The sequence below is a fragment of the Vidua chalybeata genome, chromosome 18 (assembly GCF_026979565.1).
Source record: "Vidua chalybeata isolate OUT-0048 chromosome 18, bVidCha1 merged haplotype, whole genome shotgun sequence".
Taxonomy (NCBI): domain Eukaryota; kingdom Metazoa; phylum Chordata; class Aves; order Passeriformes; family Viduidae; genus Vidua; species Vidua chalybeata.
Genome location: NC_071547.1, coordinates 13534051 through 13674335, shown reverse-complemented (window position 1 = coordinate 13674335; position 140285 = coordinate 13534051). Strand labels below are relative to the sequence as shown.

The following is a 140285-nucleotide window of genomic DNA, read 5'->3' as shown; positions in this document are numbered from 1 at the left end:
CAGGGTGTATCTTGTTCTTCCCAAGTCACCTTCCTGATCCTACACAGTGCATTTTCTGAGCAGGGATGGCATTTTCCCAGCTGGGATGAGAGTTTGGGTGGGGTGACAGAAAGGGAAAGATGTGCCAGGGACAAGAGGAGGATAAGAAAGAATCTGTTAGAACTTGGAGAGCCACTGTGTAAACCAAACCAGGGGCAGACTCAGCCATGGGGACACAGGGGGAAGGAAAAGAGTTGTTTACAAGCTTTTTTATTTCTATTCCATATGGCCTGGTCACTGAGTTCTTCCTCTTCCAGAAACGTGGTTATTCAAGTTTACATTCTAATAAAGCAGGATTTCAAGTTTAAAAGCCCCTTTTGTCTTTGGAGAGAGTTCACTCAAACAAACAAAGGTGGGGGCAGGCACTCTCTGCTCCCTGTTTTGGGAGCCCAGGGTCTGCAGGGCCCTCCCAGGGTTCTGCCATGTGGGGCTGGAGCAGGATCCAGGTGCAAGGTCCAGGAGGATTCCTGGCACGGACCAGGGAGGAGATGGAGGCGAGGAAGCCACAGGATGAGGGTGATGAGGGGTCTGGGAGCCTGCTCTGGCTCAGATTAGCTCCTTGATTACTGTGCTGTGTTCTCATCAGAGGAGAAGAGGGTTTGATCAAAGGCAGATTACCTCAAACGGGGAGAGGAGGTTTCATTAGAGAGGCTCAGATGATGTGGAGTAACTGAACTCATCCTCTGAGCCAGGCAGCTTAACCCCTGGGGAAGGGCTGCTCTCCCATCCCCTGTTCCAGCAGCAGCTCCCAGCACAGGCAGAGCCTGGAGGAGGCCCTGGAGCTCAGAGATGCTCCAGGACTCGCACTCGAGCCCAGATGTTTGTCCTTACCACAGATTCTGTCTCCTTCTGCCAGATTAGCCTGAGGAGGAAGGCTCTTCCAACCCCACCTCCAGTGGGAAAAGTAGAATGGGAAACCTCCAGCAATCCTGTGCACAATCAGCCCAAAACCTGATGAAAGAGTGTTCAGCCACCAAAACCTGATTTGAGTATGTATTCAGCACCCAAAACCTGACTTAAGAGTGTGTGTTCAGCTTTCTGCTGAGGCTGCTGCAGCTCTGCTGCTGCTGGAGAAGGACAATTCTCCTGCTCCGTGTCCCCTTGGTGCGTAACCCTGCACAAGCTGTTGGCTTTGAAACCAGCATCTTCCAGGAGATCCAACAACTCCTTTTGCTCAGCTCTCCCCAGATTTGCCTCCAGAGCCTGGCACGTTTAAAAGTTGTAAAAATTGCTTGGGTTTTATCTGTCCAAACAGAGCTGTGTGTGAGTAGACACATCCCAACTTCTCCTGCTCCCCAGAGCTCGATGTCTTGGTTGTCTTTGCAGCTGATAGAGAGATATTCGCACTTCCAGGGCACAGGGAGGCCTCTGCTATGGGAGATGTCTGAAGAAATGCAGCTGAGCTGCTCCCAGGAGCCTCCCACAGACACTGGGATTGGAGAGGAGAGGAGAGGGGAGGGGAGGGGAGGGGAGGGGAGGGGAGGAGAGGGGAGGGGAGGGGAGGGGAGGGGAGGGGAGGGGAGGGGAGGAGAGGAGAGGAGAGGAGAGGAGAGGAGAGGAGAGGAGAGGAGAGGAGAGGAGAGGAGAGGAGAGGAGAGGAGAGGAGAGGAGAGGAGAGGAGAGGAGAGGAGAGGAGAGGAGAGGAGAGGAGAGGAGAGGAGAGGAGAGGAGAGGAGAGGAGAGGAGAGGAGAGGAGAGGAGAGGAGAGGAGAGGAGAGGAGAGGAGAGGAGAGGAGAGGAGATGCTGCTGTTTGCCCTGGGCAGCAGGGCAGGTGTGGAAAAGCAGAATGTAGAATGGAGCTAGGGAACTACAGGAACGTGTAAAACAATCCTGGGGCAGGACTGACAGCAGAATCCTCCCATTCCTGTGAGATTCCTCACCCAGGGATGGGTATCAGGGATATGGTGGATATGGGTGGTCACTCCTCAGAGCTGGACTCCCAGTGCTACCAGCCCTTCCCTCTCCCCCACCACCTCCTCCTCTCTGCTTTCTTTTATCCATTAAAATTCAATTTGTGTTCAAGCTGCTGCAGACTCAGAAATGTGCCCAGAGCCTGTCCTGAGGGAGCCATTCCTGGCCATCCCTGGGCTCTCTCAGCCAATTTCCTACCCTGACAACAATACCAGTGTCCACTAGGTGCTGGTCTTGCCAAAACCAGGCTCTAATTGGACTGTAGAGAGTGTCCTTCATGGAATGGTCAGTGCTGGGACACTCCTGGTAGAGGAATCTTTGTCCAGGCTCTGGATGAGCTGGATCTTAAACTCTCTGCTTGGAAGAGAGCTCCAAGTGATGCCTGAAGTTTTAGCTTTTATATTTTCCAGACTCTGTACTGCCTTAGTGTGTAACTCTGAACTCCATATAAAGTGTCAGCAGCTCTCCTCACAGCTCAGTGAGACAGAACAATCCTTTTCCTGCCCCAGAACCAAGGACACTGCTGCAGCTTCAGCCCCAAAAAGTGCAAACAGCAGGGAATGGAGGAGAGCAACCTGGGAGGATGGGACTGCATCACCTGGAGCTGGAATTGGGCAGTGAACCCCAATATGGAAATGGACCAAAACTTATAAAATGGTGAAAACTCATGACCCAGGGCCCATCTTGGGTGTAGCCCTGGCTGGGCTCCTGTACTGCCCAAGGTGTGTCCTTTGAGGCCTTTTAATAAATCCCTACTTTATTCCTTTAACTCTGTCTAGCCTCTGTTCCAGGCAGCCTCTCAAGTCACCACAAATGCTCATGCAAACATTTACAGATGAGGAGAAGAGTGGGCACAGGAGATTTTAATCCTGATATTCCTTAATATCCAAGGCCTTTGTCCTGCAGTGAATGTCGCCCTCAGCCAGACATCCAGTGTGGAGCATCCCTTGGCTCCAAGTCCAACCGCTCTCTGCAGGTTTACAGTAACCCCTTAGACAAGGCTAGGCTTTTCCTGGGAAAGGGAGGCTGTGTGAAGACCTGAGCTGTCCAAGGTCTAACAAAGCTCTCCTCAGAGTGCACAGAGAGCAAACCAAGAAAGCCAAAGAGGAAACAAATGGACACCGGCCTGGGCAGGGCCATATTGCTGGAGAAAAATCTATTGGCTGATTTTAGGGTCCTTAGGTGGGAGATCAGGGAAAGGTTCTTCCCCCAGAGGGTGCTGGCACTGCCCAGGCTCCCCAGGGAATGGGCACGGCCCCGAGGCTGCCAGAGCTCCAGGAGCCTTTGGACAGCACTGCCAGGGATGCCCAGGGTGGGGCTGTTGGGGGGTCTGGCAGGGACAGGAGCTGGGCTGGATGATCCCTGTGGGTCCCTTCCAGCTCAGGATATTCCATGATTCTGTGATTCTAAGAAGAGATGTAACAAAATGATCCCTCAAGACAATGATGGACTGTGAGGCTTTGTCCCTGCTCTTTGACCTTGCACGGCTGGAATGTGCTGCTGGGATGAGGAATCATTCCCCCTTCCATCACCCAGCTCCTGAGGAACCTTGGCAGAAGTGAGGAGTTCAGTGCTCACCCTACACAGCTGAACCAAGGCTCGAAGATGATGAGAACAGAGCCTTGTATAGCTCCTCTCACTTCTTTGATTTTTCTTTCCCTGCCCTGTCCCTCTTTCCCGTTTCCTTATTTCCCTGCTTGCACAGGATCCTGGCTTTGCTGGGTGTAACTGCATCCTTCGAGGTATGGAAAGCTGGAAGGGTTAAGCAGGTTCCTGGGTGATGTCCCTTTGCCAGGTCCCTGAGAATGGCTCACTGGATGTACTGAAGCTGTTCCTTCAACACTGACTTGCCATTTGATCTCTCACCAGAGACAGATTTTCTGCTTTGCTGCTTTTTCGGGCCATGTTAATGTGATTTGAGCCTTGTTTTGCCTCATAGAAAGCAGAATCAAATTCCAGCAGTGGCAGCACCTCAGCCTGCATTGATTTATTCCTCCTGCCCCAAAAGCACAGTTATTGCTTTCTGTAATAACGTCACAGAGCCTTCAGACAAGGGGCCTTGCTCTATTAAGGGATTCTGTGGCTAAAGAAAAGTGAGTAAGAGATGCTGTTACAAGGGAAGGCTTAATAGGCTCCAAATTCCCTTCCCCCCCCGCCCAAATTCCTCATTAAAGCTGACATTGGCTCTCCCTGGTGCTCGTTGCCTGGAGAATTCCACAAGTGCCACTCTGGGATGTGACAGTGTCTTCTCTGTACCCAGTGGTGCCCAGAACCTAGTTAATCCATCAGGAGAAGTGTGTGGGAAGCAAAGGTATGGAGAGGGCATGGGAAGGATTTCAGCAGACAAGGGAGTTTGGGAAGTGTTGCAGGGCTGTGGCAGAGAGGGAGGACAGAGAAGAGGAGGTGGGACAGAATGGGACAGGAAAGAGGAGGGGGACAGAACTGAAAAAGGACCAAGAGCCATAGGAAATGCTGGGAGATGGATGGCCACCAGATAAAGTTACCTGGGACTGGGAACTCCTGGCAATTCCCACCCCTGAGCTCCCTGAGAGATGCATTCCATGACCTTTGAACCAAGTCCTCCCGCTTTCTCCCAGAGCTGTCCTGAACAGACAAAAACCTCACCCCTGTGTCTCCCAGGTTCTTGTCCCTGCTATGTCCACGCTGGCCAGGCTGCCAGGACAGGTGGATTGCTCTCCCTGGAAATCAGACTGTGTGAGGATCCCTGTTCATGGTCCCTTGGAATGCCACAGGCTGGGCTGGTGTCCTTGGTGCACGAATCTCCTCGGAGGATGGAAAACCAGAGGAGAAAGGAGAGCACTGGAACTCCTGACCCAAGATTTTGGGACCCCTCTGGCCAAGGGGCAGCCTGATCTCTCAACCCTGCTCTGAGTAATGACTGCAAAACATTTTTTCCTGTAGCCTCTCCAATCCAATGCTTACTTCCAGGGGAGGAAGAAGTCCAAGGAGAAGGCAGAGCCTTCAGGAAGACACCTTGGATTGTCCCCCCTTGATTCATAACTCCCATGTCAATGGTTCATGCCCTGACCTGGGACAAACATGGTGATCCCAGGCCCCAGAAAAGCAGAGTATTATTGCAATATACCAAATCACCTGGAGTTCAAGGCCATCCCAGCCTCCACAGCATTGCTTTCCTTCCTGAAGAATGTGAAGAAAAACAGTGAAGACAATCCCCTTATAAGGACTAGGCCTTTGTCTCCTCTAAGGACAACACACAGGTCCCTGCAGGTGCAGAGGAGATAAGCAGTGCCTTTCTTCTCCAAGGATTTCCCAATTTTTTTCCCAGAGACTGATTGTGCTCATTGCCCTGGGAATAAACATGTCAAGACTTTTTGAGCCCCACAAGTCCCACTCTGGGATGTGACATGGTCTTCTTTTTACCCTCAGATCCCAGTTAATCCATCAGGAGAAAACTGTGGGAAGCAGAAACCCTGGAGAGGGCATGGGAAGGATTAAAGCAGCCAAGAGAATTCTGATTTATCAAGCTGCTGTGCTGTCCACTCTTCATAGAATCACAGAATCATGGAGTCACTGAATGGTTTGTGTGGGAAGGGACCTTAAAGCTCATCCAGTGCCACCCCTGCCATGGGCAGGGACACCTTCCACTAGCCCAGGGTGCTCCAAGCCCCATCCAGCCTGGCCTTGGACACTTCCAGGCCAGAGATCCAGAGATCCAGGGATCCAGGGGCAGCCACAGCTTCCCTTGGCAAGCTCTTCCAGTTATTCTTGAAGGTCTCTGATCTTCAGTCTCTTCCAGCAGCTCTATTACCCCTTTTCTCAGCAATGAAAATATCAGCCTTCCCCACACTGGATGTCATCTCTCTCCTGGCCCTGAGTGGCAGGAAAATACAGACCAAAGACTTAGAATGTCCAGGCAAAGCTCTGAGAAGACCAGCCAGGTCTGGGATCCCACCATGACATGCCTGCCATTTTAAAGGTACACAGGACTCCTCTGAAGTCCCCAATGCCTGGGTAAGGTGTCTGCCTTCTCCCCTTCCTCCTCCTATTGGGAATGGGTTGGGATTTCCTCCAGGTAGCTGTGGTAGAAGGAGGAGCAGTTGCAGCCCCCACATGAGGCACAGAGAGAGAAATCCCAGCCCTGCCAAGGCAGGAGTCAAACCTCGTTAGTGTTATTGCACATTAGAGATGGTCATTATCTAACAGTAAAGGTACTGCACCCAATATGGGGTAATTAATTTTGGACCTCATTATGATGGATAAAGATTAATTAATCACCATGCTGGAACTTAGTGGTTGCCTAGGGAGCCATGATCATGACCTGATTATCTTTAATATAGGCAAAGAGAGAGCAGTCCCCACCAATTCATGTCTTGAAACAGAGTCATTTCCCAAAGTTGGGCAAAATGAGCACTTGAATTAATTTGGAGGGAAATTGGAACTAAAAAAAAAGTGATTGAAGACACAAAGTTCTTTCATGAGGGATGATTAGGTCAGAATTTCACCCCAAATAAAGATGATTTTGCCTGAAAGTCTGCACTGGTTTAGTGGTCAAGGGAAGGAACTGTTAAAATAAAAATGTCTCATGGACAGATTGGAGACAGGAAGAAATTCATGGCATGAAGTGCAGCAAGGAAAGGTAGGAATTAATAAGGAAAACTAAAGATAACAATAATAATGATAATAAATAATCCCTAGCTGGCAGGTTGGTGAGCACTGCGGGATTTCTGAAGGGGTGTTTTGAGTTTGCATGGCTAGGTTTTGGGACCAGGGGGTCACAGGGGTGGCTGCTGTGAGGAGCTGTCAAAAGCTTCCCCCATGTCCAGCAGAGCCAATTCCAATGGCTCCAGGACAGCCCTCCCTGGCCAAGGCCCAGCCCAGCAGGGATGGTGCCACCTACCTCAGGAGGCTTCCTGAGCTGCGAGTTCCAGGCTGGTGGCATCCGTTCACTGGTGACACCAGGACTTGGGGCACACTGAGACAATGAACTCAGACCAGTTTTACGCCAGTTCAATTCCCCAGCCCAGAAAACTTCTATTTATTCTTTCTTTCTTGACAAAACTGCACAGGCAGAAGGCCAAACTGGGCAATGGGATTCCCTCGTTGCTGGTGGCTTGGAAAGCCAAGCCATGCTTCAGGATGAATGATCTGCTGGTGGTGAGGGGCTCAGGGCATCTGGGAAGGGTGTGGGGGTGATGTGCAGGTGTTGAGCCAGAAGAGCCCACATGCTCATGGCCAGGTGATAGAGGCTGCCCAGGAGAGCAGGGACGAGATTCCCTCTCAGTCTGTGCCACTGAGGGACTGGCACTGATATGTCCCTCCTTTTGTGCCCTGCTCTGACACCCAGGTGCCCTTGGTGGGGAACAGAATGCACAAACCTGTCTGGAGCCCTCCAAGAGCTGTGGTTTCATGAACACTGCCCAGACCTGCTCTCTGTATTTGGGTGGCTGCAATGACAATTCCCAGCCTTTACCTTCCCACATGTGCCAAACTGGCAACACCCTCGGCACTGGGGACAAGTTCCAGTCCTGTCAAACAAGGAGCCTCTCCCAGCACTTTGCCAATTCCTTCTCCTGCCCATGGTCCTGTTAAACCACCTGACACAGCACAAAGTCCCTCATCCAGATTATTAATAACTCCTCTGTGCTGAAAGGAAATTTTCCTGCTCCCATTCTGCCAATCCTCGAGCTCCTGACTCAGGACCTGTGTTAGAACATGTGCTGTCCCATGTCCTCTACCCAAATGGCTCAGCTCCCTCCCACAGAGAATCCACCGTGAGCCACGGGACACAAGAGGAGCCTTGCTCCTGCACTGTCGGTGTTGGGTAAATGTGCTGGTTTTGCATTGGAGCAACTCTTTCGGTGCACAGATAAGACTTGAAAACCTTCAGTTCTCCCTCGGGTGAGAGAAAAGGACAGAGTGAGAGCATGTAGAAGAACAACATTAAGACAACAAAGTCAGTCTAGTCCCAGATAGGAGGGATGAGGACATGCCTTAATTTTGGGGCTAAAATCCTCTTGTAAAGCTATAGAGAAGAATGTAATTGATACATCAGACTCTTTTTCCCTGTAACTCGTTGAAAGTATGAGGAGATTAAGTGTTCAAATTGTAGATATGAGCAAAGGCCTCTGTGATAAAGTAAGCAGATGTTGAAGTAGCTGTGATATCATCAGAAGTTTGAACAGAGAGAGAGAAGAGTGATAAAGACCCTTTGCCCCCAGGGAGAGAAGAAGACCTCTGTTCCCAGAGATGATCTCAGAGATAGATAAAGAAAACCTTTGCTCTTGAACAGCTCATTTTTAAAATAGTACCCCATAAGTTGGCATGGCCCATAAACACCGCTGTGGGAAAAGCTGTGGGAGATAGGAGAGACTTCACAATTTCAGATTTTTCCGGGCAGTTGTGACGCCATTGAGCAGGACGGGAACAGAGAACTCCACATTAGAAGGCAAAGAAAATGAACTCTCTTTTATTTCAAATGCACTGCTCTATGTATAGAGAACATTGTACGGATTAATTTCATTGGTCTTAGAGTAAAAACATCTCACACCATTGGTGTGCAGTGAATGACGCACGGTGGCAGAACATATCTATAAACAATGTGAACAAGATAGAGTAGAGAATTATTTACATTCTTTCCCAACTACTTCCCAGGCTCTCGCCTGGCTGGAAAAACCTTTCTCTTTCTCTCTGACTGAGCTGAGAATATCCACACAGCTGCTCTTCGTAGAAATGAAAAGCCACAAGAGAACTGTTTTCTTATGGAGAAGTCTCCATAAATTGACAGGAGGGACTCCTCTCCCTAAGTGAACTAAAGAAAAACTATTCTAGAAGTAATAAACTGACTGAATTGTTTCTGTACTCTGTTAGTGCAAAAGAAAAGGTTATGGGGGAGAAGTGTTCTAAAAGTTTTATTCTGATTCTTATTACTTTTTCTTTTAGTTACTGTTAATAAATTTTTCTTTATCCCCTTTTAAAGTTTTGAGCCTTCTTTACCTTCCTCTTACTCCTATCTCACAACAAGAAATGAGTAAGTATATTCTAGTGGGTGCACTGGCGTTTAGCCAGCATTAAACCTGCCTCAATAATTGGTGCATTTACGGAGAAATCTCAAATCAGCGAACAGAAACCTCAATGATCCCCAACCCTCAGGTGCTGGGGACTTCCACATGGATCATCATCCTCCTGCCTGGGACATGAGGAGCAGGTAAATCCTGATGGGTCCAAGCACTGCCTTTCCCTTGGAGAGCCCATGGAATGGTGCCAGAGGGTTTCAGGACACAGCCAGGTCTGAGTCCCGGTGAGAAGAGAGCCAGATCCGGGCATGTGGGTGCTGGCAGGACAAACAGACATGGCAGAACGTTGGAGGATGGTGAGACAAGGCCCACACTGCAGTAGGGGAGGGGTTCCAGTTACCCAGGGAGGTGTGGGGGTTGCAAGCAGAGCTCTGAGCTGCCAAGCCCTGGGCACAGGGGGGGAAGGTGTTTGGTGCCTGGGGAAGGGATGGACATGAAACAATGGCTTGATGCCTTGTCCTCATGGGTTTATCCTTGTGGATCACTGTGGTGGGAGGAAGTGAAGGTCAGGCCCCCAGCAGGGTTTAACCCCCTGGGCAAAGCTTTACCAGGCTGTCCCACTGTCCCACCAAACCCAGCCTGGCCCCAGGGCAGGAGAACAATATCTGGGAGGGAATTTCCTGGGAGTTGCAGCAGACAGACTTTTCCTCTGCCAAAACCAGGGGTCTGTGTGGCCTGGACATCTCCAGGCGTCCCCCACTAGAGCCCAAATCCTGGTCCCACTGCAGGGATGCTCTGCCTCTCTCCCCTCCCAGTGGTGAGCGGGAGAAACTGTACTGGGAGCACTGCCCAGCTCTGGGAAGGGCAAGGAGGGTGAAAATATTGGCATGAACCAGTGGGATCAAGATGGGAACCATGAGAAAATCTTCCCATCCTGTTTTGTACTTCACACACTGAACCGCAGCCCTGTCACAGTCTTAGTCACCTCAAAGGTGACTAAGGAATGCTTCCCAAAGGACTATAATGGGAAGTGGATTGGAGCACAGTGATGCTCCAAGAGGAGTGTTCTGATCCCCCCCAGAGATTCAGTGGAACTGGGGTTCCTGCTGGGAAGTGTTTCCAAGCACTTTCAGCAGGAACTCCTGCGAGTTCACACACACCCAGCCCTGAGCTTGCCCTGCACACACCGGCCTTTGCATGCTCCACCATCAGCAGCCTCAGGATGTTTCAAGGAAAGCAGAGCTTCATTCATGACCTTCCCTTCCCTTCCCTTCCCTTCCCTTCCCTTCCCTTCCCTTCCCTTCCCTTCCCTTCCCTTCCCTTCCCTTCCCTTCCCTTCCCTTCCCTTCCCTTCCCTTCCCTTCCCTTCCCTTCCCTTCCCTTCCCTTCCCTTCCCTTCCCTTCCCTTCCCTTCCCTTCCCTTCCCTTCCCTTCCCTTCCCTTCCCTTCCCTTCCCTTCCCTTCCATCACAGGTGTGGAGTATTCCAAGGGGGAAGCTGGAGAGGCAGCACCCAGGACTGCTCGAGAGGTGGCAGGGCTGGGTCCTGGCAGGAGGAGAACAGACCCAAGGGAATAACTCTACCATTTCCCAGGGCTCAGGGTATGCCTGCCTCCTCCAGGCTACTCTTGCCTAAGGTTCATCATGGGAGAAAGGGAAAACACCACATGGAGCAAAGTTCACTTCATAGTTGGCAGTCTAAGAGCTGAGGTCATGTAAGTGCACCCCTGCTTAGGGATGCAATGAAAACTGTCACACAAAAACTTCCTATGTGTGTCCTCTCCTCTGGTGCCATGCTCACCTCCACAATGTCCCTGTGGGGCTCTGGGGACCCAGATGTGGCCTGGAGTGCACAGGTCCCTTAGTCAGAGCCAGAGAGGGGTCAGGGAGTCACACAGAGAGAGGGAAGAGTCAGAGAGGGGTAGGAGGGAATCACAGACAGGTGGTAGACTCCCAGTGGGTTACCAGTGCCCTCAACCCTTTGCTGGGAAGAGTCTGATGTTCAGGGTGGGATTTCTTCTGTCTCCCTTTGGAATACTCTGTAGCATTGCAGCCCCTGGGTGGGCAAGGATATGTTGGTGTCTTGGTTTGAAAAGACAGGTGTCTGCTAAGCAAGGGAGGAGCCTTCCTTTAAACGAAAAATATAAACCCCCTCTCTCTGAATTATTATAATTTTGAAATTAAGAGGCTCTCAGGCAAAGATATATATGGGAATAGGAATAACAGTTCTTTACTAGGAAAATTAAAAATAAATACAAATGCAATAGTATAAAAAGAAAAACCACTGGCAGAGTCAGAATCCAACCTGGCAGCCTGTGTGTCAGGGTGGTGGCAGCAGTGCCATTCCATGGTGGCTCAGCCCTCCTGCAGTGCCAGCTGTGCTTCTGCTGGAGCAGGATCCTGGACAAGGCTGGAGTTTTCCTCTGAAGCTCCAGGGCTGCTGGAGATGGGCCTGGGCTTCCTCTGGGAATGCAGTGGGGAAGAAAGGCTGCTGTGCTGTTCCAAGGTCAGATTGGATCCAGGTAGGAATGCTTGGCTCCTCCCCTGGGCAGAGCCTCTCCCCATGGATGATGGAATTTTCTCAGCTATGCAGGGACACTCAGTGACCATGAACAGGAGAGATCTCCTGGAGGGAGGATGGGCTGTGGAAGAGATAAAGGAAACTGCCCAGTGAACAGAAGAGAACTGCCCCAGATCTGTCACATTCTGATAGATGGGGATAGAACACACAACCCCAGCCACATCTTGCATTTCCAGCCTAAGACAGATGGATTTAAATCTACACAAGCAACTTCACCTATCACATTCCATCCTGGGCTGCAGACATCTCGCTGGTGGAGCTGGGCTGTGAGGGGATCAGACTAATCAGCAGTTAAGACCCAGGAGTTTTGAACTCCATATATAAGAAGGCTTTCAACAATAAAACACAGTGCTGTCGCATGCAGCTTTGAGGTGTATGTGTTATCCTGCTCTCCAACCACTGACCCCACGGAACACAGACTCTAACACAAAAAGTGGTGGCCCTGATGTGATACAACTCAACCAGACCCCATGGGCACAACGGGAGAAGACAGGCTGGTGTGCGAGCAGAGCCACCAGAGAGACCAGTGGTAAAGCTGAAGAAATAATCAAAAGGCGTGCATTGAGAGCCACCAAACCAGCAGAAATCTGGAAATAACCAGAGGTGTGCATGAAGAGCTACCCAAATGATACAACAAGCAGAGCTGTTTTGCGGCAGAAAGCTGCTAAAAAATCCAGATTTCCTTTGTATATACCCCTTTTAAATAGAATAAAAACTCCACTGGAAAACATGGGAGGATCTGTCTCCAGGGAGAAACATTCTGCAATGCAGGTATGGACCTATTTTCTAAGGGAATGGGACATAGATTATGAACGAGAGACTTTATTAGATTTGATAATATGGACTAAAAATTGAGGATTGGAACCTACCAAAGAGAATGCATTAAATATACATACAGGGACACAGACTGGTAAATATATAATGGATGCAGCTTACAAAGGTGACAAAAGTGCAGTAAAAATCCTAAGACCTTGGAAACTAATATTGAATTTAATAATACAGATAAAAATTGAGATGAGTGTCGAGGACTGGGTTCTGGGAAAAGCAGCCATGCCACGCCATGTGGTGTTTAACAGGTGCCCCGTGCAAGACTATGTAACAGCCCAGAGGTGCGGCGGGGCCTGGAGGGACAGCCGAATCCCAGTGGACGGTGAGAGCCCGCGCAGAGCCGATACCTCAGCATGTTTGGGCAGTGCCCTGGCTGGCGGTGCAGCTCAAGAAAGTGGTGGGGGTCCAGCAGGCAGAGAGAGTCTGCGTGCTGCCACTGCGGCTGCCGGTGCCCAGGGGGGGTGGCATGCTGGACTGTGCAGCTCAGCCAGGTGTGGAAGCAAACACAGCCATGGCGCCCACTCCGGGCTGAGTCGTCACCCGGCCACCCCGGGCTATCATCCCAGGTTGAGCCGCACCACCGCAGCGGCTGAGCACCCTGTGACCATCGTGCAGACTCACGCAGGTCCCCAGGGCCACCCCTGCACGTCCTGCACCAGGCTGCTGTGCCAGTCAGACCATGCTGCTGTTTTGGGTGAGCAGACGGTGCTGCCCCGCTCCACGGGATCAGACCACACAGCGACCACTCAGGTATCACCCTGCGCTGCTATGTTGGCACCCCCTGCTACCACATGCGTGCCAGGACCGCTTCCTCCAGAGACTGAGTGGGCCAGCCCCAAAGCTATGCCTCTGTGAAGCATGGCTGTGCTGCAGTGGCGTGGCAGAAGCTGCCAAAGCCACCACCTTCCTGAGAGCGTTGAGGAAGGACGAATAGCTGGGCAAGCACCAGACACTCATGTCACCAGATGGTAGATGCAGGTCGGCAGAATGAAGAGGCAGGAGGGCTTCTTCGTTTGGAGTTCCAGTGGTGGTTTATTGGCCAACACACTGAAGGGGTCCAAGGACAGAAGATCCAATAAGAAAGGAGGGTCCAGGATTTTATATGGGACAAGGAGAGTGGAACATCTGATCTGAGGGACAATGGGTAGAGGAACCGGGGAGGTACAAAGGTGGGGTTGCAGGGGAACAACCAACAGGGATTCAGGGGAGGAGCAGTAAGGAATGGGGACCAATGAGGTAGATTGGGAGTAAGGCACATTCTGGAACTGGGGAGGAGAACAGGGATGATGTAACTGGGGTTATTAACATAATGAAGCAAGGGACTGTGGGAGACCATTTCGCTGGGTCACCCTGTCTTAAGATGAGTGTCTTCCCAGGGCATCCCAGTTTCTGCATCCCCTTTGTTTTTCTGGGATGCAACACCCCGTCTCCTAGTGGGCACGGTTCCACCCTGACCCAGCCCCCAGTGGCCATGCCTACTTGCTGTTGCAGCACGGGTGTGAGCCCCAATGAGACTACAGGTGCCCGGATGCCGAGCCTACGTGACTCCCAAAAATACACCACAACCAGCAAGTCCTAGCACAATTGTACCGAGTCCCGGTCCCAGCCCCGATCCTGCTGCAGCCTCTCCAAGCCTTTCTGCATCCAAAGTTTCCCAGGGCTGTGGGAGGAGGACCAAGTGATACCAACAAAGGCAGTGTTGAGTTCTTACCCTACCTCACAGCTGCCCCACCTGCTACTGCTTTAACTCTACCAAGGTTCTTGTACCCTACAAACCCTAATAAACCAATGCTGAGTAAAAGAAAGGACCGGGCTAGTTTAATAGCCCCTTCCTCAAAAGAGAAGACTGCAGCATTTTCATGTGCTGGGGTTGAAACTGATTCATGTGGCATGTCTTTGTTAAGTAATTCTATTGCAGTCACTATAGAAGTGTTAAGTCAGTATTTCAAATGTGGGCTACTGTTTACAGAATAGGGGTTAAGATTTGTGGTAGAATACTTAATGGTTTTGCTTTTGTGCACTCTGCAAGCATATTTACTCCAACAACCTGAAAGTCTTTTCTCCTCTTCCAAAAATCTCACTATTTTGGTTATAGGATTTCAAAATCTAAAATAAATAATTTAGGTTCCTTCCAACCTCAAGAGACAACTTCATAAGTGTCCTTAGATGTCAAAGTGATTCACTTTTGTTACCTCTGTTCTATAGTACTACAGACTATCTGTGTGTATAGTTTAAATTGGTTTGTTTCTAACAGGAGGGTGAATGGTGCTTTCAAGAGATTTATTTATGTGTGTACCTAGTTATAGTTGTTTATAGGTTCTTTATAGCATCATTGGTGGTTTAGCTGAAGGTAAATAGCAAAACCACCTATTCTATAAAACTTTATTTTAATTATATGATAGGGAAGCCTGCCCAGTCTGGGTCTCAGCTTTAGCCAAGCTGTGGCCTTTACTGGCAGGAGAGGTGTTCCATCATGCCAGGTCATAGCCCTGGCCAGGCTATGGCTTTGACTGGCAGGGAAAGTTTTAAAACCAGGTGTTTCTGTACAAAAAAGATCAAAGCAAGTCACACTGACTAGCTATTTTGGCTTAGCAAAAGTTGAACCCTTTTCCTTTAAGATAAATGTGGAGGCTTTGTCCAGAAGAAGCTCTCCAAGTCCTCATTGTGAGAAAGAGGCCCCTCAGTGATGGCAGACCCTGAGTGATGGTAAAGCATATAGGCAGTTGTGCATATTTTGTTCTTGTTATAATTGCTGGAATGAAGAAAGGGGGATGAAGAGGGGTGGATGTACACCCCTCTCAAAGGTCTTGAGTGTTCTCATGTTGTCATATTTTTCTCTTGTCTTTCAATCAATTTACAACAAAAGGACAAATTGTTTTTCCTGTTTACAAATTGTTTTCCTAGTAGTTGGGATCTTTATAACAGTTCTATAGGTCAAATTTTTTTTTTGTTTTTAATGTTAAATTGTAACCTCGTAACTTCTAACCCAATAGCCTGTGACACGCTGGCCTGAGTTCTCGCCCAACACCTCCTAGAGGTGAGTGCTGCAGCTCCAGTGACACATGAAGAACATCGCCAAATGAGAAAGCTAAGTTTGTCAGATTGAGTGGAACACTCGTGTCGTCTTTGTCATCCTATCAGGTAACAAAGAACACTTGTACATTTTTTTGTATAACCAAAAAGGTGAGTTGTAGCATTACAGTCCCTGGGTGGGCAAGGATAAGGATGGATTTAAATCTACAGAGGGACTTCACTTAACATGTTCCATCCTGGGCTGCAGTGTCTTAGTTTGGAAATGCAAGATGCAGCTGGGGGTGTGTATTCTCTTGCCATCCATTAGACGTGGGGCAGTTCTCTTCTGTTAATTGGGCCAACTGTTAAAACCAGGTGGGGCAGTTTCCTTTATCTCTTCCACAACCCATCCTCCCTCCAGGAGATCTCTCCTGTTCATGGCCAGTGAGTGTCCCTGCATGGCTGAGAAAATTCCATCATCCCATGGGGAGAGGCTCTGCCCAGGGGAGGAGCCAAGCATTCCTACCTGGATCCAATCTGACCTTGGAACAGCACAGCAGCCTTTGCCCACTGCATTCCCAGAGGAGCAGCTTTCTGCCCCACTGCATTCCCAGAGGAGCAGCTTTCTGCCCCACTGCATTCCCAGAGGAGCAGCTTTCTTCCCTACTGCATTCCCAGAGGAAGCCCAGGCCCATCTCCAGCAGCCCTGGAGCTTCAGAGGAAAACTCCAGCCTTGTCCAGGATCCTGCTCCAGCAGAAGCACAGCTGGCACTGCAGGAGGGCTGAGCCCCCATGGAATGGCACTGCTGCCACCTCCCTGACCCACAGACTGCCAGGGCCTGCTCTGACTCTGGCAGTGTGTTGTATTACTGCATTTTTATTTTTATATCTTCTTTTATTTTTTTCCCAAGAAAGAACTGTTATTCCTACTCCCATATCTTTGCCTGAGCCCCTTAAATCCAAAATTATAATAATTCGGAGGGAGGGTGTTTGAAATTTCCGTTTCGAGGGAGGCTCCTGCCTTCCTTAGCAGACACCTGTCTTTTCAAGACATGCAGACATGTCCCTGGTCAGGAGCTGGGCTTGTGAGGGGATCAGACCAATCAGCAGTTGAGACCCAGCAGTTTTGAACTCCCTGTATAAGAAGGCTCTCAACAATAAAACATGCTGCTGTCACATGGTGTGTGTGTGTTGTCCTTGTCTCCGACCTCCGACCCCATGGAACATGTGGAACCTCGTGTAATAACACCCCATGATTATTCTTTTATGCTCCCTCTTCCTAACTCCTGGATAGAGTTTGGAAGCTTCACAGGAGACTTCCATAACCCAAAGGGCTCCTTTCATCCTATGCAACAGCCTGGGTTTGTTCCACCATGAACATCATAGGGTTTGTCCCAGCAGCAGCAGCTCCTTAATTGCTCTGGGCTGTTGTCAGTGCCTGCTGAGTGCAGCTCAGGCCAAGGCCAGCCCTGACCGGCCCCAACACTCCAGGTCAACAAAGGCCTTTGGCTTCCAGCTGGGAATGACAAAAGTTGTGTTTGCTGAGTGGCACTGCCACCACGATCAGGGATACACACACACACACACACGCCCCCTTATCCCAGCCTGGCTGCTCAGTTCATGGCACAGGTGGAGCTTTTGCACAGGGTTATGCACAGGGCCTGTTTCCTGGCCCTGCTGGTGCTGTGGGACCCTTGGGCTTCTCTGCAGGCACAGCATGCATGTGATCAGCACCAGAGAGGGACAGGGAGCTGCTCAGCCCATTTTCCTGACCAGTGCAGCAGTGGTGGAGAGGGATCTGCCTTCTCCTGGCTGTGCACCAGAGCTGAGCACAAAGGGGCAGCTGTGACATGGGAGCCTTCCCCTGTCTTCCCCACACTTCTCATTCAGAAATTACTCATAAATCATGGAATTATAGGATGGTTTGGGTTGGAAAGGCCCCTAAAGTTCATCTTGCTTCCCTCCCCTGGCCTGGACAGGGACATTTCCCACAAGACCAGGTTGCTCCAAGCCTCATCCAGCCTAAATCAATCTTGGTTTGCTGCTCAAATTATGCTCATTTTAAACCCATGCTCCTCATCCTCCAGCTTATTTTCTCCCCTCCCTGAAGACCTTTCCCCTCCCTGTGGCACATTTAAAAGGCTGCCTGATAAAAGCAAGTGCCTTGTGTCCTAAATAATCCTCGCCAACAAAACCTCACCTGTGCCCAACTCCTGCTGGAAAGAGCCCTCATCTTCCTCTTCAAACCAGGGCAGGAGCTTCACCCTGGAAGGACATGGAGGTGCAGAATAAATTAATTTCCTGTCAGTGTGTGAATCCCAGAGCCATCCCAGTCATTGGGATGTCCTCCCATAGGGACATTGGAGGTCCAGGGGTCCCACGGGTGTTCTGGGTGAGGTGAGTGAAGGGAGGCTCATGCTTTTCTCCTGCATTTCCAGAGGTGCAGTTTTGTCTGCACAGCTGCTCCTTGGGCTACTCGGGGCCTTTTCCATAATGCTGGTGACAAACAGAGCTGGCAGTGTCGCCCTGTTCTTTTGCGAGTTTTAAAGTTCTTTTAAAAGTTTCCGTGCCTTCTGATGTTTACATACTTCTACTGAATCTTCTCACATGTAAGTAATGATTGTTTTGCATTCTTCTTTGTGGGAAGAGAGAATTGATGGACTGTTGGCTTGACCAGTGTGGTTGGAGAGGTGGCAATTTCACCCTCCAATCCACTGTCACTTTTGAAATTCTATATATAGTAGAGTCAGAAAATAAAATCTCTTTTTTGGTTTTTTTCTTCCCTCTTTTGCATCTGGCATCCATGTGTGAGTTGTTTCACGTCACAGTGTGACATGGCAGCAGTCCTGGGGACTGGGGAGGGACAGGAGGGGGATCCCACCTGTGTCCTTGTGTCCTACCATGCTCTGCCTGGCCAAGAGGTGCCAGGCTGGGGCTGCACAGCTTTGCCAGACTGTCCTGACCCACGAGGTGCAGCCAGAGGGGAGATGGGGCCCAGCACAGCCAAGCTAAGGGCCAACAATTCCATTTTTCCACTTTTCACTTCACCCAGAGCTGGGGACCCCTGGAGCTGTCAAGCTCGTGGCAAATGTCCTTGTGGGGGGACGTCCCAATGACTGGGATGGCTCAGGGATCGCCACACTGACATGGAGTTAACTTTTCAGCATGGGGATGCTGAAGTGAGGCTGTGGGTGTGCTACACTCCTTGATTCACCTCCTTCTATCTCCCCTTCGTGGGGACCAAGCCCATCATTGCCCTGAACAGGGAACATTCCCAGCTGCACTCCAGGAATGCTGTCAGGGAACGGAGACAGTGTTGGTGGCTTCGAGAGGAGCCCGTGTGCTGCTCATTCCCTGCTTGCAGTGAATGCAGAGCTCCCTCATCAACTCCCACTGCTCTAAACACTTCACTCAGGTCTCTGATAACATTATGCTGTCCAAAAATAATGAGATTTTAAAAATTAATAAACTCAGGTGCTGTTTATTTGCCTTTTTTTTTTTTTTTGGCTGTTAGGAATTGTGTTTCCAGCTTTTCTCTGCAGTCACATGCTTGGCTCTGATATGATTTTCATTCAGGATCGAGTGTCCCATGTAATCCCCTGACTCTTGCAGCTGGGGCTGTCAGAGAAGAACAGCTCTCTGAGGGCTGAACCATCAGAGCTGCCAGCCCTGGGCAACCTTCTCCAGCTGGGAAAGGAGGGCTGGGGCTGGGGCTGGGGACAGGGATGGGGCTGGGGCTGGGGACAGGGATGGGGATGGGGATGCTCCTGAGAACACTGATGACTTGGAAAATCCCTTCACCTGCAAACGCTTCACCTCTGGGTTTGGTGATCCTGCCTGTGGCACAGGGGGATTCTGCTCCTCAGCAAATCCCAGGATAGAACTCCCCACCATGGGATGGGTCAGAGCATTCCTGCACCCATAGGCTGAGCAGGGTTTGAGGCTCTCGTGGGGAGGTCAGGAGGAGCTGCCTAGTCCCACCTGGCCACTGCTGCCACAGGTGTCCTCACAGAGAGGGAAGTGACTCCTCTGCCTGTGATGGCAAAGCCAACATCTGCTGGGTTTGGCTATGACAGGGGCAGGGTAATGCTTGGGAACACCCAAACAATCCCACACCATGGAATGCTTTGGGTGGGAAGGGATCTTACAGCTCATCCACTCCCACCCCTGCCATGGGCAGTGGCGCCTTCCACTATCCCAGGCTGCTCCATCCAGCCTGGCTTTGGACACTTCCAGGGATGGGGCAATACCCAAAGCTTGATGGATTTCAGCAGATTCAAACATTTGCCCAGCGAATAACACCAAGTTCTCACTTGTCCTTTGCCCTTTTTCTACTGAGAGTTCACTTCCTCACCTTGCTAGTAATGCTGCTGGGAACCCTCTATTTCCCCAAAGGAGCAGAGCAGGACTGGCTCCACAGCTGTCCTCCTCTTTGTCCTTATGCCACTTCTGTGTCCAAGTATGATCTCTTTCCCAGTGCATCACAAGGGATGGGATTCGGTCCTGTGCTTGTCCTTCAGCCCCCGTCAGACAGATATGCTGAGAAGCTCCGCAGGAGAAATGAATTCTTTTTTTCTGAAAGCTGAGGAAAATGAGATGAACAGGTTGCCCAGAGCTGCTCCTGGATCCCTGGCAGTGTCCAAGGCCAATTGGATGGGGATTGGAGTCACCTGGGACAGTGGAAGGTGTCCCTGCCCATGGCAGAGGTGGCATTGGATGGGCTTTAAGGTGCCCTTTCCATCCAAATCATCCTGGGATTCTCTGAAGTCCCAACATCCTTCGGCAATAAATACGTGTGTGCTGACCCCTCCCAGAGTCCAGTTCTCTTTGTACTCCACAAACAAACAGGCCTGGGAGAGGAGAGAGGCTGTGGCTGTCCCTGGAGATCCCTGCTTTCTCCAGGATTGACAGGGGTGTCCAGCCAGCTTTCAGGGCTCCTGTCCAGCCCAGGACTCTGCAGCCATGTGGGAGCAGCTCTGACTCATCCCGGCCTGGATCAGCTCCAGGAAATCTCCGCAGTCCCCAGAGCAGAGACCTTAAAGAAAAGGATCTTTGGTAAATGTCAACATTTGTGCACATATTTGTTTCCTGTTTTGTATCCCTGACAAACTGCACAGCCAGGGTTTGATGGTGCTTTGATGGATTAAAGTCAGTTTTATTCCTCTTTTGCTTTGCCATGCTGTCAGAATGGATAATGCAGAGTCCCACATGGCAGCACATCCCCCTGGGAGAAGAAAGCCCTGACAGCAGCCTGGCTGGATTCCAAGGCTCCTGCCAGGCCTCTGCAAGGCAGGCAGCTCTCCAGAGCCCAGCACTTGGGCTTGGGACTCCTGGCTGGAAGAGCAGGAGTTATAAACTCCCTGAACCTTGCTCCTTTTGCTTGGGGGTGAGTCCTGGGCAGCCCCTCCCCACTGACAGCCAGCTACAGGGTGGCACCTAAACCAGGTGTGAGTGAGTATAGGGGTGAAGCCCAGCAGAGCAGAGTTCCTCACTGTGAGATGAAGGGACAGGTAAAGGTTTTTCACATCAATGCTGAGCACAAAAAAACTTTGCAATTTATAGCACAGCTCAGTTCACAGTCTGAGAGGCCCCAGAGGGACCTGTGTATGTAATACAGAAATACATCCATCCACACCATAACTCTGATTATGTATGAACACAGAGTCATAGAATAATTAAGGTTGGAAAAGCCCTCTAAGATATTTGAGCCCAGCACTGCCAGGTTCCACCAAACCCACCGAGCCACGGCCCCCAGTGCCACATCCACACTTGCAGGGATGGGCACTCCAAACCTCCCTGGGCAGCTGTGCCAGTGCCTGACCATCCCTTCCATGAAAAAAATTTCCATGATACCCAACCTAAACCTCTCCTGGCCCAGCCTGAGGCCGTTCCCTCTCCTCCTGTCCCTGTTCCCTGGAGCAGACCCGACCCCCCTGGCTGTCCCCTCCTGTCAGGAGTTGTGCAGAGCCACAAGGTCCCTCCTGAGCCTCCTTTTCTCCAGGCTGAGCCCCTTTCCAGCTCCCTCAGCTGCTCCTCATCACCCTCCATCCTCATTTGTTATCCCAGTGTTTATTATACAGAAAATAATTCTGTTCAAGGAATAAATAAATTCATTGGATGGAGAAAAACATTTCCCCACACATTCTAATTTTGCAGCTGATCAAGAAAATGAGTAGAGACCTTGTCCAGCACAGCCACTCTGAGTCCCTGGTGATCCCAGTCTGTGGGGCAAGAGCTGCCTGTCCCACACACAATTTGCTGGGTAGGTCTCAGCTGGGATAAAAAAATCATGATTCAGTGAACTGCATTTTGACTTGATAGGGCTGATTTGCATCTCCTTGCTGGCATTTCACCCTGCACATCACAGACCTGCATGACCCCTCCCTATTCCTGTTCCTAAATTCAGCATTCCCTGCAATGTTGGCTGACCTTTAGGTGTAGAAACTGAGGAGACACCACAGGGGTGCACTGGCACAGGCAAGGGCAAACAATTTGTGCTTATTATTTAGCTAGGGCATTTTCTTGGGATTGTTTTGGGGCCAGCAGCTTTTTTAAAATTGTTGTTGTTGTTGTTGCTCCCATCTGCAGTTTCTTGGTGAGTCATTTTTCATTGTCTTCTATTTGTTTAGTGAAGGGGGTTTTGGTGCTTCTCCCTCCTCTCCCACACATCCCATGCAGTTGTTCAGTGGGTGCACTGGTTGATAGATTTATCTGTCTCTCTGTCCATCTACCACTCTTTTATCTCTATTTATCCATCTGCTGTCTCAGTTTTGTTATTTTTATCAAATCTAATTTGTCACTTCTGTTTCCCCCAGTACCATCAGAGGTTTCTCCAGCTCAGTGCCTCTGTTGTCCATTCCCTCATTAGTGGGGGGTTCCTCATTAAAAAGGTTTGCACCAGTGGGCTGTGGCTGCTACAGCCCCTCCTGGGGCTGGGGGTGCTGGTGGCACCCAGGGGGAGGCAAATGCCAGCTGAGAGCCTGATTTGGCACAGGAAGGAGCTGGGGGCACAGAGAGGCACTTGCAGGAAGGAGGAACACAAGAGAGACACGACCTTCGGGGAGCGTTAAAGAGAAAAAAGTCCTGAGGTCTGCGAAGAAGAGGAGGTGGGACAGCAGGAGATGGGGCTAGAAGGACTCGTGGCTGAAGATTGGCTGAGCCTGGACAAGTGTGGTACTTGGTGGCTTCAGGCAGCCTGGGAATAATGGCCTTGCTCTGCTGGGCTGGGATAGCAAAGTGCTGCAGAACCTCTGTGTTCAAAAAATGCACCAGAGCCTGGGAGGGGAGGTTTCAGCCAGCCCTGGACAAAGCCTGAGCAGCAGGAGGAGGCAGCTGGTGCTCTCAGTTCAGGTTCTCTCCTGTGCAGGACAGACACAGCTCTGCTCCCCTGAGCTGGGCCACAGGAGGTCTGGAGCTTCCCAGGGACCTTGGATATTCTGGAGATGTCCCTGAGGCAGTGACCACAGGACAGGGAAGGCCTGGGGAGCACCTCTGGTTTTTGGGGGTACTGGTAGGTGGGAGCCCATGGGTGGGGGCTCTGAAGGGTAAAGGAGCTCAGGAAACCTGGCAGGTGTTCCAGGAGAGCTGCCCCAGCAGGAGAATGGTCCCTTCCAGCTTTCAGGAAAGTCAGAAGTCCAGTTTGGCTGAAGAGGGAGCTCCTGCCTGAGCTCCAGCATAGGAGGACACTCAGAGGATGGGGAAGGGCTGGGAAAGGGGGGGGGGGGGGTACAGAAGCATTGGCCCAGGATGCAGGTGAGGTGTTGGGAAAGCCAAAGCTCTCCTTGAACTGAAGGCTCCAAGGGATGCCACGCATGGCCATGGAAAGGGCAGGGATAACCACAGGAATGGGATGGGTTATGGAGTGACAGGGATGCAGAAAAGGCTCAGGCAATGCCTCCTTTCCATCTGCTCCCACTGACGAGGACTCCTAGGACTCTGGACTTGGAGAGGGGTTTCCAGGAGAACAGCTCTTGGTACCAGAGGGGGATCAAGTCAGGAATCCCTTGAAGAATCCAAACCCACCTCAGTCTGTGGGACAAAGCAGGACACATTTAGGGTGCTCAGCAGCGAGGCACGGTCAGAGCACTCTGTCACTTCTCTGGAAGGTGAAAGAGCTCGGAGGGGATCCCCAAGATCTGCAGGGACCCCCCAAAATCTGCAGGTCTAGAGGAGGGGCTGAAGGAGGGGCTGGAACCACAGCCTGCTCAGACCCCCTCTGGAGCAGGACTTGAAGGTGCCAGGGCCTGGAGAACCTGCACCAGCTGCCTCTAGCTCTGAGCAAACCTCACCTTGCAGAGCCCCTGGGGGCCGTGGGCAGGGCTGGGAGAGCGGCTGAGGGCAGCAGGAAGGGGCAAACGGCGACACTGCCTCAGCCTGGCGCTGGTGCCAGGGACAGAACCACGTGAAGCCCTCAGTTTATAGCTCATGTGAGAGCTCTGGGTGATGGAAAAGAACCAGCTGGGATTTGTCAGAAACAAATCATTGCAAATCAGAGCCCTTTTTTTTTGACAGTAACTGGCCCAGTGGATAAAAAGAAGCAATAGATGTGAAATCTCTTGACTTTAAGGCTGTTAACAGAGCACAAGAGGATGTTCCCTGAGCAAAGCAGGGAAATAGATCCAGATTTCTTGAGAGGATGGGGGTGCAAGCAGGTGAAGGCTGTTCCCAGAGAGCTCCTCTAAAGCTCTGTCCAAGCAGGAGGGCTGTTCAGCCAGGGTTGACCTGAGGCTGATCCTGTTTTCAGTCCTAATTCCTGGTTTACAGGATGGAATGGGGAGGCTGAGCCCTGTGAAGAATGCCCAACTGGAATGAAGGGCAGGATTCAAACTAGAGTAGCTTGGATGAAATTCAAATGCTCTAAAAACAGTCACTCAAAAGGGGCTGTGGAGAGGATGGAGCCAAACTCTTCTCAGGGCTGTGTAATGAGGTTTAACAGAGAATGGGCATGAGTTGCAACTGGGAGAATTTCCAGGGAAATATTCTTCACTTTCAGGACCAGAGAGGTGGGGAAAATCTCAATCCCTGGAATTTTTCTAAACCAGAACTGAGAAGCCTGGTCCAGGTTTAGAGTTAGCCCTGCTTAGAGCAGAAGAGGGAAGGAAAGACTTCCAAAGCCCCTGGCAACCAAAATCTTTCTATTATTCTATGACAGCAGCTCAGCTGGGCATTTGCCACCCTCAGCTGTTCTGGGCCAAGCTGGAAGGGGCTTGGAGCAGCCTGGGACGGAGGAAGGTGTCCCTGCCTGGGGCAGGAGTGGCACTGGAGGGGCTTAAAGGTCCCTTCCAACCCAAACCATCCCAGGACTGCACAATTCATGATTTAGGGCCTGAATAGCTCAAGAGAGAAGGAGCAGCTGTGCAGAAGACAAAGAAACTCCAGAGGAGCTGAGAGAGGAAATCCAGTGCCCCCCAAAAGGGACAATCCCTCAGGTCAAGCAGCCTGGCTGCAGGATTTTGTTCCCTTCCCGAGGGATGAGATCCTGGTCCCTGCTCTTTGACCAACCTGCAAATCTGCAGCATTTCTAACAGCAGCCCTGTTTTGGAAGGCCATGGGTGACTGTGAGTGAATTCCTTATCCCAGCAGATGTTTTCTAGGCCGCTGCTCCTGGTTTTCACACTTGTGAAGGTTTGAAGTTGTTTTCCTCATTTGTATGACAAAAATGTGTACAATTTTTGGACACACCGAGCTGCATCCCGAGATTCCTCTTCTCTCAGGCTGAATGCAGCTGCACAGCAAAGATTCTCTCCCGGAGCCTGCCTCTCCCTGGGATTACACAAAGACATTTTCAGTAATGCACAGGCATCTCTCAGGTAGGTATTTTATTTTTCTTTCCACTGTGCCCAGGATCTTCCACAGGGGGAAGAAAAGGGGGAAGGGAAGGGAAGGGAAGGGAAGGGAAGGGAAGGGAAGGGAAGGGAAGGGAAGGGAAGGGAAGGGAAGGGAAGGGAAGGGAAGGGAAGGGAAGGGAAGGGAAGGGAAGGGAAGGGAAGGGAAGGGAAGGGAAGGGAAGGGAAGGGAAGGGAAGGGAAGGGAAGGGAAGGGAAGGGAAGGGAAGGGAAGGGAAGGGAAGGGAAGGGAAGGGAAGGGAAGGGAAGGGAAGGGAAGGGAAGGGAAGGGAAGGGAAGGGAAGGGAAGGGAAGGGAAGGGAAGGGAAGGGAAGGGAAGGGAGAAAAAAGAGAGAAGACAGAAGAGAGGAGAAATCAGAAGGTTCCTCACTGGGCAGGACCAAAGGTGCAGCTGGGTTTGGAGATGCTCCCTGGACCTCAGCAGGAGGGCCAGAGAAGCAGGGGCTCAACCAGCCGCATTGGCTTTGGGCTGGAGAGCAGGGAAGAAGCCCTGGAGCTGGCATAAAGGGTTCAGGAGAGGTGGGATGTGGTGGCTCGGTGCTGTGCTCAGCTGTGGCAGGTCTGGAGGAGGAGCCAGACCTCTCCTCCCAGGGCTCCACCTTCCCCCACCCTAATTCTGTTCATATTTGCTGGAGCAGAGGGCAGATAAATTCCTGGTGAGCTCTTAGGAAAGCTACCCACGCTAGGACTCAGGGTCACTGGTGCTGAAGGATATCCCACTTTTAGTGTCAGGGCTGGACATCAGTGCCTGGGTCTGTGATCCCCTGAGCTGCTGGGGATCTCCCTGGCCCCCCTGTCGAGGGCTGACACAAAATACTCTGACCCTTCCTCGCAACAGGCAAAGAGCTTGACCCCTCCAGGAGTCCGTCCCTGCCTCCCATCCTGCTCACACAGCTCCAGGTTGGCTGTTGGAGACTCTGCCCTGATTAACAAATCCCTGTCAAAGGAGCTGGCTCCTTTTCATCTTTTCATTTGGCTAAAAGGACAATAGCAAACCCTCCAAGGCCTCTATCAAACCCTGGCTGATGCTTTATCTCCATTTCCTTCCTCCACTAAAGAGTGGGGACATAAATCCTGGATTTCCACGGCCTCTCCCATATTCTCAGAATCATGGAATGCTTTGGGTGGCAAAGGACATTAAAATCCACTTAGTGCCACCCCTGCCATGGCAGGGACACCTTCCACTGTCCCAGGCTGCTCCAAGCCCTGTCCAGCCTAGCCTTGGGCACTGCCAGGGATCCAGGGGCAGCCACAGCTGCTCTGGGCACCCTGTGCCAGGGCCTGCTCACCCTCCCAGGGAACAATTCCTTCCCAATATCCCATCCATCCCTGCCATCTGGCAGTGGGAAGCCATTCCCTGTGTCCTGTCCCTCCATCCCTTGTCCCCAGTCCCTCTCCAGCTCTCCTGGAGCCTCTTTAGGTGCTGGTGTTCTCCTGAAGGAGCAGAGGTGCAGCAGCACTCCCTGCCAGCCTCGCAAGGAGCCCTGTGTGCCACGTCCCCTGCAGGGCTCCCAGGGACAGATATCTGCCCGGGGCACAGCGCATTTGCTTCCCAGCTGAGGATTACAAAGGAGGTTTAGAAACATTTATTTGGGAATTTTTTAAAAGCTTTTGTATTCTGCTCCAATGGTACTCCTCTCCAAGCAGATGAGCTCCCCCACCCCCCCAACAAAAAAAAAAAAAAAAAAAAAAAAAAAAAAAAAAAAAAAAAAAAGTAAGAAAAGGTCAGGCCAAGCCTGTGCTTGGATGAAATCCCTGAAAGCATTGGGCTCCTTGTGCAGTTCAAATGCTGCATTTGCCTGACTAAGACACAGCTTCTCCTGCTGGGCTTTTGCATGGATTCAGGAGCTTAAACTGGATTTAACCAAGGACAGGTGCTCTGAGTCCCCAGTCATGGCAGGGAGCATTTCACTGGGGCTGCAGAGCAGGAGTCACCTGCAATGCCTTAACTGCTCAGCTGCTGCTCAGGGCTGGGAGCTGCCCCATTAACATTCCCTGCGCTGTCTGCAGCACAGGAGCCAGTGCTTGATTAAATGCTCCACCGTGCCAGTCTGGCAGCTGAGCCTGGGAGTGATCCTGGCCCAGCAGCTGAGTCCCAGTGTGTCCCAGTCAGTGTGGGATGGGAACAGAGTGGGAGCAGCCTCCTCAGACCAGGCACAGATGGGCAATGGGGGAGCCTGGAAAGGAAGTGTGTGTTCGGGGGGAGAAGTTTGAGATGATTTTTAGACTCACAGAAGGTTCTGTGTTGGAAGGAGCCCAAGGGACCATCGAGTCCAGCTGTGAATGGCCTGTGTGGGAATGGAAGCCACTGAGGGCTATCAGCACCACGCTCTGACTAGCTGAGCCAGCCCCAGCTCACCCACAGACAAAAGCTGCAGCTGGGCTCCATCCCTGGTGGGATCAGCACTGTGAGAGGAGTCGGGATGGCAGCCTGAGCGAGCTGGGATGGCAGGGGGAGCTCCCCAGCTCTGCCCTGCCTCCCATCCCGTCCCATCCCGTCCCGTCCCGTCCCGTCCCATCCCATCCCATCCCATCCATCCCGTCCCATCCCAGGCCTTTGTGGGGATGGAGCTGGGACATTCCTCTTGCACAGGGTGTCCCAGAAGGGCCTGAGGGGCTGCTGAGATCAGGGAGCACAGCTATCAGCCCCCACATGGGCTCAGGGAGATCCTAAGCAGCTCAGTGCTGTCACTGGTGCCCAGTCCTGCCACCACACAGTGGGATGTGACCCTGAGACCTAACGGGGGTAACTTCCCTCAAGCTCAGCGGGGTCTGTCTGCTCATCCCAGCCCTTGGCAAGGATGGAGACAGAGCATTCCACCTGCCGGGTGTCCCAGCGAGGCCCCAGGGGCTGCAAGGATCACGGAGCATTGGGAGCAGGGCTTTGTCTCCCTTGCTGAGACAAACTTACAATTATCTGCACCCCACAAGCCTGGCAAAAGGAGGGGGAACATCCCCTGCCCTCCCCAGGGCACAGAGGGCTCTGGCCAGCGTGACAGGTCCCTGCAGCCCCTCCAGGCTGGCTGCTGGCCCAGTTTCACCTCTTCTAGAAGTGCCTGCTGAAATAGCCATGTGCATCAGTGCCTGGTGGCATCAGGCCCTGGGTGCTGCAAACCAGCCTGGATTCCTCTGGAGATGCTCAGGCCGTGCTCGTGTTGGTGGGTGCCAGGTGATTTCTCAGCTGTGGTGGCTCCTGCTCAGGGTCCCATCAAGGGGACACAGGGGGCACTGCCAGGGAATCTCCCCAGCTATGAAATCAGAGGCCTCAAAGCAAGCGAGCACTGGCAGTGTCAGGAGGCAGCAGAACTGCAGTTGTTGGTGTTTTCTGCTGGAAAAAAAAGACACTGTGGGAGTTCTTCTGTCCACAGAACATTTTCCCACCTCCAGGCTCCATCCCAGGGATGCAGGCAGTGACACATGGCTGCCCCAAGTCTCTGCTGCTGCAAGAGAAGGAGCTGGATAAACAGAAAACACCTCCTCAGCTTCCTCCCTGCTGTCATCCCCAAGAGACAATTCCTGCTTGGAAGGGGCAGGCGGGCACTGCTGGAGGCACTGGAGTGTGAGGAATGTCCCAGGTAGGATCCAGCAGGAACCAGAACAGACACAGCGACACTTCAGAACTTCAGCCACTCGGGATGGCAGCACCCCCAGAGGGGCCAGCTGGGAAAGGACCCTTGGGAGTCACCTGGGACCACCTCTGTGCTCCAGCAGGGCCATGCCAGAGCTCAGGGTGTGCTCACAGCTCTGCAATGTCCCCAGGAGGAGACCCCACAGCCTCTCTGGGCTCTGCTCAGGGCTGGCACTGCCTAGGGCAGCAGTTCTGCCTCCTGGGCAGGGGCAGCTCCTGGGCTCAGGCCCTGCCCGGGGCTCTGGGGCCATCGCTGGGCCTGGAGCAGAGCCTGGGGCTGCTCTGCCCTCCTGCACACAGGGACAGACTGGGACAGACTGGGACACACAGACAGGGACAGACTGGGACAGACTGGGACAGACTGGGACAGACTGGGACACACAGACAGGGACAGACTGGGACACACAGACTGGGACAGCCAGGGACAGCCAGGGCTGAGGCCCCTCTCACGGGGGCTCCTCTCCAGGCTGAGCAGCCCCAGCTCCCTCAGCCTTTCCTGGGCACCGAGATGCTCCAGGCCCCTACTCAGCTCTGCAGGCTTTAGGTACTGGAAGGGGCTCTGGGGTCTCAGAACAGCCCCAGCTCTCCCACCCTGGCTACACAGAGAAGAATAAGCAGACATATCTAGAATTTCTATGCCTGCCATGCCAACCCCCCAGGACAGGGGAAATTTTCCATTATTGCTCCTGTAGGAATCAAAGTGTGTCCAGGCATCCCAGGGGCAAATAAAACCTTGGTGACCTGAAGGATGGAGATCCGACAGGTGAAGGACATAAGGAGTTTGCAGGGTGAAAGAGAGAAGAGGAACTGTGGGGCCATAGCAGGGTGGGCAGGCCCTGGCACAGGTGCCCAGAGCAGCTGTGGCTGCCCCTGGATCCCTGGCAGTGCCCAAGGCCAGGCTGGACACCAGGGCTTGGAGCAGCCTGGGACAGTGGAAGGTGTCCCTGCCATGGCAGGGGTAGGATGGAATGGGCTGCAAGGTCCCTCCCAACCCAAACCAGTCTGGGATTCTGTGATTTTGAGACACTCAGCTCTTGATCCCCCTTTTCCTCCACACCCAAGCTCCCTCCTCCCTGCCTGGCTGCTCACAAAGCTAGGAGAGGCCTCATTATGCTTAGAGCAAAAGGGCACCACGTCTTACCAAGTGCCCCATTCAGCCTGCAGGAACTGGGAGATGCAGGAACTGGGAGTTGCAGGAACACTGGGCACTGCAGGAACTGGGCACTGGGAGCTGGAGGCACTGGGAGCTGCAGGAATTGGGCACTGAGAGCTGGAGGCACTGAGAGCTGCAGAAACTGGGCACTGGGAGCTGGAGGCACTGAGAGCTGCAGGCACTGGGCACTGCAGGAACTGGGCACTGGGAGCTGCAGGAACTGGGCCCATAGGATGCTCTTCCCTCCTGTTTCCCCAGCCCAGACACATGGCATGGACTGCAGCCCCAGCAGGGCTTGTGAGAAATGCACGAGTGCCCGGGGTGCTGTGTGCTTCCCCCAGGAGCAGAGCTCTGTGCTGGCTCCATGGCCCCAAAGCAGCAGCAGAGCAGCAATGGGCTGCAGGAGGCTGCAGCAGGCAGGGCTGGCTTTGTGATGGATGCCTGGGGAAGGCTGAGCATGTTAAGCAGGGCTCTGGGTGGCCACTCTTACACGTGTCCTTCTTTAGCAGGAACTTGTAACGGGCAGCTGCCTTTGCCTGCTGTGAATTAAGGAAAACAGTTGTGACATTTATAGCTTCTCATGGCACTGTCGTGTGCTACCTAGAGCTGCTTTCTTTCAGCAAGAAAGAATTTTTCTAGCTGAAAAAAATAATGAGCAGGTGACTCTCCTTGCAATTTCTTGACATTTATTTTCAAAGTCCTTAACTGCTTCATTCCCCAGCGTGCTGACAGCAGCACTCACCCGCTCCAGGAAGGTGTATTCACAAATATTTCCTTTTGAGGACCAGATATCTCATGGAATGCCTCCAGGAAGTGATCTGAATGGGCCAAACACTCCTGGTTTGTGTCACTGCAAACCTGCAGAGCCACTGGGACATAACTCATGTAGTGAAGCCAGAGCTCAGCTGAGGGAAGCTCAGCTCCAGATTCTGGGCTGTGCCTGGATTTCCTCAAACTCCTTTTTAACTCAAACTTCCTTTTTTTCATCACAAAATAGGGTCTGGAGCCCCAGGAGAGGCTGAGGGAGCTGGAAAGGGGCTCAGCCTGGAGAAAAGGAGGCTCAGGGGGGACCCTGTGGCTCTGCACAACTCCTGACAGGAGGGGACAGCCGGGGGGGTCGGGCTCTGCTCCAGGGAACAGGGACAGGAGGAGAGGGAACGGCCTCAGGCTGGGCCAGGGCAGGCTCAGGGTGGATATCAGGAGGAATTTCTCCATGGAAAGGGTGCTCAGGCATGGCAGTGGCTTCCCAGGGAGGTTTGGGGTGCCCATCCCTGGAGGTGTCCAAGGAATGCCTGGAGGTGACACTGAGGGCTCTGGGCTGGTGACAATGTGGGGATTGGGCACAGCTGGGGTTCCATGGGCTGGGAGGGCTGTTCCAGCCTCAGGGATTCTGGGATCCTAGGAAAATGTCTGTGAGCACCCAATACACTGAGCCCATCCAGGAGGAAAAGGCCAATGCCAGAGACATCTGAGGGATTTATTTGGGAAAATTGCCTTGGTTCTAAAGCCTGGGTTTTCAGCAGCAATTTGATGTGGATTCATAGAATATCACCTTGTAGGTGACCAAGGCAGAGAACCTCAACCTCCATCCTTCTCCCTCTAGGTCCATGACCAACACCCAACTCAGCCTGGCAACTGCGTGGCCTCCAGAGCCCATCCCCGCTCTTGTGCCATGCCAGTGTCTGACTCGAGCCCTCAGCCACTGCCAGTGTCCCCCTGCTGTGCCCTCTGTGTCCCTGGAACCTTCCTCTTGTCCTGAAAGGGGTCAGGTATCACCCACAGACCTTGGCCTGGGTCATCCTCTCCAGAAACTCCACAGCTCTTCTCAGCAGGGCTCCTTCCACCTCTGCCCCCACAGCTGTGACTGCACACCAGGTCATGTCCCACGTTCACTGAGAGCTGCCCCCAGGCAGGGACAGCTCTGATCTCTGCTCTGGGACAGGGACAGCACCCAGGGAACAGCTGGAGCTGGGCCAGGGCAGGCTCAGGCTGGAGATCAGGGAAAGGTTCTTCCCCCAGAGGGTGCTGGCACTGCCCAGGCTCTCCAGGGAATGGGCACGGCCCCGAGGCTGCCAGAGCTCCAGGAGCCTTTGGACAGCGCTGCCAGGGATGCCCAGGGTGGGGTTGTTGGGGGTCTGGGCAGGGACAGGGGCTGGGCTGGATGATCCTGTGGGTCCCTCCCAATTTAGGACATTCTGGGATTCTCCTTACAGAACTGGTTTTTGTCAAGTCTGGCAATTTCTGGAACATTTCCCTCTATTCAGGAGAGAAGGATTAACAGGATCACTTTTAAAATCTACTTTTAGGTGCTTGCACCGAGAAAGAAGATGTGCAGATTTTGATGGATAACTCCAGTTTTTCTTTCCTACTTACCCAGAATACCAAGGTTTTTCTGTTTCTCCTGTGTAAGCCCAGGCAACCTGAGAGTTCAAAAAAGTATTTTTTTAAAGTCCTCATTTTTGATCAAAATTTTTGATTAAAAATAATCAGGTTTTTTTTTTCATAGACTTTTCCAAATGTCCTTGAATTTTACAGATTTTTTTTTTCCTTTTGCCCTCTTTCCCTCCTTCCTCCCCTGCTCCTGAGCCCTACTAAAGATAAAGCCACTTCCCTGTAGCCACAAATATCCACAAATTTAACTCCAAGCTGTTTGAACTATTTGTAGGGCTCCTCTTGACTCTGCTGGTGGCAGCAGCCAGGGGCCCTGAGCAGGAAACGAGCAGCCTGTGAGCACCACGCACCAGCTGGGGAGCAGCTTCTGCGGGAGCCTGGGGAGGTCCTGACTCCATCTGGGATGCCAAAGCCAGACCATAAATCCTCCTGCTTGGAGCCCATCCTGGCTGCTGCTCAGCCCACTCCCCTTGCAGGGAACTCCTTGCTCCTTCTTGCATCCCAGCAGCCCCCCAAGGGCAGGAGATGGGGACTGGGCCTGTGTTTGCAAATTTGGTTCAATTAATATTGGGTTAACTAGTTTGAAACACAAAAAAGCGGGTGTTTTTCTGGGTCATTCTGTGGGTTTTCAATGAGTTCCCAGTAGCACAGTTGGCCCACAACTCTATGAAGTCCCAGGAGGCACCTGGGGTGGTGCCATCAGTGCCCTCCTCCCCTGCACTGCCCGGTGCCCACCCATGGCAGCCCCAGCTCAGCCCAGTGCCAGGGCTTGCAGCACCAGTACTGGGCTTTGAGAGCCCCAGGAGAGCAGCACAGCCCAGCAGAGGACACCTCCTGCAGCTCCTGGTGTCCACTCCAGGCTGACCACTGCTCTCAGCCCTGCCAGGTGCCCCTGAGCTCCTGAGCTGCCCAGGCCCGTCCTGCCCATGGCTGGCAAGCACTGCTGGTGGCCACCCCAGCGTTGCCTGGGTTTGACCCTTCCTGCAGCTCCCTCCTCCTGGCCAAGGGGCCCAAAGCCAGGGGCTCTGTGTCCCTTGCCCTCTGCCTTTGGGCCATCTGATAGTCAGGTCTCCAGAGTTTTAAGCTTTGCTCCGCACACCAACCTCCCCCAAAAATTTTAGGTGAGCTGCAGGTGACATCCCGTGACTCCAGTGCCTGGAGCTGCCCAAACGCACCCCTGTTCCTGCTGTGTGCTCTGGGTGACCTCCCATGGGCTGTTTGTTCCCAGAGCCAGCTGATCCCTCCTCTCCTCCTGCTCAGGATGTCCCAGCTGGTCAGATTCAGGGTGCAGGATGGACTGGCAGGGCAGGGCTGAAACCTGGCAAAGTGGGGGAGCCCAGCAGGGAAAAGCAGGATGCTCTCCCAGCTGGGAATCTGGGCTCATGAGGTGTCCCTGAGGGGCAGAATGGAAAATCCAGATATCTGACCCACTGCTGCTGGAAGTAATAGCAGCAGGAATTGTTATAACACATTTCTAGATCGAGGTGTGATAGAAGCCTTCAGTCAGTGGGAGAGCAGAGACCCTCCCTGGCTGGGAACTGTGGGAATGGGAATCCTCTGGTGGGAGAAGGGTGAGGAGGCCCTGGCACAGAGCAGCTGTGGCTGCCCCTGGATTCCTGGCAGTGCCCAAGGCCAGGCTGGACACCAGGGCTTGGAGCAGCCTGGGACAGTGGAAGGTGTCCCTGCCATGGCAGGGGTAGGATGGAATGGGCTGCAAGGTCACTCCCAACCCAAACCAGTCTGGGATTCTATGATTTTGAGACACTCAGCTCTTGATCCCCCTTTTCCTCCACACCCAAGCTCCCTCCTCCCTGCCTGGCTGCTCACAAAGCTAGGAGAGGCCTCATTATGCTTAGAGCAAAAGGGCACCACGTCTTACCCAGTGCCCCATTCAGCCTGCAGGAACTGGGAGATGCAGGAACTGGGAGCTGGGCACTGCTGGGATCCCCAGAGGGATCTGCTCCTCTGATGGGAGAAGGGTCATGAGGCCCTGGCACAAAGCAGCTGTGGCTGCCCCTGGATCCCTGGCAGTGCCCAAGCCCAGGCTGGACACTGGGGCTTGGAGCAGCCTGGGATAGTGGGAGGTGTCCTTGCTATGGCAGGGGTGGCACTGGATGGGCTGTAAGGTCCCTTCCCACCCAAACGTTTCTGTGATTCTGTAAACTTAAAAACCCCACAAACCTGGAGAGCCCAGAGCAGTTTCTCATCCCCTGCACTCCACTGGACGAAGGGAGCTTCTCTGCCATGCGAAGATCATCGGCTGTTGCAGATAAATTAAGTTCCTTAATCCCTTAAATGTCTCCAGGCTTTAATTCGAGATGGCATCTTGTAAATTTGTGCTGTTTGGATCCTCACTAAGCTGCTCTTGGGCAGTGCCAGGGGTGGGTGATGCTGCAGGTGACACACAGTGTGACAACGGCCAGTTCCTGTGGCACAAGAGGATGTGGCTGTGGCACTGGACAAGGCCCCAGCCAGCCCCTGAGCAGCACAGAGCCCGGGAACACACTTTGCTTGCCTGCTGTGATGTGTCACTGTGGGTAAGTGTAGAGAGTCTGCAGCCCCAGATTAGATTAAGATTCTTTCTAAAGGCTTTTGCTTTACATATGTTTGCCCTTGTGCTGCACAGCTCTGGGCAAAGCCTCTCGGAGCTGCTAATCCCCTGCACAGCTGTGCAGGCTGATGTGCTGCTCCTGCCAGGCTGGGCAGCCCTGGCAGCCCAGAGCATCCTCCTTCCTGCATTTAAACTCCAGCAGAGCCTCCTGCTGAGCCTCCAGCATTTCCATGCCCCTGCTCCCCTCCAAAGGGCTTCGACTCCAGGTCTGCCCCAGTGCTTTGGGGCTCTTCCCCCAGAGGGTGCTGGCACTGCCCAGGGAATGGGCACGGCCCCGAGGCTGCCAGAGCTCCAGAAGCCTTTGGACAGCGCTGCCAGGGATGCCCAGGGTGGGATTTTGGGATGTCTGTGCAGGGCCAGGAGCTGGGCTGGCTGGTGCTGGTGGGTCCTTGCAGGGAGGACATTCTGTGACTGTGTGATTCTGTAACCTGATTCCGGAAGGAATTCACAGTCACAGAATACCCTGAATATTCACACAGTCACAGAATCTCCCGAGCTGGAATGGACCCCCATGACCATCCAGTCCAGGTCTTGGCCCTGCCCAGACCCCAAACAATCCCACCCTGGGCATCCCTGGTAGAGCTGTCCAAAGGCTCCTGGAGCTCTGGCAGCCTCGGGGCCGTGCCCATTCCTTGTCACTGTGACAGAAGCTCTCCTGTGCTGGTTTGCAGATGCTCAGCAGAGCTCTGTGGCCTCCTGCCTCTGCCCTGGTCTCTGGCATCTCTTCCCCTGAGTTTGCCAGGGTTCCTCAGTGATGCTTTATCAGTTCATCAATGGCTGCTTCAAATTAAACATTTGCTGAACGCTTGGGATTGGACTCAGCTTTGGGGTGGTGCTGAGTTAGGCCCTGGTTTAAACTTCAGGTGAAAGAAGAGTGACTATGACACACAAAACATCCATGAGGCTCCTTCCCTACATCCATGGAATCATTAACTTGGAAAAGGCCTCCAAGATCAAGTCCAACCTTCAATCAAATCCCACCATGGTCACTAAGCCATGTCCCGATTGCCACGTGTCATTCTTTCCCCATTTCCAGGGATGGGGACTCCACCATTGCCCTGGCTTTCTTTGGCCAAGCTCCTGCACTCATTCTTTCTCCAGACCCACCTGAGAACTCTCCAGAGGAATCACAAGCTCTTGTTAAAACACACAGGTGACTTTGGCAATTGCTGGTCCAGCTGAGGTGAGCCCTGAGCCTGGAGTCCCCCTTAGGCAGCAGAGCCTTGCAGGAAAGGGTTTTTACATCCCAAGCATTCTGAGAATGCTCTGTCTGTGGGGATTGGCAGAGCAGGACACGGGGGGCTGTGCCTTGCTGGGAATGGGCTGTCCCCTCAGCCTTGGGGAGCCTCCAGCTCCTGTGTCCTGCCCAGGGGCACTTTGCCAGGTGGGATTTGGGCAGAACAGTGCAGGGATGAGACACCTGCAGTGACAAACCCTCCCTGGCCCCTCTGTCCCACCCTGCCTGTCCTCTGCATGGGAAATGCACCTCTAAAAAGCTGAGAAGCGCCCTTGACTCGGTGCCCAAAACTGTGGTGAAAGAGGCTCCATCTTTCTATCTCTGACAAATCAATACTGTCTGGGCACTGGAGATCCCAGCTAAATGAAGTGCTAATTACTAATTTAATAGTCAGAATAAAACTCTCTCAGGTTGTAAAGAGAAAGGCCACTCCCCCTCGAAGGTGAACACAGCGGTGAGCAGAAAGGCTAAAATACAATCCAAGAGTTAGAGCATCTTAACAGAGTCTTCTCAAAAGGCTGAAGGCACCTCTCAGTCTTTTCTGTGTTTTGTTTCCTGCGTTTGTGATTTCTTAGAACCAGCAGCTTCCCGTCAAATCCAAAATTTATTGCGAGGAGAACGCTGGTAACAAAAGTTCAAGTGCTGCAGTCAAAATCTGTCTCCTCTTGGAAAGCCCTTGCAAAAAAAAACCCACCACCAACAAAATGCATAGAAATAAAGCTAAGAAATGCAGCATTTGGAGTCAGAAAATGAAAGCTAAAAGCTGTGGTTGCTCTGCATCTTAATCTCTCTGCCCTGGCTAAGGTTTCCTTTTCCATTAGTGCATTATTTAGCATCTAAAATGTAAGAGAGGATGGGAGCTGACAGGGAGAGCCTGTTCTGGAGCGGTTACAGGGCTGTGCTTCTCCTGCACCCGCAGAGCTCACTCCAGGCTTGATGGATCGCCAGGAACGAGGGCTCACCTGGGGGCGGATGCAGCGGTTGAACACGGGAATGGGGCGGGAAGGCATAGCCCGGACCCACGGGAGGTTTGGGCTGGGTGAGGTACAGCCCCTCCGGGGGGATCCCAGCAGGGCTGCAACTCCTCCCACAGAAGAATCACAGAATCACGGAATATCCTGAGCAGGAAGGGACCCACAGGATCATCCAGCCCAACCCGCAGCCCTGCCCAGACCCCCAACAACCCCACCCTGGGCATCCCTGGCAGCGCTGTCCAAAGGCTCCTGGAGCTCTGGCAGCCTCGGGGCCGTGCCCATTCCCTGGGGAGCCTGGGCAGTGCCAGCACCCTCTGGGGGAAGAACCTTTCCCTGATCTCCAGCCTGAGCCTGCCCTGGCCCAGCTCCAGCCGTTCCCTGTGTCCCAGAGCAAAGCTCAGTGCCTGCCTCTCCTCTTCCCCAAGAGATTCCTCCTGCGGACACCTGAGCTCCTTCCCTCCGTGCTGTGCTGCCCCTGGGAGCTGAGGAGTTCTGGAGAAGGAGCCCAGGACAAGGTGCCACCTGTCAAGCTGGAGAACGGGGAACACTGCTCTGCCAGGTCCCACCCGTGGCAGCACCACATCACCCTGCAGCCCTCCCTGTGACCCCACAGCAGGAGCACTGGAGCTCCTGCCCTGATTTTGGGTGCCTGGCACATTCCCAGGGCACTGGCATCCCTGCATTGGCTCGATGTGCGGGAGAACTGAGTCCCCAGTGCCAGCACAGGTCTGCACACCGGCTGTCCTCACTGGGCCCAGCAGCAGGGCAGGTGACCGTTCCAGGAGCTCCTCCTGTGCCTGTTTCTCCCCTGAAAGCTGTTCTTCCCTGTTTTCTGGGCTCCAGGGCTGCCTGGGCTCTACCAGTCCCGCCAGGCAGGAGGCACAGCCGTGGTGCAGTGCTGGGTATCGACGTGCCCCAATATTCATGGCCCCATAAAGCTGTTTTATGGTGATATAATAACCCTAAATATGGCACTATTGGTAACAGAGAGTTCGTAGCTCTGAGTGCTCTATCCTCGGTGAAATAAATGCCTCCCAGTCATCAATAGAGGAGCTGGATGGAGTCAAACAAACAGCAGCTTTTCAATCCCTCTCCCCGCTGCAGCTTCACAAGGTATCAATATATCTATTGGAGTCCTTTGTGAGCAAGACATAAATCTGGGCGTTTGTTTGCCGGGAACAAATGCTTTATTATTAGCAAATTGTAAAGCAGGGGCGAAGCACTCTGCTAACAAGTGCCCGATCTGCAATGCTAATGGCAGCTGGCTCCAGCTCACACTCACGCCCCTCCTGTAAACACCTCCGTGGGAGTGAGCAGCATCTCCCGGTGACTGATAGCCCAGCCTTCCCCTCCCGCTCCTGCTGCCGCTTCAGCTGCCGAAAATAAGCTCTGCAATCGCTCCAGGCCTGGCAGACGAGCACGGGGAAGAGCTGGGCAATGCTCTCCACTCTGAGTGGCAGCGGAGCATTTTGACATCTTGCCAGAATTCCTGAAAAAGGAAGGGGGAAAATCCATTTTCTTTCTTTTTTTTTTTTTTTTTTTTTTTCAGGCTGTTGTTATCAGGAGTGAGTGGGGAGCTGTGTTTGCCAGGAGCTGCGAGGCTGGCAGGCTGCTCACCATCCGTGTGGGGTGGGGAACATGCTGGGAGATGTTCTCGACGTGCTGCAGGGCTCTCCAAAATCCTGAGTGATCAGAGTCCACTTTGGGACCTGCTGCAGTCAGAACACCTGGACAGGACTGCCAGGGAAGCCCCAGCGACAGGGGACACCACGAGTTGTCAGCAGCTTTGGGAACTTCCCCAGCCCCACTCCTCCTTCAGAGAAGCTCAGCTCAGGAAAACTCCCTCGGTCTTGCCCACATCCCTGGGAAGGGGAAGAGCCCCAGGGCCCTGCCTCAAGATCCTGAACCTGCAGTGTAAGTGAGGTTCCCTCCTGGTATTCTATTTCCCAGTGCATCACCATCCTGGTCTGGGGGCCAACCCAGCCATAAGCAGCAGATATTCCATCCACTTCAAAGGGAAGGAGTGCTTCCACAGTGAGCTGAAGGGCTGCTGGCATGCTCAGCCTGGGGCCCATCTTCCCTTTCCGGTGCTGCCATGCCCAGGACCCTGCAGCAGTGTGGTTATTCCCAGCAGCTCCTTGGGAGCACTGCAGCAGGCACCACCACCCACTCCTGCCAGGGAACAGCAAACACGGCCAGCTATTTGCAAGCTCCATTCGGAGTGCTTTGAAACAGCTTCTCAAGTCAGTTCTGGTAAAGCTCTCAGTGATCTTCCCTACTCTAAGAATGTTTTATGTATTTCAGAGCACTTTGTCACGTGCACACAGGAAGGTGCCTTTCACAGGTGGCTTCTCTGTTGCTTTAGGGTGACATCAAGTTGTCCATGTGATCCACAGACCCTCTGGAGCTGGAGGAAGAGCAGCCCCAGACACCAGAAGTCCTTCCACACTCAGGCAGTGGTGCAAGAGCTTCCCAGGCTGCAGTTTTCCAGGGCACAGCCCCTCTCCACAAGGTTCTGTTGGAGCAGAGCTGAGCATGGTCCCTGCAACAGCTGTGGGAGGTGGAGGAGTTCCCAGGGGCCTCCTCTTGCTGCTCTGCTGGGAACTCAGCCAGCCACAGTGGCACCAACCAGACACACACCTGGGCACATGCTCAGTCCCATCTTCCTGCTCTCTGCCTGTTCTGAGGTGAGGAGTGGCACGTGGCGGGCTGAGGCTGGGTGGGATTGGGCCTCAGCCAGGCTCTTGCATGGTGTGATGGCTCTCCTTGGCTCCCTGTCCTTGGGACTGCAGCCCAGGGGAACATGGCAGTGGCAGGAGAGGAAGAGCAGGACGGTGAAATGTGAGAAAAGTATGGGGGCGGGGGTTTAGCCAAAGGGCCAGCTGGGCTCTGGGCTTGGAAAAACCTCAGGAGGAGGAATAAGGAATCCCTGCTGTCCTTGCCATGCCAGCATCCATCTCCAAGGGCTGCCAGTTGTTGTCTCCTCACACCTGCCCTATTCCTGCACTGCTCCCTGAGCATCACTCCTGATGCAGAGATGGAGCTGGGACATGGCCTCAGCACCTCAGCCCCATTTCATGGGGAAAAGTCCCTTTCAGCCCTGCCCATCCTCCCTGGGATGCCCAGGGCAGCAGCACATCTTCCACACTGTCTCTGCCTCCAGCCTATCTGCAAACAACCCCAGAGCTGCAGTGCCCAGCAAAAATGTCAGGCTGGACATCAGCAGGAATTTCCTCATGGAAAGGGTGCTCAGGCCTTTGCAGGGGCTGCCTGGGGAGGTTTGAAGTCCCCATCACTGGAGGTGTCCAAGGAAGGCTTGGATGTGGCACGCAGGGCTCTGGGCTGGGGACAAGGTGGGGATTGGGACCAGGTTGGAATCAATGACCTTGGAGGGCTTTTCCAGCCTCAGTGATTCTGGGATTCTGTGAATAAAGCCAAGGTTCTCACTTCCAGCAGACTCTGGGCAAAACCTCCAGCCCTGCAGGAATCTCTCATGGAGAAAAGAAGCCAAAATTTCCATCCTGCAGCATGGAAATGCTCAGCGCTGTCTTGCCTGGCACCTGCAGCAGTCAGCCTCGTGCTGGCTTTGCCTGATGTTCCCAGAATCTCATGGATCAACACACAGAGCCCGTGGCAGCAGCCCTGTGTCAAGCCCTGGCAGCGCTGCCCTTGGAGGGGACAGAGGTGACAGTGGAGCTCAAAGTGACGCCCTCTCCTCAGCCTGTCATTCTCCAGCTTACAGTGCAATTCCTGCCTCCCCTGATCCTGCATTCCTGAATTCCCGGTGGGCCCAATGCAATTCCTGCCTCCCCTGATCCCGCATTCCCGAATTCCCGGCCGGCCCAATGCAATTCCTGCCTCCCCTGATCCCGCATTCCCGAATTCCCGGCCGGCCCAATGCAATTCCTGCCTCCCCTGATCCTGCATTCCTGAATTCCTGGCCGGCCCAATGCAATTCCTGCCTCCCGTGATCTCACATTCCGAATTCCCGGCCGGCCCAATGCAATTCCTGCCTCCCCTGATCCCGAATTCCCGGCCGGCCCAATGCAATTCCTGCCGTGGCCGCACAGATGGCGTTGGGCTCGGCCATGTGAACGCGGCTCTGCAGGGCCGGCCGGGTTCGCAGACAGAGATGAACCCCACAAATGCCGGCTTTGGACAGCGCTCGGTGCCCCAGGTGATTTCTCTCCGTTTCATGCTCAGCGCTGTCACTCTTAAAATCCACTTCAGCGCTGCCACCCAGCATCATCTCCTGCTGGAAAACCCCTGTCTCCCTTGAAATCCCCGTCAGGGGGCTGTGGTTGCTGCCTCTGGGGCTGCTTGAGACGAGTGCGGTGCTGCAGCTCTGCTGGATGCTGTCTCTGCACCGGTGCTGCAGCTCTGCTGGGTTCTGTCCCTGCACCGCTACTGCAGCTCTGCTGGGTGCTGTCCCTGCACCGCTGCTGCAGCTCTGCTGGGTTCTGTCCCTGCACCGCTACTGCAGCTCTGCTGGGTGCTGTCCCTGCACTGGTGCTGCAGCTCTGCTGGGTGCTGTCCTTGCCCCGCTGCCCTCCTGTGCCCCCCGGGCTGCAGGGCCAGCCCCCAGCCCCTGCCAGGCTCCTTGGTCCCTGCCAGCTCCTCGGAGAGCTGCCCCACTGCTTCCTTGAAACTTGTCCTGTACTTTACTTTGAATGCAGCAGGGAGTCAGAATTCCGCCCACTGTTCCGTTCTATTCTTGGCCCTCCGCTTCCCTCACCTCCCAACCAAAATCTGTTCTCCTTCTGAAAATGGCTCTGATTTTCTGACGGTGAGAAAGCAGCTCTCCCACGGGGGTTGGGGGCTGTGGGCTGGCACCCCCCGGCTCCGAGCAGCCCGGCCCAGGGGCTGCCCCTGCCCTCCCTGACCCCTCTCTCCAGCCACGCTCGGGTGCCGGGGGCTGCTCTGCCTGCTGGCAGCAGTTCCGCGGCTCCTCCAATCCCTGTTTGTTGCATTTGTCGCCTGCCTTGTGCCAGCACTGCTAAATTTACGGGATTGTTGCTGGGAATTAGCGGCATGTCCGTGTTTTCCTCCCTCCCTTCCTGCCTGCGACTGCCGGGCGAGGCGGAACGCGCTGTTTGTCCCCTTTCCAAGCGGCTCTGTCGAATCAACAAGAACAGATTATTCATCTGCTGCGGGAAGCTAATTGCAAACAGCCAGGAAACAGAGGATGATTTCATTGTGAAGGAACGGGCAGCGCTGGCCCTGCCCCATTTGGCAGCACGGGTCAAACCCGGGCTCACACCTGAGCGCAGCCCTGGTGCCAGCACCCTCGGATGGCTTTGGGGTGCCACTAACAGTTGGTGCCAGCATCCTCTGATGGTTTTGGGGTGCCACTAACAGGGACCCTGCTCAGTGAGGCAGCAGCACAGCCCCATCAGTCCCAGACCAAGCAGCAGAAACCAGTGCCAGAAACCCCTCCAGCTCAAGCCCAGGCACATCTGTAACACCTGCACCTGCTCCCTGAGCTCCTGAGCCTGCGCTGGGGGGAATCCTCAGGTGCTGTTCAGAGCTCTGAGGTCTCTGGAACACAAAAACCCCCAAACAAGCATCCTCGTGCTGCCCATTTTACATCCTTAGCCAAGAGGTGGCATAAACAGTAGCCCCAGGGCAAGCAGGAGCCTCATGGAGGTTCCTCCAGTCCAGGAATGTGGACTGGTTTGCTGGAGATGTGGTTTGTGTGTCATTGTCACAGAATCCTCCGTCACTCCTGGTGGCACCTCAGCTCCACCCATGTACAACGCTCACCCTGCAGGAGCAGCATGGCCTGAGTGTCCTGAGTGCTGTCCCCTGCCCAGGGATGGCCACACGGCCTCAGGAGTGCTGGTCCTGCAGGACATGGAGCCATGGCTTTGGATTCCCAGCTCCTGGTGCTGCTGCCAGGGCTCTGAACCAGCAGCTGCTCTGCAGAGTCAAGTTTGCAGAGAGAGGAGCTGATTTCCATGGGCCGCTGAGCCTTCCCACAGAGCTGCATTCTGCTTTCCTGCAGCCTGCTGGCTTTTCCTGAAAGCCACTTGCTTTAGGAAGCTACATGGGCACTTGGCTTTTCCGGGGCACTCTGCAGGAGCAGTTCTCAGCTGTCACTGCAGTGTCTGCACTGCTCTGGGCAAGGGTGGGCAAGGCAGGCCAGGGGGGTGCAGGAGGTGGCCTAATCCCAGGAACTCTTCTACGCTCAGTCTGCTGCCAAAACCACACCTCCTTTTCACTGTACTGAGTGCTTTTTTGCCAAAATACTCAATTCCATGACTTTCTTTTGCCACTTCCCCTGTGGAATTGGGTGCCTAGATGCTCCCCTGCCCTTTGCCAGTAGAGCAAAGCCATGGCCTTGACAGGGATGTTTCTAAAGCCTTCATTAAGAACTGGTTCAACAGTGCTGACAGCATTTTCTTGGGGTTATTTCTTAGAGCTGAAATAATTCCTGTAAAGCCTTGAAGGTTCCAGCACATCCCCTGGAACACCTCTGTGGTCCAGAGCAGCAACAATGCCCCCGTAATTCCGTGCCTGGTGAGCAGGTGAGCTGGGCTCTAACACCAGCAGCTCCACAAGGCCAAACCCGGCATTTACTGGGATCATGGCAGTTTGGGACAATAATTGCCAAACTGGATCAAAGACAAATCCACCAGATTTGAGCTGTTTGAGTATTCCTGCACTCCCCTGAATATAGAGCAAGTTTCAGGGCAGAAAAAGAGGTTTGAAAAAGTCCAGCTTGCCACAGGTTTTCTCCAGGCAAAGTCTGGGGTCAGGTTTAATCTAAAACCTTCTTGGAGTATGAGCAATACTTTGGTTCTCCAATCTTTTGCCCAGTTTGGCATGGTCAGTACTGGAGAATTCTGCTGTGAACTTTGCGGCCCACGCATTACATTTTCAGGAAAATACACACTAGAATTGTATTTATTGTTTAATTCTAACTAAAGAAGACAATACTGCCTTACACCTCTCTGAAATGCCTCAATGTGCTCCAGTCCACTCTGCTGCTTTCCATGGGGAGGTTGAAGGCTTGGGACTGACTAAAAGGTCTAAAACTGAAGAGCCAGACTGTGGCACTTGGAGATCCATGGTGCAGAATGACAAAGCTGCTTAAACCTGGCCTGTCCCAGCTGAAGAGCCTGCCTAGGAGCACCCAGGAGCAGCCCAAGCCAATCTTTGCAGATAACCGAACAAGTGATCACTGCTCTACCCCAGCTTCCCATCTTGCACCTTCCTCCAGCTCCATAGGTTTCTCTTTTCCATGTGCAGTTTTTCTGCTCTTTAGCCAGTTTCTCCAGCACCAAGCCATGCCAAGTGCCATGCCAAGTGCCATGCCAGCCCCAGATTCATCAGGGAGCTGTGCAGGGGGTGGGACACCGAGTCCCTCACATCCCTCAGGCACAGCCTGCTCATGGCTCCCCTTGCCTAGGGCCAGGGGGGCTCCTCTTGTTGTGCCCCCTGAGACCTCCAGGCTGTTCTTGGGGATCTCCTTCTTCCTCAGGGCCGATTTCTCCTCCTCAGGCTGTTTGGAAGGTTTCAAAGGGTGCCTGGGCACAGTTCCTGGTGCATCACACCTCACCCAGTCCCTCCAGTGCCCCTACCCAGGACTGTCACTCCATGATGGGCACATCTGTGTGTCCCACACAGTATGGTCCGGCTTGAAGTTGTGATTTGCCTCCAGCCTGCCCTGATCTTCTATCCTTGTGTCCTCTCCTTCCCACTCCCCATCCCACCTCTGCTTTGGTTCCTGCTCCAGGGTGGTTCCCTTTCTTCTTTGTTGATGGCAGGAGTGAAAGGGGAAGAGTCCAATTTTTGGCCTGGAATAGATTTACGTTCAGTGCCCTTGGACAGCCCATATAGCTGGTCCGTGTTTGGTGCAGATCCCCATCAGTGGGGGGAGAAGAGCTGGCCAGGTGTTGATAGGACTCCTGATCTGTCTCATATCCATGTACCTGCCCCAACACAGCTCTGCTCAAGGTACAGGAGCATCCCCGGAAGTCTCTGCAGGCCCTGGAGATTCGCAAGTTAAGACATGAGCTAGAGGAGTAATCCAAAATGAATAATTTATTTTGGTGAATTTTCCTTCCCTCTGTTTACAGATTGTCTCAGAGCAGATTGCAGCTTTCACACCTCAATTCATTATTGGAAACTATTTGCAGATAGTTCCCGGTCTGCAACTCATTTGCTAACTCTGCTGGGAGCACTGCAGATCTGAAATCAGAGCTGCTGTGACTGGTCAGGTGGTGCTGCCATGCTCTCATTCCTCTGTGACATCTCTGACGCTTGGGATGGGGCTGCAAGGGCAGCTGATCCCGGTCACAAATTCCACGCTCATTTTCTGCCAGTGCTCTCCAGCAGCCTTCCTGCAAGTCCCTGCAGCTGCCAGGACAGCCAGGGGCCTTGGGAGAGGAGGGGTCAGCCTGAAAAATACACAAGGAAATGAAAAACAAATAAACAAACCGAGTGAGGAGGAGAAGCCACGTGCCAGTACCTCGAGGCAGAGGGAGTCTGGGCAGCGATGTCTGTCCCAGGCTCCACCGCAGTGGAGACACTGCTGGACTGAAGGGAGACACACAGCTGAGCCCTCAGATAACACAGCGATAACCCACGGATTACAGCCCACCCCTCAAGTGCTGCCCCTGGGAACAGCAGAGCCCCCGGAAGGCAGAGCTCAGAGCAGTGACCCCAGCTTGATCCTACTGGTGTGTCTGTGCTGCCTATAATCAAAAAAGGAAACTCTTGTAACAGTGCTAAAATAGTAAAATAAAAGCAGACCTTTATTTGGAAGCTTCCAGGTGTCCCGGTGGTCATGGGCACGCCCAGTATTGTATTTTTACAATTTTTAGAGTTTTAACAAATTAGCATATCTAACAAATATTGTCCAATTAGAAGAGCAGTTGGTTAGGTAATTGTTCCCCAGGTACTGCCCCACTGGAGTTGGTCTGGGGCTTCTTTGCCCCACTTCTCGTTATGTCTTCTTAAATTCTGATTAGAAAACAGAATGTTCTTCTTGTCGGTCCTCTTTTTGAAAATAAGACTAAACAGTATTTCAGGAATGTGTTAGAAGGTTAGCTTCTTACTCTGAAATCGAAAAGAAAGGATAGGAAAAATACCAGGAGCTGTATAAACACATTTTAATGGTCTACAAAGTCATAAAGATATGAAAAATACAGAAAAAGCAAAAATGTTCAGGCATCAGCTGGGCTGGAGCAGCCATTCTTCAGCTGCTGCTCCCAAGACTCTTCCCACTCCTTGGCTGTGTGTGTCCAACACGCAGCCCAGACTGCAGGAGGTGCTCACCAGCTCGGACTGGAGTCTGCTGGGAGGGCTTTCCACCCCAAGAACCTGCTCAGTCTGGATCCTGTGTCCGCCTGGAGGTTTGCCATTGGGGTGGGGATGAGAGCAGCTGGTGCAGAAATGGAGAGGCCGTGGTTGTGCTGGGCTCCCAGCTGCCTGGGATGGCCTGGGGGACAGCCAGCACCTCCAGCTCAGCCCAGCCTCCAACACCCATGGCGTGCACAGGGCTCCCCTTTTCTTGGCAGCAGCTTTTCTTGTCAGGTCTTCATTCAGATTTTGCTGCACCTCTCTCACTCCCCTTGGCTCCCCCTGTACGTGCAGAATCTCTGGGGTGGGCTGGCCCCAGCTGGATGTTGGGTGCCCACTAAAGCTGCTTTATCAGTGCCCTCTGCAACTGGAAAGGGGAGAGAAAATAAAGGGAGAGGTAAACACTGGGAGAGATCCCTCCCTGGTCATCATCACAACAGCCTGAACCTGGGGAGAGTGATTGAATTTATTACCAAAAAATCAGAGCAGGACAATGAGAATAAAATAACCCTTAAAAACAGCTTTCCCCCACCTCCCCATCCCTCCTGTTCTCTCTGCTCTGGAGCCAGGCTGGGAGAGGTGGGAGTGTTCACCTGGAGAAGAGAAGGCTCCAGGGAGAGCTCAGAGCCCCTTACAGGGCCTAAAGAGGCTCCAGGAGAGCTGGAGAGGGACTGGGGACAAGGGATGGAGGGACAGGACACAGGGAATGGCTTCCCAGTGCCAGAGGGCAGGGATGGATGGGATACTGGGAGGGAATTGTTCCCTGGCAGGGTGGGCAGGCCCTGGCACAGGGTGCCCAGAGCAGCTGTGGCTGCCCCTGGATCCCTGGCAGTGCCCAAGGCCAGGTTGGACAGGGCTTGGAGCAAACTGGGATAGTGGGAGGTGTCCCCCAAACCATTCTGGGATTCCCTGCCTGATGCCAGCTGCTCCACAGTGAGTGCAGGGTGAGCTCAGGGCAGCCCCAAGCCCAGTGGCAGCCCTCAGCCAGGTGAGTCTCCCCAAGGCTGGAAAGGGAGCAGCTTTCTGCAAGAGACGCCTGAATAAACCAGCAGCCCTTCCTGCACAGCCTTCTGAAGGATTCCTGGCACATCCCAATCTCAGCAGCACCGCCAGGACCAGGTGGGAACCTTTTACAGAGGGGATTGATGTGTCAGGCGGGAGCGGTGCTGGGATGATTTACGGGAACAACTCGTCCACGCCGACCCCATTGCTCAGGCAGGAGAGGCCTGAAATGTGAGGGAAATCACGGAGCAGGAGCTGCGAGGGCCATCACTCACTGCTGGGAGCAGCAGCAGCCCCGGGATCGCTGCCGAGGCAGGGCTGGGTGCACTGACAGAGGTGCAGATTGCACAGGAATGTTCCTTGTCTCTTCCCAGACCTCACCTATCCTGGCATTCCCAGAAAACCCTTCTGTTCCTTCAGAGCAGGCCTGCCATGGACTAGCAGAGGGGAGCTTTTCTCTCCCTGCCCTGCCCTGCCCAGCCAGGCTCTGGTGCAGTTTTTCATGGCAGGAGGAGCAAAGCAGCCCCGAGAACAGCACAGACACCCGGAGCCGCTCCCTGAGCCTGGCAATGAGCTGAGCAGCCAGCAGGGATGGAGTGCCCTGCCTGCCGGGGCTACAGCCAGGCACAGCTCACACCAGGGCTGTGCTGGCAGCCCAGCCAGCAGCTCCTGCCACATCCTGTGTCCCTGCACAGGGCCCAGGGGTGGCCAGCCATGCCTCTGTCCTCTGGGCACTGAGCTGGCCCTGCCAGTGCTGGCCCCGAGTGGCCTCTGAGGTGCTCTGGTACCCAGAGCAGACCAACTGCAGGGAGAAACCAGACCTGGCACATAACCTGTGTGAGCTGGAGGGACCCACAGGATCATCCAGCCCAGCCCCTGTCCCTGCCCAGACACCCCAACAACCCCACCCTGGGCATCCCTGGCAGCGCTGTCCAAAGGCTCCTGGAGCTCTGGCAGCCTCGGGGCCGTGCCCATTCCCTGGGGAGCCTGGGCAGTGCCAGCACCCTCTGGGGGAAGAACCTTTCCCTGATCTCCAGTCTGAGCCTGCCCTGGCCCAGCTCCAGCCGTTCCCTGGCTCCTGTCCTGCTCACCACAGAGCAGAGCTCAGTGCCTGCCTCTCCTCTTCCCCAGGAAATTCCTCCTGTGGACACCTGGGCTCCTTCTCTCTGTGGCACACTTCCTGTGGGAGCTGAGCTGTTCTGGAGAATGATCCCAGAACAAGGTCCCACCTGCCACAACTTCACATCAACTGCTCCTACAGTTATGTGTAAAATACCTGTTTTATATTATAAATGTTAGGTGTGCAGGTAGGATGGGTCAGTCTTGCTACTCTGTTCTGCTGGAAGAGTCACTCTGCCAGCACAGAACTTCTCTGCCCGCTGGAGTGCATCAGTTCAGGCACTGAAAATGGAGCAGGAGCTGCTCTGGGTGCCTGGATAAATCCTGTCAGCACAGACCCTCCCCGAGTGCTCCCCTGGCCCAGGAGCCCTGCTGATGCAGAGCCTTCCAGTGCCTCCCAGTCTGCAGGGGCCATGTTCCAGCTGCTGGAAATGTCCAGGAAAGAACCATGGTCTTGGTGCCCTTCACAAAAGTCAACAGGTGAAAGGTGTCAAGCATAAACTTTGTCACTAGTGCAGTGGTGGTGGCTCTGGGGAGTCCTTTTGGGTCTGTGGTTGAGAGTCTGCCCCATGGTGTGCCCATGCCTGGCCTCAGAGCAGGTGAGCATCAAAAAGATCTTTTTGTGTCTCTGCAGGGCGACTCTTCCAGAGGCCCAGAGGGATGGTTCCTCCTGGAGCAGGTGACATTCCCTCATCTGCTGCTTGCCCACATCTCCTCCTGTCTCCTGTGAGCACAGGCAGTGCCAGAGCTTGGCAGAGGCACAATACAGAGTCCCAGGAGGGTCTGGGTTGGAAGGGACCTTAAAAGAGCATTTTGTCCCCCTTCCACTAGAAGGAGAAAAAAAACCTGGTCTTTTGGTTCCCTTTTCTGCCTCCTTGTTCCTCTCAGAGGTGTTTTCAGGTGCTCCCAGCCACATCAGACACAGGACAGGTGCAGGCAACAAGGCCATGGGGAAGAAAGGGTGAAAAGCTTTTTCTGGACCAGAACAAGATACACTTTAGTCAATATTGGGATTCGAGTGTCAATCCCTTTAGGCTCTATTAAAAAAGAAAGAGGTGGGTGTGAGCACAGCAAAAGGCAATGAATTCCCATTTCATGTGCCCTGTTTCCCCACATCCACCTCTCTCAGTGCCCACAGGCCCAGGAATGTGCCCTAAATCCTTTGGGAGCCCTGTGCTCACAGCCCCAGGTTGAAGAGAGCAGGGAGGGATGGCACTTTGCAAACAAGACTCTCAATGTGCAGGAAGAGAATTGATCCCAGTGTGATTAAGCATTAGGTAGAGACGAACATATAATTATCCAGTCAAAGCAAGGTGTCTTCATCTCGAGGAGCCTTGGCTCCTCTCCAGAGTTACTCCCACTGCAACTGCGAGCACCCCAGCTCCCCCAGGAGATCTCCTGCTTGGGACTCCCCTCCTTCACCCAGCTCTTGCTGGACGCCCCTTGCCACATGGAGAAATGGGAAGCACAGATGTCACCCAGAGAAACGGGAAGCACAGATGTCCAGCATGGGGCACACAGCAGAGCCAGTTTCCTGTGCCTTGTCACACGGGCCTGGAGGCAGAGCTGGTCCGAGGACACCGTGGAGCATCACTGCATGCCAAGGTCACAGCCCCACGCTGCCTCATGGTGACCTCTGTGTCACAGCTGCTGGGTCAAACAGCCCAAGGAGGTGCAGGGATCTGCAGCAAGAGTCAGCCCCAGCCCTGTACAGATGTGCTCTCTCCGTTTCCAGATTAACCTTTCAGAAATGTCAGCCAAACAACCGCCGCCTCCCTGGTACAACCTGGAATTTTCAGGCCTGTGACTAGAGCTTCAATTAACTCCTTCAGTGCTCCTGCTCACCTTCCAGTCCTCTCCCAGGAAATTCCAGCTCCAGGGTCCTTTCTTCTGCAGCTATTTTGATGCCCCACACGTTGGTGACCTCTCTCTCCTGCTGCACCTCTTGGGATGGAGAAGTCGAAGGGCACTGCTGAAACAGGAGTGCTTGCAGGGGTGTTCAAAAGGGAGGAGCAGCACATTCCTAACCTGTGCTAGCTGGGCTGCCACTGCAGCAATAGCAGGGCAGGGTGGGATCATCCTCCCTCCCAGAAGACGTCCACAAATCAACAACAGAGTGTACTGCAGCAGATTGCACAGGAATGTTCCTTGTCTCTTCCCAGACCTCACCTATCCTGCATTCCCAGAAAACCCTTCTGTTCCTTCAGAGCAGGCCTGCCATGGACTGGCCCAAGCATCCGAAAGTGACCCAAATGTTCCAAGTGGCCCAGTTGTGGCCCTGTGGGCACAGTACTCCTCTGGCAGCACGTTCATTAAGAGCTTTCCTGTTCATTAAGTGCGTGCAGGGCTCCTGGAAAATCCAGGATGGGCAGGATACAGCTGGGAGTCACTCAGAGCAAACAGAGAGAAGGGGGCAGGCAAGGCAGAAGGGCTAGAGAAGGTCAGGGGATGCCTGAGCTGGACTGGAGGTGTGAGAAGGAAGAGGATTAGGGAATCATCTCTGCACCTTTGCACACTGGAGGAGCAGAAAGAGAGCGGCCAGAGGGAGCCCCCTGCCCTCCCCAGGTGCCACCTGCCCTCTCCAGGGGGCTGCAGGAAGGGGCTGCAGGCCCTGGGCTGCACAGAAATCCACATCTGTAGTTAGAGGGTGTCTGGACAGCTCTTCTGGGTCATTTTCAGATGGGTTTTCAAGGACCTAATGAAGGTATCCCTGCCCACAGCAGTGGGATTGGAACCAGATGATCTTTAAGGTCCCTTCTAACCCAACCCATCCTGTGATTCTGAGCCCAGGACCTTGGGCTAGTTGAGGCTGTTGCACAAAAAAGGCCCACACTGAGCAAATCACCTCCAGCTGCCCCAAGTGTCCAGCTGGGTGTCTTTGAGTGAGTGTCTTTGGGTGAGATTCTTTTTTCCATAGGTGATTGTGGGCTGTGTCAGTGTGAGGGACCCTCCGCCTCTGGGTGTGGTGAGAGGATTTGGCGCACAGGAGAAACTGAACCCTGGCTCACCTTGCAGTGATGCCTACAAGGAAAGGTGGAAACTGGGCTGGCCTTGAAGGGATGTGGTTGTGACAACCCTGAGGGCAAGCTGGAAGAGAAGGCCAATATTGGGGTGACAAACCACAAGTGAGGAGTGAAGGCGCAGTAGCATTTCTATTCCTGGTATACACAGGTAAAGATAATCACACACATTATAGAATGTCAGAATGGATTGGGCTGGGAGGGACAAGCTCATCCATTCCCACCCCTGCCATGTGCAGGGACACCTCCCACTGTCCCAGGCTGCTCAAAGCCCCATCCAGCCTGGCCTTGGGCACTGCCAGGGATCCAGGGGCAGCCACAGCTGCTCTGGGCACCCTGTGCCAGGGCCTGCCCACCCTGCCAGGGAACAATTCCTAATTCCCAATATCCCATCCATCCCTGTCCTCTGGCAGTGGGAAGCCATTCCCTGTGTCCTGGCACTCCAGTTCTTGATGAAAAGTCCCTCTCTGGCTTCCTTGCAGCCCCTTCAGACCCTGAAAGGTGCTGTGAGTTTTCCACACAACCTTCTCCTCTCCAGGCTGAACAATCTCAGCTCCCAGCATGGCTCCATAGGGAAGGGGCTCCAGTCCAGACCTGCTGCCAGAGTTCTATGTTCCGTGTCCTAGGGGCACCAGGACTGTATGCAGAGTTCCAAGCAGGGTTTCACATGGATACAGACATATCCACACATTGTCCATGGCTCTGGTGGCAGTTGAACCTCTGCCTAGCAGGGACAGAGCCACCACCTCCCCATATTGTTCAGCTTTCCCCGGCACAATCCTTCCCTCCTCCTTTCCTCACTGAGCAAATGAGTTCACTTAATAAAAATCCACCTTTCTGCTTCTCACATGGGATGGCTGCACATGGGATCTGCCTGTGCAGGAGCCCTTGTCCCTCCAGCACAGGGAAGGCTGCCGGAGGGCTCAGCAGAGTGGGAATCCGTCTTCACCCTGCTTCAGCTACAGTGTAACCCTCGTGCTCTTTGGGTAAACTGAGGCAAGCTGCTGTCCTTCCTGCCCGCGGGAGACTTATCCCAAAGGGCAGGGATGGCGAGAGGGCTCAGCCACAGGGAAGAGTTCTTCTTCGGGCTGTACCCAAAGGACTCTCTGACATCCTTCCCTCGGGCTCCGCAACCGCAGCAGCCGAATCTGGTGAGGAAGAGGAGGCACCGCGGGTTCGGATGTCTCTCGCCGCCTCCCCGGTGCGCAGATCCAGAGCAGGTGAAAACACCCGCCGAGGTCTCCGGTGCCTCCCGAGGGGCTCCGAGCCGTGGCCCCCGCGGTCCCCGGGGCGATGCGGGCGCGGCTGCGGCGGGAGGTGGGGAGGAGGGAGAGGGCCCGGTGCCCGCCACCGCCCGGGCGTCCCTCTCCGCCGCTTCCTTTAGGTGGCACCTCTCCTCCAGGAATGAGGCTCCCGGCCCCGCGCAGCCCTGCCCGGGCCGCGGCCGCGCACCGCGGGGGCTCCGCCGCGGAGCCGCCGCCGTCGGAGCGGCCCCTCCTCCCCTCGCCAGCCCGTGCCCGGCTCCCCCGTCCTCCCGCTCACTCCTCCAGCCAGTAAATCCGATCTAGGCTGATTCCTCTCACGTCAAACCACATGATCCCATAAAACATTCATCGCCTCTCCATCCCCGCTCGCTCGCCGCTCGCTCCCGGGATCCAGCGCAGCCGGCTCCACTCCTCGCCGCGGGATCCGCCGCAGCCCCGGCCCCGTGCGTGCGGCGGGCGGGCGGGCGGGCGGAGGGAGGAGGAGGCAGGCGAGGCGAGGCGAGGCGAGGCGAGGCGAGGCAGGGAGGGGGAGCCTCGCCTGGATGCTGACTCCAGCTCGGGGGCTGCTCATTCCCCCGATGAGCGAGGGCGCCGGCACCGGGAGCGCCACCCCCCTCCCCGTGCGCCGCCGCTCCCCGCTCGGGCTGAAGTTTGGCTCCGGGATCTGCCCCGCTTTCCCAAGGATTGTACTGCTGCCGCTCCACTTTGCGCCTCCAGACGTGCCTTCCCCGACCCCTAAGATGAAGAGGGCGATAGCAGAAGGTAGGTACGCCCCGGTCCCCCTCCGCCGCCGCGGCTCCCCCGGGCAGGGCACGGCGGCCGCGGCCCCAACTTCTCCCGGCGCCGGGAACTTCCCTCGCTGCAACTTTTTTTTCCCCGTGGGGTCTTCGGGAGCGGCCAAGGTCCCACGAGGGGAAGAGGGGCACGGGGCCGAGCCGGGAGCGGGCGCTGGGGCCGGGAGAGTCGGAGGGGAGGGCGCGGGGGGAGCGGGAGCGCCGCGGCCGCGGGAGCGGAGCGGAGACGAGGCCGGAGAGGGAGCGAGTACCGGGCAAGGCTCGGCTCCAGCCGCGGAGCACGGCAGCGGGATGGAAGGAGGACAGAGGGATGATGGAAAGGGAGCAGCGGGGTGGAAGGAGAGCAGCGGGCTAAACCTCCTCCAGCCGCCGCCCAGCCTCGGCTTGGCTCAGCTCGGCCTTGGAGTGACCGGGCGAAGTTGGTGCCTCGGGGGGAAGCGCGTCCCCAGCCCGCATCCCGCATCCCGCGGCGGGGGGCCGGGAGGGCGGGAGAGGGGATGGGGCAGCCCGGCTTGCCCCGCTCGGAGCCCGGCCGCCGGGGGAGCTCCGGCTCCGCTCCCCGAACCCGTCCCGCTCGCGGAGCCTCCGGACGGGGAAGTTCCCGGAGGGTCCGGGCGCCCCGCAGGGACAGCGGGTCCCGGGGTGCGGTGGGGCTCTCCGCAGAGCCCTCCCTTAGGGTCCCGACGCTTCATGTTCAGGAGCCAGAGGCTGGGAAGGGCTGGGGATGCAGGGGCTGAACCCCCTTTCCACTTGCTCGCTGCGCCGGGGGAGAGGCGCGGAGCTCGCAGCCTGGCACGGCCGGACTCTGCCTAAACCAGCCCTTTTCCATGGACTTTGGCGACAGTCTTTGTTTCCCGGCCCCGGTTGCGGGCTGGGGCTGGGACAGGGCTGGCACAGGGGCCGGGGGCTGCGGCGGCTCTCGGAGCCCCCCGGTCCCGCCGTGCCTCAGCAGCTTGCGGGGGCTCCGGGGGCACCGGGATGCGTCCCCAGCTCGGGAGGGACATTCGCTGCCAGGCTGCGGGCTCAGCCCGCTCGAGAAGCGTTTGCCACCCAGGTGTGTTCGCTGGGAACCCAGCCCACGGATTGCAGTTTTTAACTGAAGGGATCAGCCCATCGTGTGAGCTCCCGGGCTGGCCAGGTGCTGGGCAGGGGAGGTTTGGGCACGCGGAGCCTCTGGCTGCTCTGACTCTGCTCCCAGCTGTGCTGTCTCCAGCTCGCTTCCCCTTCCCATCAACGACACAGATATAATTCTCTTTTCCTTTCTATTTTGGAGGGCACTCTGGCTGATTTATTTGTGACGACCAAAGGACACATCCAAGCTGTGATCCACACCGCACACTGCCTCCTTGAGAGGCTTTGTGTCCATCTGAAACGTGAAATGGCCAATTTATTCTTGTTCGGGGAACACCTTGGGAGCAGGCTCGGCTGCCAGCTTCTCGCCGGGCCCTGAGGGGATGCTGACACCCGAGCCTCCATTTGCCGGGGCCGTGCCCGGCGCAGGGGTTGCCATCGATCTGAGCCCGGCGGCTCCGTGCCCAGCTCGGCCCGCCGGTGCCGGGCTGTGCCGGGGGCTCTTTGTCACCCGCGGTGCTGGCAGAGCAGCCCAGGCGCTGGGTGTGGTGCGGACACCCCGATCCCCTCTACTCCATCCCCGCTGCTGCTGCAGCGCTGCTCTCCCCACGCAGTGACACTCCCGGCTGCCGCCAGCATCGTGTGGAACAACACGGGGAATAATGAAATATAAAAACTGTGTTACAACGGCTTTATTTATAGAACAAGGCTTGGAGGAGTTTGGGGTTGAATTATTTGCTTTTTTTGCTGTAGTTTATGAATTGCTCCTGTGAGAGGCTGCCTTGCTGGCAGGTTTGGCTGGAAAGTCCTTACAAACCTGGGGGATTCTGTTTAGCTGAGTGTCCATCCTGCTGGATCTGGACTACATTTCCCACTGTGGGCTGCCAGGATGCTTCAAGTGCCTTGTAAGCCAGAAATAGCCACCAGGGGCAGTTGGACAGGCAGAGCTTTCCCTGTTTTCAGCACTTGCTGCCTTATTAACACAATTCATTTTTACTGAAAAGGGGCTTTCTATGCTTATTTTTTTTTTAACCCGAATACAAACCCTTGTAATATGAGAACCTACATCAACATCACCGATGTGAGAGCAGCTCTTTTTTTTTTTCCTCTTGAGAAAAGACACCATTCATTGCATTATTCTGTATTTCCTGTCTTTATAATGTAAATTTTTTATCGAGGATGCTCTGCATTTTCTGGGCTTTGTCCCCCTTTCCCAGCCGGCAGCACAGACCTCAGACCTGTATTCCATGGGCCCATCAAAGGCTGTGTTTGGAGAGGTTTTCTAAAGAGGAATGTGCTCAAAGAGGAATTTTAGGGCAAAAAGGTGGAGGTGCTGTTGCACCACTCGGTGCCTGGGCGTTGAACTGGTGCAGACATGGTTGTTCCCTGCTGGATCTGGGATGTTTTCCCAGACAAAGCTGGGCCAGAGGAGGAGTTAATGAGAAGCAGTGAGAAAGTGTGGAGGGCTGTGGGCAGCACGTGCTGAACCAGCCGGGCCCCTCATTAATTCCTGCAATCCCGAGCTCAGGAGCTCCGGGCTTGCCTTGGGAAAACCTCCTGGGAGCCTGTTGTGTCCATAAAGGAGTGGGAAGGAGAAGGAGTCGCTGGTGGGAAGGAGCAAGAGGACAGTTTGTCTCACAGCATCTCTCTCTGCTCTGCCCTGCTCCCTGCACTGCTCCAGGGGCCTGGAATGCAAGGGCAGGAGAGTGGCTGTCGCTCCATCCGCTCATCCTGTGGAGCTGGGAGCTGGCAAGGGCCACGGGGATGCACAGCTGAGATCCCACATTCCCTGTGCCAGGCTGTGCCTGCTGACACAGGCCCTGTGCTGTGTAATCTTCTGACCCCAACGACGACTTTGGCCTCTGAGCCTTCCAAAGGAATAACCAAAATCCAGCAGCACAGATGAGAATTTTCCACATTTTTTTTCTCGGAAGCAGCGAGGAGCCTGTGAACTGGGGGCAGGGAAGGGGAGGATGCTGCACCCCTGCACGCACAGCCCTGCTGGCTGAGAGCACTGGGGCTCCTTCCCTTGCCATCCTCCTGAGCCACACGCAAGGAGAGGGAAAATCGCCTGAGCCAGAGCCTGCACACAAAGCAGGACGAGGCAGATTGCACAGAGCTGAGCTCCCATTTCTGCTCTGAGCCTGCCCTGGGCTGCTGTGCCGGCGGCTCGGGCGGCTCAGCCCCGCCGTGCTCAGCCCATCCCCTGGATGGGGGGAGCTGCAGCCTGGGATTCGCCCTGCAGGGACCAGGAAGGAGCCGCTCTGAACAGCTCTGCGTCCTCTTCCCCTTGGATTTGCAATGCTCTCTGCTGCTGTCACCTTCAGTGAGAGGGATCTCCGAGTGCCAGGCGCCTCTTTTGATGTTCCTGAAGAGGTTCTCTCTTTATGCAGGAGGCACAGCCCCCGTGGAACAGGAGAACCCTGCACCACTGCACAGGGGGGATGTCAGAGGCAGCAGCTCAGCGTGGGGCCTGCCAGGGCTGGGAGTTTCTGGGAGGGCTTGTCCCTCCTGGCCAGGTGGGAAGCTCTGTGCTGGGTCCCAGAGCCAGATGGAGCCGTCTGGGATTTGTGAGTAGCAGGGTGTCAGGGCTTCTCCATCCCAGACACACAGTGGTGTGGGAGGGAGGAGTGAGGCTGGTGAGACACAAAGCCCACCTTCTCCTCCCCTTTCCTGCTGTGGCTGCAACTCCTGGAGGTTTCCAGAGGCTGAGGGAAAAGGGGACAATTGTACTGAAAAGTCTTAATCAGCTGAAAGAGGCTGAGGGTGGATCCTGCCGTGCTTGCGCAGAGATGCTGGAGGAATTCGTGCAGAGTTTGCTCAAATGTGCAAACTCACCTTAGCCTGAGCTGTGTCAGCCTGAGACTGCTGGGACACGTGGGAATGGGAGTCTGGAGTGGCTGGTTACCCCTTGTGTGGTGTTCAGAGGGGTGTGTGAGCTCAGGGCAGTGGCACCAGGTGATACAGCTGTCTCCCTTGGGCTGTGTGCAGCAGCCTGTGTGGGAAGAGCACATCTCATGGTGTGGCACAGACCCTGACTGTGCCTGCTTTGCTTTTGGAGTGCTCCTAGAAGGCCTGTGGAGTCTGGTCTTGGCCCTGCTTCTGCCTTCTTTGTATCCTTGACCAGGTCAATGAGCCTTTCTGCGATGTAGTCTTAGCTTTTCCAGCACTGTCCCTCAAAGAGTGATGCTCAGTTATGTCCCAAGGGACCCAGGATATGCTTAAACTCAGCCCAGAGCTGAAATGTGGAGGTCTGAGCAATCACTGATCACCTCCTCAGCAGTGCCACAGTGTCAGGTGACAAGACTGATGATCTCCTGAGGGCTGTTGCTGCATCCACAGCAGGTTTGTGTCTCTGGGCTGGCCCACCTTCCTCCCAACCTTCACACTGCAGCTGATCAACAGCACCAGCAGATTTTACAGCATTTATTGTCCCTCTCCTGGAACCAGGAGATTAGAAAAGCACTTGAGTTTTATTTGGAATCCTCCTCGGTTGTCAAGGAAAGCAGAAACACTCCACAAGCACATGCAAAGCATCAAGGAGACTGGAAACAAGAAAACACAAACACCCCAGTGCTGGGATTTTTTGTTCAGTTTCAGGAAAGCTCAGCAGTTTGAGGCATCACCCTGATGACTCTCAAGCAGCAGTGCTGGGTCCTGTCTGCCTGGGTCAGGCAAGGCCAGGCTCAGAATATTTGCTTTCATGAAATCATGGAATATTTTGGAGGAATCACCTGGATACACCTGGAGTACCTCTGGAGGTATCTAAAGAACCTCTTGCTCAAAGCACAGATGATTTCAAAGCCAGATCTGGTTGCTCAGGGACTTGTCCTTCCAGCATGGATGTCTTTCCCAGGATGGATATCTTCCCAAGGATGGAGATACCCTGTCCTCCTCCACACAGGTGCTCCCTGTCCCTTTGGTGACCTGGGGGTGCCTGGCTCTGTCCCTGGGCGCGGCAGGGCAGGGGCAGGAGTGATGGTGAACTTCACACTGGCTCCCTGTGAGGTCAGAGCAGGTGCTGGGGAGGCACCAAAGAGGGGTAAAAGCCAGGTCACGGCCAGGGGACATTTGGGATGGCAGCAGGAACACTCAGGGTGGCAGCAGGACACTCGGGGTGGCAGTAGGGACACTCAGGGTGGCAGCAGGGACATTTAGGGTGGCTGCAGGGACACTCAGGGTGGCTGCAGGATACTCAGGATGGCAGCAGGGACACTCAGGGTGGCAGTAGGGACACTCAGGGTGGCAGCAGGGACATTTAGGGTGGCTGCAGGGACACTCAGGGTGGCTGCAGGGACACTCAGGGTGGCAGCAGACCCTTTCAGACGTTTCCTGTGCTGGTGTTTGCTTTGGTGGCTGCTCCTGGGGAAGAAGCCCCTGGCCAGTTTTACATGGCCTGGTTCCAGCTGCCCCAGCCCAGTGTCCCACATCAATGGTCATTAAACACAGCTCCCCTGGAGCTCTGCAGTCCTCAGATGCACCCTGTGCTGGGAGCCTTTCCTGGCACCCTGCAGGGGCAGGGACCTCTCTGAGGACACACAAACCTGGCCAAATCCCAGAATCCTGGAGGGGCTGGTGGAAGGGTCCAGGGCTATTGCACCTCAGCTCAGGTCTGCTGTGGTCTGCTCTGTCCAAGCTTTGGAAACCTCCAGTGAAGGAGCCTTGCTGGCCTTTCCCAGTGCTGGAGCTGATTAAAAAGCTTTTCCTGATGTCTGAACTGAAGCCCCTAAGCTGTAGTTCTTGGCTGTGGCTCCTTGCTGTGTCACCTGGCCACACAAAGGTGTGGTTTGCTCTGCTGTCCTCTCAACTGCCTTGGAGTAGCTGGAGGCTGGAATTAAATCTCCCCTCCCCTTCTCTTTTCCAAGCCCAACCATCATAATTCCCTCTGCCTGACCCTGTAGGATATACTCGGGCATATATTGGGAAGGAATTGTTCCCTGGGAGGGTGGGCAGGCCCTGGCACAGGGTGCCCAGAGCAGCTGGGGCTGCCCCTGGATCCCTGGCAGTGCCCAAGTCCAGGTTGGACAGGGCTTGGAGCAGCCTGGGATGGTGGAGTTCCAGCCCAGCCAGCCAAGGACAAGGACTGGACATCGGCTCCTTCCTCCTTCCAGGACCTGCATCCTGAGAGGATCCAAACCCTTTTGCCCCATGGTGTTTGTTTACTGGAGCTGGCTCACAGAAACCTCCTTGTCCAGCATTTCTGTCCTTGATCCATGGGCTGCAGAGCCTTTATTGGCAGCTGTGCTCTGATCCCACCCCGAGCTGCAATTCCACACGGAGGGGGGAACGGTCAGATCCAGCAGTGGAAAGAGGCTCAGTGCCTGCAGGGGAGTTTCCAGCCCATCCCAGCTTCTCTCAGTCCCACTGCAGCTGGACACATTCCCTCCCTGGCTCTGGGAATCCTGGTGCCTTCCCAGCACTTTGTTTTCTCTCTCCGTGCTGCACCTTCTGCTGGAAACAAAAGAATGTTTGCATTCCAGCGCGATGCTTCCCTTTCTTCCCTGAGTGCAGGGGATAATTACAGTGCCTTGCACTAATTGATCCCTTATTAGTGATAATTGTGATTTACATGGTGCTTTAGGAAGGGGCATTTCTGTGGCAGAAGTGATGCTCTAATGTCACACTTCGCGGTGGCTTGTGATGTGTCACCTCATCTCCCGTGAGCTGCTCATGGGGGAAACGGGTTCACTTTTATTTTTTTGTTAAAAACCAATCTTTTGCAAGAACCATCTGGCTGCTAAATTCTCCTCCCGGAGCTGTGTGGTTTGCAGGGAGTTCATTTGCGTCTTTAGCTACTAAAGAGGAAGTAAAAGTGACTGATTAGTCTGAGACTGGGACCATTCACATCAAAGTGACAGATTTTGCGAGCTGGATTTGGGGAAGTGTTTAAAACTGGTGTGTTTTCATTAAATTTTGAAGACTGTGGGCAGAAGTGTGCTCTTGGCACTGCAGCTCAGCGCTCAGCCCTGCACCCTGGGTTGTTATGTCACAGTGAATTGTGGGGCTGTTCAAATTTGCCTCTGCTTGTTTGATGACTTTAAATATTGATTTTAATTGTGCCTCTTTCTTAAGGCTGTGAGTGATGGTGGGAGCCATGGACGGTAGTCCCTGAGCACAATGCAGCCATGTGCACTGGGAGGTGGGAACTCAGCCTGGCTCTTCAGTGGAGGGGAGGGAGAGGAAGGAAAATACCTTTGCAGCCCCCAAACTCAGCTTTCCCTGCTCCCACGGGGGCTTGGCAGGGATGTGCCATGAGCTGCTGGCCAAGTTGGGTTCTCAGGAGCCCTTTGGGGGTGCCAGGGTAAGGCTGGGAGGGCTCCACACTCTCCCCTGTCCACAGGGGTCATTGGAAAGCCTAAGAGCAAATCTGGAGTTTGGGAATGTGGAATTTGTCACTGTAGAGAGAAATGGTCACCTGGGAGCCACCAGGACCTGTAGGACTTGCACTACAAAGATCTGGAGGGACATGACACAGGGAATGGCTTCAAACTGACAGAGACTGGGTCTAGATTGGGTATCAGGAAAGATCCTTCCCTGGGAGGGTGGGCAGGCCCTGGCACAGGGTGCCCAGAGCAGCTGTGGCTGCCCCTGGACCCCTGGCAATGTCCAAGGCCTGGCTGGACAGGGCTGAGAGCAGCCTGGGACAGTGGAAGGTGTCCCCCAAACCATGGCAGGGGTGGCACTGGATGAGCTTTAAGGTCCCTCCCAACCCAAACCAGTCTGGGACTCTGGGACTGCACATCCCTGTGGCACTGGTATATTTTCAGGAGCAGTGGGAGCTGTGGTGCGAGCAAATCCCTCTCCCTGTGCTCAGGTTCCTTGCCAAGCACACATCCTGCTGGATCTGGCCCTGATCAATGCTCTCTGTGGCCGTGCAAACACGGTTAGCATTGGCTTTACACTAGAGGGCTGTCTGTCCCTTTCCCTCTGCGAGCAGCCCGTGTGCCAGGAACATTCCTGTGGCAGGTCCAGGATCCCTCGGTCTGCCAGCATCCCATCCTGTGGGGTGGGGAGTGCTGCAGGCTGCTGTCTGCTGCTCAGCTCTGCTCTCTGTGCTGCTCACAGCATCCCTGCCCTGGGCTGGAGGCCCTTTAGAGCTTCTGGTGAAGTGGAGCTCTCTGGCTCTGCCCCCTGTCCAGCTCAGCAGTTTCCAAACAGGATTCCTTCCCCTCCTGTTTTTCCAGGCCCCTTTTGCCCCTTTTGCACTCTGTGGTGCACAGGGGTGCTCTGGGTTTCCAGGAGTGTGGCATTTCCCGCTGCTGCCCTGCCCTGGTGAGGATCTGCAGCCCTGAACAGCTGCACATCCAGCTGGGGGGTGACAGACAGGAATTGTTTTGGAAATGGCTCTGGGGGCTGGAGGAGCCTTTGTGTCCCAGGGCTAAAAGAGATTTGGCTGCTTCTGCCTGAAGGTTCATCTGGGACAGTTCCTCTGGCTCTCCTGTGGGACCTCTGGGGGGCTGGGACCTCTGGGGACATTGCCACCATGAAGCCTGGTTGCTTTGGACGCCTGCTGCCATTTGTTTCATGGAATCACAGGATGTCCTGAGCAGGAAGGGACCCACAGGGACTATCCAGTCCCACCCCTGTCCCTGCCCAGACCCCCCAACAATCCCACCCTGGGCATCCCTGGCAGCGCTGTCCAAAGGCTCCTGGAGCTCTGGCAGCCTCGGGGCCGTGCCCATTCCCTGGGGAGCCTGGGCAGTGCCAGCACCCTCTGAGGGAAGAACCTTTCCCTGATCTCCAGCCTGAGCCTGCCCTGGCACAACTTCCTGCTGGTTGAATTTAATTGATTGGTTTAATTCTGTCCCCATTCACCTTTAACTTGTAAAGTTGGTCAAGATGGAACCAGCTAAAGCTTGCCTTTGCCTGACACACATGGTTTGAATTCAGGCCTGCCTGGAGAATTCCAACCCCAAACACAACCCCTCCCTCATGCCACACATTTGTGGCACTGAATTTTCCTGTTCCTGGATGCCTGGAGCAGTGGGAGCTGCTCCTGCCCAGCGATGTCCCACCCTGTCCCAGTGATGGTGGTGGGACACTGCTGGGCCATGGGGATCAGGTGTTGGACCTGCTCTGCATCCACCCCCCCCGCCACGGCTGGGACGGGAGCAGGAGCAGCAGCGGGAGCTGCTGTCCCCTGGGCTCAGGACAGGGATGTCCCCGGGCCGAGGGTCCCTTTGCTGCTCAGGGTCACTGCTGCAGGCAGCATCGCCTGCTGTCCCTGTCCTGTCACCCAGGGCACAGCTGGGAGCTGTGGGCAGGCAGGAGGGCCCCAGCTGGCCCTGCTGGCACAGAGCTGCTGTGCCCTGCCCATGCCAGCCAGGCAGGGCAGCTCAGGAACCACACAAACATGGAATGGGTTGGGTTGGGTTGGGTTGGAGGGACCCTACAGCCCATCCCTGCCATGTCAGGGACACCTTCCACTGTCCCAGGCTGCTCCAAGCCCCAGTGTCCAGCCTGGCCTTGGGCACTGCTAGGGCTGGGGCAGCTGCCCAGGCTGGGTTCATGGGCTGCATCTCTCACCCCACCCTGCTCCCCCACATTTACACAGCTCTGGGCAGAGCTGCTGTATCCCCCACTTGGCTGGGTCCATTTCAGGCCACAAAATGGATTTTAGACGCTTTGGATGGGAAGCAAAGGGATTGTGCCCCCCCAGCCTCCCTGGGCATGGCAGGGGGATCAGGCTCAGCCCCTGCAGGATTGATGTTCCAGGATTGATGTTCCAGGACTGATGTTCCAGGTTTGAACCTTGAGTTCTGACATCAGGGTTCAGCTGGGCTTGGCAGCAGAGCCTGGCTGAGGGGTGCAGCTTCATCTTCAGGTGACCTCCAAGGTCACCCCCTTGGGTTTGATGTCACCCACAAGCCCAAGGAGCCATTTCTCCCAAGCTTTTACCAAGACCCAGCTTCTACCATGACACAAATTTTGCTGCTGAGGCACTGGAGACAGTGTGGGGTCTGGAAATCAGACAGTATTTGTTTAAACATCAGTCCCACTACTCGAGCACTCTTCCTGTTTTCCTGAGGCTGTGTCCTCTGCTGGGTGCAGAGTGTGGTCCCAAAGCCCTGGGAAGGGCCTCTGTGAGGGGCTGGGGGTGCTGCTGGCTGGGGATTGTGTCCAGTCCCTGTTCCCTTCTCTCCCAGGCTGGAAGGGAGCTCCATGGGACAGCACAGCCGAGGAGAGACACTTGTGCCAGTGGCACAATAAATGACCCTGAGCTGCCTTGGGGAGCCAGCCCAGGAGAGCTTTTCCTTGGCCATAGCTTTTCTGTGGGGAATGCTTTGCTTTCTCCGTTTATTTTTGGCTTTCTTAGAGTTTCTCAAGGCTTACAATTAATCCTGAGCTTTGGGGTGGCCAGCTGGGCTGCAGGGCCAGAGTCTGACTCAGAACACTGGGTTTGGCCATTTCCTGGGGAGCTTGGATTTACTGGGAGCTTGGAAAAGTTTAACCTGGGGACACCTGGGCCATATGCAGAGTGCTTTGCATGGAGAGACAGCTGGGCCAGGGGAAGTGTCCCTGCCTATGGCAGGGGTGACACTGGATTATCTCTAAGGTTCCCCCAGTCCAAGCCATTGCAGGATTCTGTGATCCTGTTTTATAGTCACAAGGACCCCCCAGCTCAGCCTGTGCCTGCTCCAGCCCTGCCCCCTCCCAGTTCCTGGGTGCTGTGCACTCTCCTTCCTGCCCTCGCTGGATGGACCTTCAGGAAGTGTTGGGGCTCTGCTGGTCTCACCCGTGTTTCTGAGTGTTCTAACTCCTCTCCTCCTAAAATCAGGGCCTCACCGTGGCCCATGTGAGCACGACTCCCTGCCATGACCCTTGTGCCCTGAGTGGTGCTCCTGAAGCCACCCTGGTGGCTCGGTGTGGGAATACTGCAGTGGAAGCCCCTAAAGCTCTGTGGGATATCTGGGTGTGTTCCACCCCTCTGCTGCTGGGGGCTGTGTGCAGTGTGCTGGCCCTGGGGTCACCAGGACAGGGGGGAGGGCCAGCCCCGCTCTCCAGACCATGAACTGGTGACACACAGCGGGGCCAGCAGCCCGCCCGCCACCTCCCCTGCGCGTGACAGAGCACGAGGCCCTCCCGCTAAATCCCTGCCAGCTTATCCCAGCCTGTCTGCCCGCACAGGAGGGGACACCAGCGTCTGAGTGCCCCTACCTGTCTCCATGCCCCCTGCCCAGGCTGAATGTCCCCAGGGGACGAGCTGGGGTGACCTGGTGCCCTGGGGCACTGCAGGGATGGAAGCAGCTGCTCTAAAGCAGGGGCTGCAGCTGAAAAAGCCCTGGGAGCCCTCCCTGCTCACAGAGCTGGTGCTTGCTGTGCTCTCTAATCCAGGCAGATCCGTGAATGGAAGGAAGGAGCCCAGCACCTGTCACGGGGCGAGGTGGGCAGTGATGGACACCGTGATGGCAGTGTGGCTTTAACAGCACAGGAATCCTCACCATGATGGGAGCCAGAGCCTGCCAGAAAGTGGCACAGGGGAAAGGGAGTGAGCAGAGTTTGCAAGGGCAGCCCCACAGCTCCTGGGAAAGAGCCCGAGCCAGCTCTTGTGGGGCCACCGTGCCAGAGCAGCTGCCCCTCGTGCCCTGGAAGGAGGAGGGGACGGGCACAACCCCTGTCCAGGCCAGGCACAGCCCCGTGGGGACTCAGGATGGATCTCGTGGTGCTGAGGGGCTGTAGGGCCAAAACCACAGAGCAGGGACATGCCTGGCTGTGTGACACTGCACACTCTGGGGCTGGCTGTGTGACAGTCACTGGGGCTGGCTGTGTGACACTGCACACCCTGGGGCTGGCTGTGTGACACTGGGGCTGGCTGTGTGACACTGCACACACTGGGGCTGTGTGACACTGCACAGCCTGGGGCTGGCTGTGTGACACTGCACACACTGGGGCTGTGTGACACTGCACAGCCTGGGGCTGGCTGTGTGACACTGCACACACTGGGGCTGTGTGACACTGCACAGCCTGGGGCTGGCTGTGTGACACTGCACACACTGGGGCTGTGTGACACTGCACAGCCTGGGGCTGGCTGTGTGACACTGCACACACTGGGGCTGTGTGACACTGCACAGCCTGGGGCTGGCTGTGTGACACTGCACACACTGGGGCTGTGTGACACTGCACACCCTGGGGCTGGCTGTGTGACAGTCACTGGGGCTGGCTGTGTGACACTGCACACATGTGGGGAGCAGGCAGGGCATGGGGACAGCTGCACCAGGGGCTGCCCTTGGTCTGTCATGGGACAGGGCTGAAAATCAGCGTGGGATGGGCACACAGCTCATAAAGGTAAATGGGCCATGGCTTGTTTGTCACCCAGGGACACAAAAATCAGGGACATGAATGAAAAACAGTGAAAAAAAATGGTTGTGTTGGACACAGGGTAAGGACAGGCTCTGCCAGGCATCTGGGCTGGGGTCAGCACTGCATGGGCACTGTGTGAGCCCATGGGTTTGGAGCTGGTAAAAGGCTTCTCCTTCTCCTTCTCCTTCTCCTCCTTTTTTTTCTTGTCTCCCACATGTCTGGGAGGAAGCGGGAAAGGGGATAAACCCTGGCTGAGGAGGAAACGGAAGGTGTAGATGTAAATTTGTGCCTCCTCCCTTGGGGAATTACAGTTCCCTTATCCCCTTCTCTCCTAAAAGACCCAAAATGCTGAGGACACACCAAGAGTTTGGCATGGATAGGGCTAAAGGGGCTGCAGCTGCAAAGGGAGATGGAACAGAGGGACAGACTACACAAACCAGGGTGGTGACAAATGGCACAGGAGAACATTTGTGGGCAGGAGAGGTCTCCTGGGCCCCAAGTCCAGGTGCAGCAAGGGCCATGTTTGTATTTGCAGGCCACCATCCAGCCTGCAGCCTGCAGCTCTCCCACCTCTGGCAGGGCTGCAGGAGAGCCAAGGCTTGGAGAGAGCCCTGCTCCCTGTGGGAATGCAGGGAGGGGTCACCACCAGTGCCCACCAGAGCAGCTCCTCCTGCAAAACCAGCAACTGGTGCCCTCTGCCCCCTCTGTGTTCTCTCAGGGGACAGTTCTGGGCTCAGAGGCATCCCTGAGTTCTGCTGCCTCTCAAGCATTTCCACCTCAGTTTGCTTTCCAGAGGAGCTTTCAAGGAGGTGAGCTCAGGAACAGGGATCCCTCAGAGTACAGCACAAACACCCAGAGGAGCAGCCAAGGTTTGAGAAGCAGAAGGTGATAGGAAATGATGGATCTGGAATGCTCTTTTAGCAGTTTGGTGGTGTCAAAGGATGGAAGGATGGACTCCATGAACATGGAGATCTTCTCCAACCTCAGTGACCCTGGGGTTCCATGACTGTGCTGAGCTGGGGGTCCTGTGCCACCCTTGAGGGGACCCTCTGTTCCTCCCCCCAGTGAGCTGCCCCAGGGGCTCTCCTGTGCTTTGGGGGCTTTAGGCTGAGCCTGAGTGCTGTCCCAGAGAGCCCGTCTTGCTCAGCCAGGGTCAGCCCTTCCGTGTGGGATGATTCCCTCCTGGATTGGTCACTTGGGTGTGGAACCACCCCACAAGGTGTCAGTGGGAGCACTGTGCTCATCTGGAGCCTCTGCAGCTCTGCTGGGCAGGCTTTTGGGGCCTCCCTGGAGCAGATGTTGTGTTAGTAAATGCAGAGGTGGCTCCATGGCCCTTCCCAGGGTCCACTGTCCCTCCCAGGGGACATGGAGGTGGTGGTGGTTTCCTCCTCCCTGCCCTGGGCTGCTCTGCAGAGGCAGGGCCACAACGGTGGCCACTCCACTGCCTGTGGTCCTTTGCTGTGATCCGTCCCAGGACCAAAGGCCACTGTGGAGAGTCACAGAGTCATGGAATCATTAGGGCTGGAAAAGATCTCTGAGATCATCAAATCCAACCTCTGAACAACACCCCTGGCCACCAAACTGTATTGTGAAATGCCACGTCTGCTCACTTTTTGAACACCTCCAGGGATGGTGACTCCAGCCTGTTCCAGGGCCTGACCACTCTCTGAGTAAAGAAATTTTCCCTAATTTCCAACCTGAAGCTCCCTTGGTGTGCAGCTTGAGGCTGTTTCCACTTTCCCACTTGCCCAGGAAGGTGCCCGGTGCCACCTGAACAGGTCCCTGAGCCCTGCTGGCACAGGATGTTGGTGCTCCTGTGCCCCAGGCTGGCAGCAGCTCCTGGATGTCTGCCTGGCTCTCTGGAGCAGCACAGGGAATATGCAAATTTAACCTTTGCATTTACTGTGCTGTTCTTTTCCCGGGAAATGTCACTGGGGGCACCAAGCTGGGATCGCCTGCTCCTGGGATCGGGGGAAAGAGCACCAGTGGTGTGTGCCTGGCTCCTCTGGGAGAGCTCTGGGAGCTGCCCTGCCCTGCCCTGCCCTGCCCTGCTGTCTGCAGGGATGGGATGGGATGGGATGGGATGGGATGGGATGGGATGGGATGGGATGGGATGGGATGGGATGGATGGGATGGGATGGGATGGGTGGAACATTATGGTGACTGGAGCCAGCTCCTGAGTGACAGAGGGAGGGCTGTGTCCCTCATGTCCCCATGGCGGGGGGAGCTGTCAGCAGTGACACATCTCCTGCTGCTGGGAGAGGCTTGGAAGGCAGTGCCATGCTCGAGGGATGGGTCCAGAGGGTGCTGCTGTGGCAGGAGGGAGCTCCCTGTTTGCTTGGAGAGAGGAAGGGAATTGGCAGTGGCTGATGGGACTGTCCCAGCTCAGCCCAGAATGAGGTGAAGGGCTGACTTTCCTGGGAAGCACCTGTAGGACAAACAAAAGGGGCATTGCAGTGGGGGCAGGACTGACTGTGGGAGGGAGAGGAATTTCAGCATCAGAATAACCAAAGCCTTTGTTAACACCCCTAAAGGTGCTGCCACATCAGCTTTGTGGCTTTTGGCAGCCCCTGCCAGGGTGGATGTGCTGATCTCTGCACCATTCTCATGGAATAATTCCATTATTCCACTGAGGAGCAGCTGAGGGAGTTGGAAAGGGGCTCAGCCTGGAGAAAAGGAGGCTCAGGGGGGACCCTGTGGCTCTGCACAACTCCTGCCAGGAGGGGACAGCCGGGGGGGTCAGGCTCTGCTCCCAGGGAACAGGGACAGAAGGAGAGGGAACGGCCTCCGGCTGGGCCAGGAGAGGGGCAGGGTGGATTTTGGGGAAATTTCTTCATGGAAAGAAAGGATGGTCAGGGTGGCACAGCTGCCCGGGGCAGTGGTGGATCCCCATCCCTGGAAAAGCTCAGAAAGCTGTGTGGATGTGGCACTGGGACATGGCTTAGTGGTGAACATGGTGCTGCTGGCTTAAGGGCTGGACTCAACAATCTCAGAGGTTTTTTCCAATCCAGATGATTCTGTGATTCCCCGTGGGCTGCGCCAGCCCCAGCTGTGGCTTTGAGCAGGCAGAGCACACCTGGAGAGCCCCGTGAGCAGCTCAGGGGTGGGGGGCGGGGGGTGGCCCTGGTGCTGTGTCCTCTGCAGAGTGACCTGAGCTGTCACTTTGGGTCTGTCTGTGTGTGGGACAATGCTCGGGGTCAGCAGGGCAGGAGCTCTCCAAGGACAGCCACGGCTCTCCTCCAGGAGCAGCAGGGGCAGCTCTGGGCCAACAGGATCCAGGGAAAGCAGAGCAGGTGCCTTCACAAGCAGCCCAAAATGAGCAAGGCAGGCTGTCCACGTGGTGGGTTCCACGGGAGAACAGATTCATTTCCCCGTTCCCAGAGGGGTTTGGGAAGCAGTAGACTCACAAAGGGTTTGGAAGCGATGACAGATGCCTTGGAGGTGCCCTCCTGAGCAGCCTGAGCTGTTTGGGATTGCACTCACACCTCCAGGGGCTCTGGGAGGAGCGTGGGGCCCTGTGCACCCCTGGATCTGCTGTGCTCCTGGTTCCTGGCTGCTGATGAGGAGCAGGTTGGAGCTGTGCTGTGTGTGCTGCAGGTCTGTACACTCAGATAAGAGCAGTGACAAGTCCATCACAAGGTGTATCCAACTCTCCTTAATTAAGTGCTGGAGAGAGCTGCAGGACAGGGCTGGAGTCATGGAGCAGTGATGGGGGGGTGCTGCTGGTCCTCACCCTAGGAGCAAGGCAGGGAAACAAAGGCAGCAAGGCAGGATCCACATGGGAAAGCTGCTGCTCTCATGGTGCATGAGCAACTTCCAGAGCCCTTGGATCTGCCAGATCATGGAATGTCCTGAGCTAGAGGGGATTCACAAGGATCCCTGAGCGGCTCTGAAGTGAAGGGCCCATCCTGGGATTGAACCTGGGCTCAGCTGAGCCCAGCCCTGGGGCTGCTGGGCTGGGAGAGCACCCCAGGCTCTGTCCCGGCAGTGGGGACGGGCAGGTGGTGCCACTCAGGGGACACTGGGACAGGCTCCAGGGGATAGGAGGCCCTGGAGCAGAGCAGGGACAGCCCAGCCCAGGGCCAGGCAGGTGCTGCAAGGTGTGGGATTACTTACACCGAGGGGAATGGCCCCAAAGGCAGGTGAGGACTGGAGCGTTCCCAGCTCGCAGCAGTGGCTGGTGTGGAACATTCCCTGCCCAGCACTCACGGGAGCAAGGCCTGTGATATCCATCGGATTTTCCTGGGCCTGTCCATAGGAAACAGTGAGAACCAGGCCAGCCTTTTAATGCTTGAGAGAAGCCTCATCCCAAAAATGAGACCAGAATTTATCCCTCTTTTCATGTGAACCATTTTAAGGAGCATCTTTGAGCTGTGTTGGCGGGTGGGAATGGCCAAGGCCTGAATCATTCTTTACTCAGAGGCTGGGCAGGCCCTGGCACAGGGTGCCCAGAGCAGCTGTGGCTGCCCCTGGATCCCTGGCAATGCTCAAGGCCAGGCTGGACAGGGCTGGGAGCAGCCTGGGACAGTGGGAGGTGTCCCTGCCATGGCAGGGGTGGCACTGGATGAGCTTTCAGGTCCTTTCCCACCCAAACCATTCCATGATTCCATGTTTCACTGGCTAACTGGGATCTGAACGGGCCCAAAGACTGGATGAGGGCTTTGACCCCTGGATCAGCTTTGGAATTTGTGTGGGCCTTGACCAGAAGTGCCTCTCAGGTCTGGGACACCCCTTCCTGGTCAAGAGTTCCTGAAACAGCACTAACGTAGAGAGCTGCCACCATATCCACATCTCCTGATCAAACCTCACCTCTGTGAAGGGGACTCCTCAATCCCTAAAAGGAGAGGACACTCAGAGGGTGTGAGCAGCAGGTGTGGTCAATCCATGGTTGCCAGAAGGAGGTGGGTGCCTGGGTGGGACCCTCAGGCCCTCAGTTATGGTGGGATTATGTCCCTGGAAGGCTGTGCCAAAGAAGGATCCTGACTTTACTCAAACTCTCCCAGTTCCCTGTTGGCACTGGTGGTGCAGCTGTTCCTGGAGCAGGAAGGGAGTTGTTCCCCCTGCCTGGGGGCTCAGAGGTGTCCCTGATGAGGCAGCTGATCCTGGTGAGGTGATTTTGGAGCTCGTTGTGCAGCGTTCTTGTCCAGACTCCCTGTGTGCCCCCAGTCCGTGTCCCTGCTGTGGGACAAGGGCCCAGTGCTGAGCTCAGGGCCCAGCAGGGCTAAAGGAGACCTTGCCAGGCACAGAGACAGAATCTAAACAATCCTCAGGTACCATCTGAGGGCCCTGATGGCTCCAGACAGGAAGTTTCTAGAACAGACTCTCTTCTCCACCTGCTCTGGGGCAGGACACTGCTCTGTTCTGTGCTGGCCGTGCCCCTCAGGGACCCCCGTGTCCATTGACGCCCATTCCTGTCCTTGAGCCTCTCCTGAGCCTGTCTGGGGAAGCTCGTGGTGCTGCCTTGCAAGGACCTTCAGCAGCTGTGAGTTTGTCCCTTAAGGACAGAGGTTGGACCTTGGAGTGTGACCTGGAAATAGCAAAATACCCAAATTGCTGTGCTGTGCTAAAAAGCCTCTGTCTGGTCTGAGGCTTCCCAGTCTCCATGGGTATCTGAATGTCTGCAGGAGCAGGGCCTGGGTGCTGAAGGCTCTCACAGGTCCTCTCCAGCTGTGCTGCCCTGGTGTGGGAAATGAATTTGTAGAGAATTCTCTAAACCTGACAGAAGACCCACACAGTGTGCATCTGTGTGCAAACCTTGAGACAAGAAATGCTGACTCAGAAATGCCATGGAATAGGGCAGACATTGTTGAGAGAGAAATGGAACTAGAAACAAATTTCAAAGATGGCCTTGCAAATAAGACTGGATACTTTGGAGAAACAGAACTATGAAAGTGCATTGTAGTGGGACCCACGAGGGGTAATTTTAGATCATTGGCTTTAAGGCATCTACAGCATGGTGTGGCTAAAGCTGATAGGCCAGGAAACACTTACAGTGTTTTGTAATTAGGAAATAGTTGGCTTCTGATTGTGATGATTTGAATTATAACACCTGTATTGTCTCACCCTTCTCATGAGACTGAAAATGGAATAAAAGTTTTTAAAACACCTCTCAGTTGCCCCATCTCTGGGTCAGGAAAGAGCTTAGTCTGAAAAACCCTGGCTGTCCCCAGCTGTTCCCAACAGCTGTGGGACACACCAAGTGCCATGTCCCTTATCCCAGCAAGGGGATCCCAGGGGTCACCCCAGCCCACCTGTGTAGCTACCTGTGCTAAAGGTGTCCAGCCACCACTGTCACAGATCCACGGTATAGTTTGGGTAGGAAGGGATCTTTAAAGGTCATCTAGAGAGCCCTGCCATGGCAGGGACACCTTCCACTGTCCCAGGCTGCTCCAAGCCCTGTCCAGCCTGGCCTTGGGCACTGCCAGGGATCCAGGGGCAGCCACAGCTGCTCTGGGCACCCTGAGATTCCAGAATGGATGGACCAAATCTCTGGCATTCAGCTGAGGAAGGACAAATGGTGGAGGAGCCAAGTCCTGGCTTGTCCATTCAGAGGCACCTCCACAGGGATCAGATCTCCCTGTGCAGCATCCTGTGCTGTGGAAATGGGAATATTTGTAACGTTTGTGCCTTCCCAGCCACAGCCACGTGTGCCTGGAGGTTGGTGGGGTTCCCACATCTGATGACGCCTCGTGGTTACACAAATCCAAACATGGCAGACATTGGAGAGGGACAATTTACAAGGCAATGTACAGACAGGACAAGGGGGGATAGATTTGAGCAGCCAGAGTGCAGGGATGGATGGGATATTGGGAAGGAATTATCTCCTGGGAGGGTGGGCAGGCCCTGGCACAGGGTGCCCAGAGCAGCTGTGGTTGCCCCTGGATCCCTGGCAGTGCCCAAGGCCAGGCTGGACACTGGGGCTGGGAGCAGCCTGGGACAGTGGGAGGTGTCCCTGCCCATGGCAGGGGTGGCACTGGATGGGCTTTAAGGTCCCTCCCAACCCAAACCAGTGTGGTATTCTGTGATTCTGAGCTCTGGGGTAGAGCTGGTGATTCCCAAATTCCTTCAGGAACAAACGTGGGCTGCTGGTCCAGATGTGGAGCTGCCCCTGGAAAGGGAAGCAGCAGAGGTTCAGAGGCACTGCCTGTTTTCCCAACCAGGGAGAAGCATGTCCTGTTGTAATTGCCTGGCTTATTGGGAAAAAAACCCACTGTAGTTCCTAGAAATTCAATATCGAAAGTGCTGGGTACGACCCTCTGTGGATTCATTTTGAGGAAAGAAGAATGAGGAATTTAATGCTCACTCTAATGAATGTCAATCTTCTCTCTTAATGAATAGGAATCACAGTTTGCTGCACATTGTTGGGAAATGAAAAGCATCCTGAGTTCCATTCACTTCCTTTTTTTTTTTTTTTTCCTTCCCCTTTCTTTCTTTTCTCCCCTCTTTGAGTGAGATAATGCTGTGCACAGCAGATGTGAACATTCATTTGTGAGCACGGAGGATTTTATCTCTCCCTGTACAAGGCAAGGCTCTCCTTCAGCTGAGCTTTGTAAAATTTTCTGTACAATCCAAACATTGCTTCAGAGCTGGATCCTTCACAGCCAGGTGGGGTGGGGTTTTTCCCTCCCTCCTGTAGGAAACCATCCTGAGAATGCAAAGCAGAGCTGGCCCAGCGCGTGCTTGATGTGTTTGCTGCTCTCAGCCCTGGTTTTGCTGGTAGGAGTGGCAGAGGTGAGGCTCTGGTGCCATTGCCTCCCTTGAAGGGACACAAACCCCCCCATCCCATCCCTTCCCTTGCCAGAGGGATCCCCAGGGCTGATGGCAAGGGGAGTTTCCAGCAGGAGCTCTGGGTTTGGGAAGGCAGGTGTGGCTGGCACGGGCAGCCTCGTCCAGGCTGAGGGGTTGGGCAGGAGCCCGAGGTTTGCAGACAGGAGAGGGGAACTTCGCAGCACTGCCCAGCTCTGCGGGCCTTGGCACCCGGGGCTGGGAGAGGGTGGGTGGTCCAGGGCTCTGCAGGAGCAGAGCATCCCCGTTTCAGCAGGGGAGGATTCTGTGGAGCAGCAGAGCCCTCTGCGTGCCAGGAGCCCTCCTGCTTCTTGTCCTGTTCCACGGCAGCTCCGTCCCTGTGGGAGAGCAATGGCTCAAGGGATCTCCGGGAAGCTGCTGAGCTCCTGGCTGAGGGCTCAGCTCGGCCAGCCAGCACGTGGCTCTGTTTGGATCCTGGGGATACCTCAGACCCTGGGGACAGTCTGGGGCCACCCCAGCACAGGCCCTGGCACTGGAGGCAGCAGTGCCTGCTGGGGCTGCCAGGAGAAGGCTCTGTGGCTTCTGGGTTTGGGAGGGAGTTGGGGTGTACATGGAGGTTTGGGGTGTATGTGGGGGCTTTGGGGTGTATATGGAGGCTTTGGGGTGTCTGTCAAGGTTTGGGGTATACACAGAGTCTTTGGAGCTTCTGTGGAGGTTTGGGGTCTCTGTGGGGGCTTTGAGGTGTGAGTGGGTTTGGGGTGTATGTGGAGCTTTTGGGGTGGATGTGGGGGCTTGGGGTACATATGGGGCCTTTGGGGTTCATGTGGGATGTTTGGGGTGTCGGTGGAGGCTTGGGGTGTACATGGAAGCTTTAGGGGTGCGTGGAGGCTTTGGGGCGTCTGTGAGGTGTGGGAGCACCCACAGAGGCCCCTCCTGCGGTTCCCAGCAGGGCTCAGACATGAAAGGGATGAGTGGCTGTAGGAGAAGAAGGGGAATTCTGAGGAGCAGTGGGGCACAGAGCTGAGGGCTTGGCCCCATCATCCAGGAGTGAAGGCCAGGATGCCCCTGGGGAGTGAAAAGAAGTGTGGCAGAGGCTGGAGCACCCGTGGCAGCCTGGCACTGGGATGCAGATCCGGAGCAGGGCTGCAGGGCAGGGATCCCTGTGGCCGTGTTGGGGATGTGGAGAGGGAGGGAGGCAGCCTCGCAGGCAGGGCTGCTCTGCTGCAGGCCCGAGGACCCCGAAGGGGTTTTCCCCTTCTCTGTTTTCCCCCGTGTGCAGATGTCTCCAGCTGAGCGGATGCCGGCTCGCTGCCAGAGGAGTTTAGAGTTCCACTGTTTTAAAATATTTATTAATGTGAAGATGTCGTTAGCACTTAAGCCGAGGCAATACAGTAGAAGTCTTTTTGCTGGAGTGGAAGTTAGTGATGCTGAAAAGCCATTAAGCTGTAAATATAAACTATATTAAGTGCTCAGGAGCAACCTTAAATATCCCTCAGCTGGTTGCTCTGCCTGTGCAAGGCTGAGTGTCTGAGAGCAAATTATTCACAGAGATTTCTCTGCTCAGTCCTGGCTCTGCCCAGTGCCTCCGAGAGGGCCCTGAGTGAATTTGCAGGTGAGATTTTCAGCTCAGGGATTGCTGTTCAGTGCCTGATACCCCCCAGAACCGCAGGATGCCACGGGCATGGACAAGAGAGAGTGTTCAACCCTGTCCAGCCTGGCCTTGGGCACTGCCAGGGATCCAGGGGCAGCCACAGCTGCTCTGGGCACCCTGTGCCAGGGCCTGCCCACCCTGCCAGGGAACAATTCCTCCCCAGTATCCCATCCTTCCCTGCCCTCTGGCACTGGGAAGCCATTCCCTGTGTCCTGTCCCTCCATCCCTTGTCCCCAGTCCAGGCAGACATGCTGAGCCCTGGAGAAGGAGGCTGTGGGTGACATTCCAGGGTGGTTGCTGTCCCTGGACATGGCTCACGATGCATTCAGCCCCTGCTGAGGCTCCTGCCCATGCCCATGGGCTTCTTGCCCAGTCAGGATCAGTCCTGATCCTCCTGTACTGCCAGATCAGGCACAGGAGCTGGGATTTCCTCAGAAAGGGCTGCCAGAGCTCAGGGAGTTGCTGATTGCAGTGGCTCTGAGTCCTCTCTCCATCCCTCTGCTCACAGGGACAGAGCTGAAGGGGGGGTGGCTGGTGCTGACCCTGCCCTGGGGTCTCTGGGGTCTGGCTCTGCCCCCCCCTCAGTGTCTGCTGAGCATCCTCCAAAGCTGGGCAGCAGAAGCCCCTGAGCCCTCCTGTGTGCGGGGTCCTGCTCTGCTGCCCAGGCTGTGACCAGCCCTCCCAGTTTGGGTTCAGGGTAGGCCATGGGATGCTCCAAGGGCTGGAGCCAGCCTTGCAGGGCCTAAAGGGGTTCTAGGAGAGCTGGAGAGGGACTGGGGACAAGGGATGGAGGGACAGGACACAGGGAATGGCTTCCCAGTGCCAGAGGGCAGGGATGGATGGGATATTGGGAGGGAATTGTTCCCTGGGAGGGTGAGCAGGCCCTGGCACATGGTGCCCAGAGCATCTGTGGCTGCCCCTGGATCCCTGGCAGTGCCCAAGGCCAGGCTGGACACTGGGGCTTGGAGCAGCCTGGGACAGTGGGAGGTGTCCCTGCCCATGGCAGGGGTGGCACTGGATGGGCTTTAGGGTCTCTTCCAACTCAAATAATTCCATGATTCTGTGATTCCATGGATTTTGTTAACCCCAGGGGCTTATGGGCAGCCTGGCCATGCAGACCCTGCCTCCCTCTGCTGCTGGACACCTCCTTTTGTGCTCCAGCCTAAGGCTGGCACTTGATTTAGTCAACTCCCTGCACCCAGGAGAGCTCACATTTCAATCTTTAAAAGCAGCCTGAATAAAGATTGCAGAAGTAAGGAGCCCCCGCTCCAGCTGCTGAGAGCACAGAGTGATATGGATTTCTTAGGCCATTAAATTGCACATAATAGAGTAACTGGATTGTACAAATTTAAAGAGCACCTGGAATATGCAGGCATATTCTGAAATTTCTAATCTCATATTTCAGCTCTAGCCCATTAATCTGTCATATTTAAGGCCTTTATTTCTTTTCTATTCACACTGCTCCAGAGTTGGGATATTGCTGGGAAATGCAGCTCTTCCATGTCTGCCTGGATCTCCTGTTCTGCTCCCTGGGCCACGGCCTGAGCACCTTCCATGTCTGCCTGGATCTTCTGTTCTGCTCCCTGGGCCATGGCCTGAGCACCTTTTCCTGCTCACATCCCGAGCTCCATCCTGGTATTCTGAGGAGAGTGGAGCAGGGCTGGGACAGCTGCTTGGTAGCAGGACCACTATCAGCAGGGACAGCCCTTCCTGGGGACAGGGGCTGCAGCCTCATGTCACTGTCCCCATGCCCAACCCACCCAACCCTGACTTTTCATTTCTTCCCTCTCCCAGGCAGCTCCCCCGTGCCGCCCCAGTGCTGGGTACTCCCAGGCCAGCTGCAGTGTGCAATGCCCTTTCCTTTGGGCAGCCCATTGGCAGTGCCAGCCCTGCCCTGGCCCAGCCCCTGCTGGTCCCTGAGCTGCTCTCCCGGCCAGGTGGGCAGCAGAGGGGTCCCCACGGAGAGGGAGGGTGCTCAGTGCCTGTGCTGGGGTCCAGGAACCTCAGCAGCCAGAGCTGCTGCCTACTCCTGATTGTTTGGGGTCTGAGATGCAGCCAGCGGGATCTAGGCCCTGAGTTTGGGGAGGATCTGGGGGAACATCTGAAGAAGAGGAAATTCAGCCCTAGCACAGCTGCCCAGGGCAGGGGAGGAGTCCCTGATGCCCTGGGCAGTGCTGGGGGGGGCACTTGGAATTGGGGATCTCAGAGGGCTTTTCCAGCCTTTCTGACTCCATGATTGTTTGTTTTGTGCCACTCCACCCCCACCCCCAGGTGTGGCAGGGGTGTCTGTGCCTGTCTCACCCCCATGGGGACCCTTTCCTGCCCAAGTGACAAATTCCCTGTGTGGAAACATTCCAAGTGTCCAGCTGTAGGAATCCCCCTGCTGCTGAAGCCCAGCAGGCTCCAGGTGGATCCATGGCTGGCAGGTGGATACCCATGCATTTGTGGGTTTGGGTCACAGAGTTACCTGGGAGAGTTGTTTTCTTTACAGGCCCCAAGACCAGCCCCAGCTGTCCCCACAGGAGATCCCCAGGGATTCCCCGGGGGTGCAGTGCTGAGGCAGTCCCTGCTGTGGTTCTGTGCACACCTGCAGCCAGTGCTGGGCTCTGCTCAGCTGGAGCCTTTGTTCCAGCAGAGTGGAGAGCTCCAGTCAGGGCTGTGTCCCTGGAGACTGTCCAGTGTAACACAGACAGGAATTCCAGCTCCTGCTCCTTCCCAAACCTCAGGCCTTGTGTCTGTGCCAGCTGGGGCAGCCCCAGCCCTGTGTCACCGAGCTGTCTCTCAGCTGCCCTGGGCTGTTGTGGTCCTGTTGTGGTGCAGCCCTGGCAGCCCTGGGCTGCCTCCACACCCCTCACCCTGCCCTGCTCCAGCCCTTTCCACAGGGACTGTGCCTGCAGGAGCACTGGGACGGGATCTGGCCTCAGTCAGGGGTTCCATCTGCTCGTAAAATCATAAAATCATGAACTGCTTTGGATTGGGATGGACATTAAATCCAACCCAGTGCCACCCCAGTCATGGCAGGGACACCTTCCACTGTCCCAGGCTGCTCCAAGCCCCAGTGTCCGGCCTGGCCTTGGGTACTGCCAGGGATCCAGGGGCAGCCACAGCTGCTCTGGGCACCCTGTGCCAGGGCCTGCCCACCCTCCCAGTATTTTCCCAATATCCCATTGTCAGGAAAATTAATCCACAAACATCAGAGGTTCATGTCCAAAAAGGAGGCAGAGGAGCCCTGTAACTTTACTTGAATAAAGGGTGAGGCCATGGGCCATTCCCCTGGGTCTCTCACATTGCCAAAGGACACAGCCTCATTTTTATCCCAATTTCCCGGCCACATTTCCCTCTCTTTCCCCATTGCTTGAGGTACCTGCAAGATACAGACTTCTCAAATGGCCTGGTACAGATCCCCTTCTACTGTGCATCCCCCTGCTTCTTTTTCTTTGTGTCTCTGTTCTTTTTCTCTAAGTCCAGGGATTTAGCACATCCCTGGGTGAGCAACAGTCTGTGTCAATTAGTGGGATTCCTCTGGAATTTGTGGTTCCTTCCACTGCTTCTTTCACCTCTCAGTACCTGGCTTTATCTACCAGCAGACACACAGTTTGTTTTAGACACCTCATTCCTTTCACCATCCATCCCTGCCCTCTGGCAGTGGGAAGCCATTCCCTATGTCCTGTCCCTCTGTTAGGAATGGGAAGCTTGACTCAGCCAATATATCAAGCAGCAATTCAATTTATTAATTTATTAATTAATATGGTAACATATGAGCAAAGACAGCGCTGGGTACAGTGGTGGGGGTTTTCCCCTCCGACTGCACACCGGTTCTTGGGCTTGCTGGCATTTATCAATCATATTCATGCATATTCATAAGCTTTTCCCAGTTTCTACATGAGCTTTCGACAGTTTCCATTTCTACCTTTAACATGACAATTCTATACTCCAGGATCATAAATCTATGATGGTGATGTTTGGTTCCTTTCGAATTTCTGTACCCTGTTGTGTGTATCCCAGGATGCGTGTCCACATGGTAGGGTCCAACTTCTATTTTCTGGGATTAGTAATCTATGCTAGTGATGTTCAGCTTTCCCTTTTGAAGTCACTAATCAGCAATCTTGATGTCCATCTTCCTTCTGCAGGAGCTTGAGATAGGGTCCCTTCCCTTTCTGTTTAAATCCTTTGTACATTCTAGAGCTACAGTATAAAATCCTTAGTACTAAGCAACATTCTAAGGTTATAATTCAAAAGTCCTTATTACAAACCAGCTTAAGACTTATACATTCTAGAACTACAGTTTAATACCCTTAATACTAAGCAGCATTCTAAAGTTATAATTCAAAAGTTCTTATTACAGAACAACTTAAGACTTATAATTGTTATTTGCCCACAAAAGATTGGTTCAAAAGCCTTCTTCCATGCTTTCCTCAGTTGTTTATTAGAACTTATCTTTGTAACTGTCCCATGGCCTTGTTCTGTGGCAAGCACATTTCTCTCTCTGTCAGGATTTTTCATAGAGGTGCACAGAGAGAAATGAAAAAGAAAACAATTTCTATTTCTGCTCCTTGTTTTTCCTACGTGGAATGTGTTTGGAGAATTGTTCACCTGGAGCAAATGCTTGGTTGGATCATGGTGGATTGTTTAAGCCTGATGGCCAATCGGATCCACCTGTGGCTGGACTCTCGGGAACAGGGTCACGAGTTGTGAGTTAGTCAGATATGGTAGTTAGAGAAAGTAGCATGTATTTTTTAGTATCCTCTTTTATGTAGTATATTAATGTATTACAGCATAATTATAATAATGAAATCATTCAGCCTTCTGAAGTGGAGTCAGACATCATCATTCTTCCCATTGGGTTCACCAGCATCTACAACAGTGTTCCACACATTTCATAACCACAACTACACAGGTTGCCTTTATTTACCTGACACGAAACACAACTTTGTATTTCACAACCTCCATTCCTTGTCCCCAGTCCCTCCCCAGCTCTCCTGGAGCCCCTTTAGGCCCTGCAAGGGGCTCTGAGCTCTCCCTGGAGCCTTCTCCTCTCCAGGTGAGCACTCCCAGTGCTCCCAGGCTGGCTCGAGAGCAGAGGGGCTCCAGCCCTTGGGGCATCTCTGGTGCCTCCTCTGGACTGGCTCCAGCAGCTCCAGGTCCTCCCTGTGCTGGCCCCAGGGCTGGGGCAGCTCTGCAGGTGGGCTCCCACCCGGGGGCGCAGAGGGGCAGGATCCCCTGGCCAGTCCCTGCTGAGGGGTTTGACCAGGAGCCCTGGCAGTGGCTGCGGGAGCTCCAAGCTGTGCCCCAGGCAGCTCCCAGAGCACGCTGAGAGCTCCATGGCCCTGCCAGCTCCTCCTGGGAAATCCCTGCTGGGGGATCCCTGCATTCGGACATCCTCAAAATGCTCTCTCTCGATTTTGCCTCTGCGGGAGCAGGAGGAAGGTGGAGCTGGGAGGTTGGGCTGTCCCTGGGGTGGCTCTGGAAGCTCTGGGAGCCAAGGCCATGGGGGCAGTGGGTTCAGGAGGCTGTGCCACACATCCCACCCTCCCTGGGGCATCCACAGAGCCCTCTGGGGTTCAGGATCTTTGCAGCCCTCTCTGACACAGCATCTTGCAGCCTCAGCTGGAGCAGCACCAGCCCCTGGGAGTTCCTCTGAAACCCAGACCGAGGCAAGGAGGCAAAAACCTGACCCGCTTTTGTTTGCTGTGCGCAGCCCAGGTTGCTTTAAACTCCTGGCCTCGATTAGTAAAAGCTAAATTGTTTTCCTTTGGAATTGTTTGAGAGTAAAGAGAGGTCTGGGGTGTTAATTTTCTCTTTGTTTTCGCTAAAGGAACCACGGGGGGAGGGTTGGAGCCTAGCTGCTCCGTGAGCAAGGCAGGCAGGTTTGTGCTGATTTGTTTGCAAAATAAAGTTTCAGGGATCGACTTTGCAGAGCAGAACGATGGAAGAAAAGATGTGAGTGCTCTCTCAGGAGAGCTTTAAAAGTCTGCTCATCTCACAGACGCTTTAGAAATTCAGAGCTGACCCTGCTTGCTTTGTTTTAAAAAAAAAATTAAAATATAAATAAAATTCTGCTGCACAACCCCACCCCCGTGGCTTTCTTTGTGAGGAACTTCTGACAGACTCGGAAATGCTCTGGCTGCTGAATAAATTATAAACCCCATCCTCGGGCAGAGGCTGCACAGCCAAAAGCAAATTAAATCCTCTTCAGTGCAATATCGAATGGAGATGTTTGCTTCAGTTTGAGGATTGTGGATTCGGAGTATTTACCTTTTGCTCAGGAGGGGAATCTCTGCCTGGGAGCTGGGGAGGGGTGGGTGGGGCAGGGTGTGTGATGCTCTCCAGAGAGGGCTCAGGAGCCTTTCAGAGCCAGGGGAGCCGAGGTGCCAGGGCTGGGCTGGCAGAGGGCAGCCCTCAGTATCCCTCGGGATGGCCCCGGGATGCTGCTGGCTCTCCTCGGAGCAGGGATCGGCTGTAGGGGGCCAGAGCTGCCACACTGACCCCTGGTGTCACACCACCCCCGGTGGCCAGAGCTGTCACACAGACCCCTGGTGTCACACCACCCCCGGTGGCCAGAGCTGTCACACAGACCCCTGGTGTCACACCACCCCCGGTGGCCAGAGCTGTCACACAGACCCCTGGTGTCACACCACCCCCGGTGGCCAGAGCTGTCACACAGACCCCTGGTGTCACACCACCCTGGTGGCCAGAGCTGCCACACAGACCCCTGGTGGCTGCTGTGCTTTGGGAGCAGCCAGGAATGGCTCAGCAAAGGTTTGGGAACGTCTCGCCAGAGTGGAGCCCAGGGAGCCCCACTGGGGGAGCCCAGCCCTATCTCAGGGACAGGAGGTCCCTGGGGATGCCACACTCAGAGGGTGTCCCTGTCCCTGCTGACCCAGTCCCTGAGCCTGCTCAGCATCCCAGACATCCCAAATCCATGTGGCAGGTGATGCTTCAGTGCTGCTGAGCCTTCTGCCCCTTCTGGGCACCCAAAGAGGGGAAAAGTGGCTCCAGAGCTGCTCCAACTGTTCTGATTCCCCACGGGTGACAGAAGAGGCAAGAACCCAAATTTTTTGTACCTTAAATTATGCTAGGATTTAACTGCATTGATGCTGCAGAGCAATCCCAGCTCCATCCCCCTCCTGCCTGCTCCCTGCAGCTGGGATGTGCCACTTCCAGCTGGGACTGGCTCCAGCCTGGTGCCAGCAAAGGCTCTGAGTTCATAGGAAGCACAAAGGAGAAGAGAATCCCCCTGTATCTTCTCCACGAGCAGGGGCCTGTCAGAAATATTACAGATTGATCTGTATTTTATCTGGGAGGGAGGATGGCTCCTTAACATCATTAAGTGGTGACCTTTAAAACTCATCTTCTGCTGCCAGCCTGGTCAGGCAGTGGATGGAGCGGAGACGGATGGCGGTGGTGGGGAATCAAATAAATTGTTTGGTGAGATCAGTGCGGGTGTGTTTGCAGTGGTGTGGAGGTCCCTGGGCCACTGCTCACTGTCTCTTTCTTTTTTACAGCAGAATAAATCCAGTTTGGTGCCCAAGATGAATTTTCAGGGCCATATGTCATGTTTTACAAGGGGCTGACAGCTCAAATTGGGGCAGAATAATGGTGCCCAGCCTGAAGTCACCTCGATGACTTTATTAGATTCCTCATCCCGGAGCAGATCAGCAGGCTGGGTTTGGGGGGTGGTTTCTGCTGGGAAGCTGATCCTGTTTAGTTTCAGCTTTGAATGTTGGGTGTGTGGGAAACGTTGCCAGGCCGGGTGCCCGCTCCAGGGCCAGGCTGGGACATGCAGGATGGGTTCACAGTAGGGTGCTCCAGGTCTGGGGCCTGTCCCCTGCACCCCTGGGACAGGGGGTGGACATCCCTCACAGCCTGGGACCGTGAAGGGGTCAATCCCACAGGGGTCTGGGCAGGACTGCCTCGGACCCTGTGAGCTCCTGGCAGCCCATGGTGGTGGGGATCTACTCCCTCATGCCCTGGCTGTGCTCTCCTGCCTTTGGAGCCCCTGCAGGATCCTGGTGCTGGGAAAGCAGGATTTTCTCAGGGATGGAAGCTGGATCACAGCTGGCAAGTGCTGCCCCTTGGCAATGTCCTCATGCTGCTGGCTGTCACCTCCCAGCTCCTGCAGCCTGCGATGGTGGAAGGTGTCCCTGTCCCTGGCAGGGGGCTGGAACCTTTAAGGTTCCTTCCAATCCAAAATCCATTATTCTAGTACTAATTGCTTGGGTAGGAGAAATTCCCGAGGAGAGGCAAGAGAAGAGTGAGAAGGAATGAGGTGGAAGCAGAATGGCTGTAATTCCATGAGGGGTTTCAGCTGCCTCAGGGCACTGAGGGACCAGTGGTTCCCGTTCCCCTGGGGCTGTGGTCTGGGTTGTTATTCCTGCCATCAACCTGGAGCTGGATCCAGGAGAGCGAATCCCAGTTTGAGTCTATTTCCAGGAGGGTAAATCCCAGTTTGGATCAATTTCCATTTGTGTTGCTCTCATCCCTGGGGCTCCCAGCACAGCCTGGGATGGTGTTTGGGATGTGGGATGGAGGGGAGGATGGCACAGAGAAGAGGGAGCCCAGGCAGCCTTGGTGCCATGAGGGTCAGCCTGGGGCTGCATCCTGAGCCTGGACATGGCACAAGGCCACAGTGACCACTCAGCTCTGGAGGAGGAGGAGGAAGAGGAGAGGTGCTTCCAGAGAGGAACACAGAAGTGCTGCATCCTTTTCGTGGCCCTTTCCTTGACCTCTGAGAAGTCAGTGAGGACTCAGAGCTTGTTCTGTGTACTCAGTGAAGACAAACCGGGGACACAGGGACAGAGGAGCTGCATCCCTCAGGGGTGATAGGCCCTGAGGACACAAGAATAGATCAGACAGCAGCCCTGGTCCCCTCTGGGAACAGGAATTGGGGGTTTCCCCAGGCCCTGAGCTGCTGGCACAGCTCCTCTGCCCCCTGGGCTGGGGTGTTTGTCCCTTGTCCCAGGGCCATGCTCCCAAGGGAAATGAGGACAGAGTTCCCGTGTCTCCAGTGAGGATGTGCCTGACTTTGGGATGTCTTTGCAGACTCAGACAGCTCTTAAAGCAGAAGGTTACCCTGATTTATGGGCCCTGGATTTATGGGAGGTATATATCAGGCACAGTGTAATAGCTTTCCTGTGGCCCATCTCCTGGGGGGACATCCTGGAGTCTCTGGGAGCAGGGACAGCTGTGGGAACACTCACCAGTGGCACTGCTTTAACTCCTTCAGCTCAGCAGCAAGGACAGTCCTGCCACTGCCCCACACTGCCCAAAGTGCCAAACCTGTGCTGGGAGGAAGCTGGCAGTGGGATCCAAAGCCCTTTGGCTTCTGGCAGTGAATAGGAAACTTAAGAAGGGGAGATTTCCCAAAGCTCAACCCACCCAGCTCCGTGCCCTTCCTGCAGGACCTTCCTGCAGTGCCTTGTCCATGCCCACTCCCTCTCCATGCCCCTGCCCCCACCAGGGGCAGTTTGTCCTTCCTGTCCCTCCCTGCTTGTACCCAGAGCTGCTGGTGCAGTTCCTGGGCTCTCTCTGCCTCCTGGCTCTGGGACCTGGCCCAAGGTGTCCCTTCAGGCAGTGTCACCTCCTGCTGCTCCTGCCTGCAGAAATGCCCTCAGTGTCCCTTGGCTGGTGGAACAGGCAGAAAGCTGGAGGGACAGATTAGCCCTTCTCTCTCACTTCCCATTCCCAAAGCCCCTCTGAGCAGCCCGAAGCCCTTGGGAAGGTGGGGATGGAGCTGTGGGGTGATCTCTGTCCTCTCCCTGCCCCGTGGTGCTGTGCCCCATTGTCACCCCCCCCACACACACCCCCCACTGAGGGATGGCCCAGGGGCTGCCCAGGCAGGAGAGCTGAGGTGGGGGTGGCTGGAACCATCTGTGCAACAGGATCCTGGGGGCATCCAGCAGGTCAGGACATTCCTGGAATTGCTCTGGGAGCTGAGGATCCCAGCTGCTGGAAACCTCAGCAGGAGCCAGTGGGAGCTGCTGGGTGAGCCTGGAGCAGTCCAGGGCTGGCAAAGGCTCTGCTGGGTTCCGTGCTGGGAGAACTGTGGGGACTGAGCTGGGCTGGAGCAGCTGCATTCCCTGCAGGATAAATCCCTTTGTGACTCATTCCCGATGCTGCAGGCAGGGCCTGGAGCCGCTGATGGTGCAGAGGCACTGGGAGGTGTGGGGAGAGAGAGAGAAAGGTGAGAGCATGGGCAGGGGTAGGCAGGGTCCCAGGCACCGGGTGCTGCACCCCCCGGCCCCACCCAGGGTAGAACACAAACCTTCCTCACATCCCAGAAAGCAGAAATGGCTGGAGCATCTCTGCTCCCTGAACTTTTGCTCTCACTGACATCCTGAAAAGCCTGAAATCAGCAGGAATTTCTTGGATTTCTTCACAGACCCACCAGTGCAGGCTGAGCCCTTTCCCATCCCGCCACCCCCTCCAGCTGGAGATGCACTTTGAAAGCTGTTTTGCTGTGGTTGCAGGAGGAGGGGGCTTGAAAATCTGCTATTCCTGGGGCCAGGCTCTCTTGTCCTTCCTCCTCCTCCTCCTCCTTCTCTTCCTCCTCCTCCTTCTCTGCAGTCCCTGTGTGGAAATGGCTGTGCCCACTCAAGAAGGTGGCACTGCTGCTTGAGGATGTTCTGCTTCTTTAACGGAGCCTCAGCAGTTACAAAAACTTGTCTTTAAAAATTCATGCTGTTCTGTATCATGTTAAATATTTATTCTAAAGGAACAATGCGTTCCCCCCTCCCCTTCTGCTATGATACCTATTTTGCATATGAGCTGATTAATTATTAAGCATCTACATTTTATTTTGACAAACAGAAGATGTGCTCCAGTCAGTCGGATGCTGTTGTGTTCTGCTGAGCTGTGAATTCACCTTTCCTCTCCAGGCACACAGATCCTCCCTGGTTGTTTCCTGGAGCTCCCCCACACCGGGAACCTGAGCTGCCCACAGCCAGTCCTGGACCTTCGTGTCTTTAACCCTGCAGAGCCCTGGCCATGGAGAAAACTGCAGGATGCCCTTTCCCTGCTCACCCAGCAGGGAGCCAGGGTGGCTCCTCAGCCCCAGGTGTGTTTTTACCTGCCCTGTCACTTGGCTGTGCTCAGGTGAAGGTCACGAACTTTTCCTGATGGGGACATCCCCCTGGGCTGGGGCTGCTCTGGCCGGGCACCCAGGGTGTCGCAGGGCAGCAGGGAGAGCCTGGTGCCAACTCCCACCCCTGGGCACAGGGAATAGGGGGAGAACCAGGATGTGCTGGGCCCGGGGCAGCTGTGGCCCAGCACGGAGCCGCTCCGTGACAAACGTGGATGGTGGCACGAGGTCCCAGGGGACGCTTCCTGCAGTGGAGCTCGGAGCTCCTCTGGGGAAGCCAAGACCCAAATTCCCAGAGTGATTCCCAGGCGTGGGAGGGCAGAGCCGTGTCCTTGGAATAGAGAGCTGCCCGGGGGACACAAACAGGTCTGTCCTTCCCTGAGCTCACTGGGCACTGCTCCTTTGCGCCAGCTCTGGAGCTGGAGCCTCCTCCCAGGAATTCTGTGGGAGAGGGAAGCACAGAATGTGCAGCTCAGTGGGACTGGAGCCCAGGTGTGTGCTCCTCCCAGCAGGAATGGGCCCCTTCCCTGGGCAGCAGCTCTGGCAGACATGGGATAGGTGGAGAAGAAGAGCTCTGGCATCCAGGGGCCCGTCCTGCTGCAGGGACACCTCACAGCACCGCTCCTCTGACCCTGCAAACTCAGGAACAAGGGCTGAGCAAAGAGCTGATCCCAGGGCAAACCTGATCCAGGATTATCAGGAATTAATCCTGCTTAGAAAACGGAATTACTTTCAGGAGAGACGCTGAAAACCCAGCATTAGTATTCTTTGTGAGATTCCAGTGTTAGCCCCTCTTCTTCCCACCCCAGATTTCCCAAGGAAGAACAAAAATAACTCTGAAGTTTTCCCATGGAAATGTGATCTCGGCTGCTTTGCAAACATGGCAGCATCTCTATCTCTCTCTCTCTCTCTCTCTCTCTCTCTCTCTCTCTCTCTCTCTCTCTCTCTCTCTCTCTCTCTCTCTCTCTCTCTCTCTGTGTGCTTCCCAAGGAGGCTTTGCACCAATAAAAACACAGCCACAGGATCCATTTTGGAATTGATGCTCAGGAAGCCAGGAAAATGAAGCAAACTGTGTTGGAGTGTTTGTTTGGAGAGCTCTGCCAAAAGAGATGCGATCCCTCGGTGTGTGCCCTTCTAAAGGCCCTGCCAAGAGCCCCTCCTCTGGCTCCACCCTTGGGGCTGGCATCCCAAATGAAGAGACCGGGCAAGGTGGAGATTTCCAGAGCATTTGGAGCGGATTCTCAGGGAACCTTTGTCTCGGGATGAGTTTGGAAGCTCTGTCACAGCAGGGGCTGCGGGCAGCGGCATGCGTGCTCTCATTAACACCTTCATTAGCAAGGGTGGCACTGCGGGTGGCAGGAGCTGAGAGGTGGCACGGAGCTGAAATGTGGCACAGGGCTGAGTGGTGGCACAGGGCTGAGAGGTGGCACAGGGCTGAAAGGTGGCACGAGCTCTGCGGGTCTGGAGCCCTGGGAGAGGCTGCAAAATCGGGCATAACTGGATCGTGCTTGGCTCGGCAACAAATGGTCCCAGGCAAAACTGGCCCAGGGCAAACTGGCCATGGGTCTTGGTGCTCTGTGTGCTCCTGGTGCAGGGCTCCTTTGATCCACCAGCTGCACACTGGAATCCAGGGCCACTCTGCCACTGGCTGCACTGGAATTCCAGCAAAACCCTGGAAACCCGGGAGTGGAGAAGGCACCAAGCCTGAGCAGGGCCTTGTCCCATCACTCCAGAAGGATCTGTGGGCAGTGCTGGGTTTGCTGCCTGCCCCACCACTGCTTTTAGGAATGTTGGGAGTCCCACCTTGAAAGGGGCCATTTTGGAGTGTCAGGCACTGGCTGGAATAGAAACAGAACTGTGACATCCCCTCGAGGACCCAGAGCAGGGACCCCTGGCCTGGGCCTGGCTGCTGGATGCCCCTGAGGGGCTCCACTGGGAGAGGGATGGAGGAGGGGCTCAGCAGTGGAGTGTCCCAGGGGAGCAACAGGACAAGGGACAATGGATTTGGACTGCCAGAGGGCAGGGATGGGTGGGATATTGGGAAGGAATTGTTCCCTGGCAGGGTGGGCAGGCCCTGGCACAGGGTGCCCAGAGCAGCTGGGGCTGCCCCTGGATCCCTGGCAGTGCCCAAGGCCAGGTTGGACACTGGGGCTTGGAGCAGCCTGGGACAATGAGAGGTGTCCCTGCCATGGCAGGGGGTGGCACTGGATGGGCTTTAAGGTCCCTTCCCACCCAAACCATTCTGTGACTCGGTGCCATGGGGGAATGGGAAGACTTACAAAAGCAGGCCCGGAGCCTCCCCTGCCTCTGTGCATTGCAAACCCTGTCTGGGGGGATCAGGGATGCCTGGTTCCCACTGGCAAGGCTCAGGAGCAGGGCCAGGAATGGGGCTCAGCAGGCACAGCTGCAGCAACTGGGTGCAGGAATGCAGGCTGCATTCTGGACAATGGCTTGGAAGGCACCAGCTGATGGAGCAGCTGCTGCTCCCCCCAGCCTTTGTGGCTGTGGTTGACCACTGTGACCATGAATTGAATTCCCTGGCTGGAACCTGGGTCATGCTTTGCCATCTTCTGCTGGATTAAAGAGCCTTTCAGTGTCCACTGGTTTCCTCCCCTAGAAGTGCTCAGGGACTGTTATCAGGTCAGCTGTTAGATTTTCTTTAGGGGATGGTCAGATCAGGTGTCTTTATTCACACCGTTTGTCCTGGCTCTTGACATCATTTTAGGCTCTTCTTCACAACTGCTCTCAGTCTTGTGCCTTTCTCTGAACTCCCTTGGGACAGATTTCCACTGGAGCAATATTCTAATCATCCTGCCTTCCTTTTGGTGCACAGTGGGCCAGTTCCCTTCTGGACTTGCAGAGTGGGATTAATCATGGAGTTCCATCCCAGCACTGTGGCTTGAGCTGACATTGGCTGGAAGCTGCACTTCTTATGAGCAGCTGCTGGTTTTGGACATGCCGTGGACTCATGGATGGGTGGGGCAGGAAGAGCCGGATCTGCTGTGTTTGGATACGGAAAATGAAGTTTTATTTCAGTTTATTCCCCTCTCTGTGGGGCTGAATCTTGGCTCAAGGCTCATCCAGGAACATGCAGTGCAGGGTGGCAGAGGCAGGGCGGAGCTCCATGCCCACCCCTGCCCCAAGAAGTGACTGCCAGTCTCCCTGAGGCCCAAAGCCATGAGCTGGACCCCAGCCTGTGTGTGGCAGCTGGAGGGAGCTGCATCCCAGGGCTTCCCGGGTGAAGGGAGGGAATCATTGCCCTGGAGGAGCCAGAGTGCTGGCTCAGCTGGACAGAGAAGACATTCCAGGGCCTTTGCCCACCCCACAGAGCTGGGGACCATGGCCAAAGCAGGGAACTGCTTGCGCAGCCCAGGCTGGGGGGATGGTGATCCCTTGGGAATAGGATAGGCCCAGCCCAGGACCCTTTGCTGAGGCTGCAAGCACTGCCTGGGGCAGACTTTAGACATTGGGTGGCTTTCCTTGGGGCTTCCAGGACAGCCAGGACAAGCCTGAATCCCAGAATCCCTGAGCTGTCCTCCTGCTGCCCCTGTCCCCCAGCAGCTGGGCTGGGCTGGGCCAGGCTGGGCTGGGCTGGGCTGGGCTGGGCTGGGGGTCCTGGCTGCAGGGGGGTGCAGAGCTTTGCTTGTGTCTGAAAGGACACAAAGCCTGGGCAGCTGGCAGGACAGTCTGATTTTAGTCAGAATGGTCTCAAATCCTACAAAACCTCCATCCCAGGAGGGACAACAAAGAAGCAAAAAGAAGGGACAGCAAAAGAAGCAAAAAAGCAAGCCAATAAATGTGCAATGCAGTCAGCAGAACTTCGAGCAAACCAGTGAAAAAATATTTGCTTGATATGTAAGAAGAATCTGAGATATACATAGGGAGTCCTTAATGATGTTTTTCATTCACATTTAAAATATGAAAGAGGATAAAATGATGATATAAAGAATTCATGGCTTTTACTTAGAGTATTTAATTAGCACCCACTGACCTGTGGTCCACCCAAGCATGCCTGGTCCTGTGTCCTGCTGTGCTGAGCTGTTTGGTGTCTGTGTCCTTGGTCACTCTGAGCTTCACTTTCCCTGCTCCTCTTCATGGATGATCTGTCCCCACCAGCAAGGAGAATTCCCTCAGCTGCAGGGAGCTCCACATCTGATGATGGAGATGGTCACATCACATCTCCCTCAGCCGGGGGCTTGTCCTGCCCCAGGGGACACGGACAGGCAGTGACACTCAGGTCTGCACAAACCTCCAAGCAGGCACTGCTTGCTTCCCTCCTTTCCTATGCAGGAATCCCCTCTCCCACGGGTCCTGCAACATCCATTGAATGTTCCCATGGGTTTGGCCCAGGGAAGCTCTCCGAGACACAGTGCAGGGAGGGTGATAACTCCATCCTCTCCCACTGCCTGCTCCAGGCCCTCTGCCGGGAAAGCCTGCTCTGGAAATAGCAGGCTGAGTGTTTCCAGCTTCCAGAGTGCTTCAGCAAAGAATCACATCAAGGGCTCTTACTGTTCGACCTTTCCCATCTCCCTGCAGTTCCTGAGTGCCAGGCTCAGGTTGGAAAGTGCCTGGGGACACTTCTGACCCCACCCAGCCTGTGCTTGGCACACAGCAGAGCTGCAGCTGGACCGAGGGACTGCCCGGGCACCCTCAGGTGCTGCTAAGGGGACACCTGGGCCACCCTCTGCAGGGCTGGTGCAGGTGAAAGGTGCTGGTAGACCTGCACACACGGCTCTGCCATGGGCACTGCTCTGGGAAAGGAGAGAGACTGGGGTTCTGCTGGGTCATACTGGGTTGTGCTCAGTCATGCTGGGTCATACTGGGTTGTGCTCAGTCATGCTGGGGCATGCTGGGTTGTGCAGGGTCATACTGGGTTGTGCTGCTGGTTTGGGTCTCTTAGTTTCCCTGGAAGAAGTCAGGGGAGCCCAATGATCCCAGGAATGTGGCACTGGGAGCTGGAGGAGGCCCCTGAGATCCCTGCTGGGAACTCCACGACTCCTGACAGGAGGGGACAACCAGGGGGGTCGGGCTCTGCTCCAGGGAACAGGGACAGGAGGAGATGGAACTGCTTCAGGCTGGGCCAGGGGAGGCTCAGGGTGGACAGCAGAAGGAATTTCTGCATGGAAGGGGTTGCCCAGGCAGGTTTGCCCCCTGGAGTTGTCCTGGATGTGGCACTCTGCTCTGGGCTGGGGACAAGGTGAGATCAGCACAGATTTGACTCGGTGACCCTGGAGCTCTTTTCCAGCCTGAATGATTCCATGGTTCTGTGATTCCGATTCCACGGTGCAGGAGCAGCTCCCAGCAGCACCGTGCAGAGGCAGGGGCTGTGTAGGGCAGAGCTGTGGGACAGCAGCCCCAGCTCAGGTTCCACCTGCAGGGCTGCAGGGCTTTGGAGTGGCTCAAACACTGAGGCAGCGGAGTGCAGGGAGCTCCTTTGGTCAGGCAGGGCTTGCTGCCAGCAGCTGCAGCTAAAATCCATGTTTGAGGAGCAGGAGGTGCCTGCTGGGACAAGCTGGGGTCTGGGGCAGCCGGGCTGGAGGACAGAGTTGGCATTTCCCTCCTGACCAGCTGTGAAAGAGAATTAAATCCATGGAGTTTTGTTGTGTCTGCTTTTGAGGAGGTGGGAGGAACAACTCTCTCCTAGGGCTGTGCAGTGGTTCCAGGCAGGAATGGGACAGGCTGCTGTGGCCTGCATTCCCTGCCCCCTGCTCGCCCTGGCACACTCAGGGGCTGCAGGACAGTGCCCAGGCCACAGCTCCATCCCTGCACGGCTGGGCATGGGCATGGGCATGGGCATGGGCATGGGAATGGGCATGGGAATGGGAATGGGAATGGGCATGGGCATGGGAAGGGTTGGGGCTGCTGGTCTCAGAGGGCTTTTCCAAGCAGACTGCATGCCCAGAGGAGGAACATCTCCCTGAAGGTACACACCTTGCCCTGGACACTGCTCCTGGCCCTGCTGGGGGATCTGGTGATCCAAACGAGCTGCAAAATCCAGCTTTGCACAGAATTCCCTGGGTGGGAGGTGGCGGTGGCTGAGCTGTGGCCCAGGGCTGTTGTATGCAGAGAAACCAGGGTAAGCACAAAGCAACTGGGGAAAAAAATTAAAATAAATAAATTTTTTAAAAGTTTTTAAAATGTAAATGAGTTTTATTTCTTTTCATGTTGCAAGGCTGCATTTTCTTTCCCTCATTTTCTGCTCCTCTTAGAGGCTGGTACTGCTGAAGTGGTTGTTTTGTGCTTGTTCCTTTAATTAGTTTCTTAGCAGCTTCCTAGCTTTCCTATGGAGACCTGTTCTTCTTCTGAAGTTGATTTTTTAAGGTTGGGCTTAAAAAAGCTCATCCATACGGAAAGACATGAAGTGAAAGGGAAAGCCTGGCTGTAGAAATGATTGCTGGGCCTCAGTGTCCAGTTCTGATGCACTGGGAAAGATCCGGGGGCTAGGATTTGACCTTACAGGTCACAAAGATTGATCATCATCAATCACCACCGAAATGGTCAGAGGACTGAAGCACTTTTCCTGTTAGGAAAGGCTGAGAGATTGGAATTACCCAGCCTGGATAAGAGAAAGCTCTGGAGAGAGCTCAGAGCCCCTTGCAGGGCCTAAAGGGGCTCCAGGAGAGCTGGAGAGGGACTGGGGACAAGGGATGGAGGGACAGGACACAGGGAATGGCTTCCCAGTGCCAGAGGGCAGGGATGGATGGGAGATTGGGCAGGAATTGTTCCCTGGCAGGGTGGGCAGGCCCTGGCACAGGGTGCCCAGAGCAGCTGTGGCTGCCCCTGGATCCCTGGCAGTGCCCAAGAACAGGCTGGACACTGGGGCTTGGAGCAGCCTGGGACAGTGGGAGGTGTCCCTGCCCATGGCAGGGGTGGCACTGGATGGGCTTTAGGGTCCCTTCCCACCCAACCCATTCCATGGTTCCGTTGTCTTCCTGCTCAAACTGTGTCAAGTCCAGCTCAGGGGACACCTCCCACTCCTGCTCCAGGACTTGAGGGCAGGGATGGAAGGAAATTCACGGGGAGTGGTGAAGTACAGAGCTCCCAGACACCATCAGAGCGTTGCAAGGAAACCATGGACAATCAGGGCTCCAGGAGGGTAATTCAGGAATTGTGTAGGAGCAAAGCACCCACCTGTGTGCTCATTTGTTACAACTGAATTTGCATTCCAAGGTTGTCATAAATATTGAATAAACAATGATTTTGGAAATGCTCTTATTGCAGGTTCTTTGTGAAGGAATGAAAAGGTTCCTGTGAAAAGGGAAGGAGGAGAAAAATGAGCTCAAATGAGAGGGGAGACCGAGGGCCTGCTGTAGTGTGTGAGATGCAAAGTGCTGCAAAGCCTTCTTCCCACTGCAGTTCAACTGCCTCTTGCAAGAAGAGGCAAACGGGCAGAAAATCAGCAGGATGGAAGGTGTGGCAGGGGTGGCACTGGGATGGGCTTTAAGGTCTCTTCCCACCCAGAGCATTCCATGATTTTATATCCAATCAAACTTTCCAGGATGAATTTTCTGGGACTTGGGCAACTCAAGCCTTGACATTCTTCAGCAAACCCTTCCCTGTTCCCTTTGGCTGGAGCACTGGGCTGATTTTATCCTGCTGCCTTTGGAAATGTCAGCCCCTATGCACAGGAATTTTACAGCTGCCTTGTGTCTTGCAAGCCAAGATCGCTTTTTAATGCTAACAAGGAATCAATTTGTTTTGAATGTGCAAAGATTTTATGCCACTAAGAGAGAAGTGTTTTTAATATGGATATAATAAGCCTTATGCTATGTCCATGGTTTGAATAATCCATGGATTTCTCATTGTCCTGCCTCGGAAAAGATGCTGGAGTAAAGGAAAAGCTGCTGAGAAGGGCAGTCAGGGTGATCAGAGGGCTGGGGTGGGCAAGGACCCACAAAGAGGTTTTACACCTTTTTGCCAGAGGTATCCAGGGCGGGGCAGGGGGCACTGAGGAACTGGTCACATTTCTAACCCTGGTGGCACTCAGGGAACAGGTGAGGCTGGAACCTCACCACACATCCATCACTTGTGGACGGCTTTGCCTCAGGATGCTGTGGGAGTTGAAGGACAGAGTGAGGTTGAAGAGAGGAAAGGCAAAGTGGCTTTCTGGGATCCACGATGGCCATGGAGCGGGTGGTGCATGTAAATAATCCCAAATCTGGAGCTCTCCAAAGCTCTGCCTGTTCTCTGTGGCCCGGCTGTCACACTCTGCCCTGCCTCACCTGCTCGGGCCCATGTGGATCCTCTGCTGTGCCAGGACAGGATGAAAGCCCCATGATCTTTGTAGTGCTTCAATATTCCAGTGCTTGTACAAAAAAAGAATTTTACAAGGGTTCACGGGAGCAGCCAAGACCCAGATTCCTAGCTGCTTGGGTGCTGCAGAAGCAGGGATTTAACTTTTAGAAGCTGCAGATTTCATCCTGGCTCATGTCTGTCTTTTTTTTTTTTTTTTTAATGGTTTTCTAAAATTACCAAAAAGCACCCACAGATGGTGGAGTTCTGATTGGTTTATTGTGTGTGAGTGTGAAAATCCACAGCATGTTGCTGCTCCCTGCTTGGTCTGCAGAGTCACGCAGACCCTGCAGCCGATTGGTGAAATGAATATCACAGAACTGTGGGATGGGTTGGGTGGGAAGGGATCTTAAAGCTCTTCCAGTGCCCCCCCCCCCCGCCATGGGCAGGACACCTCCCACTGTCCCAGGCTGTTCCAAACCCCGTCCAGCCTGGCCTTGGGCACTGCCAGGGGTCCAGGAGCAGCCCCAGCTGCTCTGTGCCAGTCACGGATCACATGGCCAGCACAAATCTCCTAAATCATTGCAGGTGTCCTGAAACAGCCAGAACTCTTTAAATGGAAGCTCCAAATAACTTCATTGACTTTGCCAGTTCTCCATGCTCTGCTCTCTCAGCTGGAAGTTTTGCTGGGAGTGGGATGAGAACAAGAACTCCCCCTCCCCAAGCTTGCTCTGAGCCAGGGCCTGGCTGTCACCTCCCGAGGACGTTTCTGTGCTCAGGACACCTGATGTCACCAGTCCACAAATGCAGGGTGGTGACAAATCTGTCCTGGCTTTCTATCCCCTCTCTGTGTGTGCTGGGGTCGGAGTCACTCTGGCGGGACCATGTGGCACCTTCAGCAAGATGCTGCCACTGCTGTCCTGCTGTCTGTCACCTCTGTCCTGCCATCCTGCTCTGGTCTGGGATAGGATCCCTTCTTTCCTGGAGCTGGTGCAGGGCTGTGTTTGGGATTTGTTGTGAGAATAACGTTGAGAACACCCTGAGGCTGTGGTTGGTGCCAAGCTGTGCTCGCTACAAACACAGGAGTTCTCAGGATGCCAGGCTCTGGTGTCACCCTGATTTTTTAAGATTTTTCTAAAGCCTTCTGAGTTTACATTCTTGTAGCAAACTTTCTCACACATTTTCTGTAAATAACTTATTGTTTTTGCATTCCTTCATAGTGGCAGAGAAATTTGATAAACTAATAGTTTGTCCAGTGTAATTGGAGAGGTGACACTTTCACCTTCCAGTCCACTGGCACCTTTAGAAAACTATAAATACTAGAGTCAAAAAATAAACTTCCCTTTATTACCTCTACAATAACAACAAAACGCATCATGTTTTCTCGTGTCCTATAGTGACACTCAGGCAGTAAGTTCAGTGCCTGAAGGGGCTCCAGGAGAGCTGGAGAGGGACTGGGGACAAGGCATGGAGGGATAGGACACAGGGAATGGCTTCCAACTGCCAGAGGGCAGGGATGGATGGGACATTAGGAAGGAATTGTTCCCTGGCAGGGTGGGCAGCCCCTGGCACAGGGTGCCCAGAGCAGCTGTGGCTGCCCCTGGATCCCTGGCAGTGCCCAAGGCCAGGTTGGACATTGGGGCTTGGAGCAGCCTGGGACAGTGGGAGGTGTCCCTGCCATGGCAGGGGTGGCACTGGATGGCTTTAAGGTCCCTTCCCACCCAAACTATTCCCTGATTCTGTGAGCTCTCGTGTATGCCCTTGGCAGGGAGAACTCAGAGCTCATGAGCAGGATCCAGAGATGTCCTGAGGCTTCTGGAATCCCATCCACACCCATCCCAGAAACCATCTCAAGGAGCTTTTTATTCTACTGCTCCTGGAGCTTCCTTACATTGGCATCCTGCTGCTGCCCCTCAAGCAGCTGAAGGCCTGCTGAGGAAATGCTCTTCAGTCGATTTGAGAAGGGATCTCTTGGATAAGAAAAAGAGACCCTCAAGTGCTGATTTTCTGCCCATTTGCCTCTTCTTGCAAGAGGCAGTTGAACTGCAGTGGGAAGAAGGCTTTGCAGCACTTTGCATCTCACACACTACAGCAGGCCCTCGGTCTCCCCTCTCATTTGAGCTCATTTTTCTCCTCCTTCCCTTTTCACAGGAACCTTTTCATTCCTTCACAAAGAACCTGCAATAAGAGCATTTCCAAAATCATTGTTTATTCAATATTTATGACAACCTTGGAATGCAAATTCAGTTGTAACAAATGAGCACACAGGTGGGTGCTTTGCTCCTACACAATTCCTGAATTACCCTCCTGGAGCCCTGATTGTCCATGGTTTCCTTGCAACGCTCTGATGGTGTCTGGGAGCTCTGTACTTCACCACTCCCCGTGAATTTCCTTCCATCCCTGCCCTCAAGTCCTGGAGCAGGAGTGGGAGGTGTCCCCTGAGCTGGACTTGACACAGTTTGAGCAGGAAGACAACGGAACCATGGAATGGGTTGGGTGGGAAGGGACCCTAAAGCCCATCCAGTGCCACCCCTGCCATGGGCAGGGACACCTCCCACTGTCCCAGGCTGCTCCAAGCCCCAGTGTCCAGCCTGTTCTTGGGCACTGCCAGGGATCCAGGGGCAGCCACAGCTGCTCTGGGCACCCTGTGCCAGGGCCTGCCCACCCTGCCAGGGAACAATTCCTGCCCAATCTCCCATCCATCCCTGCCCTCTGGCACTGGGAAGCCATTCCCTGTGTCCTGTCCCTCCATCCCTTGTCCCCAGTCCCTCTCCAGCTCTCCTGGAGCCCCTTTAGGCCCTGCAAGGGGCTCTGAGCTCTCCCTAGAGCCTTCTCTCCAGGTGAGCACCCCCAGCTCTCCCAGGCTGGCTCCAGAGCAGAGGGGCTCCAGCCCTTGGAGCACTGGGATGTGCTGCTGGGCTCTCCCAGGTTTCTGACTTGACATCACGAGCAGCTTGGAGTGCCCAGGATGAGGTAACCTCTGTGCCCCAGCCAGGGAAATCTGTTCTTTGCATCCAGAGGTTCAGGATATCTGTGTAAGCTGTCTCAGTGAGTTCTTGGTCTGGACATCCCCTCTGTGAGCCCAGGCCCAGCAAAGCCAGGTGTGGGTGCTCTGCCTTCCCTTCACCTCCCTGGTCTCCTGTGAGCACCTCTCAGGAGCCCAGCTGGCTTCTCTTCCTCCTCTCCTTGTTCACACACACAAACTCTTCCTTTGGGGCTTCCCGAGGGATCCCTTCCCCATGGACACGGCACTCCCTGGTGCCTGGGTCTGTGTTCTGCTGCCCAGCTCTGCCACCGTGGTGCCCGTGGCTCACTCTGGCTCACAGCTCTGTTAGGAGATGCTCCCCTGCTGTGTCCTGCAGAGGCCCAGCCTGGCGTTCTCCAAAGCAAAGAGTCAAACAGCAGCACCAAAATCAAACAAGAAAAACCTGTATTTGTAGCACCAAAACTTTTGGTGCCTTCTGGCTTTGCCTCTTCTGGCAGCTGCAGCATGAACAAGATCATCAAGATTTAATTCAGCCTGTGGCTTGAACATGATCTCTGTGCTTGTCCTGCAGCCCTTTCCCTTCTCCATCTGCCTCCCTGCCTACATCTCAGCATGGATCAGATCCAGTCAGGATGGAATGGAGCCATTGTCCACCCACGAGCCACATCTTGCTCTCTTTTAGTGCTTGAACTGCTTTTTATTGCTCGGGTGTTGTGGACAAGGAGCAGCTGTGATGTCCCCTGTCCCCAGCCCCACTCTGTGCCCTGCCATCCCTGAGGTTCCCAGCTTTTCCCTGAAGGCTGGGTTTGCAGCGTTGGGTTGAGATTTCAGGAACAAGAGCTCTGAGCTCCTCCCTGTGCCCTTGCTCCAGCTGGGATAACCTTTGTCCCTCCCTCTGTCCCTCCCCGTGCTTACACGGATCCCACAGGCATTCCTGACACCTGCAGAGGAGCTCTGGCATTCCCAGCCCTTCCTGCAGCTCCAGATGAGCCAGGGCTGGGGCTGGGGCTGGGGCTGGGGCTGTCACCCCTTCTGCTGTCAGGAACAAAACCTCTGTGTGTGGAGATTTATTCCTTCCCCTTGCTCCTGAACAAAACCCTTCTGGGCTGCCTGAAGGCTCCCCTGGCAAGTAAATCATATAAACATGGAATCTCCTGAGCTGGAAGAGCCCCACCAGGATCATCCAGCCCAGCTCCGCGCCCTGCCCAGACCCCCCAATCCCAGCCCAGACTTCCCTGTGCCAGCTCAAGTCCCTCCCTGGCAGCGTTTGCACGGTGTGCGCAGGGAAGTGCCTGGAGGGGATGACAAGGAAGGTGAAGGGAGACAATTCAAAGGGCCTGGAGAGCCAGGACAAAGGGAAGGGGATTCACACTGATAAAGAGTAGGGTTAGATGGGATATTGGGGAGGAATTGTTCCCTGGCAGGGTGGGCAGGCCCTGGCACAGGGTGCCCAGAGCAGCTGCGGCTGCCCCTGGATCCCTGGCAGTGTCCAAGGCCAGACTGGACATTGGGGCTTGGAGCAGCCTGGGACGGTGGGAGGTGTCCCTGCAACGGCAGGGGTGGCACTGGATGGACTTTAAGGTCCTTCCCACCCCAGCCATTCTGGTATTCTGTGCTGACTCCATGAGCTGACCCCGTGGGTGGTGGGGCAGCCCAGGCAGCAGGGACAGAGCTCCCTGGGGCACTGCAGACACCAAGGGGATGCATCCCCTCGGTGCTGATGGATCCCAGTGTTGAGAAGGCCCCGTCCCTGTGTCCAGGCAGCCAAACCACCCTGCTGGCCCTGTCCCACGTCCTTGGCTGGGCCAGGCCCTGAGCAGGGCACGGCATCGCGTGGCTCCTGGGAGAGCAGCGTCAGTTCCAGGTGAACATTAATCCTAACAGGGGGAGGCAGAACCATTGTTTACCCTGCTTTTGTTAATCAGTTTGTTTCCCTTCGTGATCTCAAAATGAAATTAAAAGGCTCTGTTTACATTGCTGAATTATCATCTGCTCCAGCAGGTAAAGCACTTTGGTGGAGAATTAATGGAGCTGCGGACAGATTTGTGTCAAAAATATGTGCATATTTTCCCAGCAAAGGATTTGTTTAACTGAGCTGGAATCTCATGGCTTTGTGTTTAAATAAAACATCAGCCACCAGCCACCCACAAAAGCTGCTGGAGGCTGTGGCCCTGGAAAGAGTTCACCTTTAAAACAGCTGAGCTGGAGGCTTTTCTCCTGCTGCATTCTGAGGTGATGCTCCAGGAGCAAAGGCACCCTTGGAGTGCAGCTGAAGGATTTGTAATCTTCTCAAAGGAAAGATCCAGCCCCGATACCAAGGAAACACAAGGGAGTGTGCACAGGGCTTGTCCTGAAGCTCTTCTGCTGAATTGTGCTGAGGGCAAGGTGGGTATTTCTGTCAAATTCTCTCCTCTCATCCCACAGCACAACCCAGCACAGGGTTGGGCCCTTGCACCTGCCTCAGAAGGCTGAAAAATATCCGGAAATATCCAATTCTGCTCATTTTTGCTCCAGCTGCACTAAATTTATAAGCCAGCACAAGGAAGACAAGATCTAAAAACCAATTTAGCAAAAAATAGCTTTTGCAACTAAAAATTAATGCTTGGAAAGGCCTAAATGAAGCTTGAAAATAGCTTTTTTTTTCCCCTCTCCAGCCGATGATTCACATGCCTATTTGCAAACAATTCAAATGCAGTAAATTGAAAGAAATATAAATCAGGCTCCTAAGTGAAGCTGCATAAATCCAATAAATGATTGATGAGAGGATCCTGTTTTAAGGCACTGCTGTCTGTCTCCAGTGCTGAGGCAGAAAATAATGGGGCCTTCTCCTCTCTGGCCATGGCCAGTGGAGCACGGTGCAGTGACCTCTGATCCCCCTGTGTGCACCTGGTCAAGCTGCCCAGGCAGAAGTGCAAAATGAGGCTGTGCCCTCGGATCCCTGCGAGCTGTCCCCGGGGAGGAGGAGCAGGGAGCAGGCAGAGGAGCCAGAGCTGCCCGTGCAGCCCTGCAAAGGCTTCAGTGGTCCCCAAGAAATGTGGCCACTGACTTGTCACAAGGGCACGGAGTGATGGGACAGGGGGTAGTGGCTGTAACTGGGATGGAGTAGATTTAGATGGGATACTGGGCAGGAATTGTTCCCTGGCAGCACGGGCAGGCCCTGGCACAGGGTGCCCAGAGCAGCTGTGGCTGCCCCTGGATCCCTGGCAGTGCCCAAGGCCAGTTGGACAGGGCTTGGAGCAGCCTGGGACAGTGGAAGGTGTCCCTGCCATGGCAGGGGTGGAATGGGATGGGCTTTCAGGTCCCTTCCCACCCAAACCATTCCATGGATCTGTGGTTCCATGGAGCTGATGAAATGGGTCAGGAGCCTCTGGTTCCAGGGAAAGGAGCAGCCCTGTCCTGCAGAGGACCTGCTGGCTCTGCAGTAGGACCATGCTGTGTCCCTCCACTCTCATGGCAGGCCCTGAGGAGAAGCTCTGGTCCCTTCGTGCTCTCAGTGACACTGGGCTGTGTGTCTCGCTGGCACAGGGGAGCTCCCAGCTCCCTGCCCAAGGGCAGCAGGAAGGATGGCTGAAGCTGCTGCATTCCGAGGGCTGATGGCTGTGGCAGATGACTAGCAGTACAGAGACCTGAAGACGCTCCCAAAAATTCATCCAGGAATTGCCCCAATCCAGTCAAGGCTCCTGCAGTCTGTCCTGGGACTGGTGACATGCTGGGGTATGCGAACCTTTGCCTGGAGCTCAGGGATAATCAATGTCCAGCTCTCGGGGTACATCTGGAGGTGCAGGGACTAGCCAGGATGTGGCAGTTGGTCACCAGGGCATGGCAGCTGGTCACAGAAAGGGGCTGTGGCCATGTCACCTTTCTCACATGAAGTTCTTGGTCATGGAATCCCAGGAGCACTAAGGCTGAAAAATCCTCCCCAGCCCATCGAGCCCCAGCTGTGCTTGATCCCCACTTTGTCCCCAGCCCAGAGCACTGAGTGCCACATCCAGGCCTTCCCTGGACACCTCCAGGGACTCCACACTTCCCTGGGCATCTCCTTTCAATGCCTGCCTGCCCTCTCCATGCAGAAATGTTCCCAAAATCCACCCTGAGCCTCCCCTGGCCCAGCATGAGGCCATTCCCTCTCCTCCTGTCCCTGTTCCCTGGGAGCAGAGCCTGACCCCCCCGGCTGTCCCCTCCTGTCAGGAGTTGTGCAGAGCCACAAGGTCCCCCCTGAGCCTCCTTTTCTCCAGGCTGAGCCCCTTTCCAGCTGCCTCAGCCTCTCCTGGGGCTCCAGCCCCTTCCCAGCTCTGTTCGCTTCCCTGGACACGCTCCAGCCCCTCCAGGTCTGTCTGTCAGGAGGGTCCCAGAGCTGTCTCAGCACTGGAGGTGCCCCAGGAATGCCAGCTCAGGGGATATGGATGGACATTCCCAGCCCTCAGGTCCCACGCAGGGACAGGGTGGGACATGGGGAGAGAGGTGCCAGACACCCTGAGCTGATAATGCACCCAAGGCCTGAAGCAGTGTGGGGACAGCCCTGGGGCTGCCCTCCTGCAGACACCTCCACCTCAACATGAAGCTTACTCACAGGATCCCTGCTGCTGGAAAAGAGCTCCAGGATCATCGAGTCCAGCCTTGGACCAAACACCTTCAGCTCCCTCTCCACTGGCAGCCCCACAGCTTCCAGGAATTCCCGTTGTTCCCACCCGGCAGAGTGGAAGGGCAGGGCTGTGGGACAGGAGCTGTTCCTGTCCCCAGCTCTGCCCCGGGGGAGCCGCCTCATCTCCACCTGGGAGCTCTGAAATGTGGAGCAAAGGCGCAGACAAAGGGCCCTGTTAGAACCAGCACTGCCCATAAATAATTCATGGGAGAGAAGTGGGGAGTCTCCAGGGAGCCAGCACAGGGATCTGTGAATCTGGATGAGTTTGCAATGCTTTAATTATGCAAATTGACAAATGTCTCCACACTGAGAAATTCTGCTAGCCCTGCAAAAGAGCAAGAGCTGGAAAATAGCAAGAATTTCCCAAGGCCGCATGCCCAGCCAGCTGCCAGCCACAGCTGGTACGGGGAGCCTCCCCCGGGCCCCTCTGGAGCTGGCTCTGCTCCTTGGAAGGGCAGCCAGGAGCGTCCCCCGTGCAGGAGCAGGGGGCAGAGCCTCAACAGCTCCAGCTGCTCTGCACAGCCACGGCCTCAGACCCTCTCTGGCTCCAGCACCTCTGCTCCCCTCTGGCTCAGGGAGAGGGGATAACACCCAGCTCAGGGCTGCTGTGGGATCACAGGTTATGAGGTCACAGAATCACAGAGTGATGGAATATCCTGAGCTGGAGGGATCCACAAGGACCATCCAGCCCAACCCCCAGCCCTGCCCAGACCCTCCCTGGGCATCCCTGGCAGCGCTGTCCAAAGGCTCCTGGAGCTCTGGCAGCCTCGGGGCCGTGCCCATTCCCTGGGGAGCCTGGGCAGTGCCAGCACCCTCTGGGGGAAGAACCTTTCCTGATCTCCAGCCTGACCTGCCCTGGCCCAGCTCCAGCCGTTCCCTGGGTGCTGTCCCTGTCCCAGAGCAGAGATGGGAGCTGCCCTTGGGAGGAGCTGGAGCTCCTGGGGAGCTCTGCCCTCAGTGTCCTCTGCTCCAGCTGAACATTCCAAGTGCCCCTGGCATCCCTCAGGCTGGCCCTGAGCCCCACACCAGGACAGCCCAGCACCCAGAGGATGCAGAACCTGCAGGTGATGCTCTCTGCTTCCCTGGCACATCCAGGGATGATCTACTATGGCTCAGAGAAGCAAAGCCTTTGTCTGTGGAATACTTCTGGGAAGCTGAGCCTGCCTTGGCGCTTTGATGTGCCAGGCAGAAATAGGGCAGAGGAAGCTGAATCCAGGGCACCAGGGGCTGGCATGGCCCCAGCAGCAGCCAGCCCACCTGGGACCTGTGGGAGTCTGGGAGCTGGTGTCCCCAGAACTGTGCCTCCTCCCTCCTGTACCACCAGAGGGGATTAATTAGGTGCCTCATCCAACCTCCTTAGCCTCAATCTAAGGACTGGTCAGAGAGCAGGAGATGGCACAGGGAATCCTGGCACATCATGGGCTCTGGCTCATGAGGAGGAGGACAGACCCGAGCACAGGGACACTGCTGTCCTCTCCCCGTGCTCAGGGCTGCTGTGGGACACAGCATCCCCATTCCTCTCTGCAAACCCTTCCCCAGATCGTTCTGATACCCCCACTCCATTACCAGTTGATGGTTTCATTTCTGAAAACTGACTTTTCCTCAGTTTGGAGGAAAAATATTTGATTTTTTTCTCAAAATATGCAGTCCTCTGTTACCCAAAGCCAGACACTTTCACTGAAAAATTAACACTGCCTCTGAATTATTTTTGGGCTTGTCTCTTTGGAAGAAAGTGGGAGAAGGAAGGAAGGAAAGTGTATCATTGGAAAAAAATGGGGAAATGTCAATGTAAATAATATTTCATGCAGAAACGCTTGCTTTGATTGAAAACCCATTTTCTTGCAAAATAAATTTTTCATGAAAACTGTGTCAGTGCCAGCTCCAAAGAGGGACAACCTGGAGTGGAGACAAGTCACCTTGTTCCTCTACTGCTGATTTATGCCAGGCTGAGAGCAGGAGCTGGTGGCAGCTGCCTTGGCCTGTCACATGCTGAAAAAGTGCTTGAACCTCCCAATGCCAAGATTTGGATTTGGTTCAGGTTCTTCCCAGCACCTTGGCATTGCATTGCTGGCTGCACTGATGCCTCCTTAAGCAGCTCCTCCTCTTCCCTCACATTTTTGGGGATGCTGCTGGTGGGGCAGGATGAGGGCAATGAGAGGAAAGGTCTGTGCAAGTGATCTGCTCTGTGAAATGAACAGGGCTAATGCCTTTATTAATGTTCAGCTCTTTATTGAAAAGATCAGCTGGGCAGGGGGCCTGAACGGAGCTCACCCCCGCTGTTGTAGCTTTCCCAGGTGTCTGAAAGGGAAGGAGGCGGGCAGAGTCCGTCGCTGAAGTCCAGAGCAGCAGCTGTCCTTTCTTCTTTCCTTGTGGCAACGCCAAGAATTTCTGTCTCTTTGTTTTTGCTTTCCACAGTCTAGTCTAGTCTAGTCTTTTTTTAGGTGATGGTGATGAGCAAAAGTCGATCAGGGGATGTGTTTCCCTCTTCCTCACCTAGGGCATTTGTCTAGCCCCCTCTACTGTGTTTAGTTCTTTTTTTAGGGGTGTCTTTATCCCCTAAAAACACTCCCATGATCCCAAGGGTTTAAATTTGCATTTTAGTCCTAGAATATCTGCTTGGGAAGGGGAGGCAGGTTTTCTCCAGGTAGTTTAGAGAAAACAAACAGAGCAATTAGCTAATTAACATTTCAATATCGGTACTCAGCTAGAGCCAGCAGCCGGTCCAGTGTTGCCATGGGAACTAGAAAGGCCCTGCCCGCGTCCCCAGGAACATCTGGGAACTTTGTTCATTACATTCTGGACTGGTGGGGCACAGCCCTGCCCCTCACGCTCCCCACCGTTCCTCAGAGGGCTCGGGGAGACATGGAAAAGGTGGCACCCCAAAGTTATCGTGTTCCACACGGCTGCAGAGCAACTCCTCTGAGCTTGGTCCCGCTCCCGATGCTCCCATCTCGGTGGGGATGGAAAAGGCTGCTCCTGACGTGCCCTCGAGGCTGCAGCAGCAGCGTGTGACAGCTCCCGCTCTGCCAGCTCCTCTGGAAAAGTTCAATCCCAGCAGGACGGGCACCCGGGCACTTGAGGGCACTGGGGATGATGCTCTGGGATCAGCTCCGTGCTGGGGCAGGGTGCTGGCAGCTGGAACCTCCATTCCCCACACACTGCCCCGGGGGCTTGTCCAACAGCTGCTGCAGATCCGTGGCGCCCTGCAGGCTGGGCTCACAGCAGGCACTGCTCACAGGATGGGGTTCGGGAGGGGTTCTGGAGGAGCTGGATCTGCCCTGCCCCTCTTGCAGGAGCTCCAGCCGGGGACAGGGCCGGGTGGGAGCACAAACCCCCGCAAGGCTCCAGCCATGCTCACTGGAGTTGCTGGCACTCGGGGAATGAGGATCCTGAGCTGGCACTGCTGGGGCACCTCCAGTGCTGGGGCAGCTCTGGCACCCTCCTGACAGAGAGACCTGGAGGGGCTGGAGCGTGTCCAGGGAAGGGAACGGAGCTGGGAAGGGGCTGGAGCCCCAGGAGAGGCTGAGGCAGCTGGAAAGGGGCTCAGCCTGGAGAAAAGGAGGCTCAGGAGGGACCTTGTGGCTCTGCACAACTCCTGACAGGAGGGGACAGCTGGGGGGGTCAGGCTCTGCTCCCAGGGAACAGGGACAGGAGGAGAGGGAACGGCCTCAGGCTGGGCCAGGAGAGGCTCAGGGTGGATTTTGGGGAAATGCATTTGTGGAAAAGGTGGTCAGGCACTGGCACAGCTGCCCAGGGCAGTGCTGGAGGCCCCATCCCTGGAGGTTTTCAACAGCCACGTGGATGTGGCACTTGGGGACAGTGGTCAGTGGTGGCCTTGGCAGTGTTGAGCTGACAGTTGGACTCAATGGTCTTAGAGGGCTTTTCCAACCTTAACAACCCTGTGATTCCAGGATTCCAGGAAGGAAAGGGACAGTCTGAGTGGTCACTGTGTGCTCCCAGTCTCAGGGGCTGCTTTGCCTCTGATGAGAGCACCAAGTGATGGCTTTCTCTTTCCAGAAACCACAATTCCCTGGGTCAGGCACAGGAAAAAAATGGAGCTAACATGAGGGAGAAGCCAGAGGAAGGGAGAAAGGCAGGAGCAAGTGGTGAGTACACAGAAACCACGCCTGTGTTTGCAGGCTCTCCCTGCTGGAGTCGAGTGTGTGCTTGTAAATCCCACAGCATAGGAATACAAATATTTGTGCTGCGGAAACACTTCCCATGAACTCCTGGAGCTCCCCTGCTCAATTCCTTCTAGCCTTTGACAGGCCTGTTGTACTTCCTGGGCTGTGGGATGTGGAGCTGCTTTTGCAGGGAGAGGAAGTAGGGGGGGGGGGGGGAAGTGGTTTTGAATTTAAATAGGAGAGATTTAGATCGGGTGTTAAGAAGGAATTGTTCCCTGGGAGGGTGGGCAGGCCCTGGCACAGGGTGCCCAGAGCAGCTGTGGCTGCCCCTGGATCCCTGGCAGTGCCCAAGGCCAGGTTGGACACTGGGGCTGGGAGCAGCCTGGGACAGTGGAAGGTGTCCCTGCCATGGCAGGGGTGGCACTGAATGGGCTTTCAGGTCCCTTCCCACCCAAACTATTCCATGATTTCTCTGGTTCCCTGGATCTCTCAATGGTGTCTGCAGAGTAGTGTGGGGCTGAAGCAAGAATGAAATCAGAACTCAGGCCCAGGGCTGAGTAATTCCAGGTAAATCCGGGTGGCAGCTGCTGAGTGCAGCTTTGCTGGGCAGGGGTGCAGGTCCTGGGATGGATCACAGGGGCAGGGGATGATGCTGGCACATGGAGTGCTCCAGGGACACCAGAGTGGCACTTTCCAACCCGATAGCTCAGACTGCCCTGTCACCCTGGGGCTGGAGCTGGACCTGCTGAGGGAGTTCCAGCCTCAAACTTAGCCCTAAGAAAGTGCAGTGTGCCCAAATTCCAGGTGCCTGTGCAGCTCTCATCCCTCCTGCCCAGGAATGAGGACTCAGTAACACAGCACTTGCTCTGTGAGCTCCTGGGGCTGTGCCTGGGCTGTGCCACGGGCAGGAACAGCCCCTGGACCCCTGAAGGTGTCCAAGGCCAGGCTGGACAGGGCTTGGAGCACCCTGGGACAGTGGGAGGTGTCCAGGCCCAGGGCAGGGAGGTGAAATGAGATGGGCTTTAAGGGCCCTTCCCACCCAAACCAGTCTGGGATTGGCTGCACTGGGAGCACTGGGAGTTGGCACTGGCTGGGACATTCATGGTGGTTTTTTGTCATGAGCCCTTGTGGCCACGGCAGCAGAGCTGAGAGCTCTCCTGGGGATGCTGGTGGGGGTCTTCCTGGATGGAGAGCTGCAGGCTGGGCTCTGGGGGGCTGGAATGTTTATTTTGGCCAGCCCAGCGCTGGCTGTGCTCATCACAAGGTGTGATCACACCTGCAGAGAGAGGGCCCCAAGAATAATTTTCAGCTCCCATCCCCTTGGTTCCAGCAGACAAGGCGAGAAATGGTACAATGCAGTTGGGGGCTATTGTGAAAAGCCTCTGCAAAGGATTTCTCACAGTGTGATGGAAGCTGGAATACTCATCTGGGTTCCTTTGGTTCTTTATCTTTATTTATTTATTTATTTGGTTTTCCCAGAGCCTGCTGTTGCTGATGTATTATTTATACAGCAGGAAATTAGACTCTGAGGACTCAAGTATTCTTCAAATAAGCTTCCTAATTCTGTCAATTAAGAATGCACAGGCTGCTGGGGTTCTGGCAGGGGATGAGCGGTGCAGGAGTGAAAGCTGCCCCTGGTCATTGCTCTGATGTGCTGCTGCAGAGATTTTCAGCTGGAGGAAAAATCTCTTGGTCCCAAAATCAAAGGTGTGAGATGCTGGGAGTGTTATATGGAGCAGGTCTGGCTGATCCCAGGGGGACAGACAATGCCCTGTGCTCTGGCAGGGGAATGCTGAAGTGCTGAGTGTGTGGTCACTCCTTGTTCTGCTCTGCAGTGAAATCTGGGGCTTTTCCTTGCTGGTAACAAACAGCTGCCAGGGCTGGGAGCCTGTCAGGGATGAGTTTGGGGTCATTTACTCCCTAATTAATGCAGTAATTCTTCATGTGCTCCTGGTGTAGCTCTAGAGCAAATTAGTTAATGTGTAATTAATATATAAAAGAGCATCTTCCCTCCTTCACTGCCTTTTTTTGACCAACCATTTGGAAACGAGTTTGGAATTCTTCTTCTGCACCAGGGCTGGGCACAGGGCTGCAGGACGGGCTGTTCCCACCTCCCTCGGGAAGGGGAAGGCAAGGGGCAGAGGGAGCAGGAAGAGCCTGTGTCCAACATCCAGTTCCCTTCACCTGCAGAGTGCTCAGCCCAGCTGTGCCCGAGCACTCCAGAGCCACGGAAAAGCCCCGGGGTCGCTGGGCCCAGGGAACTCTTGCCAGCACATTCCAGTGTTCTGGTGCATTCCTGCACAGGAGTCCAGCAGGGGAGGAACTGGATGCTTGTCCTGCCCTTGGGTAGCTGTGAGAAAGGTGATACTTCTGAGGTCACCCGTGTCCCCTCCTGCCTGCCCTGGCCTGGACAGTGTCCCTGCCACTGCAGGCACTGCCTGGGCTCTGCCTGAGGGAAGGAGCTTTATGGCTGCAGCACAGTTTTTCTTTTTTATCATTGCTGTGGATTTAATGTCCACTGCAAATGCAGATCTCCACATCTGGGGGAGGGGAGGAGGCTGCTCTGTCTGCTCTGCTCAGGAACCCCTCAAGAGGACATGGACACAGCCCTCAGGTCCTGCCCAGGGGACAGGACAGGACAGTCGCAGCTGCCTCGGGGCAGAGTGGGCTGGGTGATCTCTCTGCTCCTGGGGGCCTGCCAAGGAGAGGATGGATTCCCGCGTGCCCCTGGGAATGTGGAACAGCCCCTGTGCAGGCAGAGATGTCCCCAGCACCCTGCAGCCCTTCCCAGTCCCCAAAGGCTCGCATGGGACACCGCAGGGCTTGTGCCAAGTGAGCTGGGGATCCCCAGCCACAGGGCAGAGAGAAATAATTCCCATTAAGGGTTCTGTAACCCTTTGTGACCTTGGATCCCCTTCCCTCTCCTCTGTCAGCTAGACAAGTGTCTCCTCCCAGCCCTCTGCAGCCCGGTCCTTGAGGAGAACTGGAGCTCCTGGGAGCAGGGCTGTGACTGGAAGGAGTTTGTGGTCCTGATGGCAGTGCAGAGAGATGAGGTGAGGTGAGGTGAGGTGAGGTGAGGTGAGGTGAGGTGAGGTGAGGTGAGGTGAGGTGAGATGAGGTGAGATAGCCCAGCCTTTTGGACTCACACACACAGAACCACAGCTCAGCAGCCTCGGTGAGCTGCAGGAGATGCCATCAGCTGGGTGGTGCCGGGAGGTGGATGTGGGAAATGTCCTCTCCTGTTTTCCATGCAGCCAGAGCCAAACCCTGGCTGTGTCCCTGTGCAGGCGGCTTGGCACCAGCAGCAGAGGTGCTGGTGGGTGGCAGTGACCCTGCAGTGCTGGGGGAGCACAGTGTGGCCTCTGTGCTGCTTTCCCCGCTGCTGTGGGAGGGGGAACACCTGGGGTGCAGCCTCGGGGTCCCTGGGAGTGGGAGTGGCACAGAGCAGAGCCATAACGGGAATGTCCCACCACCCCTGATCCGGGGGCTTTCACCTTTTGTGGCCCTGGCAACACCCGGCCCCTCCCTGGGGGTTTTCCAGGGCCTTCATCCCAGGTGCCTGAGCCTTGTTTTTCCCTGGCTCCCACAGGACTCAGCGCTTTTGGCCATCTCCATTTCCCCTCTGTCCTGCCACTCATGCCAGGACGTGCTGGTGCTTCCACTGCTTCTTGCCCTGGGCAGGTTTCCTTCTGTGCCCATCCTCCCCCTGGGCATCTCCTCTGGGAGAGCAGCAAATCCATAAACTGGGAGCAAAGCTCAGCTCGGAGCCACAAAGGCTTCAAGCCCTGGACTGAGCAGGAGACAAAAGCTGCCAGCAGGCTCTGGCTGCCAGGCTCTCCCTGCTGAGAGGGAGCTCGTGGAATCTAAACCACACGTGGCATCGGAGCTCTCCGTGCCCTTCATGCTTGTGGGGGAATAAAGGCTTTTCTTCCCGGCTCAGCTGAGCTGAGCCTGTCCCTCTGCACAGGTTTGCTATGGAAACCAGGCCCTGCTCTGCCAGCTCCAGCCCTCAGCAGCGAGGAAGCAGAGACAAGGCTCCAGGGTGGGCGACAACGAGCACCAGAGAGGCTCTGAGCCTCTGCTGCACCTCACGGGGCACACGAGGGGCAGTGCTTGGTTTTCTGGCCTTGCTCCCAATTTGGGAGGGCAGGAGAAGAGAGGGGGACTGGGCACAGGGAGGGCAGAACAGCAGAATTCTCCCCATTCTGCTCATTGCTAAGCAGATCCTTTTCTCCTCACTATTTCTCTTCTCAGTGTTTTCCAGCCCCTCCAGACAGGGATGCACAGAAATGTCAGGCAGTGTTTTTAAGAGGCAGCACACTTACAAACTAGGAGATGTGTCATTAAAAGTTTGGATTATTCCCGCTTTTCTGCTTTTGCCAGGAGTGTGGCAGGGACCTGACAGGCAGCTCCTGGGAATGTCAGAGGCTGTGGCTGAGAGGCCTAGGGATCATTTTCCTGTCATTCTCGGACACCTCTGGCATGGCAGGAATGTCCTGCAGTGCTCGGGAATGGCGAACCCATCGGGGGCTTTGCCTGCCCACATTGCCAGCCTCTGCTGCCAGGGCTGTCCCGAGTGCAGCAGCTCCCTGCAGAGCCAGGAGAGACGGGAGGAGGCTTTGTAAAACAGGGGCAAAACCTCCTCCCCTCAGGGCCCTAAAGGCCTCATTGGAGGCTCTTGCAAGGGTGTGTGTAAAACACCTTCACTCTCCTGAGAACATTTAAGAAGTTTAATAAAGGACAAGAGGAGACAGGGACCATGGAGCAAAGGTTGTTAGGGCCGGGTGCATCTTGGCACTCAGCCCAGACCACCCTGTTACCTTCGGGGTACCCCTTAAATTCCTTTTCCCTTCCATCAGCCTGTGGCATATTCATAGCCCCTTATGCATGGTAAACTTTTCCCAAACCAGTTTACGTGTTCCAAGACTGCTTAGCCTGGCTGCTCCTCGGTTCCACCTTTTTAGAGCATGTGGATTCCTTGGCTGTGGTTTTGGTTCATTCTCATCACCTCCAGTTTTTGGGCCTTGCTCCACACTGCCTTCAGACTGATATCAGTACTGATGGTTGGCAGGTCTGTACAGGTGTCCTCATCCTGTGTCCATGGGATGTCATCCCATCCCAGCAGGCAATTTGACACAAGCACACTGATATCAGCTATTGCACTGAGCTTAATTAACAACAGAAATAAAAACTGTCTCTTTATAACAAAGCTACTTTAACACTACACACATAAAATCCATTTTAATATTTGTGAATATTATAATATGTATCTATAGCAGGTGTCACTGCAAAAAAAAAGAGGGATCGGCCCCATGGGGATGTGTACATCCAATCTCCTTGTCCAGTGACGTTCATTTGAAAATCCCTGCAGGTTGCCTTTGCCCTCAGTGGAGTCCAGGGAATGGTGTGGTGTGGAATGGTGTTTCCTCCTGAGCAGCAGTGTCTCAGAGTCTGGAGCCCAGACTGATGCCCTCCCCCAAATCCGAGTGGTGAAATGCAGCTACAAACACCATCTGACCTCTGGCATCTGTGGGGCACAGCAAATCCATGCTTGAACCACAGCTGGCTCTTGAAAAGGGGGAAAAGAATTCCCTCCTTTCATGGATCAGCTCCAGGAGCCTTTCTGGGGCGTCCCTGGCTCTCCCGTTCTCCAGCCAATCCCACATTTCAGGCAGGAACGCCTGAGCTGCCTCTGCGGCTACTCCAGCTCTGTAAATCACCTCCCCCCGCCTGCCTGCCCTCCCCAGGAGTGCTTAAATCAACCCTAAATGAGCTCTTTTAAGGAAATGCGGGCAATCAGCGCTGAGTTATTGCGAGGCACAAGGGCTTTCTTAAAAGCGACGAGCACTTATTGGTCATCTGCACTCCAGAAGGCACAGCCGTGTAAATCAGAGCCCGCGGGCCAAGCCTGGAGCTCAGCCTATGCTGGAGGATTTTCGGCATTGTCCTCCCTCTCTGCTGGCTTTTCAAACCATCCCCTGTCCTTCCACACCATTCCCTGTCCTTCCACACCATTCCCCTGTCTTTCCACACCATCCCCTGTCCTTCCACACCATCCTCTATCCTTCCACACCATCCTCTGTCCTCCCACACCATTCCCTGTCCTTTTAAACCATTCCCTGTCCTTCCACACCATTCCCCTGTCTTTCCACACCATCCCCTGTCCTTCCACACCATCCTCTATCCTTCCACACCATTCCCTGTCCTTCCACACCATCCTCTATCCTTCCACACCATCCTCTGTCCTCCCACACCATTCCCTGTCCTTTTAAACCATTCCCTGTCCTTCCACACCATTCCCCTGTCTTTCCACACCATCCCCTGTCCTTCCACACCATCCTCTATCCTTCCACACCATTCCCTGTCCTTCCACACCATCCTCTATCCTTCCACACCATCCTCTGTCCTCCCACACCATTCCCTGTTCTTTTAAACCATTCCCTGTCCTTCCACACCATTCCCTGTCCTCCCACACCATCCTCTTCAGTGCCCAGGCTCTGTTTTTGAGCCCTTCTCCTGCTCTTTCCACACCGCCCTGCTTGGAGCCCACACAAAATCAGTAAATCGTGGAAAATGGTGCCCTGATCCTGAGGAAGGGCTGTTGCTCTCTGCAGGGGTGGTGTGATTTAGGAGCCTGTCCCTGAGCCTTTCCTCATCCACCCTGTTTGCAAACAGCTGCAAACCTCAGGAACAGGGAAGAAGATTCCCAGAGGACACAGTTTGGGATATTTCATACCCCTCCTTCTCGGTGAGGTTTGAGAAGAGTTCATGTTTTCATCTTTGCCAGAAAAATAAAATAGCATTATAAAGGAAGTTGTGAGGAGCCCCCTAATCCAGAAGCTGGCTCACTCAGAAAATTTGCTCAGTACCCTGAAATGTGGGGAGAGCTGCAGTGTGGGAGTGCCTCACATCCCCTGCCCTGGGGCTGAGCTCAGGGGGGCTCCTGCCCCCTCCCTGCCTCTCCTGAGCCTGAGGAGCGGGCATGGAGCAGCCTGTGTTTAACAGGAACACGGACACTCCCCAGCAGCCTGATCCCATCATTTCCCTGCCGGTGCTGGCAGTGAGTGACAGCTCTGTAATCTCCCTGGGGGAGTCATCCCGTGGGTCAGCCTCTTGTCAAGGAAACCACAGGCGATGTTTGGAGTTCCTTCTCGGAATTCTCCTGCTTTAAAAGCATTTCAGAGTTCCTTCTTGTCTGTAATGTCAGGGGAGTGGTGATAAATGTCATCTGTCCCCCAGGATATCATACCTGCAGCCAGCTGTGGGTTTTCTGACAGGCTGGGGCATTTTTGGGATTCAGAAAGGGGAGCAGGAGCTGGAGTTCAGCACAGGGAGAGGCTGCAGGAGCAGTGGGAGAGCAGAGCTGAGTGGCAGCTGTCAGGAAAACGATGTCTGAGGATGACAAACCCTTGGTGACCTCACTCTCTCCAGGGCCCGATACTTTTCACTGAAGTATTTATTATTTTTCCACACTGACTGTGCCCTCTTGTGTGCCCAAACCTGGTCAAGCTCACCTAACCAACCCCAGCTCCTAGGCCCTGCAAGGGGCTCTGAGCTCTCCCTGGAGCATTCTCCTCTCCAGGTGAGCACCCCCAGCTCTCCCAGCCTGGCTCCAGAGCAGAGGGGCTCCAGCCCTTGGAGCAGCTCCATGGCCTCCTATGGGCTCTCTCCAGCAGCTCCAGGTCCTTGTGCTGTTGGGCCCAGCGCTGGATGCAGTGCTCCAGGTGCACCAGGGGTCTGCAAAGCATGAACTCCAAATAATTGGTGATGGCTTGATGTCACACAGCTGAGCTTTGCCATCAGGCTCACAAGTGGGGGAGCCAAGGCAGAGGCTGGAGATTTGTGGTCCAGGCTGCTGCCAGCAGCCACCCCAAGAGATGGACAGTTGGGAAGGGAGAGGGGAGGGAAGTGGTGATCTGCAGCTCTTCCTTCCCATCCCACATGCATCCAGCAGTGCAGGGATCCCGAGGGAGCAAGCAGAGGACAGCAGAAGCACGCAGGGGGGGAAGGAACCCTTCCCCCCCCCCCCCCGCACCCTTCTCAGCAAAACATTTCTGGTTTTTAATTCCCAGCTGTGTCATGTCAGATACAGGAACAGTGCTCAGAGCAGGGCCTGAAATAATCCTTCTCCTTCTGCTCTCTGTCCTGCTCTCGAGTTCATCTCCTGCCTCATTTTCTGCAAGCTCTGGTTGTATTTGTCATGGCAGAACTGTTTCAATTTCCAGTCCTTCTTGACAAGGTTCCTGACCCAGCCCATTTGCTGCTCTCAAATCCACTTGGATGTGGCTGTGAGCTGGACAGTTCCATGCTCAATGGCCCCTCTTTCTCTGGAGCCTCCCACCAAGCACCGAGATGCTCAGGGATGCACAGGCACAGCTTTAAGCTTGGGAATTTGCCTGGGAAGTGCAGAGACACAGTTTCACAGGACACCAGGGCTGTGCAGGAGCATCTCCTCACGCTGTAATGCTCTTGCATCAACATTAGCACTGTGAATCAGTGCAGGGCCTGTCTTTTGCAAGAAACTGGTGGTTTTTAACCTGCACATGGGATCTGACAGCTCTGCTCCCAGGATTTATGTGCCTTGGAGAGCACCTGAGGGATGACTCTTCTCACCCAGCAGTTGTGGGAGTGTGTGAGAGTGTGTGTGCAGAGCTGTGGTGCTGGGACAGAGCTGCAGCTGATTGTCCAAGAGGGGCTTGGTTATTTAAAAATCATGATTTACACCCAGGGGCTTTGCTTTCCACCCTTTTAATTCACCTTCCCATTTTCCTAGGATCTGCCCCGTGCTGTGCTGCTGTTAACAGTGTCTGAAATGTTTAGATCTCTTCATAAGCAAGAATCCCTCTATTTACACCTTCATTTTTGCTTAGGGACAGAGCCCATCAGCATCTGGGATTGTTCGTGCTGTGCTTGGCAGCCGTGCCCAGCTCAGCCCTTCCCCAGCCCAGGCTGTCACCCAGCCCTGGGTGTTCCCTTCAGCCGAGGTGTCTGCAACTGATGCAAACTCCCCTTGCAGTCTGAAGTTGTTTTCTCTCTCTGTAATGTCAGAGTGGCCGCAGAGGCCATGCCCTGAAATGTCACATTGTTTGTGCTTCCTCGGGGGGGATTTCGGGGCAGGGATTGCAGCCAAAGGTCAGCTCCAACCATTCCTCTTAAAGGTTGGGCCTTCATGCAAACGTTGGTAATGATCTCAGGCAGAGCCCTGGCCCCTGCCCTCCCCCTGCTGGCATTCCAGACAGTCCCAGGGACACGGTGAGGGATGGAAAACCCATCCTGGCCTCCTGCTCCACACCTCAAGTGGGCAGGAAAATGCAGAAGAGGCAGAGGTGGGATGTGCCCTTTCAGCTGGTATCCCACTCTCTGGAAAGCTGGGTGGGATCCTCTGCTCCGTCAGAGCCCATTCAGACGTTCTGTAAAGTGCCACACATTCTCAGACTCTCCAAAGTCACAGACACAGGATCCCCCTGGATGGCTCAGGCTGGAGGGAGCCCAGAGGGTCCCTGGTGGCACCTCCGTGCTCCAGCAGGGCCATGCCAGAGCTCAGGGCACTGCAGGGTGTGCTCACAGCTCTGCAATGTCCCCAGGAGGAGACCCCACAGCCTCTCTGGGCTCTGCTCAGGGCTGGCACTGCCCAGGGCAGCAGTTCTGCCTCCTGGGCAGGGGCAGCTCCTGGGCTCAGGCCCTGCCCGGGGCTCTGGGGCCATCGCTGGGCCTGGAGCAGAGCCTGGGGCTGCTCTGCCCTCCTGCACACAGGGACAGACTGGGACAGACTGGGACACACAGACAGGGACAGACTGGGACAGACTGGGACAGACAGACTGGGACAGACAGGGACAGCCAGGGCTGAGGCCCCTCTCACGGGGGCTCCTCTCCAGGCTGAGCAGCCCCAGCTCCCTCAGCCTTTCCTGGGCACCGAGATGCTCCAGGCCCCTGCTCAGCTCCAGGAGCTCCCCCCCAACCCAAACTCGGCCGAAGCCCTTTGGTCTGTCCCTCTTACCCTGGCAGGTTTCTCCTCTCAGATTAGGGGATTTATAAAAAGCTTGTAAGTCAGAAATGCTGATTTCTTGCCTTTTGTCTTTAATTTCACTGTGGTGCTGAGTTGCTCCTGCTGGGTGAGATCTGATCAGTGGTGGCACAACGTGGATTCAAACAAGTGCTCAGGAGCTGACAACCTCTTATTTATATATGGGTTTATTTTTTTAATCAGAACCCTAAACCACTGATTTATTAATTTCTGCACGTCTCAGATGCACGAAGGCTTACAAGCATCTCAAAAGAAATCTTTTGTGTCCCTGCTTGCCAGGGCTTTTCAATTCTCTCTTTCTCATTTAGATTTTTTTCTCAGTCTCCTGTAAATGCCACTCAGCCATGGGCTTTGCTCCTATTGTGATTGTCAGGAATGGTTGAATTCCCACCCCCAGGCAGGAGGGATCCCTTCCTTCGCCAATTGTGCGGCTGCTCCTCCCAACATCCAGAGATTATTTTGACAGCTTAGAGAAATTGCTTTGATTTTGTGCATTAATGCTGCTCTCAAGACTTAACACCTTTTTTTTTTTTTTTTTTTTTTTTTTTTTCTCAAAGCTTGCTTTATTGCCTTGTCTCTGCTCTTCAGGAGCTGTTTTAAGTAGTCAGACTTCCACATTTGCCTTGAATATCTTCTCCCTCTTGTTTGAAGTCCCTGCCTTTAGAAAAGGGTTTAAGTCATTTAGTCTTTCACTGCTATGGTTTCAGAGAGCACTTGGACTGCAGCTGGTTTAAGTTGGAGGATTTCAGGGAAGTTCTGACTCTGGGGAGAGCAGAACTTGGGACAGACACACTCTGCCCACACTTCTGCCTTGGAAAGGCAACATTTTGTTGTCCCTTTTTCTCCTGAAATATTTCTTTTTGTGGAGCACCAGCAGTCCTTTCCTTCCTTTCCCTTGGATAGGGATGACAAAAAGGAGGCCAAATAACCAATAACAGGCTGACCTGTGGTGCTGTACTGGTCTGAGGGATGATCTTACAGCCAAATCACAGAATCCCAGAATGGTCTGGGTGGGAAGGGACCTTAAAGATCATGGAATTCCACCCCTGCCATGAGCAGTGACACCTTCCACTGTCCCAGGGTGCTCCAAGCCCCAGTGTCCAACCTGGCCTTGGGCACTGCCAGTTGCAGTGTCCCAGTGTGACACAGACTTTAAGCTGGGACTATTTTGCCCATAATTTCCTGGGTTTTTTTGGTTTCCCAGCTCTTTGCAAGCTGCCAGGGGTTGTCCTGGTGGTCCTGTGCTGTGTCCTTGTGGTACCATCCCACATGGGTTTCCCTGTCATGGCACAGCTCAGTTAGGAGGTAAATTTGAACTGGAGAGGTCACACAACATTTTTCTCTGCTCTCTTTGCACATCTCCTTGCTGATGAGCCCTGGAAGTCCTGGAGCTCCTCCTCCAGCTTAGTTAATTCACTGGCCCACACTGCTCCATCCTGGATTTCCAGGATCCTCCAGCACCTCGGACACACAATTAAGATATTTCCACCTGTGCTGCTCCAAGCTGACCTGTGGATAAAGCTCTTTCTCTCCCCCTTTCTCTGAGTTTCTTGGTGTTTTGGTTGAGGAAGAACATCAGCCCCTAAGAGCTGCTGGGACGGGGATCAATTACAATTGGATTCTTTCTGATCGGCTCTAGGAGCCCCAGGCAAGGAGTAACATTTGACAACACAAGCTCAGAGCAAAAAGTCCCTCCCAAGTCCCCCAGCTCTTCCCTCTCATTATCAGGCATCACCTCTCAGCTCCTGGCAGCTCCTCACACACATCTCTTTTATCTCCAGCCTTTCCCCTTCCTGATGAGCTGGAAGGAGGCTCATTTTCCCCACAAGGAGCAGTTTTCCAGCCTAGAACAATCTGCCAGCTCTTTCTACAGCCCTCCCTGTCATTTATCCATCCCCGCTAAAGCTGAAACCTTCCCCAGCTCAGGAGGGGCAGATTTAATTAACCTGCTATTTCCCACCCTCCTCATTAGATTATTAACAAGAGTTCTAATGAGTTGGGTGTGATGGTGGTCCCAGTGGCCTGTCACAGCACGTGTCCTCTCCATCCATCAGCCACTGAAGTTGGGATCTTCCAGGCAGAAGAAGGGATTCCTCTATGGAATGATGTGGACCAGTGTGGATGCTGACAGTCTGGTCAGATGAACTTTCCCAGGCACCACTCTGGGAAGTTTTGAGAAAGTTCAGAGAAAAAATTAAAACAATCCTTAATCTTTACAACAAGAGTTTTAAACGTGTTGTTTATGTGTAAGATGTATACAAAAGTGTTATTCCTAATTAACCAATAGTATAAGAAGTAGCAATTAAGAACCAATCAAGTCCAGCTTTGTCAGAACTATCTATAAAAAATGTGCAGTATCTAATAAACGCAACATTTTACCTTCTAAAAACCTAAGAATTTCTATCACTTGATTCCTCCATCCTTGATACAAGAACAACAGACCAGTGTTCCCCCAGTGCAGCAGAGCTGTCAGGAAGGAGCTGCTGATGCTGCAGCTGGGGGGTGAAGGTTCAGGGCTCTCCCTCAGGCCAGGCTTTGGAAGGATGAAACAAACAGATCTCCCTCCACTGTGCTCATGGGTGCCTTAGGAATGGTTAAGGAATGCTGACACAGCCCTGGACACCTCTGGAAGCCTCCCCATGCCCAGCTGGCCAAGCAAACCCTGCGTGCTCCACCAGCACCTGGGGATGGAAATGTGCACCCTCACACTGCTGGGAGGCAAGAGAACTCATGTGCCAGAAAAGTACCAGGAATTTCATCTAAATTTCACACCTAGACTTCCCAGGGAGCTGGATGAGTTGGAGAGTGCAGTGGCAGCTGCAGTTCTGTACTGGCAGCTTCTGGGGACATTTGCCCCTGCCAGAGGCCCCCTTGTCCCAAGGACAGGTCACTGCTGCTGCTTCACTCATGGAACCACAGAGCAGTCTGGGTGGGAAGGGACCTTTTAAATGCCACCCCTGCCATGGGCAGGGACACCTCCCACTGTCCCAGGCTGCTCCAAGCCCCAGGGTCCAACCTGGCCTTGGGCACTGCCAGGGATCCAGGGGCAGCCACAGCTGCTCTGGGCACCCTGTGCCAGGACCTGCCCACCCTCCCAGGGAACAATTCCCTCCCAATATCCCATCCATCCCTGCCCTCTGGCATTGGGAAGCCATTCCCTGTGTCCTGTCCCTCCATCCCTTGTCCCCAGTCCCTCTCCAGCTCTCCTGGAGCCCCTTTAGGCCCTGCAAGGGGCTCTGAGCTCTCCCTGGAGCCTTCTCCTCTCCAGGTGAGCACCCCCAGCTCTCCCAGCCCGGCTGCAGAACTGAGGGGCTCCAGCCCTCGGAGCAGCTCCATGGATTCTCTGGACCTCCTCCAAGAGCTCCAACTCCTTCCTGTGCTGGCCCCAGGGCTGGGGCAGCTCTGCAGGTGGGGTCTCACCTGAGTGGGGCAGAGGGACAGAATCCCCTCCCTTGGTCCCCTGCTCTGTGGGATCAGCCCAGGGCATGCACAAAACAGAGCAGAACTTGTCCCTGGTTTCTTTGTCACCCTGATTTGCCGTCACCTTCCTGCAGAGCCCCGTGTGGGTGTGACCAGGCTGTGCACAGGCGAAGAGAGTTTGGGCTGTTTTCAGAAAAAGGGCTGTGTGAGGGGAGTGTCACCCCAAATAACAACTAAGGAGGAAAGTAGGAAGGAAGAGGCCAAGGCGGTGAAGCAGGACCAGCAGCATCACATCCTGGGAGGAAACATTTCCACGAGTAGTGATCTAGGGTTTGGGCTCTGGAACTGAGGGGAGATTGGCTGAATTTGCTCTGGAAAAGTCCTCCAGGAAGGGAAGGCAGAGGCAGAAGCATCAGAAGTAGGCACAATTTGGAATTCCCAGCTTCACTCCAAAGCATTCCTGCTTTTCCTGCGAGAGGTCCCATGATGCCCCCCATGAGACTGGGAGGGGATTTGTTGGACACTTCTTGTGGAGTTTTGGGGTTGAGAGGTGGGAGTACAGAGCAGGTTTGGGAACCAAGGCTAGCACCAAGAACACTTTGGGAAGTGATGTCTGGAGACTTCCTGCTGGAACCAGCAGGGTTTGTGCTCCCTGTCCTTGCTCCTGTCAGAAGCTGCACAAATCATTTCCCTAGGGAAAGGAGAGTTTCACTGTGCCAGGAAAAAAAAAAAGAGCAGGAGAACACAAGGAGATGGGGATTTTTCTGTCTTCAAATCCACAAGATTTACTCTTCTTTTTCCTTGACTTGCATTATATGAGAAATCCCAAAAAAAACCCTTGTGAATATGCTGGGATTAGGCTTTTCCAGGCTGGAAGAGATGGGATATTCTGTTTGGAAATTAATATATGGCAGCTATGAAGTGCCATTTGGGTGGCTGATGTTATTGCTCCTGCAGGTTTGAGCTTTCCAGTGGCGTTTCTGTGATTCTGCTGTAATTTCTATTTATAATTTGACCAATTTCTTCCTTTTTTTCACTTGAGTTCATTCCTTTGACGAGATTATCCATATTTCCCCCACATCAGCAGTTGGTCCTTGGTCTCCCTTTCGTGCTGCGGGAGGTGAATTAAACAAAGATGGCAAATGAAATGGAAAGAAATTCACTTAGTCCCATGAAATATTAACAGGCACTTATGGGAAGAGAGCCCTGCTGCTCTGGAAGGGCTCTGCTGGAGGGAGGCACCTGCAGGGTGGGAATTCTCTGTCCCCCTGGACATTTGAGGGCCTGGCTATGGGGTGGTGATTGTCTTCAATCAAATTCGTGGTTTGGTTCTTTCAGTCGAGAAATGAGCCCCAGGGGCTGAGGTCAGGGACAGGCTGAGCCTGTGTGCTTGCTGGGAAGGGGAAGGACAGGTGGCCCCACCACCAGGGCTGGAGGGGTGACACCAACGCCCAGTCCTGGTGACAAACGGCTCCCATGGGAAGGAGAAAATACTGTTTATTCAAGGGAATCTTTTCTTTCCTCTGCAATGATCCTGAATGCTCAAACAGCTGTGGAGAGGGATGCCTAGCTGGGATGAGAGCCCATCCACCAGGATGGTTTATGGACAATCATCCCACATGGATGGATGCTCCAGCCCTTTCTAAGGACTGTGTGTGGGAGCGTGGTCAGAACTTGCTGACAAGATCCTGGCTCTGATTCCTTATAAACCTGAAAACAAGAGGATTCCCAGAGGCAGGGAAGGCCAGGGAAGGTTGGAAGCAGCAAGTGTGAAAGCCCTGGAGGTGAGGAGAGGCTGCTCAGCTCAGCATCTGTGCTGTGGAGAAAGGGGAGACATTTAACAGAGCTAAGGTTCAAAGGCACAGAAATCCAGAGAAAAATGCCTGGAAAAGCACTGGACCAGGCTGTCCAGGGAGTCACCATCCCTGGGAGTGCTCCAGAAATGTGTCCCTGTGGCAGCTGGGGATGTGGCACTGGCTTGACACTTGGACTTGGAAATCTTAGAGGGCTTTTCCAACCTTATTGATTCTACAATTCCATGAAACACCAATAATTTCCACTGCTGTATTTCCCAGATTTTTTTTCTAAACCCAGTTGTCTTTTTTTTTTTTTTTTCTGATGTTGCTTTTAAAGGTACTGCTGTCACAATTATTTATTGATGGCATCACCTCGATGCCAGCAAGCCTCAGGCTTGGACCAATGTCCTGCTGGATGAGATGTGCACAAATTCCCCCAGCCTCTGCTCATGGATCTGGATAATCATAATAAATTCAGATTTATGTCAGGCGCTCGATTTCCATGGCAGAGAATATGCTGTCTATGGAATCAATGGACAGTTATTAAATGGATTAAGAAACAGGCAGCTTAAAGCCCTCAAAATGCGATTGTTGGTGGAGGATCAGTGCAGAACAAGCTGCTTGCACAGGAGCTTTGCAGGATTCAGCTTCCACCCTGCTGTATTTCTCTATTTTCATGAATGATCCAGAAAATACCTATAAATTCCTGCCCATGCAGTTGGCAGCTGACTGGGATTTTAAAATAAATAAATAAAGCTGAAGGCAGGGCTCTAATGCAGAGCAGCTGCAGCTGCCTGGGAGAGTGGCAGCAGGGGAACAGGGAATCCAAATCCAGCAGGTGCTGGCCTGGGAGCAGGGAATGGGGGCCTCTCCAGCAGCCTGGGAGCTGCAGGGCCTAAAAGTGATTTAAGGCCCCACTGGGGAGCAGGTGATTCTGGACATTTAATGCCCTGTAGTGGGGAAATGGATGGACACAGGGAAGAGGGGAGGCTACAGGTGGAACAGGAGTTTTATCCACCTGGAGTGAAAAGCAGGAGGGGTCTCTCATTTCTCTGCCTGCAATGAGACCTTGAACTGAGGACGTTGGGCATGGAAGTCTGGTGTGAATTCCTAGTGGAATTCTGTGAGATCTCAGGGTGGGGGTGAGGTGAGGGCAGCTCAGCCCAGCACCGGGGGCTCAAACCCTGCTGGGCTGCAGGATCCTTTCCCCATTGCTCAGGGGAAATCCCGCTTCCCAGGAAAACAGGAAGCTGTGTAATTAGCAGCCTGTTGTGTCCTTGTTCAGCTTGGCTCCGAGGAGCTGCACATTTCAGAGCATATATTTATTTATAGAGCTGTGGGTGTCCTACTCCTCACCTGGGGAGCGTGGCTGAGTGAGCTGCACTCACCTGAGACACACACACTTACCAAAAACCAGTCCCAGTTTGATCTGGGAATGAAAGGATGAGCCAGGGATGTGTGCTGGGAGCTGGGAGAGATGCTGGGGGAAAAGGGGAAAGGGGGGAGAGGGGGAGCATGGCCAGGCTGGAGGGGCCAGGTGTCCCAGGGAGATGAGGAATGTCCTGAGCCTGCTGAAGGCCACGTTGAGGTGGAGACCTCACAGATCACAGTTCTGCTCCTCATCTGCTCCAGGTGGCAAACCTGGGGATATCTGGAGAGCTCTGGTCCTCCAGGCTCAGCAAGGGGAGAGAAATAAGTTGTGAGCAGGGCAGAGAAATCTGATCTCCAGTCCCTGGTGCCTGCTCTCTTCTGTGGTCATTTCCAGCTGTTCTCTGGGACCTTGGCTGTGTCCAAGGTTGGAGTTGGAATGTTCTCCCCCTCCCTGTCCTGCCTGAGCTGCCTGAAGCTGTTTGCTCACTCTGCATCCACAAACACACACACACACAACCAAACTGGGGCCGTAGGGAATGTTTGGAAGAACTTTCCCTTCCAGGCTCTTTCCTAAACTTCATCCCTGCACTCCACAGGATGCAGAAGCTGGGGCTGTGAGCAAAAACTGAGATAATGTTATTGTAGAGGAAAACCGAGGAAAATGCTGCCTTGGGCAAAGGGGGCTCTTCCAGAAGCTGTGGGGGTGGGATTTGCAGCTGGCAGGGGGTGCAATCCCAGATGGCTGGGGGGGAGCAGGTGTAAATTCCATCTGGAGCTTCACCTCTCCTCTCCCTGAGTCACTCACACACACACAGCAGCCACCAGCACCAGGTTTGGAGCTGCAGGAAACTCTTCTTCTTCTTGAGAAGGTTTTGAAGCATTCCTGAGGTACTTTGTGCCCCTTGGGAGACCTAAATCATCACAGGAACCTGCATTTCCTTCCTTTGGACACCTGTTTGTGCCAGATTTTTTACAGCTATGGCACAGATAATCCCGACTTCCAGAGGAGCTACTTGTGATTCACAGTGAATATTTTGTCACTTCATTCCTCCCAGTGTGGGGATGGAATGGTGGCAGGATCACATGTGATCCTGCTTGTGCAGTGTGCTGGATGCATCCCATTTGGACAGGATGGGAATGAGGATTGGGATGACTTAGGGTGCCCTCAGCATTGTGCTGGAACCAGGAAAAGCACTGGGCTTTTTCTGCCTCTCATCCAGCTCCCACAGCCTTGGGTCCCTGCCTTTGGCACAGCTGGCCCTGCTTTGGGCATCTCCTGGAGATTTTGCCCTCTCCTCCTGCTGTCACTGTGGAATTTGGTACCTGGCAAAAGAGCAAGGCAAATTCTCCTGCTCTGAGGCAAATCCCCACAAATCCCATGTGCTCCCTGGAGTCCAGAGCCTGCTGCTGTGCTGCGGGGCTCTGTGGTGTGCCACTGGTGGAGAGGGCTTCAGGACAAGGCTTTGCATTGTGTGTTCAAGAGAGCTGGACATAGCCATGGTTATTCCAGCTCCAGACATGATCACTTCCTGAAAAGGGCCACACTCCTGCTTGCACTGGGGAAACCAGCTGTGAGGAAGGAGATGGGAATACTGGGAGTTTGGGTGGGCCAGCAGCATCTGAGAGCTGCAGTGTCTGCACAAAATGGACCAGGGCTGACCTGTGTCAAGCCCAGGACTGGAATAAACCCACCTAAGAGGCCTTTCCCACAAGAATTCTCCATGTTTTACTTTAAGCTCATAATTTTCTCCCTGTAAAAGGTCAGGAGCTTTCTCCTTCCAGATGTGCCGCAAACGGAAAGAGGTCGGGTGGCAACCATGCAGATTTATTTTGTACTACATGAGAACAGCTGAAAGTTCTGCTTGTGCTGATTGACCTGGCAGAGAGAGCCCACCAGGTGAGGGGCAGAGCAGTGGCAGGGGCACTCATTGCAAAATGGGCTGGCGTATCCATTGGATTTCCCAGTGCCTATCCATAGGAAACAGGAATAACTAGGTCAGGTTTTCAGTGCTTAAGAACCTCAAAGATTATTCTTAATTTCATGAAAATAATTTTAAATATCATCTTTAACCTGTGTGGGGTTGGCCAAGTCCTTATTTATTGTTCCTTGTGAGGAAGAGGAGGTGCTAAAATGGAATTTCCAGAGAAGCTGTGCAACTTCTGTAAAAGTCCATCTGAACTCCTGCATACGTTTGTTTAAACCTCTGCAGCTGTCCATCTAAATCTGTGCAAAATTCCGTCTGAATCTCTGCAATTGTCCATCCAAAGCTCTGCAAAGTCCACCTAAATCTCTGCAGATGTCCATCTGAACCTCTGCAAAATTCCATCTGAACCTCTGCAAAATTCCATCTGAACCTCTGCAATTGTCCACCTAAAGCTCTACAATCTTCCATCTTTACACCTGGAAAATTCCATCTAAACCTCTGCCATGGTCCCTCTGAACCTCTACGAAACTCCATCTGATCCTCTGCAATTTTCCATCTGAACTTCTGCAAAATTCCCTCTAAATCTCTGCCCAATTCCATCTGCATCTCTGCCATGGTCCAAGCTGCCCCTGCACCCCAAGTATCCCCTGTGGAGTACAGCAAAAACGTCTGGAGCAGCATTCCTCCAGGGACCTCGGGCTTGGAAGAATCCCCAAGAGGGGAAAGGTCTTCTGTCTGGTAGGGAGCCAGGGAGGCTCTACCTCAGGCCACTGCTTGCCCAGGGCTTGGAGTAGGTGCCAGGGAAATGCTCCCACTATTTAGAGCTGCATTCCCACCCCTGTCTGCTCCTGGATCCCACCTCAGCCCAGCCCAAATGTCCCTGGCCTGGCTCCCTGCAGCTCTTCTCACCTTCTTTTATTGGAATCGGGACTTTTCCCATTCCCTGGCCTCCCAGGGCACTCCTGGGCTGCAATAATTGATAATTGTTATTTAACCAGGGACCTGATGACTCCCTTGATATTTCCCTCAGAAGGATTCTGGTGACCTTTTTTCTGAGCAGCTTTCACACCTCCGTGCCTTGCAGCAGCCCTGGGAATTCAGCAGGATGGAAACCCTCTGGTTACAGAAGAAACTTTAATTTTTGTGCTCCTCACCGGGTTCTCATTCAAATGGGCTGAAATACAAACTGTTCACTCTGTCCTTCTCCTTCCTCTCCCTGCTGCTGCCCAGGGAAATGCTGGCAAAGCACCAAGAGCATAACCCTGGCCAAATGTTCTTAGGCTAAATCCAGGCTGCTGCCAAAATTTGGGGAGTGAGGGAGAGCCACTGGCAGGGATGGGGAGCCCTACAAGTGGGAGCTGCTTTGGCACATCCCAGGGAAGGATGGAGCTGTCCCAGGGAAGGTTTGTGCTGCCCTGAGCTCCTGGAATGAGCCATGGAGCTCAGCCCCGAGAGATGCTGAAGAACCAGTGTTCAAACCCCCCTGGAGGTTTGGGAGGATGGAGTGGAAGAACTGCACAAGATATAAATCGTTTTTACCTTCTTCCCTTCAAAATATCCCTGCAATCTTAAGTCTAAAAACCGCATTAAGGGAGTGTGATTGAAGAGGAGAAGATGAACACCCGAAGTGAGGAGATGGCACATGCACTGCCTGCCTCCCTGCCGGGATGCATCACAGAAATGACCTTTCAGCCCTGACCGGAGCTGGGATTTTTCCTGCTCAAACCCTGTTCAGGATGTTCCAGAGGGGCTGTGCTGCCAAAGGCAAGGAAGAGCACCTCAGTCACAAAGATTAATGGGTCTGGATACAGTCCCAGAGGATGTGGGATCAGGGACAAGCCAGGGGTGGGCTTCAGGTGCCTAAATCACTGCCCCTGCTGTTGCTCACATCCCAGCAGCTCCAGGCAGGGCTGGCACAGGTCTCACATGGATCTGTGCCAAACCTGCCCGCAGCACTCCTGCTGCCTCAGGCCCCCAAGGGTGCCCAAAAGGGAATTAGCTCCCTGTTTTCAGGCTGCTGGGATTCATCAGCAGTGTTTTGGTGTGAGCTGGGGCTCGAGCTCCAGCCCCTGGACATGGAACATCCCCAGCAGAGCCTGGGGAGAGATTCAGAACCCCAGAGCTCACCCATCCCAGTAACCTCGCTGACTGTCCCACCTGAGAGGGGTGTCTGACACCAAAAATCCCCATGGAGATACAGAGGTGCCCCAGGACCTGCTTCAGCCCCAAAACGTTGTGCTAGAGCTGCCTGAGGGTGGCAGGGACCTGCTCTGCCCCGCAGATGTGACTCTGGTGCCTGTCACGGGTGTTTCATGGTGGCAAAGCTTCACCCCCATCCTCTCCTCCCAGCTGGAGCTGCTCCAGCTGCACCTTCATGCTCCATCCTTCCTCTCCGCAGCAGAAGGGAGAGAAATTCCAGACGACTCCGAGCCGATTGTCCTTCCTCACTGACCTCTCGATTCACCTCCACTTGAAATGCATCAAAGCGCTGCCCTCTTCCCTGTGGCACAGGCACAGCCCCACCTTTGGCCACAGGACAAAGCGAGAGGCACCAGGAGCAGCCAAGTGCGGAATTTCAAACGATGCCCACGGAATTTCAAAGGATGCCCGTGGAATTTCAAAGGATGCCCACTCCAAGTGGGGAATTCGGCAGCTCCAGTGTGTCCCTACTATAAACAAAGGCGAAACGCTGTGTGCATCAGCAAAAGGCTTTGTATTGTAAAATGTTCCCTTTATGTCAGAGCAGGAGAGAATTCAGATGATTATTGACCCTGCACTGCAGGAAAGCCACATTAGAATATCTCCAAATCAATCGAGAACAGAGCAGAGCGGAGCAGCGGGGAGAGGCCGAGGCTCTGCAAAGGGCATCACATTGCAGCTCGCTTTGGCCTCCTGAAAAAAAGTTTGCAAAGCATCTGCTGGAGGCCCCCGGAGCCTTTTCTTTCTAATTGTCACGTTTGACAAGGCGATGGCCCGGGGGAGAGGCGGAGAGGCAGATAATGGACCCACTTTAATTGCTTCCAGTTCCATGAGTCAGAACACTCGGGAATGGCAAAGGGGAAGGGCTGCAGCTTCACTGAAGGAGCTTTCTGGCTTTCAAGAAAGCTCTGAAGGAACAAATGCTAAACTCAAAGCCAAAGTCTTGGAGGGACTGAAGATTCCAGGTTCTGGAATTTCTTTCATGTTTTGCTTTTGACAGGAACTCTCGAGTTAAGTTTCAATCATGTTCTGAAAGAGGGAGGGATGGTTTGTCAGCTAAGAGAGGAGGGGGATGGGTGTCATTCCAAGAGCCTTTTCCTCAGGGATGGGCACTGAGGAAGAGTCCAGCTGGAGGTGGAGGATCCAGCATCCATTGGTGGTGGGAGCTCACTGCAGATACAGAAGTCGGGATGGATTTATCTGGAAGCTGAAGGGAGGACGCTGTTCCCCACCGGGAGCTGAGTGTGGCATGTTCTGGGAATGGGCAGACAGAGAACCTTCTGACCTCCCTCCTCCCTGACAGGCGTGAATCACAAAATCCTGGAATGCTTTTGGTTGGGAGTGTTATAAATGAGTCCTCCAATTTATTAATTGAAGAAAATTTATTAAATGCTCCAAGTAAAAATTTAGAGAATAACAACGAAAAGCCACTATCCAATAAAAAGGCTCAGTGCCGAGCCCAGGTATCGGCGCTGGGTGAGACACAGGTTTGACCGCTACAGCAGAGGGTCCCCTATGCTTCACGCCGACTGTCCTGTCCCAGCGGTTTTTATCACGGTTTTTCTTGCCCGAGGTAGAGTCTCTTTTCTTCCTTTTCGGACTGCACATACTCATGCGGAGTTCTTTCTCTGTGGCAAGCTGAACAAAACATGTCCAGAGAGTGATGAGCACCCATGATTGCAGTTCCCCGTATTTAGATGTATCTCCCCATGGCTCCAGCTATCTCAGTCTCAGATATTTTTCCTGCATTCGTCGTTCCTGGGATCACCTTGATGGATGATCCAGCTCCAGCTGGCCACGTTCATTTGATTGTAAATGAGGTTCTCCCTCCCTTGTCCAGGTGGTTTCGACATTGTGTTGCAATCCCCGTCACTGGCTTGTGTGTTTTTAAAAACTTCTTCTAGGAGTACATCTTAACAGTACATAACTATAAAATATATGACAATTTTATTTGCACGAATTATCATATACATATATAACAGGAAGGACCTTTAAGCTTATCTTGTTCCACCCCCTGACATCTTCCACTACCCCAAGCTGCCCAACCTGGCCTTGAATGTCTCCTGTCCTTCTGGCCAAGGGCAGGGGGGAGTTTCCTGGAAAAGTAAGGAGCTCACAGCCAGAGCTGAGCCCAGTGCTCCAGGAAAACAAATTAAAATATCCCTGTGCAAGGTCTGGGTGGCTGATGGCACTTGGTGTTCCCTGGGGTCTGGGACACTGGGACCAGGCACGGTTGCTGTTCGGACACCAGTCACTGGAGAAGGGTTTTGGAGGAGCAGGGAAAGCCGTGGCAGGGTCCCTGGGGTCTCTGTCATGGCACACCCAGCCTGGCTGGGGACAAAAGGGTCACCTTGGCTTCCCATGGCTTCATCCACTCTTGCCCTTCCCCCTGGCCCTGCCCTGGCTGGGGACTGACAGGGGCTGGGCTGTGCCATGGATCGGTCAGGACACAGCTGGGCTGCACGGTGGGAAAGCCACTGGAAAAAGGCTTTGGGGGATGATTGACAGGAACTGTCTCGGTGGAAGGAGCTAATCCGAGCAGCTCATGAGCACCAGGTCCCTAATTAAAGCACACAGCCTGGCCCTGCTGTAATTAATTTCCCCGTGCTGCTGGCTGGCAGCACTCTCAGTGCCACTGACTCAGTGCTGCTGGCAGTCTCCGGGGCATGAGATGGGGCAGGGGGGCCGAGCCTGGGAGCAGGATGTGCCCCTTCCCTCCTGGGGCCACAGTGCTCCAGCCCTGGGCACAGCCAGCAGCTGGGCAGGACCCTGCTGCCTGGCCTGGGAGCTTCCCAGGCCAAGAGAGATCCTGTGGATCACCTGTGCCCGCTCAGCCATCGGGATGGGTGGCACAGGGGAGGGTGATGCTCATGGCTCACCTCTGCCAGCAGCCCTCTCCCCGTGTACACATGGATTTACATGGATTTACTGTGCCCTTCGCTGGAGTTGGGACAGGGATGGTGTCACTCTGATTCCTCTCGCTTGGGAATGGCTTTTGCATTCCCTCTGCTGTTTCCTATTTATTCCTAAGGCCTGTGGGATGCACTCCAGCAAAACAGCTCAGACTGGGACACTGGGGTGGCATCCAGCTGTTCCCAGGCCATGGCAGGGAGGAAGAGCCTGGGGACAGCTGGATGTTGCATAAGGAGGTGACTCCTGCTGCTGCGGTGTCACCCCCGGCCCCATCACCCAAATCACGGAGCTGACAAGGGAGGCTCCAGAAAGTCCCGTTTCTCTGCCCACGGGTTTCATTATCAGCTGCAGAGGGGTGGCCAGAGAGTCGCCAGCACTGTTTTAATTTCCCAGGAGGCTGCTCTTGGTGTGCCATGGCTGCAGCGGGGAGTCTCAGTTGTCTCGTTTTACTGCACTTCATGCAATGGGACGTGACACGTCAAAACATGACAAGGCAGCCAAAATGTGTCACAACACTACACTCAAACTCTGCCTTGCAGGGTTGCTCAGCAGCTGATAGCATCAGGCTCCAATTATCTCTGCATGCTGAGCTGGGGTTTTTATCCCTTGTGGAATATGATATATGGGAGTCTCCTGCCTGTATTGGACTATTGGATCACATCAGATTTATTAACCACACACGGTGAATTGTTCTGACCAGACTGACACCCAAAGCTGAGATCCCGGGCTGTTTGTGCAGGAAGGAGACTTTGCCACCCCAGATTTTCCATTTGTTATTCCTTCAGTAAAGATTTTGTGAGGTTTCTGTGTGATTAAAATCTGTTGCTCTTGGTGTTTGGTGTCGACCACCTGCCAGGCTCGAAGGGAAGTGCAGCCACTGCTTCAGATTCCCCCCGGGAATTTGCAAGGCTGGATTTGGCTCCAGTCTCCCCCATTCATCCCATTCTGCTCCACTGGGCTTTCCTGTCTGTCTTTTTGCACTCTGCTTTTCCACCTTACTTTGTAATGAGGCATCAACATTCCAGAACAATATTTTGAGTTTTTCAAAGGAAAAACCCTTCCACAACAGAGGCAAAACCCTCCCACAAGAGAGGCAAAGCTGCTCTTGTCCCTGGGCTGGAGATTCCCAACGATGGGGAGGATGTGTCCTTTGGCCAGAGGTGCTGTGAGGAGCTGGGAAGGAGTCATGGTGTCTCTGCTCACATGTGGCATCCCCAAACGGAGCCTCCTGCTGCCCTGGCTGCTGTCCATTCATTTTATCTCCCATTTGGAGGAATCAGACTAATTACTGGCTGCTAATTGCTGGGAAAGCACTGCTGGCACTGCCTCCCTTCCCACCAGTGGCAGGGAACAGCCTGGGTCTCCTCAGGCCTCTCAGCCGGACCTTCAGGAACCCTCAAAGGCCCTTTGGAGAAGGTGCTGCTCTCTCCATCCCTTCCCTCCCTCCAGGCTCATTCCCAGCTCCCCAGCTGGGGAATTTGGTGAACCAGAATGCTTCCTTGGGATTCCTGTGCAGCCCAGCTCCTGGGGAAGTGGGTGGGCAGGAAAAAAATTGTTCCTCTCTGGGATTTTCCAGCCCCATGGGGCTGCCAGCATGATTGGGACACATGGAATCTGCTCCTGCCTTGCACACTTGGTGGGATCCCTGAATGAAGCCTTGCACGTGACTTCCTCCTACAACAGCACAATGGAAAATCCTGCTGTTTCCTCCTCTTCCTCGGTGGCTGCACAGGTTCAAAGGAAAAAAATATGGGGAGAGAGGAAGCAGGAATATGTTGCTTAAAGTTTTGAGCAGGAGAAGGAAAGGATCCTTTTGGCCCTGAGACTTCTCCAGGCAGGTCTGACCTGAAAGTTATTCTGGGAATGTCTCACAGTTATTTCTCCCAGGAGATCAAATCAGTCCAAAATTATTTGTAGAAAGTCACAGTTACATTTTGAGAGCAGTGTGGGCACACCTGCTTGTTTGGAAGAGTTGTTCTGTGACCCTGCAAAGTGAGGAGCTGGAGGTGCTGGGATGGGATTTGGGGTTTCCTGGTACATCCCAGGTGCTTTTCCAGAGGCTCAGGTGTGCCCATGGCAGAGGGAAATGCCCCAGAATTTGGTCCCTTTGCTCACAGATAAGATCTTGGGAACAGGGCTGGTGTTGGATGTGCAAATGCAAAGCGCTGATACCTCTCTCTCACTTCCCGAGGGTGCGGGGCAGAGGAGGCGCTGGGACTCCATCTCTACAAGTGTACATTGATTTAAGCTCTTGAGCTGAGTGGCAGAATCCCATTTTTAATCCTACACTTTAATCACTGGCTGCCCTGGCATCTGTTTGTGGTTGGTGGTGCCACACTTGGAGGGGGAATTTCAGGCTCCTCTGCCAAGAGAAGCGCTCTCCATGACCCTGCCTAATTCCCACCCTATTTCTGTCCTTCCTCAGGAAGCAAACTGCTGATTTTGGTGCTTTGCTTGAACATCCCATCAGAAGTGGAGTCCTGCCCCGGGGCGTGTGTATGCTACAGTGAACCCAAGATCACCATCAGCTGCCAGCAGCAGGGGCTGACAGCCATCCCCACGGAGATCCCCATCCAGAGCCAGCGCATTTTCCTGCACAACAACCGGATAACGCTGGTTAGGGCCACCAGCTTCACCTCCTGCCGCAACATGACCATCCTGTGGATCCACTCCAACAACATCAGCCTCATCGAGCCCGGGGCCTTCTATGGGCTCACCAAGCTGGAGGAGCTGGACCTCAGCGACAACACGAACCTGAAATCCATCAACCCTGTCACCTTCCGGGGGCTTGTGCACCTCCACACCCTCCACCTGGATCGCTGCGGGCTCCTGGAGCTCTCCACAGGGCTTTTCCGAGGGTTGTTCTCTTTGCAGTACCTCTACCTTCAGGATAATAACCTCCAGATCCTGCTGGACGACACCTTCATCGACCTGGCGAACCTCACGTACCTGTTTTTGCACGGGAACAAGATCAAGAGCTTGTCGGAGAACGTCTTCCGGGGGCTGATCAACCTGGACCGGCTGCTGCTGCACCAGAACAGGGTGAGCCTGGTGCACCGGCGCGCCTTCCACGACCTGGGGAAGGTGATGACCTTGTACCTGTTCAACAACAACCTGACCGTGCTCACGGGGGACACCATGGCCCCCCTGGTGTCCCTGCAGTACCTGCGCCTCAACGGCAACCAGTGGATCTGTGACTGCCAGGCCCGCTCGCTCTGGAATTGGTTTAAGCAGTTCAAGGGCTCCTCCTCGGAGCTGGAGTGCCACCTGCCCCCTCGCCTGGCAGGGCGGGACCTCAAGCGGCTGCAGAGCTCCGAGCTGGACAGCTGCGTGGACTCCTTCAACCAGATCCGCACCAGCGTTTTCAGCACCAAAACCAGGTCGGGGAAGCTCCCGACGGGGCTGCCCCCACTGGGCTCCCGCGACGGCTCCTCCAAGTGCTGCCAGCCAGAGATGGACAAGTCTTTCATTTACGAGGCCAAGGGCAAGGCAGGGCCCTCCTCCCACAGCAGCCGCTCATCCAACAACCACCTCAAGGAGAAGGAGAACATGTCCAGGCCCAAGTACATGGAGACAGACCCTTCCAAAAACGGCAGCAACAAGCAGATAAACGATTCCCCCTTTGGGACCTTCCCCAGCATTGTAGACCCTCCTTTGACCAAGTTGAGACCCGAATTTCTAGAGCCCATTGAACCTTCCACAGTCCCAACCAAAAAGAGGCAGGGCTGCTCTAAAAAGAACAGATCAAAGGCCCAGTGCCGCCTCACCCAGCAGGGGAACAGCTCCACATTACAGCTCAGCCTAAGCCTTTTGATCCCCCCCTTGGTGTGGAGCTTACTGTTATTCTGCTAAAATTAACTCTTTTCCTGGGTTGATGACACTTTAATACTCGACTTTTGCTGACCTCCATAAATGTTGCAAACAAAAGCAGGACTCCCATCCACCCTGAGAAAGCTTTGTTACACAAAACTTAACTGGATGCCTTTATTAAAACAAACAAACAAACAAAAAACAAAACAAAACAAAAAGACAAATACTGAGATGTACATAATTTATTTGTCCTGAAACCTGTGAATTATACCTTTGGTCTTCGGAGCTGCACTTGCCCACAAAGCAGCTTTTGCTACAGCAGATGGTAAAGAAATATGGTTTATTTACAGGAAAAAAAAAAAGTGTAAGAAATGCTCTGAAAAGAATGTCTAAAATCTGTTTGTAACTCACCATCTCACTGAACACTGTTGCAGGTTCCCATTTGCAGAGGTAATGGATTTGATGCTGTTTTAATCCTATGTTGATGACTCTTGCAGTTTTTCCGTCTCCATTCCATCCTTCACACCACGTTTAAGGGCAGCATTTGTTAAAGAATGCTGCCTGCCCCTTCACAAGATTGCAGTATATATAGATATGCATTTTATTTTACTTGTGTACAAGTATACAAAAAAAAGTATAAAATAAAGATTTCTTTTTCCTAAGTGGTTGTCATCTGCGAGGGGTGAAGGACTCGGAGCAGCTAAAAAGCTGAAGATTTAAGAGGATGTGGAGCGTGATCTGAGCATTTAACACCACAGTGACAAATAAGGCATTTTTGGATGGTTATGCAACCCATAAGTGGTGCCAGCAAAGGGTTTGGTTGTGTGAAACATGCCCTGCTCATGCTCCTGTTTCCCTGCAAACTATCCCACCTCCTCCAAGCATCATTCGGATTCCAGAATGATCAGAAGAGCAGGAAATGCTGGCCCAGCTGCTCAGAGCTGGAGTAGAGGAATGTCAGAAACAATCCCAAGCTTTGGGCAGGGCCATTTTTCTCCTGCTCTGCACAGATGGGCTAAGCTCTGTAGTAGGTCCCACGTGGAGCAGCACTGGGATTTAGGAAATAGGGGGGCTCTCCCCAGAAACACAGGGCCTGGCAGCTCAGGTGCCCATCCCTGGAGTCACTGTGCCAGTGGCTGCATCTGCAGGGTGACCTTGGGATGCTGAGAAAATAAACCATTGCAGTCCACATGCAATGGATGCCACCTCATGGGACCCAGTGGTCCATGAAGTGGAGCTGGCTGTGCCCTCCTGGCACTGCAGCCACCCCCTGGGCCTGGCTAGGAAGGGTTGGGCACAGAGCTTATCAGGAGGCTGCTTTTCCTTATCAAAGCACAGAGATTGTCCTGTGCCCCTCTCTCCTGCTGGGGTTGGAGGTCTCTGAAGGCAGGAGCAGCCTCTCACGCAGCTGTCAGGGGCTCCAGGATTATGTGTGGAAGTCAGACTGGGGGGCTCCAGGTTGCACCATCCCTTGGGTTCCCAGCACTGGGACTGGTGCTGAGCTTCCCAGAAGGAGTGAGGCACTGCCAGCCAGGAGTGAAGGGCATCAGCAGGGCCATGGCTTCCTTCCAGCCTTGTCCTAGACCTGATGGCTCACAAGGAGGGAGCAGAGACCATGGGGAGAAGCAGGAGGATGCTTGGATGACTGATGTCCCACCTGGGGATACTGTAAAACAGGGTCTGGGCCCCACTCTGGGTGCTGCTGGCTCTTCCCACCTCTGCCACAGCCAGTTCCCACCTGGGTGAGTGACAGGGAGTGCCCAAAGTGCTGCAGTTGTGATCTGTCTCCAAATCCATCCCTGGAGCTTCCAAAAAGGTGTGGCACAGACCCCTGGGAGTGAACATCTGCCTTGTGTCACCACGATGGGGACAAGGCCTGTCTCTGCCAGCTGGGCAGGAGCTGCTGTGCAGGACAGCTCTGGGATCCCAGCAGATCCCATTCCTGCCAGCCCAGCTCCAGCTCTGCAGAGGCTCCAGGTGTGTTTGGGTGCAAATTCATTGCCCTGCAGAAGGATGGAGTGGGAAATCAGTGCCTGTGCTGGGACAGTGCCGGGGTGAGCTGGCCAGCCCTGCCAGCCCTGCTGTGTGTGCCCAGTTTGGGGTGCACTTGTCCACACTCACAGGCTACTGACTGGGACCTCCCCAGCCACTTCCTGCCATTCCTGCTCACATCTGTCCCATCATGCCAGCATGGAAGGATTTCCCAAGGTCCTGCATTCTCTGTCTCATCCCAAAAAGCACCATTGAGACTCTTGAAGGATTCAAACCTACACTGGAATCTGAAGCTCAGGAGAAGAGAGCAGCTTGGGGTCATGGGGTCAGTAGCACCCCAAAGCCCATGGAAAAGCTGGAAGACTTGTGGGATGCTGTGATGGGCTCCCATGGAACCTCCTGTTTGGGTCATAGGCTCAACGTGACTCCCTTGTACAGCTATTAGTGTACAAGGGCAAAATTCCTGCTCCATGGGCATGAGGAAGCCAGACCAGGTGGCAAAAATTCAGGATGAATCTGGAAGGAAAAAACTGAGAGAAAAGAGACCATTGTGGCTTTCCCCCAGCAGCTCAAGGGCAGAGCTGGGAGCTGGGCTTGCCCTGCCCAAAGCAGGATCTTGGGGAGTTTGGCTCCCTGTGGACAATGCAAAGCAGACAAGGAATGCCTATCATTTATCCTGAATGGAGCAGGAGCTGCACTCTGCCAACCCAGTGACACCATTCCTGCTTTCTAGAGCTCGGCTCTGCTCTGCTTTCAGTGGCTCCTAGGACTATACATTGGCCACAAGCCCAGGAGAGTTCCTCGTGCTAATTTCCTAGATTTCCTGCTGTCCAGATGCCAATTCCTGTGTTTACAGCCATTAGAATGACAAATATTGAAGAAGGGAATGCAGTGGGCAGTAGGAATTCCTGTAGAAGCTTGGTCTTCCAAAGGCTGAGCTCTGGCACTGGTGAGGTAGAAAAGGAGTTGAAAGGGAGTTTCACCCCTGCTTTGAGCTTTGCTGGGATTTGCACAACTCTTCTGGATATTCCCAGACTTACTTTACACTCAGATGTCACTGAGTTGAGTGGGATTCACCCAGGAGGGCTCAGGACCTTGTTGGCAGATCTCAGGATCCTTCCTCTCCCCTCCTTTCTCACCGTGCAAGTCACACTCAATTTTCTGCTCCTGTCACTGGTGGCAGCAATGAAATCAGAGACAAAGGCAGCAGCAAGGAGCCAGGAGGAATGAGGGATGGGAGCCCTGGGAAGAATGGGCTCCCCATCATCAGCAGAGAGCTGCAGCACTCAGCACCCACGGCCCCCTGGCACTGTCCCCACCAGACCCCTGGCACTGCTGAAGAGGCAGCCACACCACAGGCCCTCCAACAGCGGTGGGAACCGTGCTCATCCTTAATTCTCCAGAATTTGGCTCCATGGATTGCTGGCTGGTAGTTCCAAGCAGGAAGAGAATCAGAAGAGAAACCCTTCTTCCAGGTTTTCAGGTCCATCTGGAAGGACAACCCAAGCTGGCAAGGAGAAGATTGTGCCTCTCTTTGTTGTGGTGGAAGGATGGAAGGGTGTTTATCCTCCACCCCTCCCTCCCACTTCCCATCCTTGGGCACAGGGGATGCGGCTGTTCCTCTGCCTGTGGATGGGGAAGTGGATTCCAAAGGCCTGTGCAGGTGGGGATTTGTCCCATCCTGAATGGGGTCCCTGACACACAGGTGTGGTGACCCCTCACTCCAGGGGACCCCATCTCTGCTGCCAAGCTACAACACCTGATGTGGACAGATTTTATGGAAGAGGAATTTCATCCAACTGGTTTTGGAAGATGTTTTTTTCTTTTGCTAATGGATAACTGTGATTCTCTGGGATAAAAACTTGATGGAGGGATGTTGTGGCTCTGATGTAATTTCCATCAGCGAGACCTTTCCCATCAAAGCTGGAGGCAAGAGAGGGGTAATACAATGTGGAAGAAGCCCCCCTGACGGCCTGGTTCAGCAGATGTCCTGGCCACGGATTAGGAAAATATCCTGGCCATGGATCAGGAAGGCCTGGGCTGCTCTGACCCCTGTGGCTCAGGCCTTTTGAGTACAAGCTGTGTTCTGAGGATCCCTCCCTGTTCCTGTCCAGAGCCCCTCCAAGCCTTTGGGGTATGAACACTCTGAGTCTGGGCAGTGACAGTGCCCCGTGGGGCTGGGGCTAGAGCTCGTGGCTGCAGCTGCTGAGTCAGCCCTGCAGGAGCACCCAGCAGGTGACTGGGAGAGACCGGGAGCAGGACAGGGGCAGCCAGAGGGATCACAGGCAGGCAACTGGGGCACACCCTCTGCCCACTACCCACAGCAGGCTGTGTCCCCAGGAGTGTTCCAGGCACTTTGCTCCATGCAGAATGACAGAATCATGGAATATGCTGAGCTGGACAGGACAAGGATCATGGAGTCCACCCCCAGCCCTGCCCAGACCCCCAACAACCCCACCCTGGGCATCCCTGGCAGCGCTGTCCAAAGGCTCCTGGAGCTCTGGCAGCCTTGGGGCCGTGCCCATTCCCTGGGGAGCCTGAGCAGTGCCAGCAGCCTCTGGGGGAAGAACCTTTCCCTGATCTCCAGCCTGACGTGCCCTGGCCCAGCTCCAGCCGTTCCCTGGGTGCTGTCCCTGTCCTGCTCCCCTTGGTGCCTGCTCTGGTGCTGTCTCTTACCTTCAGACTTGAGGAATCCACAGTTGCCTCAAACGTGTTTGTTTCCCCACTTCCCTCTCTTCCACTGGATGTGGGAGGAGCTGCTTTTGCCTCTCCTGCCCTTCCCCTGGGACAGGGAGCCCCATTTCTGAGCTGTTCCCAACAGCGGCACTGGGGCTCAGCTCAGCTTCTGGAGCTGAAATCAGCTCCTTAACAAAGCTCACCTGAGTCCTGCTTAGCTGCATTCTGGGTCTGGAGACCCTTTTCCAAGGGTTTTCTCATCTGAGTCTGGAATCTCCCTGCTCCTCCTTGGAGTTGGGGAATCAAAAGAAAAACCCAAAATCCCACCAGAATGAGGAGAGCACTGAGAGCTGTGTCACAGAGCTCCTGTCCTCACCTGTCCTTGGGGACACCTGGGCTGCAGGCAGGTGGCATCTCTGCTCCATCCTTCCCCAAAAGAAGATCCTGGGGCAGATTCCCAGCTGGCTGTGACTCCGCAGGGATGAGATCTCTGCTCCTAAAGAGATTCCCCATAGCCCTGTGAGCAAGCTGTGTTTCCACATCTCTGCTCTGACACAGAGCAGATTATCCGAGCTGCTGAGTTTTGCTCCAAACAAACATGATGCATAGAAATAATAAAGGCTGGAAGGGTTTTTAATTCCAAGCTGTGTTTCTGGATTAGTTCCCCATCATTAGGCAGTCAGGGAGTAGAGTTTTTGCTGTTCTGCCTCCTTCTCAAAATCAGGAAAGGATAAAAAAATCCCAGAGTCATTGAAAGCTGGGAGTGGGCAGGAGAGCAGAGAGCAGGCAGGAGAGACAGGAGTTTTTTTAGGCATGATATCGGACCACGGTGCATGATTGCTGGTGGGAAGCTCTGGAGACAGCAGGAATTCTGCCTACAACCATGGTGAGGGCAAGGAATCTGTGAAAACCTTTCTTATAAATCCAAAGTCAAACATCTGAGTCTGGCTCAGGCCAGAAACTCTAATTAGAGCCCCCTTGATTTGTGCCATAAGTAGGACACTGCAGGGGGAACTGCTGAGGCAGGTGAGACTTATTGGAATTGCAACCCAGGGTATCTATAAATAGGGATAACAGAGGCTGGGCAAAAAGAGGCACAATGAAAATAACGGTGCACCCTGCCCACTCACTGAAGGATGAGGCACTTCAAATCTCAGAGTGACCCACCTTCCGTGCCGGTGGAGAGACTTGTTCTAGGTCAGCAGGTACCAAAACGGCCCAGCTGTCATCAAGCACAAAAACAGGGCTGTTTTTTGGGATGAAATCATCGCTTTTGATAGCCTGCTGCACTCCACATGGCAGCGACACGGGCGCTGCTCGCATGACTCACGGGCTGGGCTCCTTCGCAGCCTCTCACCGGTGGGCGGCTCCATCTGCATGGATTTACTTGTGTCAGGGTCCTCCTGCAGGGCCTTACTGGTGTCAGAGTCCTCCTGCATGGATTTACTGGTGTCAGGATCCATCTGCACGGATTTACTGGTGTCAGGGTCCATTTGCAGAGCTTTACTGGTGTGAGGGTCCATTTGCAGGGCTTTACTGGTGTCAGGGTCCTCCTGAAGACCTTTACTTGTGTCAGGGTCCTCCTGCATGAATTTACTGGTGTCAGGTTCTACCCT

General features: G+C 54.5%; 1 protein-coding gene and 1 long non-coding RNA gene across 2 annotated transcripts; one reads left to right on the top strand and one right to left on the bottom strand.

Moving 5' to 3' along the window:
- Window positions 1–46304: 46304 nt before the first annotated feature.
- LOC128797240 (uncharacterized) lies at window positions 46305–51048 on the bottom strand. Its single transcript, XR_008434064.1, has 2 exons — window positions 50477–51048; window positions 46305–46877 (listed from the first exon to the last, which is right to left on the bottom strand). It is a non-coding gene; the product is annotated as an uncharacterized LOC128797240 (long non-coding RNA).
- A 773-nt stretch (window positions 51049–51821) lies between these two features.
- Window positions 51822–134663, top strand: RTN4R (reticulon 4 receptor). The gene is made up of 2 exons (XM_053959630.1): window positions 51822–53678; window positions 132617–134663. Exons 1-2 carry the CDS (start codon window positions 53459–53461, stop codon window positions 134041–134043), a joined length of 1647 nt encoding a protein of 548 aa, XP_053815605.1. The 5' UTR covers window positions 51822–53458; the 3' UTR covers window positions 134044–134663.
- Window positions 134664–140285: the final 5622 nt, after the last annotated feature.

Bases quoted from the DNA above. Each gene is read 5' to 3' on its own strand.
- RTN4R (XM_053959630.1), top strand. From the start codon at position 53,459: ATGCTGACTCCAGCTCGGGGGCTGCTCATTCCCCCGATGAGCGAGGGC. The intron at 53,679-132,616 runs GTAGGTACGCCC...GTCCTTCCTCAG, and splicing joins GAAGAGGGCGATAGCAGAAG to GAAGCAAACTGCTGATTTTG.